Source organism: Acipenser ruthenus, chromosome 3, assembly GCF_902713425.1.
Source record: "Acipenser ruthenus chromosome 3, fAciRut3.2 maternal haplotype, whole genome shotgun sequence".
In the NCBI taxonomy this organism is placed as follows: Eukaryota; Metazoa; Chordata; class Actinopteri; order Acipenseriformes; family Acipenseridae; genus Acipenser; species Acipenser ruthenus.
In genome coordinates, this window is record NC_081191.1 from 91994963 (window position 1) to 92139141 (window position 144179).

General features: G+C 37.9%; 1 protein-coding gene across 2 annotated transcripts; it reads left to right on the plus strand.

Annotated features, from left to right (window-relative positions):
- The first annotated feature begins 64283 nt into the window (after positions 1-64283).
- On the plus strand, positions 64284-108149 carry LOC117394831 (cadherin-6-like). 2 transcript variants are annotated; one of them, XM_033993456.3, is made up of 12 exons: positions 64286-64522; positions 73277-73600; positions 82952-83246; positions 89081-89200; positions 90873-91040; positions 91984-92171; positions 92614-92867; positions 104348-104484; positions 105307-105428; positions 106364-106472; positions 106628-106879; positions 107111-108148. In XM_033993456.3, the coding sequence occupies exons 2-12, from the start codon at positions 73376-73378 to the stop codon at positions 107599-107601; spliced, it is 2361 nt and encodes a 786-aa protein (XP_033849347.1). In that variant the 5' UTR covers positions 64286-64522; positions 73277-73375; the 3' UTR covers positions 107602-108148. The 2 variants fall into 2 exon arrangements, with proteins under 2 accessions (XP_058874752.1, XP_033849347.1); XM_059018769.1 differs by lacking the exon at positions 89081-89200 and having other exon boundaries at positions 64284-64522; positions 107111-108149.
- The last annotated feature ends 36030 nt before the right edge of the window (positions 108150-144179 follow it).

The following is a 144179-nucleotide window of genomic DNA, read 5'->3' on the forward strand; positions in this document are numbered from 1 at the left end:
CACTGTGTCTATTTTTTGTTTGTTTATTTGTTTTTTCTCCTGTGCTTTTATTATAAAAAAAAAAAAAAATGCTGGTAAAATGAGGCAGGCTGCACTTTCAGTGTTTTAACACAACCTAAAAACTTTGTGGAAACCCAGTCTAAGAAAGCTGTACGATATTAGTAAGTCATGCAAGGCCAAACTGGAACTCGGACACAAAAATTTAAATATACCCTCCCATATTTAAATATTAATTAGGTCATTTGCATTTGGAACAAGAATTTCTCTGGAAACACACACAGCATGGAAACACACACAACCCAAAAGTACTAGTGAAACAGAGTGATAAAAAGGTGGGACTTATTTTCGTTTTTCATTGGAAGTTGACACAGTGCTAGATATCTTAACAGAAGTCAGTTATGAAAGAGCTTAACGTGTGAGGGTTACATACAGTACTCTTTCTAGAACTACTGTATTAAAGTAATAAACTAAATGAGTGGGGAAATCAGCATTTAACCCTTAAGGACCGTGATTGTGTAAACACGACCATACTGAAGTGTCATGCTGGGCCTGTGATCGGGTAAACACGGGCCACCATACCTTGCAATACAGCTTGTTAACACATATCATTGGATGGGGGGGGGGGGGGGGGGGGGATTGAATTTCACTGCTTGCTTTTTTTTCGTGTGACGTCACTGAGATGGGCATTTAATTGTTTAAGGACAGAGACATTTTTAGCAGCACGGAGAAACAAAACATGAAACAAGAACTTATTAACAGCTAAGAAAAAATGGGAACACACTGTAAATCCGAAGTATTTGATTTAAGTTATATTAGAATATGTATTCTGTCTTTTGTTTTAATATATATGTTTTTACAACATTTATAAATATCATGAAAGCAGGGAATAAAAACTATATTTCATGAACTAAATTTATCAGGTACTTTTTATTTTCCTTATTACTGATAATAATGGAACTATTATTTTATTTATAAATATTTATTTTGAGAAAATATTCGAGAGTAGTGTTCATTGTTGCTTAAACGTGGATTATGTCATTGCAATCACTCAGGTGAAACAATGTCTTCTAATTTGCCCAATTATCAATATTTTTCAACAAAACGTTCAGGTCCCTCGGGTCATAGAATAACACGTTTTTTTATATATGTATCTCTAAGCAGAATACCATTTTAAAAAAAAATGTTCCCCAGAGTGTTCTAAAAAAAAGTACATCATTTAAAAAAAAAAAAAAGATTTTTAGTGAAAAAACCCTAGTCCTGGGGAAGCATCCCACTGAAAAATGCTTGGTCCATAAAGGGTTAACACAGACTTGTCTGTATCTGTTTGTAAGCTTTTATTAAACAAATGTATAATAAGTACTGTATTTAGTAAGTTCATACCTCACAATTATGTAATCATGAGGTTGTACTCAAATGTCTTAATCATTTTCAATACAATTTAGTTCAAGCAAACATTGCATTAGTTATTATTCAGCATCCATCACAGCAATGCTGTGGTTTACCAAAGCTTAGTAAACCAGGTCCAATGTCTTCTTAAAGCTTTGAATCAACAAAAAAGCTGTACTAATGAGCTGTGTAAGGTGATACATTATAGTCTCCTCCTCTCCACTTAAGCAAATAATGTATAGCTTCTGAATTGGCATCTTTAATTGTATATATGTACTTAATTATCATTTACTACTGTTTTGCTTTCATGAATTTGTTTTATCAAGTCACCATCATACTTTACATTTTGGTCAGACTCTGGTAAGCCTGAGCAAGGGGGAAGTGGTGTAATGGTCAGTGTAAAATGGTCAGTGTGTAAGGTCAGTACAAAAATGACCACAAGGGGTGTGCACTGGTGTTTCTTTAATTCAACGGGCTCAATAATGACCCCTGGTTGCAGTGGGAAGCAGACTTATAACAGTCATGTTTATTGTGATAAATTCCAATATGTCTGCCATTTTTTTTCTTCAAAATTCTAGTTGGGGTATGGATATCTACGTGATTTGCCCCTTTTTGAAAAGACGTGCCGACCCATGGTGATATTCTATAATATCAACGCCCCCATGTGATCTGTTTTTACCAATCAGGATAGAGTATTTAAAATCCCATGTTATAATGTTCAAAAACCTAGAGCTAATGAAAACCATTTCCTTATTACTAATCAAAGGGTATCAGTTTAGCTGCTGGGTACATGCATATGAATGGTTAATGGTAATTGCATTTTGTCTGATATAGTGCATTGAATATAAAATCACATATGTGCATGTGTTAACATAACCAGCCGCTGCCCTTTGGCAGTGCTTGTGTCCTTTAAAGCCCATACACTGTGAAAATGGCTATTTCAATATACTTGACAATAAATAATTGTAATAAGTTAATATACAAAATGTGATCTGAAATGAAACGGAACACCGTGATTGCGGGACATACAGTATGTGTTATCATATTAGACCAAGACATTGTTCACCCATAAGGTAAGGCAATTGAAAAATAACGTATACACACATTAAGAATGCGTTTGTGCATACATTGTGTCCCAAAGCATAGGCTTCTGTTTGGCTCCTGTGCAATACATTTAATTTAAAGCTAATTTAAATATAATTTAAGCAACTCATCTGCATTGGTGGCACCCACTCTTCCAGGTGAAAACCCTTAACTTGCATACAGCGAAACCCACTTTTTTAGGTGCGTGGCTTGGTTTAATACAGACGTAAACCTGGCCCAGTCCTTCAATGACCCATTTTTGAATGCCTCCTGGCAGTGTCTGAGTGTGTTACCTGGGGTTAAATACAGGACATGATATTCAAATTAGAGCTCAGTGGCTCTCACTTCAGGGTGCAAGGATGCATTAGTCTTCTTAAATCAAGCCCAATGTCACCAGCTGCTGACATGTCAGGCAATGTTGAAAGTAGTAATATAAATAAAAACAACTTTAATTTACTGTGTAGAAATTATAGAAAAAGAATATAGGAAATAAAACCAAAACCAAAAAAACAAACAGCAACACATACTTTACAGGTTGGAAACTACGACAAATGTTGTCACTATTTTTCACAAATATGTGTTTTCCAGTTTATTTTCCAGTGTTTTCTAGGAAATGCATACTATGGTCTATTGTTTATACAGTCAAACTAAATCAGGGACCTAAGACAAGACCAGTCACGGTTGAGTTCAAGCATTAAATCAACGGGGGAAAATTATTTGTATGGAGTGTCTTACCTATACAAAAAATACTTTGCCCAAGTTTGTTATTAAATACAACCAGACAACCCATTTTAAAGCAAAATGAAGAGACTGAATGGAAATAGTGACGTGAGTGGTGTGAATTACCAAAACTATCAATTTATTGCAAAATAACTGAATAATTACTGCGTAATAATGCAATATTATCTCATAATAAAGCAATAAATATTGTTTTCATTATGGCGCTTATGAGCTTCCATAGAAATCCCTACACAAAACATTTAAATTGAGTTTGAATGTAATCAGAACCAATGTTGTTGACTTCCCTTGAGAATGGGTTGATTACCACAAAGAGTGAGCTTTCAGTCAAGAAGCCTTGGAATTTTTGTGTGTCTATCCAAGGCAACATTCCCTGTAATTGTGTTGTTTTTGTCAGAGAAGGGAATCCACAGTAATGATGCTATTTGTGTCAAGGTAATGAATTCCCAGTTATTTAATACAAGTTATTTTTGAATGGAAACTACAGCTATATTTCTGTTTTAATATGTCTGTGTTGCAATAGTTTCTTTGGGAGTGTATTTAAAAATATATTACTTATATTACCTTTATGTTATTTTGTCTTGCATTCTCCCAAGGGGTGACAATATTTTAAATTATTAATTTATTTGTCTGTATATCTGAAATATTCATTGGTCCTCTGAAAAAGTTAACTTTTTAACAGCAGGGCTGGACATTCATGAGAAGCATTTCATTGGTAAGCAGTGGTTTTAGAACAGGTGTCATTAATTAGTTTAATTTCTCAGCAGTGCTTTATTTGCCTGAATTACATTTGTCTGAATGTGTGAAAAGAACAAAGATTAAACATCCAGAAAGCCTTTTTTTACTTTATGTTCTAAAGCTCAGACTAACTACTTCAGTGGAAAGTTAAATTTCTTAGTTCCCTAGGAATCGTAGACTAAGGCTCGTAGACTCATATCATATGACAACTGAATACAGCGAATGCCTAAATGACCTGAACTGCGTCACTATTTATCTCCTCAAGTACAGAAGATGATGTTTGTAATATTGATATTATTGACTGTTTGTAAAGGGTAAAGGTAAATGGCTTCTAAAGATACAGACGCTGTTTGACTTGATTCAGGATCAAAACTTCATATTTATTTAAATAAGTGAAACTGATTTAACATTACCCCTTTTCCAAGCTTTACTTGAGTTCTGTCAAAGTCACTTCCAATTTGGAAATGTGACAGCATCACAGTTTTTTTTACCACGGATCTGACAGATCCCTCTTACTCTGGTCCTGGTTGTAAATACTTTGTGTTCCTATAAACGCTGTGAAATGTGATCAGGCAAGTGAAGTAAAAGAGAAACTATTATCATATATGTTATAAATAGGGCTTCTGATTTTCAGTTTTAACCGTTAAAAACCGATAAAACACCCCTGATACAAAAAAATGAAATTGGTGTATAGCCAATAAACACGGAAAAACACTGGAAATGCTTACTCAATTGATGTTGACTTCACCCCTTTCCCATTAAAAACTACGTTTCCCAGTGCAGTTGGGCAATGTCCCTCCTTCCTGACTTGTATCTATCATTGATTTGTTCTGAATACTTTAAACCCACCCCAACTACTGAGTGGCAGTGGTGATATTTAAAATGAAATTACAATTAGAAGGTTTGTTCACAGGATTTAAAGCTATATTACAGTTAGATAGAATAAAACAGAATTGTAAATTGTGGCAAAATGTAATAAAATGCCTAGACACACAAAAAACCCAGACCATAAGGATTTCGTTGTGGAAGACAGCAAAGGAAAGAAGGTACAACTTAAGTGTGCAAGTACTGTCGAGTTACTATATTGTGATGGAAAAAAAACACCCAAGCATTTTGGAAAGTCATTTTATACAGATCATTTTATACAGATCAAATCATTTTATACAGTATATAAAAAGCGAAAGCCCCGAAAAAAAAAATAAAGATTTACATAAAACTCGAAAATAGCTAAAAAGAAGCAGCAAAAAATGAAATGAATAAAAACCGAAAATCAGAAGCTCTAGTTATAAGCTTTATTTATGTTCATTTGTTTCTAGCGATTTTTACACTGATCCATGAAACAAATTATAATGTATGCGATATAATCTTGAAAAGTTAAAGCTGCTAAAAAAGGACGCCACACACTGGTGATGCGACACAACTGATGGAACCTGTACGTTTGGAATGAACCTACCAGACCCCAGGTGACACGCCACGACGGAGGTGCGATACTGAAGCGATGCACAATAAATAGGATTGAATCCTATTTTTTGTAAACAGGTTGCACGACAGAAGGGGGCCAAGCAATCACAGCACTGCATGCAAGCGTGTGTTCTATCAGGAAATGACAGAATCTAAAAATGAAGTGTAAAAATATTTCAAAAGACGGGTTTGTATTCATACGTTTATTTCTAAGGCCATTCAAATTGCAATTAAGGTTTTTATCACAGGTCTTCTTTTATGATTGTCATTGATTTGAGTTTTTAATTGTATGAATTATGAACTACAAATAGATGAAGGTGAATATCATCGAGTGCATTGCCAAAAAACTGGACATACTTGCGGTGTGCGATTTGCAGATTTAAATAGATGTTGAAATATCGTAAATAAAGAGAATCCTCCGCTATACAGTAGATGAAAATGCCTGGTGTAGTAAGTTACAGTATAGTATGTTTATTAATATTTCTTCATGGATGGTAGTGGTAAATGTTTTTTTAATAGCCTAGTTATATTATAGATTTCATCAGCTTCTGGAACCAATACTTTTGATATGTCATTAACCAACACATTCTTATACATCTAGTTCTTTGTTCAAGAACAACCACCTGGAATCAGATTCTGGCTGAGGATCTCAAGCACAATAGAAAGAAAGAAACGCTGATGTACAGGTAAGTAAGCTGGGCTGAGTTGAGTGGGGGACGGAGGGGGGTGATGCTGGGACGCCAGAATCACCGTCGAGCCCTCTTGAGGTGTCGTGGGCTAGTCGACGAAACACTGAGGATGGAAGGTGCCCACTTGAAGACCCCAGAGATGTACCCTACTTAGCTCAATCCAGATGGTTGTCATGCTGATGCGCTGGGAAGGCCGCACTGTAGTTGATCCCCGGAGCCAGCATCGCAGCCGTCGTGTGTGCTGATGCGCCAGGGAGGCAAAATAAGCTGATCCCTGGAGCCAGCATTACACTTCAGCCATTAACACCAGACAGAAGGATATCTACATCATCCTATGGAAGGAAACGTAAATGGATGGAGACACATATGGATCACATTAGTTTACTGTAAAGCTACGTCTTAGTTGGTGCTTATCTTGGCGAGAGCCGAGTTCAAATCAGCATGAAATTTTAACATCTACTCTCGTGTAATGAAAATCATGCCAAATCTTTTGTATGCATGTCATAAATGAAATCAGGCTAAGAACTTAAAGCCATCAGTTAACCAAAAATTTGTATGAAGGAGAGATTCTCTACATAAAAATATGGAGGGATGGATACAAAAAAAACCAGGAGAATGTATAGCAGTAAACTGTTATCACAAATCAAGAAGACTTGCTTCAAAAGAAGACTGCATGACCACTGACTTTAATGTTAGTCATATTGTTACTGTTTTAAAAGCCATAGTCGTGGTGTAATATTTGTTGTTGAATGTAAATTTTATGGTTTTGATATGATATAGGCTTGTCCAAAATGAGTATGCGAATTTGCAAGAGAATCTTAATGCGTGGCTATTTATGGTAACAAAGTTTTGAAGAAGCCTGTTGTTGTCTTCTTTTAAATGTGTTGGATTAGGAAAGGAAGTAAATGAGATAGGATTAATTGAGAGTGATTTTTTTTTCTTTATTTATGTTTTAACTGGCAATCGGGAATAGACTCTACCTGGAAGGTATTTAGTTTCAGTAGCGTATGTTTGGAATTATGATATTTGTGGAGCTGGTCGGGTATGCATATATTTCAAAGGTCTCGGGCTCGGGTTGTGTTCGAATCGAGTTTTAAATTTAGGTCTGAGCTGACCTCTACACCAGAGGTTTTTCTCCCATGCATTGTTGGTGAAGATGAGGGAGATGCGGAGGGTGTCTCTTAGCGAGCCGGATGGGGACCCCCGGCCAAATCGATACAAACCACTCCAATACAAAATGAATCAAGTAGAGTCCTATCTCATTTTTTTGCAGACATTGTTGCTGTCCAGAGAATTGTAACCATAGTGTGGTTCACATGGCAGGAGCAAGGGCTCCTCCCCCTTCCAAACTTCAATCAGTTCTCTATTGTAAACCTCTTGTCAAGCACCCTATCTCTTTTTTTCATTTATTCACTCAAAGACAATTCTATCAGATTTTTGCAGCTCTTGTCCAGTGAACCTTTGAGTGCTGGTAGCCATCGACCCACTGTCAGGATGGGGATGCTGATTACTAAGGAAAGATTAATTAAACTTACATAAATCAACCACTGTATAATACACAATTGAAATCACATGATATACTACACACATCCTCATGGCATCACAGCACTGTTTCAGTTAGTATGTGTTTGTTTGAAAACCTGGCATGAGATATCTTCTTGTCTGACAATTTACAAACAAGAGATCCCACATGTTTGTTTTGAAACCCTTGTGCAGCTGATTAGACTAATTGCCTCATGAGCAAATACAATTAATATTAATCAAGCCACTGAAAATAACTGTAAAAACATAAAGGAAGCTACAAATAATGTTATGTTTATTTTGTAATTAGTACTTTTTAGCCTATATCTTGCGTACTGTAATACATTTTAAAATAGTATATTTCCAGTACAAAAATGCATAGGTTTTAAGCAAAATTCAATTATGTTTTAAAGTAATAAATAAGTATATTCTAGTGTTTCATACTTTTTTTAGCAGTTCAATGATACAGCACACAAGCGTGCACTGCACAGTACAATCCAGGGATTAAACACCAGTTTGCACTAGAGCCTCTGTTTCTGAAGGTTTGAAAGGGTCATGGATTCCCATTGATCTTGGGCAAAACTTCGTTTTGTTATGATTTATAATTGTACTTTAAAAGATACCAGTGTACAGGCCAGGATGAATATATAAAGCACACACATTTGTGTGCATGGACTGTCCTTCACATGGATGTTTAATGTATGCAAATACTTCAGACCTTTACAGGCCTTCCACATCTAAAGATCCATTCTGACGAGAATAAAACTCACAACACAAGAAGGCATACTCCGTGTCACAACCCTTTGGGAAATGGAATCCCATACAGATAAGGCATGTTGTTTTCTACTTGAGAAATTTAACATCACTGCCACTTTCTTCACAGGCTATCAGACCTTCTGATACATTTTCAGATATCATGTGGTGACTCAATCCAAATAGGTCATGTCAGTGTCTCAGATAATATTTTAGAAATTTGAAAAGTATTTATGAAGTATTTAATCTAGGGGAAAAAAATAATATAAATGTTATACTGCTGCAAAACACCCTGCCCAGACCCCTTTAGTTTCGAACCTGAAAAAAAACTAACTTTAGTGTCACTACATAGAGCGAGTATGTTTCACCTCAGGACATGCCCTTTGTAGGAACAATTCAATAATTGATCATTTAATGTTTATCTGGGTTGATTAGTTCTCTTATTAATAATATTTAATTGACGTGTTACAAAGATTGAGGATTTACTATGAACACACATTCACGCGCAGACACGAGGAATGTTTAATCAATAGTATTATATGTTACACTAATCTCCCGGTTGTGATCTTCATATGTACACACAAACACTTGCTAATTTATTTTTTCAAACAAAAGTGGGTTTTTACATTTTATTTCTTGAAACATTTTTGCATTGTACCCAAATAGTCTGTTGAAAATAAATACAGTACTCACTTTCTCCAAAACTAAACATTGATAAACAAAATACTTCCTTTGAACACATGTATTATTTCCTGCAAACTAGGTAAACGAGAGGTGTATCTGTCTTTTAGTCTTTTTTTCTGATTGTTCTGATCCCCGTTTCTTGGAAACTGTAGAGGTGCTTGTGTGCTGTGACCTTTCAACTCTGGTTTGTTTATTTTTTTTAAATAAAACGTTTGTTTATATAGTGGCATTCGCAAAACAAAACCATGTGACTTTGATGTGACACGCTTGGTGTGAAAGAACCTTAAGACTGATCAATCACCGAATGAAGATTCCAACAGTTTGGACAACACAAACATCACAAAAAGAAGTCAGCACCAAGCCGAACTAAATTGTCAAACTTCTCACCAGGCAGCATCTTCACTGTCTGGACAAGAGCAAAGACATTTTTAGATTTTTTACCAAAATAAATAATTTTTCTGAACACACCACAACATAAAGACATATTTAACCTCCAAGAAAACATATTTTCCCATCTCAAGCATCAAAGCCCTATTATTATCAGCCATTTTCTTCTGATATGGACACCATTTGTCTCTTCAACCCCGTTACGGACACTATGGAAGTTGTCTGAATATGATTTTAAAAGATTCTTGAAATAAAATCAACATTTTCTTATTAATCATATGTCCCTCAAACAAATTCAATAATTGCAAATATACAATTCATGTAAAATCTCACACTTTTGCTGTACTAAAGCCTCAAATGGTGTGTCAGCGGCCTCATCATTTTTTTTATCAAAAGTATGGTTTCACTTCAGAGTTTGAACTAAAATCAACATTCTCATGATTGCTCTAAACATTTCAGACTGAGCTCAACAAACATTGAATTCATATTCCATAACCCTTCCAACATTTTATCACAAAATTGTCATGTAACAGGGTTGAGACTAGGGTAACAGGGTTGAAGATGGTAACGGGGTTGAAGAGACAAATAGGGCTTCCATATAAATTGGTTTTGTTTACTCTCAAATTCACTCAAAGATATTCTACAAACACTGTATTTCTTATATATAACCATGTAATGAGGACAATAGAGAGATCAATTTGTATTAAACTGAGTTTTATTAGACCAACTGCAGTAAAAAAACAAAACAAACAAAAACATAGCAGACATTAATAACAGGTCATCAGAACAGGTCAACAAGCTAGAACAGGTCATCAGAATCATAAAAACTTGTCTGCACATGGACATGGAGACGCTCAGGAGCACCATGGTGCTGGTCTCACAAGTCTCACAGGTAGGTACATACTTTTGGTGTGTGTGTGTGTGTGTGTGTGAGTGTGTGTGTGTGTGTGTGTGTGTGTGGACATGGAGACACTAAGGAGCACCATGGAGCAGGTCTCACAGGTAGATACTTTTGGTGTGTGTGTGTGTCTTGCTTCATGGCGTTCATCCCGAAAGTCTGTCCCACACCTCTTCCAAGATCTCTATGTGGCGGGATGTCACAGGCTGTGGGGGTGGAATGATTTCAAGGACATCATCAGACAGGTACCAGAGGATGTCATCACAAGCAGGCCAGAAGAATCTGTTTGATGCAATGCGATGCATACACTTTACTTGGACATGCATTTCATCTGTGTTAAGAATGATGCCTGGATATAGGTCTTCACCGTATCTGAGCATACACCACTGCCCAAGCAGCCCTGGACTTCTTATTCTTTACTATTCATCAGTGTTTTCGTCATACTGATGTCTCAATTTTTAATTGACAGTGGTGGCTCAGGATGTACATTACAGACATGTTTTTTTTGTGATTTGGACTAATTTTCACAGGGCATACATTTCGACAATGACATTCATTTCCCTTGTGACCTGAGTAAGATAATGAACCCAGGCCTCAAATGGTGAAAGGCATGAAAGGCTAGGGAATTAGTCAACTGCACTACTTAGCTTGCTTGTAGCTATATAACACGATATAACATGGTTACAAATGTTGCAGTTCAAATTTGATTGTAACACAATATACATTAAAAAGAAAATATGGTTACTGTGAATAAATAAAGAACAATTTGGGAAAAGAAACACAAAACTCAAGCAATGTTATCCAAAAAAAAAGCTAAGCTAAGAAGCTAAGCATTATTTTCCATTGCTTAAGAATTGTTTTTAGTGTTATCTTTGCTTTTCAAGACTGCTCGTACCTCAAGCAGTGATGATGTATTAATTAATTCTTTTCAGAGGCATCCTCTATGGTTATGGTTTATCTCAAATAAATACTAAAAACAACTGCTTGTCAGAACTAATTTAAAAAAAAAACCTTGCTCCCAGTGGATCCTGAAAGAAACAATGTGTTGTCTTAATAAATGCTGTAGTATTCCTGTGCTCCTCAAATATCTTTTCAGAGGTTGAGAGATTAATAGAACAGTCAAACCCATTTTAGATTATTCAAGCAGAAACTTTACAGTTCTGTATAGGTTTCAGTATACATTGGCTTTCATCTTTTTATACTTACTTGAGGTATAAATTATGTGTCATGCATGTATGTGCTGGAACTGAAAACACACATATTCAGCTGAATAAATTAGTTCAACTATTAGGGTTTATTTTATCTGGTATTCTATGATAAGGTGAGGAGACCACCTCCACCCGCAGTAGTTTCACTGCCGGAGTACGCAGCGCTGCTGCCACTGCCCGAGTGTCCCTCCCTGAGGGCAGCATTACCGCTGCCAGTGCTACCACCACTTCCTGAGTGCACCGCACCGCTGTCAGCATTGCAGCTGCCAGCGTTGCCACTGGCAACATTTCCTCTGCCAGGCTTGCCTTTACGAGAGGAACCAGCCTTGGTGCTGTCAGCATTGCCACTGTCAGCATGGCTGCGGCCAGCGTTGCCACTGGCAGCATTTCCGTGCCAGGATTGCCCCTGCTGGAGGAACCAGCATTGCCGCTGTCAGCCTTTCCACTGCCAGCGTTGCCACTGTTGGCTGCAGGTCAAAAGGAGGCAGCATTTCCGCTACTGGAATGGCCTGCAGAGCTGTCAACTTTGTCTCTAGCAGCATTTTCGCTGCCAGAATACCTCGCCCCGCTATCAGCGGTGAGGACACCCTGGCAAACGAAGGAGGAGATCAGGAGCCTACCTCCACAACAGCCCCAATACACCTGTATATTATTTTGTAGTATTATTGTTTAAATGTACTGTTTTGTGTTTAAACAAAGTTTTGTATTGTTATTGTTTTACAGCATGGATGGGGTTAAAATCCCCCATGCAGCTAAAACTTGCACAATGTGGCCATCTCCCAATTAATCAAGTAATTACCAATTGGGAGATGGTCACTGTGACAGGTTGGCCGAGCGATGACGTTCCCAGACCAGAAAGCTGAAAGAGAGACACGCAGGCAGTTACTACGGGTCAAAGAGCACTCTGGTGTGCGTTTTTATTGAAACAAAAAGTAAATAAAAAGGTTGTACACAACACACTGCTCACAGAGCAAAAATCAATATTTAAACAAAACAAATCTCGCACACTAATCCCACAAACAAATCCTGTGCTGGTCTGCCCAGCTCTAGTAGCAATTGCTTGCTTTCTTACTGTTTTACTTTCGTTTTTGTTTCTTTGCTGTTACCTCTCTCTCTCTCTCTCTCTCTCTCTCTCTCTCTCTCTCTCTCTCTCTCTCTCTCTCTCTCTCTCTCTCACACACACACACGTTCCTCCTCTCGGACACCCAGCCCAGCCAGCAAAATCTGCTGGTTTTTATACTGGTGACCATCTCCAGATAGGAGGCTGTGTGGTCCAGTGGTTAAAGAAAATGGCTTGTAACCAGGAGGTCCCCGGTTCAAATCCCACCTCAATCACTGACTCACTGTGTGACCCTGAGCAAGTCACTTAACCTCCTTATGCGCCATCTTTCGGGTGAGACGTACTTGTAAGTGACTCTGCAGCTGATGCATAGTTCACACACCCTAGCTTCGAAAGGCGTCTGCTAAATAAACAAATAATAATGAGATATGCCCCTTTTTTTCAGCTTCTCTCAGCTCCTATCGATCTCACTCGGCCATTGAATGGTTTTTTCGGCTTTTTCCGGAGAAAAAACGACTAGAGACCAGTTTTTTGCGTCTTTTTGATGATGTCGGACAGGGTCCGACATTGGACCGGAAAGGGAAAATTGCAATTTCGGACCAGGTCCGACATAGGACCGCAAAGGGTTAAAAATGATGACTTTTTTTTTAAAAGAATAATTATCTCCTCTCCTCTCACAACATAATAGGATATAATTGTATTATAAATTTTCTAATGTGACAGCATTGTATATTTCCGATCAGATTGTTTTTCCTATTCTGCATTTTGATTTTTTTCCCAATATTTATTTTTTTTTTTTGTAAAAAACTATTTTGATTAGTATTTATTGATTTATTTTAGGTTATATATTTTCTATAGTTTTACAGTAATTAAAGATTTTTGGGGGTTGTTCTTTCAATAAATATTGAAATTGGGATAAATTGGCCTTGAAATTTATTTGTGTTTTTATTATTTTATTGTTAATTTTGAAGTTTTACTCCGTAAAATGGCAAGACAGCTGCTCAGTGCAGAGGCTGTTGCTGACCTCCTAATGGAGTCAGACTCAGACACAGCCTCTGGTAGTGAATATGTGAATAAACCCCACTAATCTAATTGAAATGAAAATGTTCTGGGGTTTATCCCTTCTGATGGGACTGGTGAATAAACCTAGAATTGATTAATATTGGTCCACTGACCCTGTTCACGCTTGTCCAATTCTCCCAGCCACCATGAGCCAGGACTGGTTCCAATTAATTTTAAAATTTGTACACTATAATGACAATTCTACTGGTCTCCCAAGGGACCATCCTGAATTTGACAGACTCTTCAAATTGCATCCCCTTCTCGATCACCTACAGAATAAATTTGAAGAGACATATTCACCTGGCAAAAATGTATCTGTGGATGACTCCCTCCTTCTGTTCAAGGGGAGGTTCATTTTTAAACATCATATTCCTATGAAACATGCCCATTATGGGATTAAACTGTACAAACTGTGTGAGAGCTCCACTGGGTACGCTCATCGGTTCAGAGTGTACACAGGGAAGGACTCTCAGATTGAGCCACCTGGCTGCCCCCCATGGTTTCAGACCATTGAGAAAATTGTATGGGATATGGTTTTTCCCCTCCTAAATTTGGGCTACCATTTGTATGTAGACAACTTCTACACAGGAATCCCTCTGTTTAGGGTTTTGTACACATCCCAAACAATGGCTTGTGTAGTAAGACCTCCTCTAGAATAGTTAAAAGGCATGTTGTATGCAGACAGGATCAAAGAATTGAATCTGTTCAGTCTTTAACAAAGAAGACTACACGGTGGTCTGATTCAAGCATTCAAAATTCTAAAAGGTATTGACAATGTAGACCCAGGGGACTTTTTCGACCTGAAAAAAGAAACAAGGACCAGGGGTCACAAATGGAAATTAGATAAAGGGGCATTCAGAACAGAAAATAGGAGGCACTTTTTTACACAGAGAATTGTGAGGGTCTGGAACCAACTCCCCAATAATGTTGTTGAAGCCGACACCCTGGGATCCTTCAAGAAGCTGCTTGATGTGATTCTGGGATCAATAAGCTACTAACAACCAAATGAGCAAGATGGGTCGAATGGCCTCCTCTCATTTGTAAACTTTCTTATGTTCTTAACACCGCCCAGTGTCCCTCCCAGACATTGTGGACATGGTAATCCACTACCTGGCTGCAGATATGGCAGCCAGGTAGTGGAGAAGCCCCGCCTCTGCCATCTCCAGTGCCAGAAGGAGAGGAGCCATCGCTGCCATCTCCAGTGCCAGGAGAGGAGCCATTGCTGCCGTCTCCAGCACCAGGAGTAGCAGGTAGCAAAGTAGCAGGAGCTGCCTCTGTCTCCACCACCTCCACTGCCAGGAGCAAAGCAGCAGAAGCTACCTCTGTCTCCGCCACCTCCACCATCCGAAGATTACCCGCCACTCCCTCCTCCACCGCAATGGGAGGACTGCTTACCGCTTCCACCTCCTCCGCTGTGGGAGGACTACCTGCCGCTCCCACCTCCACCACCATGGCAGGGACTGCTCCTGCCCTGCCTCGCTCCGCCCAAGGATGCCTGCCTTGCTCCGCCCAAGGATGCCTGTCTCGCTCCACCCAAGGATGCCTGCCTCGCTCCGCCCAAGGATGCCTGTCTCGCATCGCCTGGGGTTGCCTGCTGCTCCGCATCGCCTGGGGTTGCCTGCTGTTCCGCATTGCCTGGGGAGCCGCCAGTTACAAAGAACGAGGGAGAACTGGAGCTCCCGCTGCCGCCTTCATGGCCAGGGGCTCTCCTCCCAAGGGTCTGCTGCTGCCGTCACCTCCCGAGGGTCCGCTGCTACCGTTGCCTCCCGAGGGTCCGCTGCTGCCATCGCCTACCTAAGGTCCGCTGCCGCCGTCTGGGCTAGTGGCTCCCCTCCTGGCTTTGCCGCCCGGGGATGCCTGCGCGTTGTCGCCTGGGGTTGCTGTCAGCTCCGCTTTGCCTGGGGTTGCTGCCAGCTCTGCTTTGCCTGGGGTCGCTGCCAGCCCTGCTTTGCTGAAGGAAATACTGTGGCCGGAGCCCAACAAGGGGGAGATGTCGGCAATGAAGAAGGGGGAAGAGGTCAGGAGAGCACCTTCCCCCGCAGCACTTTCGGTGCAGGAAATTCGGTGGCCAGAGCCCCAGAAGAGGGAGCTGCCGGCTACAGAGAAGTTGGGGAAGGCAGCCAGGTGGGCGGCTGCAAGATTGCCTTGGACGGAGGAGCCGGCCTGTGCATGGTCAAACTAGCTGACAGCAACGCAAAGTTGGTAGACCCGTGCAGAATGCTACGGCGCTCAGTATTTTATCAAATAATAATCAAACAAAAGATTTAAACAAATACAAAAGAAAAGGGCACGTTGGCTAAACAAACAAACAATAAATAATAACAAGTATCGTGCTGGTTTATCAACCAGCACGTTTAGCAATTGTTATTTCTCTGTGTTTTACTATTACCTCCTCTCCACTCGTTCTCCACTCTGAACCCTTCACCGAGTGTAACCAAACAGCAGATCTTTTATAATTTGTGACCGAGGGACTAACTAACTATCAATTATTATATTATCCCTCGGTCACAAATTATGAAAGATCTGCTGTTTGGCTGCAGCCAGCTGGGGTTTAGTTGTTTTGTTTTTTATTCAATTGGCATTTTACTCAGTCCTGTACAATTATATATATAAAAAATTAATTAAAATCAGGTAATATGAGTAGTAATAATTATATGAATTATGTATAAACAGTGTTTACATTTTGTATTTTGCGTTGTGTGATTTGTATTATAGCCTAATAATGAACCCAGACCAGGTTTCTTTCTTGTTCTCAATGAGCCAGCTCTTTTATTTCGCTCCTCCTGTTATTTAACAACAAAAACATAAATAACACACAGGTATGCAGTGATCTCTGTACATTACTGCTGTGCTTCACATCTCTGTGCTCTCTGGAGTGAATGAGAGAGATCACTGCAGTTTTATAGGGCCATACAGGAAGTGATGCATTTTCCTCTGGTTGCCTGGCTACACATCCATTTTGTCTTTTAATGCACCTTCCACCTGTCTCAGGGTCAGCCACATGTAATGTGAGGATTCTAAGCTTGGACAATATTGCATTAAAATGACTATAAAAGCACATTCACACACAATTTAAACATAATGATTAAAAACAACTTAACAATAAAACACACACACATACACATAATGCAAAACTTATAATTAATAACATAATTAATACCTCATGCAGAAAGCCATTACTACAAAACCTAAACAATCTTAGTACACTTGCAGGTACATACAGCTTTGGAACTGGCACTTTCAGATGTACTCAGTACACATTCAGTATGGAAGGGATATGTACAGGAACAATTTATAAGCGTGCTTTCTTTCACTATTTGTAGTTTCTAGCTGAATTCCTTATCTGAGGAGAGATAATTGTATTTCTTTGAACATTACACAGAGCAAAAATGTTTATTTTTAATAATACAGGTCATGTTGAGGTTATTCTTCATTAGGCATGATGAGACCCTGTCAGGGCATGGAACAGGTTAATAAAGCACAGGGGATGTGATGTAGAAGATATAGTCACAACCCTAAAGGCTTTATGAGGCATGGTGTAAAACAGAGTGCATTTATCCCTGTGTGAGTTACATTATAGCCCCTTTCACACTGACACTCCTACCTGGGTCCCAACCCAGGTTCTGGCTACAAACAGCCACACCTGTGAGAAGGGTTCACTTCCGCAAGGAACCTTTCTGTTTATTCTGTTTAACCATATTGTTATTATTATTATTATTATTATTATTATTATTTATTTCTTAGCCGACGCCCTTATCCAGGGCGACTTACAATTGTTAAAAGATATCACATTATTTTTACATACAATTATCCATTTATACAGTTGGGTTTTTACTGGAGCAATCCAGGTAAAGTACCTTGCTCAAGGGTACAGCAGCAGTGTCCCCCAGCTGGGATTGAACCCACGACCCTCCGGTCAAGTGTCCAGAGCCCTAACCACTACTCCACACTGCTGCCCTGTTGTTGTTGTTGTTGATTGAGACACACAATGAGCCAGACTACAGCAGGGATGAAGTCACATTTGCTCTAATCAACATTTGGGCCGACGGTTCAATCCAGAGAAGCTTGGATGGAAGCATCTGTAACAAGCTGCTTCCGGGGCATTGATACGTGCATCGTGTACTTGCTTCTGTCACCCAGGTCAACCCTGCTTTATGAAAAAACCCGGGTAGGTTCTGACCCAGGTAGAGCATGCCAATGTGAAAGGGGCTTATGTTTATCACCACCCACCCCCAGAGTTTCCTTAATGCTATATACAGGTGTAGTAGTGTTTGGTCAGTAGAGGGGGATATTGCTCACCTACAATGCTAAATGGGTACACCCATCCAGCTATATATATATTTAAAAGATTACCCTTTAGGTAAAGCATCACTAGGATTAATATAGAGTCAGGGAGTGGTGTCTTTTTTAGTTTGCTTGCTGGTGTTTACTTATTAGTGTAAGTGAAACTTTTCTCTTAATTAATTTTATGAAGTTTGACACTAGATGTATCTGGTTCAATCTAAACAAATGCAAATTGACAGGGTTTACATGGTTTGTGCAATTTCAGTCTTTTTTAGTATACAATCTGTTCAACATTGTCATGGTGACCATCATATTTGTTAAATGCCTGACAAAATGATGGATGTGGAAAACATATTTTATTGCTTGTTTCTACAACAACTGCCAAGTGTGTGTCAAAACATACACATATTGCTTGTCTTAAAACTAAATTAAGAAGATCATATAGCCACCCACAGTGATATCCTAAATGAATGGAAAATGCAATAAGAACAGACTTATACCCCCTATAAAGTTTAGTTCTGTATGCATCTCATTGACACATCTAATCATATTGACACGGACACTGTATTGGAGCTTCACATTTTATATAATACATTTATATTGGATATCTTGGATTAAGATGAATGTATAAGAAATGTCAGATTCTTTATTGAAAGCTGTTTTAAATTATAAAATGGCTTGGATAAATGAAACGCATGCTGTCCGTGCAGTAAACAGTAACTTGTAAAGCTAGGGTCTAATCACCTCTGAAGAGCAAAGCTTGTTTGGGTCAACAGCTTTCAAAACTTCTGGCCGCCATACTGGCAAGCAGAAAACAGGGTTCTTGTGTAATTTGAAAACAAGGAGAAATAAGAAGTTATTTTAATTTTTGTCACCAATTTAAGAACTGTATCAGTAAAATAAGTAAAAATGTAATTAGAATGTATTATTTATTTATTTTTTAAATACTGTAACCACCTGAAGTTCTGGGCAATTTCATTTTACAGTACATTCTGAATAAAAAGAGAATTCCTGGTCCGACCGTAATTTATCTCATCAGATAAGAAACAGCGCTACTGTGTTGTGTGAAATGTTTTATTTTTATTTTTTATAATATATAAACAAGCAAAGCAAATAAATAATAATAAAGAAATATGTTTATAACATTAATGTTTTTTTTTGTTTTTTTAATAAATATGTAGCACTTGTTTATGCTTTTGTAATACATATATATTTAGGTCTTAAATGTAAGTAACAGTTTTTGACTGGTTTAAAAAAAAAAACACACACAATTTGGCTATTTTTTGGCTCGTTCCAAAATATCTGTCAGTGAAGCATAGTGGCAGTTAAGGACTTCAGGCCCCTTAGATATTCAGCATTTCTGTATCATTTTTTATTAGTCAAACAGTAACAGAAATGAAATGGACTCGTACAAAATAAAAATTGATTTATTTTCTTTCAAATCTCAAAATCTCTTTGGCCTGCATTAAAAAAAAAACACAACAACCTAGGTTTAGATTTTTAAGAATATGGTATAAAAGTTAAATACATTACAGTAATTGCAGATGCCTGTGTGTTAATGCGGTGAGCAGTTCTGTTTAGGTAGACTGATATGGGTGACATTCTGCATGACTGCCTCCCTGACCAGCTGGGTTCAGCTGATGTACTGAGATTCTGGAGAACTAGTGTTGAGAAGCGATGCAGGCGGACCGTTTGGAGGAATCAAAAATAAAGGGGCAGAGCACGATTATTGTTCTAGGAAAATCGAGATCCATTTTACTGTATAAAACATGTAAGTAAGCAGTTATATTTGATTTTGTTTTTGTAGTTGTCCTCTACAGGACAATAATACATTCAGGCTGCAGTATAAACAATAACCTTGAATATCTAAATGAAATACCAGGCCAATCCTCTGTTTTAGTCACTCTCACAATGGGAATTCAGCCAGTTACCCATTATGGATATATTTGTGTACTGTTACTGAGTTGTTTGGGCCCTGCAGCCTTTGTCCTCCAGAAGGGTAATGGATATTCTAAAATTTGCCGGGGGGGGGGGGGGGGGATTCAGGGGTTGATCAAAATAAAACAAATACTGTACTTTATATTATTGGCAATAACCTTTTATATAACACGGTAGACTACCTGCATGGAACATTATTTCAGCAATAGAATTCTAGATTTTAAATGCACATTTAAAAAATCTGACAATATAAAAAATCTGCGAATATAAATAATGACAATCCTTTTCTTTTTTATTTCCACATACACCTGAAGAATAGATGTTTGATGTCTTCTGACTAGTAATTGTATGTCACAGTTATTCAAAATGAGTTATCAGCTCTTCAAATATATTATTACTATTTATTTATCTGAATTATTTACCTGGTGTAGCTATACAAGCTTACATGAATTAGCGTGTCAGTGATCCAGGAAAAGAGGGGCGTACCAATCCAAATTTTACATACAGCAGCTAAATGGACACAGACCATAGACCAGTAGCACAAGCCTCTAGTTTGGGGACTGATTCGACCTTATCCCAGAAAAGACAGCCAGTAGCAAGGTTAGTTTTGTGCATTGGCAAATATAGCCTACTGGCAAATAAACAGTTCTTATGCGTGAAAATACAATCATTATCATAGTTTACTGTTGTTGTTGTTTAAGTATTTTACTACAACTTTTAAAATCACTCAATGGTGAAACGTTAAGCTTTGTCCCTGTTACAAAATATTATGTATATTATTGTGATGAGTTAAGGAAACATTGGATATATAACTCCATTATGTATAAGGTGACCAGATTCTTAAGTCCATAAACTGGGACAGTATGGAAATATTGTGAATGAGTGCTTCCAAGCTACGGGGGGACTCTAGGGTTTTTATTTTCACTTTGGCAATGTTTGATTTAATATCATATTCAAAGTGAATGCAGAGATTCATGGTGATATTTAGAGTGGAATATTTTACTTTCAAGAACTTGGTTTGTGAGTAAATTATCTTATTTATTGTCTTTGTAATTTCATGTCTACACAAATATAGTTATTACATTACACAGTAGCAATTCAATAACATAAAAAAAAGCCTGGTAATGCATATTATTAGTGTTAAAGGGTATATAAGGACTTTTTATTTTATTGTGTTACATGTTCCCATGTGTTGCTACAACTGTTTAAGTAAGGTGTGTGTATTGTTTTAATTATTATTTTTTTACATCTTGACCACTTTTTTCACTTTTAAATTGCGGTGCTCTCTGGCTGTTTCTAGTATTGCTCCAAGATGGCCTCTCGTGTATTTCTCAGAACTACATTTCCCATCATCCTCTTACTCACTAGTAAATTCATCTCAGTTACATATGTGAGCAGGAGGATGGTGGGAAATGTAGTTTGAGTGGGCCATGCAGGTGCACGTGAAGCCATCTTGGAGGCAGTGGAATGCAGTTTAAAAAAGTTATCAAAATGTAAAAAAAAAAAACAACAACAACAACAACAAAAAACCAATACACATATCTTACTTAAACAGTTGTAGCAACACATGGGAACATGTAGCACAATAAAATAAAAAGGTCCTTATGTACCCTTTAAGAAGAATCCTGGCACCAGAAAGTATATTATTAATTTTAGAGATAAAAGACTGTCTAACAGACCAGGTGTTTAGATTTAATTAAGCCTTCTGACACACAAAGGAGAGAAAGTCCTATAAATATTATTATTTATTTCTTGGCAGACGCCCTTATCCAGGGCAACTTACAATTGTTACAACATATCACATTATTTTTTACATACAATTACCCATTTATACAGTTGGGTTTTTACTAGAGCAATCTAGGTAAAGTACCTTGCTCAAGGGTACAGCAGCAGCGTCCCCTATCAGGGATTGAACCCACGACTCTCCAGTCAAGAGTCCAGAGCCCTAACCACTACTCCATACTGCTGCCCAATATGGGAGCACAATTACGATTAGGTATCAGTTTAGTTTGGTAACACAGACTTAACTGTCTTTTGAAGACACCTCTGCGACGCTGACTGCTGTTGCTGCATTCAGAGTCTGGAGTTTGGACGACTGTCCTTTCTTTGTTCTGTTTTATATTTTAAGACATACCTCTCTGCAGGATGGGAAGCATAATCTTGAATTTATATCCCACCTATACTGAAGCATGATGTTATAGGATAGGATTATTATTAGCTTTAGAATTGTTGTTATATTGTATGCATTGGTGTAAATGTGCCTTAGACTGCCTGAGGTGCGTAATGTAACCATATTGCTTTATATATTATTAATGCTGTTAGTTTGTAAAGACACCAGACTGCCTGGACTGTCTATGAGCTAGGATTCAAAGTAGATCTGCAATCACTCGACCCATTTAAGCATTAATAAACAGAAGGAGTAAATATATACTGTTAAACTTTGAATACGAGTCTGTGTGATTATTCTTGATTAACTATTGTCTGGGTATGTGAAAATCTGTAAGGCAGAACACAAACAACGCACTATAGGAGTTTATTCAATCTTATTTGCCCTCCTGTTTGCCTCCCCTTATTCTATGAGAGAATGAGAGAAGTGCACGAATGTGACACCTGGGCCAAAGTATTATGTGATATGACTTTAGTATCCTAACTTGGTCTGACCTTGGTGGCATGATAATGTAAATAGAATAGTTGTATGTGTTTAATAATTCACTTTAGCAAGAATGATAAAGTATACTGCTGTATCTAAGTTTAAATGAAATGCAATGGATTGAGAGTGCAAGTGTCTGCACAGTACTGCACAACAAGGTAATAAACAACAAGGAAATAATTGGGTCATAGTAGTTTAAAAAGTGTGGAACTATTAGCCTAAACTATATACCAAAACGTTACTGCTATGAAGATGTGAATCATAATCAATTCTGGCTTTTTTTTTCTAAATGTAATGTATTATCCTCAATTCATTTTCTTTCAATGGACATGAAATCTTTCCACATTTCAGACACCTGTCGTCTTGCAATACACTGTCTCCAGACTGATGTAAGCTAATTAAATGGAATGTCAAGTTAATACTGAGATATGTCCCAGTGTCACTGATACTAACAGATATGGACAGTCCCATTGAGAATAGATTTGTTTCTTGTTCCCTACAGATTTATGATTGATGTTTGTCATTTCAATATTTCACCATCAAAATCGTCTGAATGAAGACAGTTCCAAGGTCACTGCATAGTCATAGGCTATTCAATATGAATTATCCTCCATCCATTCAATCAATCCATATTTGTCTTCTTTTTTATAGTACTTTTTAAACCTTTTACAAAAAATGTCTATGGTGCAGAAAAGGCCTTTCCCAACCCCTCTTGTAAATGATTATCAACTTCAATTGTTTATAAAGGTAATTTTAAAGATGTTACCCCAAGTGATACCAAGTTGTTTATGATTATATATTGTCTTTGTTAAGAAAAACATTTCCTAATGTGTTAGTGATTTTATATACTAAGGTCATAGAAATGTGTAGTAGAACTTAGTGAAAGCATAGTATAGCACAGTTAAGTTAACCATGGCTAGGTTTCCAACAACTTTTAGCAAGTGTCGGGTACTTAACCTGTAACTTCTATCCACGGGTCCTGTGGACCCAGAGCACTTTTAAAATGCCCATTGCTCTTCTGCTACAGTACGTACAGCCACTCACTGTACCCTCTAGTCGTTTCATGTCGGCATCCCCATTTGTATGGTGGCGTTCTTCCTCGGCTGGCTTCTCTGAGTTTCTGCACAGGTGGGTACAGGTTCCACACGGGTATGTGGAAATCACAGTTAGAAGCTGCAAGGCAGACGTACAAACTTGTACAAAAGTTGCAGGAAATGGTTAAACACACCGTTACATGCTCTGCAAACCCAAAAGTTCTTCATTTTCTTTTAGTGAACTTCTTCTTTTAACAAACAGAAGAGATGCAAATTACACTATTTTGGTGCTTTAGAAATCTATGGAGTTGTCCAACTGTTTACTTGTCATAACAATATTAAACAAAAAAGGGACTTTTAATGATTTTCTTTCCTATTCATTTGCACAGTCTATCCAGCATTACTTTTTATAACTAGGTAAAACAACATTCTCTTTGTGAAGCACAAGGGTATAAGGTCAGTTTTAAGCAGTTGAATCTTGTTAGGCATACAAAACAGATGGGCTTACTGTTTTGTTATAGATTGTGTCTACCCAATATGAAAACATATTAGAATTAGGTCCTAAATAATTTCCATAGAAAAAGCTAAGTAAATGCCAGCTATGTTTATTCATTTTGGCATATTCTTCTGCCTGTCTCCCCAGCTTTTAAAACATTCAATCTTGATCCTTCAAATTCAGAGAATAAAGCCATCATGTTTACTGCCTAAAGAAATATGTTTTTTTTAAAATATATATATATATAATTATTTTGCCGAAAAGCTTTTATGACAAACGAAAAAAAAAAAAATTATCAAAATATTTTACATTCATTTATATATATAATTTTAAATATTTTGACATATTTTAGTTGGTTAGACATCAAAACATTATGCACAATTATTAGTAAATATCTGTTATGGGTTTTCAGTTGATTCGTTGTGGGAGCCAATGTGAGTAGACAGACAGTACTGAGATTCCACAGGAAACTGTATATTTGGAAACGCAAAAATAGCAAATAAACATTTTATTCTGATGCTGTACCAGCAAAATCTTTTGAAGACTTTACTTGCAAACATTACTGTCACTGTGAATGGAAATTCTCATTAATTGGATTATCTTTGTAAAAACATAAATTAAAAACATCACTAACAACCAAGAAGCCCATAAAATGAATACATAATACAAAAACCCTTGACCATTTCTTTCTAGTTAACAGCTTAACAATTCTGTTCGTGTATTTTTGGGAGACAAAATGGCTAGCTGGCCTTGGGTGGTAAAGCATTACTGAGATCAGAAGAATGGAACATGACAGGGCCAAAGATCCCTCACCCCAGAGGCAAGTCCTAAAAAGTAGTAAATGGAAGGATCTTTTGGCTAGGTGCAGTAGCATAGTAGCATAAATCACTTACCTTTTTATTTTTTTATTTTTTTTACAAAAACTGGATTGGAATCTGTCTCAATTTGGCCCCCAGGGAACAAAAGTTTGCATAACAAAATTACCACAAAATGTGGTGAAATTGCTTGGGACTGCACTTCAATTAATTATTTTAAAGAATTGAATCACCATTTAATGTCAGAAAATGTAAAACAAACTACTTGAGTGTGCTAGTTTTGCAAAATGGAAGTATCTACTCCAGTGATTAAATTCGATAGCACAACATTTGAAAGTATATCTTTAAGGCTGCACAGAATCTGACATTTAGTGTAGGAACCGTCACCTTTGAGTTACAGTGGCTGATCTTTGTGGGTAATCACAGACAGGGCCCACTATTTCCCCTGGTGACTTACATGTTTTACAGATAGCGAAACAACCTAAGAAACCCAGGAATAACAGACTATCTGAAAGGAAAGGATAAAACCCTTTTTCTGTCCAGGGTATGTTCCTATGCTTGTTTTCCCAATGTCAAATATATTGGACACTGGGCAACAAAGGGTTAACTGATATGTTTCTTTAACCAACTGTGGTACCAGATATCATTTCAAAATGAAAATACTTATTTTCTATAATGTGCTTCTTTCAGTGCTATAAGAAAACCTGCAAAGTAAATGAAGGCCACAGCAGATAAATTGTATGAAATTATTTCATTATCTATTTTCGTAATCTATCTATTGAGGTAATTTTGTATTGCAGGTATTTGATTTTTTTCCCAGAGCTCCATGCTGCTACAATTTAACAATCCAAGTGCCTAAAGTGAGATTGTTTATGATTGGAGATAAAGGCGTTTACCTCCCTTTATGCCCCGGAAACAAACAGATGTAAAATTGTTATTATTTCTTCATTTTAAATGGATTAATTGAATTCCCTTTTTCTAACAGTAGCTGTGATAATGGCTCTCAGTAAGCCCAGAAACATTCTGTGCATACAGTAAATCTTTGTGTTCCTATTGTGCTAGTAGACATTCTATTAAAACAGACCTTATTGTGCCAGGTTCATCTCAGGGTTCTGCGCCATTTCATAAACTGCAAGAGCGAAGCGGTCACATAACCCTCAGTGAAATATGTTCTCGTAATGCACTGCATACCATATATTATCCAATATATAGTACACGTTATTGTAAAACAAAACAAAAAATATATACTTTTCGGGATGTTTCTGGTTGTGGTTCGGGCACTTTTTTTTTTTAACAGTACAATAAAGTAAAAACATATTGTACCTTTCTTAAGATATACTATTGCTTTGCTTTTCAACAAAATGTATTGAATGTAGTCACAGTAAAATAGCTGCTGTTTATTTTTAACATTAGCCTAGACACAGATAACATTGTAATATGATAACCAACACAGATCCCCAAATAACTGACTGAAATGCCAACACACAAAAACACCAGTATATGCTAGTCACTTTTTTGAAAAATGAAAACAGGATGAATTTCATAGCTGAATAACATGTGTTTTTACCAAGTATATCATTGGGAAATCACAAAGTGGATGTGTCAGAACTTGATGACTTTGCTCTCCCAGTAACAGATGTCTTGATTTATTTATTTTTTTAGTTAAAAAAAGACACACTTGAATAGTAATGAATAGTAAGCATATGTATTATAAAAGCAAAGGGCTCGTTTAAAAAGATTAGCCTAGATGAGTCCTGCTTCATATATATCTGAAATGAAATCATGTAGTTTACTTAATTTCACAAATGTTTATTATTAGTTTTATTATTATTCGTCTTAACTTTTAATTCGCTAAATGCAAATCAATGATTATGAATTTAATACAATTCAGTTATGGTAATAATAGTATCGCTTCTAAAATTGGTATTCGCATCAGGAAACTAGTCAAATGCAATACACTCGTGGGAGAGCTAGGACAAATCTTAGTGTTCTGTAATATCCCAGGACAGCCAGAACACTTCCTCAGGACACCAATCTCAATGTCCTGTAATATCCAGGGCATCGGAGGACAGCATAGGACAGCCACACAGGACGCCTCAGGCCACAGGACAGAAAGCTACAACGAATAGGACCATTTTAAACCACTCCTGTGTTTTTACTGTACATCCTAGCAGTGTTTCTCTTTTGTACTTTTAGCATTTTCATATTATAATTATATTTAGTGCTATTTAGTAGTTTCTGTAAATGTGAAGTTAGCATTACTTATTTGAATATGTAAGCGTTAACTGTTTCAGGTAATTGTTATAAATGGTGTTAATAATTTATAAAGTTGGGTGGGGTTATTTTATTTGTCATTTTGTACACTAAAGCTCTCCGGGGCAGTTCCTTCAATATCTTGGAAACCCGCTGCTATTTTCACATGATTGTGAAGTTTTGTTGTTTTTATATTGGTTTATTATTTTATTGATTTATTTCCACCAGACTTTAAATTTGAACCCGTGTTGACAAACTTCCCCAGCTGTAAATTGCTATATGTAATGTCTAAGTTAAAGTTTATTTTCTACTTCACTTGCTTGTGTTGTGTGTCACGTTGTTTGGGTGTATAGTTTTGATTGTTTCTCGTTCTTTTGGGCACTGTAGAGGTTACAATTAGCTGCCTCTGTGGGTCACTTTCTGTTTTGTCTCAAGATTTGTTTTTGGGCTTGCTTCCCAGGGTAGCTGCCTTGCATTTGAAAATGTACAAACGAGAGGTCATTTGACCCATATAAGCTCGTCCGGTTTCTAGTAGCTGATTGATCTCAGAACTTTGTCAACACAACAATTTATGTTCAATGCAAAGGAATTTACCGTAGTATTGTTTTGTGTTTCAAATTTGAATTGTGATCAGCTTTCAGGTGGGCTGAAGTGCAGAGTAGTCAAAAAAGCTATGCATTGACATACAGTAATTATTATATCTTACAAAACAGAATGATTAATAATTCATAATTTATACATATTTAGTAACTGCCGACCAGTCGACCAAGTCCAATGTTTTTACCAGGACTTATGGACTCTATTGAATTGGAATGTATTCAAACAATTTAAATGCAATACATATAACACAGGAAGTATACAAAGACCATTGACAATAATTGGAAAAGACACCATGGGGTAGATGTACTAAGATTTACGTTCGCAAAGTGCACATTTTGTCTTATGTACTAAGAAAAAATATGTTAATGAAGAGAGCCGCAATATACTAATTTAAATATTATTTGCATCATCTCTAGTGATAGTTTGGCAACATTTTTTCAAATAAAATAGCGGCAGCTGAGTTGTGGTTTGCTGCAGCAGAGAGTGCCCGAAGGATAACGTCTATACATGCAAGGGTGCAAGAATCAAAATAACATTGTTTTTGTGAAATCATCTGTACAATGCATTCTGTTCTGTCTTCATTTTACCTATTGTAGTACTGTTATATATATATATATATATATATATATATATATATATATATATATATATATATACACAGACGTGCTCAAATTTGTTGGTACCCCTACACAAAAAACGAAGAATGCACAATTTTCTCTGAAATAACTTGAAACTGACAAAAGTAATTGGCATCCACCATTGTTTATTCCATATTAATAGAAATCAGACTTTGCTTTTGATTTTTTATTCAACATAATATTGTAAATAATAAAACAAATGAAAATGGCATGGACAAAAATGATGGGACCCCTAACCTAATATTTTGTTGCACAACCTTTAGAGGCAATCACTGCAATCAAACGTTTTCTGTAGCTCTCAATGAGACTTCTGCACCTGTTAACAGGTAGTTTGGCCCACTCTTCCTGAGCAAACTGCTCCAGCTGTCTCAGGTTTGATGGGTGCCTTCTCCAGACTGCAAGTTTCAGCTCTTTCCATAGATGTTCGATAGGATTCAGATCAGGACTCATAGAAGGCAACTTCAGAATAGTCCAATGTTTTGTTCTTATCCATTCTTGGGTGCTTTTAGCTGTGTGTTTTGGGTCATTATCCTGGTGGAGGACCCATGACCTGCGACTGAGACAGAGCTTTCTGACACTGGGCAGTACGTTTCGCTCCAGAATGCCTTGATAGTCTTGAGATTTCATTGTGCCCTGCACAGATTCAAGGCACCCTGTGCCAGGCGCAGCAAAGCAGCCCCAATACATAACCGAGCCTCCTCCATGTTCCACTGTAGGTATGGTGTTCTTTTCTTTGAAAGCTTCATTTTTTTCGTCTGTGAACATAGAGCTGATGTGACTTGCCAAAAAGCTCCAGTTTTGACTCATCTGTCCAAAGGACATTCTCCCAGAAGGATTGTGGCTTGTCAATATGCATTTTAGCAAATTCCAGTCTGGCATTTTTATGTTTTTCTGTCAAAAGTGGAGTCCTCCTGGGTCTTCTTCCATGAAGCCCACTTTCGCTCAAAAAGCAACGGATGGTGCGCTCAGAAACTGACGTACCTTCACCTTGGAGTTCAGCTTGTATCTCTTTGGCAGTTATTCTTGGTTCTTTTTCTACCATTCGCACTATCCTTCTGTTCAATCTGGGGTCGATTTTCCTCTTGCGACCGCGCCCAGGGAGGTTGGCTACAGTTCCATGGACCTTAAACTTCTTAATAATATTTGCAACTGTTGTCACAGGAACATCAAGCTGCTTGGAGATGGTCTTGTAGCCTTTACCTTTACCATGCTTGTCTATTATTTTCTTTCTGATCTCCTCAGACAACTCTCTCCTTTGCTTTCTCTGGTCCATGTTCAGTGTGGTGCACACAATGATACCAAACAGCACAGTGACTACTTTTCTGCATTTAAAGAGGCTGAATGACTGATTACAAGATTGGAGACATGTGTGATACTAATTAAAGAAACTAATTAGTTTGAAATATCACTATAATCCAATTATTTATTATCTTTTCTAAGGGGTACCAACAAATGTGTCCAGGCCATTTTAGAATATCTTTGTAGAATAAGCAATAATTCATCTCTTTTCACAGCTTCTTTGCTTTATTCTATGACATACCAAAGGCATGCAAGTATACATGATAAAATAGCTTTTAATTTCATCACTTTTCATGAGGAATGAAGCATTATTTCAATGAGCTGTAAGGGTACCAACAAATTTGAGCACATCTGTATATATATATATATATATATATATATATATATATATATATATATATATATATATACAGTATATACAGTATATATATATATATATATATATATATATATATATATATACAGTACTGTGCAAAAGTTTTAGGCAGGTGTGAAAAAATGCTGTAAAGTAAGAATGCTTTCAAAAATAGACATGTTAATAGATTATATTTATCAATTAACTAAATGCAAAGTGAGTGAACAGAAGAAAAATCTAAATCAAATCCATATTTGGTGTGACCACCCTTTGCCTTCAAAACAGCATCAATTCTTCTAGGTACACTTGCACAAACTCAGGGATTTTGTAGGCATATAGTCAGGTGTATGATTAAACAATTATACCAAACAGGTGCTAATGATCGTCAATTCAATATGTAGGTTGAAACGCAATCATTAACTGAAACAGAAACAGCTGTGTAGGAGGAATAAAACTGGGTGAGGAACAGCCAAACTCAGCTAACAAGGTGAGGTTGCTGAAGACAGTTTACTGTCAAAAGTCATACACCATGGCAAGACTGAGCATAGCAACAAGACACAAGGTAGTTATACTGCATCAGCAAGGTCTCTCCCAGGCAGAAATTTCAAGGCAGACAGGGGTTTCCAGATGTGCTGTCCAAGCTCTTTTGAAGAAGCACAAAGAAACGGGCAACGTTTAGGACCGTAGACGCAGTGGTCGGCCAAGGAAACTTACTGCAGCAGATGAAAGACACATCATGCTTACTTCCCTTCGCAATCGGAAGATGTCCAGCAGTGCCATCAGCTCAGAATTGGCAAAAAACAGTGGGACCCTGGTACACCCATCTACTGTCCGGAGAAGTCTGGTCAGAAGTGGCCTTCATGGAAGACTTGCGGCCAAAAAGCCATACCTCCGACGTGGAAACAAGGCCAAGTGACTCAACTATGCACGAAAACACAGGAACTAGGGTGCAGAAAAATGGCAGCAGGTGCTCTGGACTGATGAGTCAAAATTTGAAATATTTGGCTGTAGCAGAAGGCAGTTTGTTCGACGAAGAGCTAGAGAGCGGTACACAAATGAGTGTCTGCAGGCAACAGTGAAGCATGGTGGAGGTTCCTTGCAAGTTTGAATTAATGGTCTCCTCAATGTGAGAAGTACAGGCAGATACTTATCCATCATGCAATACCATCAGGGAGGCATCTGATTGGCCCCAAATTTATTCTGCAGCATGACAATGACCCCAAACATACAGCGAAAGTCATTAAGAACTATCTTCAGTGTAAAGAAGAACAAGGAGTCCTGGAAGTGATGGTATGGCCCCCACAGAGCCCTGAAGAGAGAGAAGCAACTGAGGCTGCCTAAATCCACAGAAGAACTGTGGTTAGTTCTCCAAGATGTTTGGGCCAACCTACCTGCCAAGTTCCTTCAAAAACTGTGTGCAAGTGTACCTAGAAGTATTGATGCTGTTTTGAAGGCAAAGGGTGGTCACACCAAATATTGATTTGATGTAGATTTTTCTTCTGTTTACTCACTTTGCATTTTGTTAATTGACAAATATAAACTATTAACATGTCTATTTTTGAAAGCATTCTTACTTTACAGCATTTTTTCACACCTGCCTAAAACTTTTGTTTTAAAAACAGTAGCCCCTCCATAATCCGAACATGTTTGTCCGACATAAGGAGGTGTTGGGTTTAAAAACAATACAATAAAATCACACACGCATACATTTACAGTTCTCTGTGTATTTTAAATATAAATCATTGCCCTGAAATAACACTAATGTGTTTTGGGTAGACTACACATCACATTATGTAAAAATATAAATCTGTACAGTAAGCCTATACAGTACAGTAGTAAAATCAAATGAATACCAAGCACACTTTTTTTGTACTTTAGCCTACTGGTAACACAAAATAAATCATGCTGCTGCATTGTACACATTGGTGTACAATGTGAATAAAAGATTATTTTAAATTGAAACTAAATGATTTTAGTTTTTTTTTAATTATTATTATTTTATTTTAATTATTATTATGTTTAACTTGGTCTGCTTAGTAGCCTAGACAATTAACACACAATAGATCATGGTCCTATACAGATGCTCAGAATGAGCTGGAGGGGTTAGTGGCACATGTGTGCAGTCTATTGCTTCCAACACGTTGGGGAAACCAGAAATGTCATAGAAATTTGTTTCCAAGTCTTGTAAGTACACCCTGCCTTTGGTGAAAATTAGGTACTTGGATGTTCGTCTCAAAAATACATTGAGCACAACTGGCAACACACGAGAAAAAGCGGACTAGGAAATGCCAGCAACAATTGCGACTGTTTAAAACATGCTTTTAAAAGTTCTTAACAAATTGATGCAATTGTAATTGTCGCAATTGCCCGCAGCTTTAGTATATCTCGTTACAATATTTTTGATCCCTCACTTGCATCTCCACCCTGTTTTTGCGAATTTCTGCAGGAATGCCCAGAATTACATATTCATTTAAGGCTACAGCGCAAATAAGAACTGTGGCTGCAAAGCATTCGTTAAATTTATGCTAACAGCGTTGCGTTTGTTTAGTACATTTCATGCTACACTTCCAACTGGTTTGCGTGTGGTTTGCAACGATTGCGACAGATGCAACACTTTAGTATATAACCCCCATGTGCTTTACTAATACTTATTGGAAGGTAGAGCATATTGTAAGTATGCAATACAGCATGAGGGATCTTAAGCTTAAGCTTGGAAATAGACATTTGTTCGTTACGTTAGAATTGATACCTCTCAATGTTTAATTTAAAATATCTGAATTTGTGCTCTCGGTTATGTATTTATCTGTTTATAAACAGCATAACTAAAGGAAGTCACCTCATGGGTTTATACATGTATTTGCTCTTCTGAGATTTTGTTGTTCGTAATTGATTAATGCAGGAATACAGCCCCTTTAAGCAGTTTGAATAATTTGCTGGCTGTTGGCTCTTGGTGCACCACAGATCTTGCACCGTAGAAAAAAAGTGTGTTTGTATGGTCATACAGGTTTAATCCTTTACATTTGCAAGTGACTCCAATTTGAATTTTCAAGTACTTGAATTTCTGCAGGAATCAGATTATTTTTTAATTCGTCTTTTTTATCCTATTAATCTTAATTGAAATGTGTGCATTCTGGATTAATATTCATGTTACAGTTCATTGAAGGCATAAATTCACAGCTTAAATATATATTAATTTCTGTTCATTAAAATGATATTAAGATAAAAAAAAGCTTTTAGGTTTATGGTCTAATGGTATGTTTTCAGGTAAGATGTTAAAGGGTTTGTTTTTTTGTACTTGTGCTTACTCTGCAATATATTATAATTAAACAATGCCTGTTTTACACTAGAAGTTTTTTTGTATTATTATTATTATTATTATTATTATTATTATTATTATTATTATTATTATTATTATTACATAGATACAAGGTTAGTTAGTTTAAAAAACAAATAATTTTAAAATATTTTTTCATACTATATCTCACTATAACCTAAATAACCTGCATTTTATCTTAACTTATACATTATTGCTACATATTGGTATAGGTCATGTATCACAAATACAGCTTTGAGGAAGAGTGCCTGGTGTCTGTGTTTACAATGGGAAAAAGCGGATTGGTACCCTGTTGGTGTACTTTGTATTAAAATAAAATGTTCAATTTACCCGCATTTTTTGGAAGATTTACTGCAAACTTGTCTTCAAAAGCTGACATCATACAAGTCTGATTTAGAGGAAGGTTGCAGGCGAGATTGTGTGGGCTTTTATGAAATAGATTGCAGATATGCAGTAGGCAGTGGTGATTATGAAAACATATGTGCATGTATAATACTAATCACTATAACCCCATGAAAAGTTAAGAAAACAGTCCAGTTTTAACTTCCATTTTCGAGTACGCTATCACATTGTGAACACTTTTGTCAAGGAATATAAAGGTTAGACAGTACAACCATTACAGTACATATCTGGCAAGACCATTCTGGTACATTTTATGCATTTAAATGGTAAAAGCCTAAAGGTAAATCAGCACATAAGTATCTTTATAGATGTATAATATAGAGAAAAAAGTCTGCAAACTGAGTGTTTAATGTAAGCCATTTTGAAAAATGTATGTCTGTACATTTAAGACAAATCAGGGATTTTGAAATTAACCTGTTTGTGTTTTTTATACAAGTTATATGAAGAGTTATTCTCGTTTGGCACACTTTTTATAAAGCCAAAAATGGCCAGGAACAACCCTTTGGGTCATACCACTTTTTATCACGAACGTCATAAAAAATAAATTAAGTTTGTCACAAAATAATGCATTATGGGAAGATAACACACTTCATACATTTTAGTGCTAATCTGTTTCTTAAATAAAACAATCACATGCTTCATACCTGTGTGAAGTCATTTATTCCATATCATTTCATATTTGTGCACCATTGTGTTTTTGAGTTTGAAACATAGACAGATATATAAAGACCTGTCAGCAAATTAATAAATGCATATTCAAATTGAAAACACTTTGGAATAAATTACTTCCAGTAAATATGAGGTGTATATATTTAAAAAATGTTTAGAGAACACCATTAAAGTCAGTGAAGCACCTTTCCACATCACAGTTCCCATATACATTGACTACAGTCACATATGTAAAAATTACTAACAAAAGTACTGCAATAATAAATGATCCTATGGCATTATTTTTTATTTTTTATCACAGCAAGGGTAATCGCTAGTGCTATGGTTTTCTTACAGTCCTCACAATCCTGTGCAAGCGGAAAGCAGTTTATGGTTTTCTTTGTTCTATCAGTATTGGGCCATAAGTGTGTGCACCTGTGAAAATGCTGCATTCTTCATTTTTTAAAAGATCTTGGTGATGGAAGGGATGATTAAGCCATCTGTATATTTAAAATCCCAATGGTGAATTAAAATGCTAGTTATGAGTAATAACATATTTTGATACATAACATTATACAAATTATATAATATTATTATTTGTTTATTTAGCAGACGCCTTTATCCAAGGCGACTTACAGAGACTAGGGTGTGTGAACTATGCATCAGCTGCAGAGTCACTTACAACTACGTCTCACCCAAAAGACAGAGCACAAGGAGGTTAAGTGACTTCCTCAGGGTCACACAATGAGTCAGTGGCTGAGGTGGGATTTGAACCAGGGACCTCTAGGGTTACAAGCCCTTTTCTTTACCCACTGGACCACACAGCCTCCTATGGACCACACAACCTCCTATATCTTGCTGAGATGCAATAGATTTAATGCAAACAGGTGCAGTAGCTAAATGGTTTTGAACAGTAAATACCACAGGAATATTGCACAGCATGCATGTTAAATGAATGGCATTATTGGTTAATTAAAAAATGAAACACACACACAATTAGTGTGGAGACCAGCATTGAAATTACCGGAAATGAAAAACAAAAATACATATGCCCTTGTCTGCAGCCAAGGAAATGGCAACTTGAAAAAAGTTACATTTATTATGCTTAGCTTTAACCTTTTTTGCATTTCAATCTTCCAGATAAGACAGTAAGAATGTACAGTTTATTTAATAAATAAACTATATCATCAGTAATGTCAAGAAAAATCTCACCTCAGTAAAAGAACAATATAAAATAAGCGCAAAAGTATAGCTGTGTCATAAAATTGCAGATACAAGGACCATCAGTGTGTTTTCCATACACATGATAAGAACTGTGGTAAAATTCCATCTGTTGTGGTTGTTCTTTTTTATTTCCATTCTGGAGGGGCATCCACTGGATCACCACTATTTTGCTTTTCACTGTGTCCATCTGTCTTTATTTTTTACAGCACTAAAGTTTATGAAGTCACATTCCATTATATAAAGTTTCCATAGATTTTGGGAATCTATTGAGGTTTCTTTTGGCTTATTTCTTTATTTATTTTGAAATACATGCAGACCTTTGTACTTAATTTTTACTTTTGAACAAACTGCACATGTATATTTAAAACATTTTTCACGCTTTTTCATTAATGTAAACCCTACAGTATTATGGTACAGCTCAGCTCATTCTCTGTGACATTTTGTAAGCAGGGGAGGCACAGTGACGTAGTGGTTAGTGCTGCTGCCTCACAGTGCCAGGGTCCTGGGTTCGAATCTGGCCTAGGGGTCTGTCTGTGTGGATTTTGCATGTTCTCCCCATGTTTGCGTGGGTTTTCTCCGGGTACTCCGGTTTCCTCCCACAGTCCAAAGACATGCTGTCTAGGTTGATTGGTCACTCTAAATTGCTGTGTGTGTGTGGTGCCCTGCGATGGACTGGCGTCCTGACCAGGGTGTAGTCTAGCCTTGCACCCTGTGTATGCCGGGCTAGGCTCTGGCTCACCACAACCCTGTAAAGGAGTAAGCGGTTAATGATCATGGATGGATTTTGTAAGCATAATTACATCACCCTCAAGTCCTAGCTTGAATACCAGTATAGCATGCATACCATCAGAACTGTGGCTATTACAGTACCATGAAATGGTGGTTGATGCAAGAGCAGATAAATACCAGAACCTGACTCCCCACAAAAACAACTCGGAGACATTCAGCCTGCCTTTAGCAAATATACTGTCTCTCCTTAGAGTTTAACTCAAAACTCACATGAAATGTGTTTTATGTCAATTTATTATTATTAAAATCAAAACAATAATTCATGGTTCCTTATATCATTATTACGGGCAGGGATGTAAGCATTTGATCTGGTAGCTCTAAATACCACCATCTCTTAAATCCTTAAATAGTACACTCTCTTGCATAACAGTTTTTTTCAGACAGTAATACACAAAAGAGTCACAAGCTATTTGATTTTCACGAATTCTAACTACACCAGCGATGGTATTTAGACCTACCACTGTTTATATTGATTGAATATAAATAATTTATTTTGATGTTGACATTAACATTATAAAATGGCTCAAAAATCAATATTTATTACACTTTTTTGTGGTAATTCTTTAAAGCTGCTGTATTATTTTAGTTGGTATTTGGTTTTGATCTAGGAATCTTTCAAAGTAATTTTTTAAGCTATGATGTTTCATGCAGTAGGACAGTAATGCTTAAAAAGGTAAGGACACTTAACGAAAGACAAGGTAAAAGGACTAATGTACAGGATATGATGCTATTATAAACGGAACAAATACAGCCATATCAAGCTTATCAAAACACTGGGATCACCTCTTATCATGAAACAGCATAAAAACAGCCTGGTAACAGTTCACAGGGAACTGCTTGCAATGATGATGTTAAGGTATACAGGGGTGTTTTGGCCACAACACGTGGTCTGGCAAAAAGGTTTTAGGTTACTTTTTAGAAAGGCACGTTTTGAAGTCTACACAACTTAATGAGTTAAGGGAGCTGGGGATTCTGCTATGGTGCCATGTCCTGTCATGGGAGCCCTCTTATTAATCTAAAGGTCAGTGAATGAAACACGCTTTCTGAACAGTGGTTGGAGTTGTTTTTAAGGGCCCCAGGGGACCAACAAAATATCTGGAAAGTTCCAAGACTTCCACTGAATGTTACTCAATACTGCACACAAACTATAAAAGGAAACAAGCAGATTCAGAAACTAGTCATCACAGCTATTCACACCAGCAAAGCAAGACACCAGAATGGTAGAAGGAACACATTTGTTAGAGAAAAGAAAAATAGGTCACTTGCTTTGTCTAATGTCTCTTTTCATATTTCACACTTTTGTCCTTATTTGTTCTACTTATTTGCTTCTGTCTAGAGGTCTTCAAGCATATCCTGTCTTACCGACAATTTTCAGAACCATAGCATTATCCTGAATGTAGCAACATCCCAAGAGAGCGAAGACTACTCAAAGTACAATAATGAGAATGAACTGGTGCTCATTCTAGTGTTGAGAAAGAAATGAAAAATGTCTTGCATGTTATTAATGGTGTGTGTGTGTGCTATACACCACTGCAAACTCCATACAATGAAGCACCTTACAAAGAATGTATTAGAGCAGAAAAAAACACACTGGAGTATGCGTTGCCTAATTATTAGCAAATATATTCCTTGTGGTTTGCATGGTTCAGAGATATACTAGAAATGACTAAATGTATATCACTTAGCTTACTTCTGGGTCCTTCTATGTCCTGTTCTGGTGGCAATTTTACAGTTGTCATACACTCCTTACATCAAAATCTGCCATGATGTGGTTTTCTATATATTACAGCAACAGCCAATTATAGCTATCCAGGTCACAGGAATGCTATTTGTACTTTTAGTATATGCATAGTCAGTTCATATTCCTTACACTACCACATTCCTCATGCATTATACATTGTATATACTGGTTCTGCTCACACTAAACGTGTCATTTTATTATCATTATTTTATTTTTGTACAATATCCCTGCCACAGTCAATTGTCTGCAATATGTCACAAAACATATGTAGCTGCCTAAGAATGTCCAAAATCTAGAATACTCACCTTGTTTTTGCTTGTATTTTCCTAGTTTCTGACAAATGATAAGATGTAGATGTTTTTGTTCAATCTTTGTTTTTGTATCACTAATCACATATTAGTATTCAAATATTCTCACAAATTACAACTTTAATAACTTTACACCACTGACAATATAGATATAGAAATGGGACTAAGTACCCAATAAAAAAAAAAAATCAAAACATAAAAGTAGCATCATATACAATTAGTGCTTAGTTATGGTTGGCATACAAATCAAATTCCAAGGAGAGTTATCTTTTTATTTAAAAAAAAGCATGATTTAATGGAATAAACACACAAGATCTTGAGATAGCACTGGAACAAATTATCTTTGTCTGAGCATAGTTTACAGTATATACAGGTAGCAAAAACCTTAAGATCTCAGCTACAAAGGCAATTCAAATGTTTAAATTGTCAGTATATTAAAAAAAACATTCTCTCTATCAGGTATCATTGCTTTAGACTGTAATTAAAATAAGTTACAAATGCATAGATGGTGAAGTTTATTTATTTAAGTCTATTTCTCACCTGCTTTGGCTAGTAATCAAAACCTGAATTTCTAATAATCAACATAAACATCCCACCCCCTAATAAAAAATTAGGAACAAAACAACAGTATACAATTGGAAACTGTACATCTCAATAGGACATACAGTAGCATGGAAAAATATATATTTTGTACTATGGCTCATATGTTAAAATAGCCTGTTTGAGTGAGAACGTGGGATGCTGTAGCTTTATCACCTTTAGATCCACCTCTTTGTAATGTATTAATATTTTCTAATTCTTAGCTTTTTGTCTTGTTTTTTGGTTTAATGAATTTTCAAAGACATTATATAACAGTGCATAACATGTATTAAAAGCTCACCAGAATAAGCAGCTAAATTAACAGAAAACAAATACATTCTTCCAAAGGCAGCTAAGTTTACAGTGTATCAAATAAAAAAAAGAGAAAAAAATGGTTGGCTATCAACAATGCTTTTTTCATTAAGTTTAACATAATGAATGTAGTTATAACTCACACTCACACAGTTACTGGTTAAAAACAGAACAGATCCCTGATATTATATTTTCATACCCTAAAGAAACAATGACAATAGACTTGCAGGGTCCCCAGTGGCTCGTCTTGTAAATTCATAGCCATGTGGTTGGGTGCTTGCATGTTCAAATCCCAGTCGCACTTGGCAATCTTAGCAGGGAGCCCACAGGGAGTGCTGCATTGGAATAGCTGAGCTGAACACTTTCCTCAAGGATTAACTCATTACAGATACAAAGGGCCAACCTGATATAACCAGTGACTTTTCAGGTGTTAGAGTAATTTAAAGATGAATCTGTATTTGTGAAGATATCATGGTCAAGTGTCTGTAAGTATCGAGTGAAGTGCAATGAGAGGTTTTTATTGACGCCTTTGGTGCAATAAAAAATGGTCAGATCATTTTCACAAATCATGTCAAAATGAAAAAAAAATAAATAAAATAAAATAAGATAAAATGCTCTTAGCCTACCATAATCAGGACACTTAGCTATCCTTCTGATATTCACTTTTCAAAACAATAATCAATGTCTATTCACAGAGCACACCGCTACTCTTTCACAGGTCTTGTCAGAACCTCTCTCTCCCTGGTATGAGGCCATCACAGGTCCTAGTCCCAGTGACTAACCCCTCCCTTGGACTAGTCCAATATTTTAACACAAAAATAATTAAAACCATTCTTCAAAGTAATATATGTTACATTTAAATACCTGGATTTGTCACTTCACAATAATCAATTACTTTCCCTTTAGTTTTTTTTAGTTTTTTTTTAATCTTGGTAAACATACTATAGCTATAATTACAATATAACTCACAGTTTTAAGTCCCCCCCATTGACTAACATGGGTGTGCTAATAACCATAAAGAGGATGCATTATCTGCGCTCAAACTTCTAAGATGGTGGTGCCTATATCCTATCATCATGCCAGTTACTCTGCATTTAAACCATTGTAGTAGCAGCATTTTTTAAATGTAAACAAGCAATTACATTTATTTTTACCCTAGTAAAACACCTGACTTTCAAAGTTGCTGGTAACAAGTCATGTTATTTATTGTACAGAATATGTGCACCGATTAAAACGCTAACTAAAACTACGACACACATGCTGTATATTTCCTTTGTATTTTGATATCACCAATTGTGGAGGTAAAAAAAATAATGACGTTAAGAATTCCTGATTCCCTCAAAACTATGGTTACTTTCTAGCCCTCCAAGGACTGTGGAGGGAATGGTCACTTGAGTCTGAGGACTTTAATGAAATGACAAGACAAATGATTGATGACAGCTTGTCTTCAAGCAGAACTTTTTAATGATCAAACACTACCGGTAGTTTCATTTTATTCATACTAACCAATTATCTGTGGGGACAGCATGGTCTCTTCCAAACTTAACTATCTTACAGTAGACTGATGATTGTTCACATTACCTACAGGCAATATATATATTCAATAAGCTCTTTCATCAACTTAGAATTTGTTGAAATACATTACTTAACTATTAATCTTTAAGTAATTTAAAATGCAACTAACCGAATATAGTGTAACCTGAGCAGTTTTCTTGTTAAAAAAGCTCTACAAATGTTACTAAATGTTACTAATGTAACATAGGCTCCATCCTCAAAACCATAATACATTTGACAGGTTCATACATTTTCAGATTTACATTATACTAATTATTACACTGTTTTAAAAACTGTTGACTGTAATTAGACAAGGGATTTGAGTAAGATATGTGTTTTGCCATTCTATTGATTTCACGTTTCTGAGAGACCCACCTCTTTCTGGGTTACCTGAGTGAATCCTCCACGTATTTTTCGATTTAGGTCCTGGAAAAAAAAAAAAATACAGCTGTCAAAGTGCTTCTTGAAGTTGTTTTCAAAAGACTGCAGGAGAACCACATATGGGTTAGCTTTTTTCTACTAACTATATAAGTTATTAGAATCATCTGTATTATAAACATTTACTTTTCAAGATCTGAAGTCCTGACCACAGTCAAGAATAAAGGATATTATAGGCAAAATAAAATATGAAAGATAATGTCAAGTCTACACATATGCTAGGCAAAGCAACAGTCAAAGCGCTTATTGGAACAAGAGGAGAAGAGTCCACTGACTCATGGTTGGATGATGTCGATGCTGTATTGTGGGATGGCATGTCTGGGGATGTCAGCACTGCCACATTTATTTCTACATTCTCTGCTTCACCGTCCACACGTGATCTGTGGTTGTGCTGGAAAATAAAACATAGTACGACTACTACTACCACCACTGCGACTACTACTAATAGTAATAATAATAATAATAATAATAATAATAATAATAATAATAATAATAATAATAATAATTTTTTTTTCCTTCAATTAATTCTATAAATAGTATTTAAGCTACACTCACTTCCAATGTCGGCAGCAAAAACTCTATAATTGTTTTATGTAGGCAACCTTGATGTTTTTCCACCTTTTCTTGCACACCTCCACTGCAAAGAAATAATCAGTGAAGATGAGCTTTATTGCTCTTTTTTATGAAAGAAAGAAACATTTAAGAAATGAAACAATGTGTATACAAACATGTTACTTTTCTTTGATTTCAGGCATCTGTCAACAGGAGATTTATTTCCGACAATAGCCTTCAGTTATAGAGTGTCAACAGTCAACAGTGAAAAAGATAGTTGAGAAGACATGTGAGGTCATATGGAATGAATTGTCTGCGAAGGTGATGCCTGTACCCACACAGGAGAAATGGAAGGCTATTGCTAACGACTTCAGTAATTTGTGGCAGTTCCCTGATTGTGTTGGTGCCATAGATGGCAAATATGTCACAATTCAAGCACCGCCGAGGTTTGGATCGCAGTATTTCAATTACAAAGGCACATTCTCAATTGTACAACTTGCCCTAGCTGATGCTAGATACTGCTTTACAGTAGTTGACATCAGAGGATATGGAAAGAACAGTGATGGTGGAATATTCCGTGCCTCTGCTCTTGGAAAGGCACTTGAAATGAAAACAGTAAATATGCCACCAGATACACCACTACCGGGGTCTGAAAATATTATGCCCTAGTTGGTAATGAGGTGTTTGCTCTTAAACACTACCTAATGAGGCCATATCCAAGTACACAAACACAGAACTGCCTGGAGAAAAGGATCTTTAATTACAGACTGTCCCGCGCAAGACAGGTAGTTGAAAACACGTGTGGTATACTAGCGGCAAGGTGGCGTGTATACCAGAGGATGTTGCAGCTAAAATCAGAAAATGTCGGAAAAGTTATGCGGGCAACCTGTGTCTTGTATAATTTTGTCCAACAGTCTACTGAGCCTTGTGTCGAGTCAACAGATGTGGAAAGGAGTTCAAATGAGTGTCAACATGAGGTACAAATGCATCTCGTCATGCATGTGCCATCCGAGAAATTCAAGGAGTACTTTTTGACGCCTGCTGGGTCAGTTCCCTGGCAGACACAAGTACTCAATTGTGGTCTACCACAATAAAATATGAACAGACTTTATTTTGTTCCTGATTTCCTTTTTGTTCTTGATAACTAATTAATAAACACGCACTCCTTGTGTGCTTTCTCGTTTTACCAGTATTTGCCATAATCTTATTGACTATAATTATATTGCCCTCACACACAACCCTCCCAGACATATGATAAACCTTGAATTTTCTATTGTTTGCAGGTATGTGCTGCAATGGCAATAATGTGCTGTTTTAATTGTATTTCTAAAATGAGGCTTGAATTAATAAATCATGTAACGCAAGCGATAAATACCTGACATCCCTACAGCCTGTGCAACAGTAGCCCAGATGTTGTTTTTCCTCTGTGTCCTTGTAGTACCTGTTTTATGGATCATACAACACTGGGTGATGCTTAACTTCAATTATTAGTGGATTTTCCATGTTGATGGATACTGTATTCTGAAGTTTTCACTCAGAAATGACGTATCCTGCAATCCCAAACCACCCACTTGATTGGTTAGAGCTAGAGTTGCAGCTGCGGAAAAATGTTTCAGCTGCAAAATGTCGCTCGCCTAGCGTTATTTTGTCTTTCTAAAATTCTGCCATTGCAATACTCTTCCGCTACGGTATTTTTTCGTCAACGTCAGTTCAGTCTCATAGAAATAAATGGTGAATGATATGCACTGCGCCGCTCATGTGTGTCCTAGCCTTTACTTAGAAAATACAAGTTTCACCTCACCTCTAGTGGAGAGTAACAAAACAAATTGGGAAAAAAGATTTTAAACAATTCACCTTGATATGAAAAGATTATTTTAAACAATAAATAAATAAAATCTTGCGGGAATCCGGAAGTTCCACCTCAGTTACAATAAAGATATAAAGTATTAAACAACTGCAACATTACATGTATATGGCTTGTTTATAGACATAATTTATCACAAGTAGGCACTGATATAGTGCTTGCCATGTGTGAACAGGATGTGAGTGGTGATAATAAAGGCAATGTCCAGACCAGAGTTCTCCCAAAAACGTCTGTGTTTTTAATGTCAATAATTGCAATAAATAATAATAATAAACCCCCCCCCCCCTTTTCCCAGCGATGGTATCGGGGGGAACACGGCAGGGTTACAGTCCTTAATAACAAAAGAATGACACTCCTGAACCACAATCCTCCGTGCACGAAACTGTGCTCTTTCTTCCGGGGTCGTGGTGAGTGCTGGTGCTGTGCTGTGTTGTGCTGTGAGGGACGTGCTCCGGGTCTAATGCTGGCTCCGCGGCTGCAGCTCCCGACTCTCACTCCTCCTCTGATAACGACACAAAAAAACAATAACAAACACACAGGCTCCGGCTGAATATCGTCATCAGCGCAAGGGGCGTACTAACGTAGCTGCTTCCCCTTTTGTACCCAGAACCTCATCCCTGCAAGCAACCCGTTGCCATGGTTTCTCCACTAGGGGCTCGCCCCGCAGCTGATTGCAATGGAATCCTTCCAGGTACATGCAACTACGCGCTCCCCCTAATATGGTCACCTTCCGGTTTCTGCCTACCGTCAAGGCAGTCCATCTAGGAGGAAGCATACGATCCACCTTACCAAGCGCCTTCTTTGGTCGGGAGGGAGATTTACAGTTTGAATTCTTTCTCTCTCTGTCACACCATGACATTGACTCTGTAAGTACTTAACCAATCAATTGTGGAAAGCTTTCGTTACACAGTATGTTTATGTTTTTAATTTACTAGCCCCTGCTTTCACTGTGCATGTGGTGAACTTTGACCTATTGAGCAGATCTTAAATACCCTGACCAGATCTTAAAGAACCTGTTCGCCAAAAGTATTAATAATTGAGATTGTAATGGGGGCAGGGAAAGGAAGCAAAACCAGTCAAATGGAGTGCACGGCTACAGCGAGTGCAACTACGCTCAGGCTAAGCCACTACCGTGCCATGCAGTAATCCGACTACGCCAGCTCTATAAAGAAAGAGCAACTAAAATTTAATGTTTCCCAATTTTGCCCTAGTTTAACAGCACAGGCTATTTGATTAGGAAGGAGCAATGCATGAACCACAAGGAAAGTAGAGGACAAGCAAAATGGAGTTCAACGTTTTTATTTATAAGATAACATACGCTTTTTACATTAAAAAAAAATAAAATATATCAAATGGATCCTTTTTTCAGGGCTTTGTAAAAACAGAGGCATATTAGTTATCAGCTACACAAATTAGAATCAGCAGTTAACATGTCAGCATCACAGGTTGTAAAGCACTGAAGGGCACCTAACAGAATAAAACAATCCAGAGTTAATTGCATTGGTGAATTGGAGATGTGGTTGAGGACTCAATCAATAAAATGTATTCAGAATAACTCGGTGCTCCAACTAAACAAACCAAAACTTACCGAGTCCTCAATCTCAGATACAGAGCACCTGGCACGTATTCCATGGACTAAACAGTCCCATTCTCACAGCTATCAAAGAAAGGAAATTGATTTTCATTTTATATAGGAGCCATTCTATATCTCCCCCTACCCCTCTCACTACAGGCAGAGCCGGTGCAGGGCTAAGAATGTAGCAGCAGCAGCAGCACATGAGCTACAATTGCTACACATACACACCACCACCAGTATACACTATAGTTCATAAACTTCACACACAAAGTAGCAGTTTCTCAAAAAACCCTACCGCTGCTCCTACTTCCCAGCCCGTCATCCATTCTCACATGAACTGCTCGTTATCCTGAACGTCCTCCCAGCTCTCCCCTCGTTCTTCATAATGAAGCTTTATAAAGTATTCAGCTACAAACAATTGGACTAAAATCAATTACAGCATGATTTTTCTTACACGCATTCACACGTGCTTTAAAAAACATATCAATATAAAATAATCAAAGTGCAATAAAAAAAAAACGACACATCTATAAATTATAAATAAAAAATCAAGTGCAAAGAAAGCTTAACCCTGTTACATCAGGACTGTGACCTCAAGGATAAAAACAGGTAGGTAGCCATTTAGCAAGGTTAGTCAGGCCTCACTTCAATTTTACGTCCTACAAATATACAAGTGACATTTACAAAGCCCCTTTCTTTCCTGCTGGCTTTATTAACAGCTAAAATATTTATATTATGTATTATAAACTACAATTCTAGTGCTTCTAGGAAATGTGCATACAATAAAGCAGTGTGATTCAGTGACAAACAAATTACCGGATATTTTCATGATAGGTGTGGACCATGCCTTAAAGCTCAAACTGTTGTTTTTTTATTTTTGTTTTTTTCTCTCCAAATCAAAACAATTCACATGCGTTGGGGTTCTTACAAGTCTATTTCTCAGACTACGATTGTAATTGTGTTAACCGCTCATAATGGCCCCCATTTGTGAGAAGGCTATCTTATATCCTTAGGATATCTTTAAAAACCAGATAACCACATTTCCATAGGTTTTGCGTCCCATACGTTACCTGTGTAAACAGAATAAACAGGAGGTTTCAGGCGATGTTTAAATTTGGCCATCAGGTGAATCCAAAAGTACAAGAAGGAAAGTTTTTAAGAATTAGCATGAAATCCAAGCTTGATTGCTTCTGATTAACTTTTATATAAGGGCTTGTTATTTTTTTTTTACCTTTGACAAACTTACTAGTAATCATTTGAACTTGTATAGTCACTATACCCAGTAAAGAAAACCTCAAAGAAATAAACTCATACTTTTCAAATGGGGCAACTGTTACAGTGAATAACAAGTTTTTAGTTGACTTCCAGTTTAGTCTAATGAAAATATTAAGCTTGTCAAATGAGTTGCCATATTTGAAAGTAACTGCAGGGAGTAGGGCACGGTTCATATAAATGATCTGCTTTTCCTTGTGGCAGTCTGAGCCCTCCCAGGAACCAGCTAGTGCCATCATTCTTCTGTGATTTTAACAGGACACAGGGGATTAACGTAAGGGCCTGAAGTAATTACACACAAATATGTATTTTTTTTTTTTAATTATAATAAAGAATATAGTAAACATTAGCACACACAATGGAATATTTAAGTTTAATAGAGACCTAGAATTAGTATTTAATTTAATTAACTGCACATCAAAGTGTTTTAACCCAATATTTCCAAATTACCTTTAAGTGAAACAAATACAATAAACAATGGCAGTAAAAGAAATGCAGTCAGTACAGGTATGTCTTGAATAGTAAAAGCTTTATTTCAAATAAAAAATAAAATAATCCACTCAAAAAAAAACATCTAGCCAAAGGTGGTGTATATGTCGTCTTTCACCAATTGAAATAAATTAATTCACATTACTTTCAGGACAATGTTCTGCATCCAGACATCTAGAGAGTTAAAGAGATCTTCATGCTGGAATAACTGTGTGAAAGGAGAAATTAATTAAACAGGCATGAGACTATCACTATTGTTTTAACAATGTCCAATACAGTAAGCAATGAAATTATATCATGATAAACACATTTTAGTTTAGTTGTCCATAACATGAGATAACGGGTAATGACTGTCAAAAAAAGCGTTTCACTTGGAAGGAACAGTAAGCACAGTTCATAGTTTTATCCAGCAGTGCAAGATAAGCAATGCTTTATTTAACTGGCAGAAGAACTGGCAGAAAAAATAAGGAACTGGGAAAAGGATGTGAAGGAACTTCTGTTTTTTTTGTAATAATAATATCCTTGTTGTTTGAATGGAGTCAGGACCAAATCTAAACAGTTAACAAGATACAACAAGATACATTGCAGGATATTTAACTTAACATGGCCTCCTGCTTTATTTGGTATCCAGCCTCAACCTCTGAGCAGTGTAAAATAGAAATAAAAAACATTTGTAAAACGTTAACATCTGTAAAAAAAAATTTTTTTTTAAAAGAGAGCAATATAGATTCAAGTGTTCCCCCATAATTATTTTATTCCAATGATAGTTTGGAAATTAGTACCTTGAAAGTTTATGAACATTGTATTTGCTTTTTAGTATTGACTTATTTCAGTAATTGCTCTTACATTAAACATTAAACACTGATTTCCCTACTAATTTTAATGCCACAGAACATGTAGTGAAAGATCAGTTCTACAAACCAGCTTTCTATCTTAGTTTTTCAAATTAAAACCACATGTTTTCTCTTTTTAAATTTCTGTTTTATTCAATTATGTATTAGACTGTTTTTAATGTAATGGTTTAATTATTCATTGTTTTATGTGTGATGCGCTTTGGGATCCTTATGATGAAAGGTGCTGCAGGAATGTGAATTGCTGTTCTTGTTGTTGTTGTTTATGGGGTTCTGGTTGAAAATCAAATAGTAGCTGAGCTGGAATGTATATTTTTATAGCCAGAATTATTTTTTTCCTTTAATCTGGAAGTGTCATATTTTTCTTATGAGAAATTGCTCCTAATATACATTTATGTATAACCCTGGAACATGCTTTTCATTCACCTATGCATTTTAAAGCGAATTCCACGCCCACGTTGTCTCAGGCATGCCCTGGACAAGCCTCTGACTTAAACATAATAGTCGTAAATGTAAATATAACTTGCCAGAACCTTGTCATTTTAAATTGGGTTTGGACATGGGTTCATTGTGAATGGTGTAGGGTCAGTGGACACCATGTAGCAACACCCTAAACATATTTATTTACACAAAATGCACAATTGACATACTGTTCCAGTCTTGTGGGTTATATTTTATCATTGAAGTTTAGTTTACAGAACGTGATCTGTATGCTATAGGCTCTGTATCCATGGAGCAGATCCTAACTTTCCTGGAGCACACCTTTTAATTATCACATTCCTGTTTAGTTTATCCTGTTATCAGTCGCATTAATGCCGCTGGAAATCCATTTCATTCCAGAGGTTCCTGGTGCTGAAGCCAGTACAAAGGTTTTTCCATATTATTGAAGAAAATACATTCTCAACTTCTAGCAGCCAATCATAAATTCTAATTCCAGCTAGTGTCTTATCAGCAGCAGACAAACATATTGTGTACTTAAATGTTTTATATTTAAAGATAACAAACAAGTTCCTGCAGTATAATTCTAAACTTATATGTATGATTCCTTGCTCCAAACCAAACATACTTTCAACATCAGCAAAATCCCCAAACCATCCATAGATCTAATTTTGCATTTGTATTCACAGAGAGATTGAAATGATTGATGTCCCTTTGGCTTGGTTTAGTCGGCTTAGACATTTTTATTTGTTTGTATTTTTTATTGATCAATAATTATACCACCATGACCAGATTTCTGGACCCATGAACTTAATGTGATTTCTAATTATTTTGAAATGTGCTCCAAAATAAATATTTGTATGTGATTTTTATTACCTGAAAGTAGCTGTTATTTACTGCATGCTAATACTGGACTTGGCTTTCACCAAGATCAAATGAGATAAAAGCGATGGGAACCAACTAAGACATAGTTGGCCTTCAGCACTTTTCCTCTGACAGGTAATGTGGATTTCCTTTTGGCCCATTGATGGCTGAAGCGTAATGCTGGCTCCAGGGATCAACCAAAGTGTGGCCTCCCTAGCACCTCGGCATGTGAACCGTCTGGAATGGGCTGGGTGGGACACTTCACAGGGGTCATCAGATGGGCCCCTGCTGTCTTCTGTGTTTCGTTGACTAGCCCACGACACCTCAGGAAGGCTCAACATTGGTGCTGGTGTCGACTTGCCTTATCCATCCATTCATTTTTATTGATGTTAACTTAATCCGTCACCTCTCTTTTGAGGTCCCCTATTGACCTATTTCTTCCACAACCAGAGCCAGTTGCTACTTCTCTCTGCCTCCTGGGATACAGCCTTCAATTTACGCTGAAATTCCTGTCCATTGAATCCAACAAGTGCCCAACGAATCCCAGACAACCCGCCTCTACTGGATAAGCCCAGACTCTTTACCCCCGATGTTCCAGCTCAGTGGCTAACTCAGCATACTGGAGTTTCCTCCTTTTGTGTGCCATAATTATTATTCATATAAAAAGACTGCTGATCATGAATGCCAGTGCAGCTTGCTCTAGGAACAATAACAGAGCTCACCGGAAAACACATATTGTCTTCCCAGTGGATTATATAAACTAAAGAAAAAATCAATCTTAATTATAAAATCAAAATAAATGCCCGAAATAAATAGAAATTGTACCATTTCCTGAATGGTGTTTCACTTCAGATACTGTATGGTAATGGGAAATGCTGGCAAGTTGCTGATTGACGATAGCTGATTTGGGGTATTTACTGTGATGGAGAGGTGCTTGTGCACAAAAAAAGAAAATATTACTTTTCAATATTAGGCTAATGGCTGCTTATTGAAACTACAACCTCAAAACACATGCTTTCCAAAAAAGTGATAGTTGATGTATCTCTGATGAAAAAATACAATTTGTGACCCTGCAAGAATATGCTGTTAAAGGGAGCTGGCCTGGTTTAACCTGTCACTCCTGTGCCAAAGTTTAATGAACTTTTATCTAGTTGTATTTTAGACAGGAATTGTGTTTTGATTATGGTAATGGTCTTTTACAAAAGGATTTTATACATGAGGGGGAGGTGTTTTATACAGAGGTTTATGTGTGTTAGAACAATTATTGTTTTAGTCCCATTTTTAATGCATATATATATATATATATATATACAGTGCTCACCTTTTATAACGCTTTAGTGGGGAGCCATAGTTACAAGACCCTGCTATTTGTGTTCTGCCTTATAACGAGTATAAAAGGGCTACTGTAATGGCATCATGGAGCAACTAGGAGCCACGACCCTACCATGTTATAACCGATTCCGCACTATAACGACCCGTGTTATAACCTATTCCGCACTATAACGAGGTGCGTTATAACGAGGCACGTTATAACGGGTGAAAAAAAAGCAAAAAGTTTGTATGGTTTTTTAAGTAGTTTATAATGTTCCCCAGAATGTTATGAAAAAAAGGATACCAATTACAAGATGCTGTTGTAAAAAAATATTTTTTTGCAAAATTGTTATTGGAAGAGAGTCCATTACAGTAAAGAAAAACCTGGTCCTGGGGGTGCATCCCACTGAAAAACACCTGGTCATTCAAGGGTTGAGATCCAGCACAACCCTTCCAACCTTGATTTCAGCTGAATCAATTTAATTGATTTTAATTTAAATTATATATGATTCTATTTCATATCTGTTAGTGTTTGACTAATAAAAATGATTTTAAAAATGCTGAATATCATAGTGGCCTGAAGTCCTTAACTTGCAGCAATGGTGCTGAGCTGACCCAGACACACTTTGATGTTCAGAGGTGAGGAGTCCCAGTATCTCAGCCATGCAGTAAGGCAGAATCGAAATTGTGATTTAAATAATATTTCATTCAGATCTTGCTGTGCAATGGCACATTTGACTAGAAATAATGGGACCCGCTCATCTTGGTTTGTCTAGTCTAGTTCTATACATATTTTTATGGCCAAACTCATCTTGGCCCCATACATGATAATGTGGTGTGATACTGCAGACTTTTGAAATTTCCAATCATATTGTTGCAGTGTTACTATAGTAACCGGAGCAAATGAATAAGAGTCAGACGATAAATTATGATTGTGTCTTAATTAAGATGTGCTCAGCAGGAAATGATGAGATGCTGGCCACAAAGCAAAAGCCAAACTTAAGTCAAGAAACAAAGAGTATATGATTTATGATGTAAGGATGAACTTGATGAGTGCTCTAAGTTGTGTAGACTTGATGCAGTTTCTGTTTAGTGATTTATGGTTGATGAACAGTTAGTAAGAGGTGCCGTGCTGTACTGAAAGAAGCATCATTTATATATTTTTAAACATCAGACAACTTTATTATCATTTTATTATAATGCTGCCTAATAAAAGCTACCATAGTGCAAGGTTTCATCTTATTCTTAGCTCGTATATTCATGTATAGTCAGTTTTTATTTATAGTCATTTTTTTATTTTTTTTATTTAGTGTTAACTGATTACTGTATTGGGAGGAAATTGTTAACGATACAAAAAATTAATAATGATAATAAAAAAGAGTTTTGTAACAGCATGCATGCAAAATCTTTATTTCCCCCATTCGGTGCACTGAATGCTCATTTTAGAAGGGCATCTTGTTCATTTTTGATCCTGTCACAGCAATTCTTCCCTTAGTTATTTACTATTGCTCTCTTGCTGGGTGCGTGTGGACTCACAATTTCTGTGAGGCATCAGGTTTGTTCCAGTGATTATCTTGGCTGAATGAGTATTCCCAGGTTTAGACTTGCAGTAAATGGAGTGGAATACCAGCTGCACAGTAATCAGGCTTATCTACCTGTTAATAAGCAGTGTTGGAGTGTCATGCAAACAGGAAATTATTTAAACTGAAAATGGATTTACTACACTAAGAATAACCATACCATATTGCATTGCATTGGAAAATGGATTAATATCAATCTACATGCAAGCATGGTTTGACTCAGGTGTTGTAATACGTGCAGAATATGTTTAATGAGCAGGGAATGCATTTCACAACACTGACAGGGTTTACATGGAAAAATAAAAATAAGTCACAACTTTTTCTCATGGTATTTTGGTAGTACCTTTCTGTGTTCCAGTTTGGCCTTGTGCAATGGCTGATATCGTGCAGCATTATTAAACTGGGTTTCCGGTAAGTTTTTAGGTTGTGTTGAAGAACCGCATCTGCAGCCTGCCTCATTTGGCCACCAAAACAATATAACAAAAAAGCACAGGAAACAAAACAATAACCCCGACATAGTGTTACACAGATACAACAACAAAACAACCTTCTATAAGTTATTGTTTAAATAGAAAGTTAGTCACTGAACTGCTTAATGGAGCAAAGCACTAAAAATGAACAGGATTTTTTTTTGACGGCTCACTGGACAGAAAGACGCTTACTTGACTACTGTCAAAAAGAGTTCCAGTATCAAACACGAGTACATCTAGTCTGCTGCGTGCTGAGCACACCTTCATCTCTCAAAATACACTAGCAGCTTTTCTGCTACAGACAATAACAACAACAAAGTAAACCCACCAGTTTTGACAGAAATGCAGAATCGCTGCTAGCACATATCAAGCTTTTTTTTTTTCCGTCTAGTATGTAAAGCCTAACAATTGCGCATAGTATGTAAAGCCTAACAATTGTTAGTTTGCAGTTTTTGGATATGATGACAGTTTTTTTTTTATGTTCTCTTCACAATTAACAGTTCATTTCCTAGAAGTGCTTACTATAACTACATATTTATAATTTTATTTAAAAAAAAAACTAATTTATTTCAGTTATTATTATTTATTTCTTAGCAGACACCCTTATCCAGGGCGACTTACAATTGTTACAAGATATCACATTATTTTTACATACAATTACCCATTATACAGTTGGGTTTTTACTGGAGCAATCTAGGTAAAGTACCTTGCTCAAGGGTACTGCAGCAGTGTCCCCCACCTGAGACTGAACCCACGACCCTCCGGTCAAGAGTCCAGAGCCCTAACCACTACTCCACAATCACATTTAAAATTAGATATCCTATGTATTATGTTTTCTGATCTCTGTATGCTGCTGATCAAGCTTGAACCATACGTTTTATTCTGTTGGTTGTATTTGTAATTTCTAAATTTTTGCCCCTAGTACATTTTGGTGGTGGTCTCAGTGGGTAAATTTCCTGGTTAAATAAATACATAAATAAATACATTTTAAACAATTTTATTTACAGTTAAGGATACAAAAAACAATAGCATCAGTAGTAAAACAAATTTAAATTAGATGGATGTAGTAATTCTAACAATTTAATATGCGATTAAAACCAAGATTAAGATTAATATTTTTAAACGTGAGATTAATCGCAATTATTTTTTTTAATCGCTTGACAGCCCTAATATATATATATATATATATATATATATATATATATATATATATATATATATATATATATATTATACACATAAATATATAATACATTTGAGCATTTACAAATGATCAAAGAATGAAAGATTATTTCGGTATTTCAGCAAATTATTTGGCGAAAATGGCGAAAATGGAAAACAGCTTCTTTTGGTCTTTGAGTAAAGCGATAATCAAATTGCGAAGTGTGCATTTAGCAAATGCACAGTTCCCGAACAGATTTTGAAAGGCTTAATTTCTTGCAAGTGCAACAAGTTTTGCCAAAGTGCTTCTGTGTGTGTAAATGCAATTCTAAATACCACAGCAGCAAGCCTCGCAAAATAACAATACAGTGATTTGCAATTTTTTTTTTAAATGAGCTCTCATTATAGTTTCGTTGTATGCATCTAATGTGATTGAACTACAGTAAAAAAAACGCTGTATAAGTCGATTTTCTAGGGGCCCTTAAAATGGGGAGCGAAAAAACAATCAGTGAATGGAGACGAACGTAAAATGGCGAAAGAAAAACAAGCTGATGAGGAAAGTGTTTATGGCCTGATGTAGAAAACAATTTGTTTGAATGGAGTACTTTGAATGACTTTAATACATACTGTAACTTGTTCTACATGTCAGTGCAATGCAGTGGTACACTTGTAAAGTATGTGTATGGTTATGGTTCTGATTAACAAAGCAAAAGGAATGTATTTGTACAGCTGGAAATTGAATGCAATTGTACTGCACTGTATGCAACACTAAAATGTTTTGTTTACTGGTTATTAAATGGTGCACTGTTTATTTTATTTTATTTTATTGTATTTGTTTTTTTGCTTTTTTAATTGATGCAGGCAGCACTGTTTAATACATTTCTTTTAAATTTGAATTAATACACAAATTTGTAAAAGCCAATGCAGCTGGAAATATTGTCTAAGTATGGTTTTGGAAAGAAATGTTCAGTAAAGAAACGAAGATATGTTCTTGCACTTGTTTGGGAAATTGATAAGCGAAAGCCCCACAACATTATGACATTTGAAGCTAAGACATGGGACAAATGGGTCCTTGGCCTGTTCACAGTTAACACATTTACTTTTTTTAATCAGAAAGAAAAAATCAGTGAGTTTCATGGAAGACTTTCACTGTAAACAAAATAACATTTCAGTAATCTACTCAATCATACCATTTAATTTGCAAGAATTACAAAGGAAAAAGAAACGAGAAAAAAGCCATTACTGTGCATTGTGTTGAAATAAACAAACAGTTGAGAATTTTACCTGGTGAAGTTGACATTGGATATAATTGAAGCTGGCAGCATTTTCCAGGAAAAGTGACCTCTGAAACAACTTGACAGGCATATACAAGAATGAAAAATTAGCAGTCAAAAGACCTAAGAGTGTTTCTTGAGTGTTCTAGAAAACAATTCCAAATAAAGACAGTTTTGAAAAAAATGCATATTTTGTTATTCAATGTCTTATCTTATTCAGTGTATTTTTAACTTTTAATTAATCAGTATAAACAAAGTTGTGCATATATAACAGAGATATCAAGACTTTTTTTCTGAGGTAGAATTCATGATTTCTTAATGTGGCAGTATAGACCTGGGGAAATAATGAAGTGCTGATTTTAAAATGTCTTTTTGTTCTGCGTTCATTTACATGTAATAGCCAAATAAATGTTAAGCAAGCATTAACATGATTAGTACGACTCACTAACAAGACTAGCAGTCTAAAAGCATACACCAATGAAGGCATTTTATACCGGTACCATATGGTTTTTTTTTTTTTGTTTTTTTTTTACAATTACAACCATAAATAAATGAAAAACATCCACACTGAGGGCATCATTCACTAAAGGGTGGTATTTTCCCTTTATTACTGCCTGTGTGCTAACTGTTTGCCGCACTGCGTGGCATTTTTTCCAATTTGATGGAAAAAATACCACATACTAAAATACCCAATTAGCATATACCACCAGCAGTTCAGTAGTTTGGGACAAACACCAATCACAAAATGTTTTTGTACAAATATTTATTGTGGAGAATGCGGAGTATGCGATTTCACAGAGAAGTAGGTTGTATATACACATTAATTTGGCATCAAATCTAACTTGGTTTGAGAGCTCGCTGCCTGGCCTACTGGACGAGGCTGAGACCCCCAAAAAGAACAAGCCGGTCTCAATGCCGCGATTAGTATTGAATATAGCACGCTTGAAGGTTTAGCCAACCTTTAACAAATGATCATCAGCACGCAGGAGGGGAAAACAAAACCCATTTTTGGGAAATAAACCTCTGGGAATCCATGGCTGATTCGATTGCCCTTCCTCCAGACAGGCGACTAACGCTTAAGAAAGTACGATGATGGTGATAGGCAGGCAAGCAGGGGGAGAAAGAGATTCTGATCGTTGAAGCCCTTTCAGGATTAGTGAAATTTGTGAGTTGCAGAGTGTAGAGCTGGGACACCGAAAACGAGTTTGTAGAAAAAACTGGATGCCGGAAATTGAAATTTTGATGGAGGAATTCTTATAGCTCTATTCTTAAGGGACATAATATAGGATGATACTACAGGCATTGAAAATAAAGGGAAGGAAATGTTGAATGTAATGTGAATTTTTAAATCCCCAAAAGGAATGCGGCTACAACAACTGGATACATTTTGTACAATGACGAGGAGTGATCGGATACAGGAATGGTGCTGAATTATTCGGGCCATGAAGCAGAAAACCAGAATATGTATTGGTCCAGTGTACCCCAGTAGATCCTCATAGATGATCACCATACAATTATCCAACTCGCGCCAGCGGTCGGGATAGAACTCGCATATAATGTTCCTGAAATGGCTGAGCTAGAATGAAGACGGAAATGGTAAGTGTTTTGAATAAACTGCCGATGAGCTAAAAGAAGAAAAGCATCTCACAGAGAAGGAGCCACTATGGGGGCCTGCTGGAGGAAACTGCAGGGGCCTGCAGTGAGGGGGGGGGGGGGGGTTGGAGGGACCAGTATGTGGGCCTGCTGGCCAGGGAAGGTTACTGCAGGGGCCTGCTGGACGCCCGCAGTGAGGGGAGTGTAACCAAAACGGTTATGTTTGGAGGACCGCTGGGAAGGGCGGAAGGGTGAACAGAAAAGCGAGGCCCTGCTGGGCAACCGTTTGAGGTAAAGAATAGAAGGGGGCTGTGGTGCCCTGTTGAAGCCCGCAGCTGGAAGAAAACCGTTTGACAGAGAAGGGACCACTATGGACGCCCAATGTGGCCAGAGAGGTCACTGCAGGGGCCTGCTGGACGCCTGCAGTGAGAGGAGGTAACCTGAAAGGTTGTAGTTGGAGAAGGGAGCACCATGGGGGCCAGCTGGATGCCCATAGTGGCCAGAGAGGTCACTGCAGGGGCCTGCTGGACGCCTGCAGTGATGAGGGGGTGTAACCAGAAAGGTTACAGCTGCATGTTGACAACAGTGGTGGGTGTCGAAACCCCAGGATGGATCGCCGGAGCAGCCGCTCCTACCTGTAAACACAGACTCTGGATATAAATGCTCAAAACTGCTAGTGAGCAGAAAGAAAAGCATTTCACAGAGAAAGGATCACTATGTGGGCCTGCTGGACTCCCATAGTGGCCAAAGAGGTCACTGCAGGGGGACTGCTGGACGCCTGCAGTGAGGGGAGGTAACCTGAAAGGTTGTAGTTGGAGCCAGAATGCTCAGGAACTACTGAATGAGCCTTTGATTGACAGGTGCTGTGGTCCCACCTTTGGATTTTTCCAGATGTAGACGCGCTATGACTAGGGGCGAGCTGTATAGCAACGATCTGTGCTGCGTCATAGCGCCTGCGACGGGAAGGATGCCGCAGAGTTGAGAGAAATTCTCCTTACGTGCTGTAGATTTAAATGGGATGTTGTTGCTATGAAGATAAAGCTGGAGCCTAGAGATCGTCCAGTCTCTGATGTCAGGAGTTGCGGAGGAACGAGTGGCCAGGCGGGAGCCATGGCAAACAGGAGAAGCAGACATCTGGGCAGAGAAGTTTGGAGTGGTAAATACCGCCAACCGAAGTTGTCGTGGAGTTGGCCCAGGAAGGGCTGGTTGAACGGTTGAGTGGATCTCGGCTCCGGGGAAACGACAAACAGATCATCATCCGCTGAAACGGAATAATCCAGAATGTTAACCATGATACGTGCATGTACGATGAAATCGAAACACAAATGAAAAAAAACACGAGGTAAGTGAATAGGGTGTTTATAGTGCTAACAATCTTAATTCGGGACTTGAAATCCACCCACAAGTCAGACTTCAAGTCTGACTTGAAAATAGGTCTGGTTGCAATATGTCAAACTGGACCTGACAATCGGTATAAGTCAGACTTACTTTTCAAGCCTGTGTAGGGGAGGCTAAAGTCAGATGTTATTTCAAATCATTTACAATTCTGAACTTAACAACAATGTCTAGCCTTACATTTAAACTACTTATGCGCAGAGCCCTCTGAATAGAAAGAATATTTAGAGACTGAACCAATATTTTTTGATATTTATAATGATCTTGAATTACACCGTGTAACAAATTTTTTTTTTTTTTTTTTGGTTCCTGGGTAGTAAGTGTTATTTCCTAATTGCTTATGCCTCAAAAGTATAGAAAATGGCTATTATTCCCCACAAACTTTGCTTTTGTGACCAGGACAGTGATATTTTGAAATTTACCTATTTCCAATGAGAAAAAAAAATTGTGTCTTTTCGTTCACATAAAGTCAGAAAAAAACAACATATGAATCCAAATTAACATGTATTTATACTAAAGTAATACAAAAATGACTACAAAAGATTTGGAAGTGAGTAGTTTTTTGAGATTTACGATTATACTGTAAATCACTTTCACGAATCAGCCCCCAAATGTAGTCTCCCATCATGTTCTCGTTATACTGTCCTTGGTAGCGGTGTTCAAAGTCCAGTATATCCTGGTGGAAGCGCTCGCCTTGCTCCTCCGAGTACGCTCTCATGTTCTCCTTGAATTTATCAAGATGAGCATCAAGGATATGGACTTTGAGGGACATCCTACAGCCCATTGTGCCGTAGTTCTTCACCAGTCTCAATCAGCTCCACATAGTTTTCGGCCTGGTGATTGCCCAGGAAGCCCCGAACCACTGCAACAAAGCTGTTCCAAGCCGCTTTCTCCTTACTAGTGAACTTCTTGGGGAATTCATTGCACTCCAGGATCTTCTTTATCTGTGGTCCGACGAAGACACTGGCTTTGACCTTTGCCTCAGACAGCTTAGGGAAGAAGTCTTGAAGGTACTTGAAGGCTGCCGACTCCTTATCTAGAGCTCTGACAAATTGTTTCATAAGGCCCAATTTGATGTGCAGTGGTGGCATCAGCACCTTCCGGGGGTCCCAGCCGTACTTCAAGGCGTCCAGCAAGGTCTTGATGCTGTTGTAATCCTCTTTGAGGTGCACCGAGTGAGCCAGAGGAAGAGACGGGTACTTGTTACCATTATGGAGCAGCACGGCTTTGAGGCTCCTGGAAGAGCTGTCAATGAAGGACAGAATAACAAGAACATGATGGGAGACTACATTTGGGGGCTGATTCGTGAAAGTGATTTACAGTATAATCGTAAATCTCGAAAAACTACTCACTTCTAAATCTTTTGTAGTCATTTTTGTATTACTTTAGTATAAATACATGTTAATTTGGATTCATATGTTGTTTTTTTCTGACTTTATGTGAACGAAAAGACACAAATTCGCCCGTTTTCTCATTGGAAATAGGTAAATTTCAAAATATCACTGTCCTGGTCACAAAAGCAAAGTTTGTGGGGAATAATAGCCATTTTCTATACTTTTGAGGCATAAGCAATTAGGAAATAACACTTACTACCCAGGAACAAAAATTGTGTTATATTCCTGTTTCCGTTTCACCCGAGAAGGTATTTTTTTTTATCACTGATTTAATCAAAGTCAACCTCCATAGTACCTCCCGAAACCAGGCATTACCACCTGCCATACAAGTTTGTCTGGCTCTGCGTTTTTATGCTTGTGGCAGCTTTCAAGCAGCAGTCAGGGATTTGACGGAAGTACATAACTCTGCAGTGTCATCGGCCCTAGCAAGGAATATACCTCGTTTCGTCACCTTCCCAAGAAGACCAGCCGAACAGCAAGCTGCATATAGAGGCTAGTTTGAAATCACACATTTCCACAATGTACTCGGTGCAGTGGACGGGACACAAATCCCAATCCAAGCTCCTACTGTTCACAAGTACGTCTTTGTGAACAGAAAGGTGTTTCATTCATTAAACTTGCAGGCACATACTGTTTTTAAATACATTTTATCATATTTTGATGACTGTAAACAGTTTGTTCTTATTGTTACTGTTTCCATAGTAAGCCTGCACTCACGATGCCAGGACTTTCCAAAATAGTCATATGTTCGAAAATGGTAATGTGTTTATATACAGTTTCATAAATTTTAAACCCAATTTAAGCACAAAATATAGCGGTATGCTTACTTACCAAAGCAGGACTGGTTGTATTCCACATTATGGCTATAAGAATCAGATTGTTATGGTGTAGAGGACAGGAGCAGGTTGTAATAAAGTCGGTCTTGAAATCTGAATTTCCTCAATGACCGTTATTACTATTTAAAGTGTCTTCACTACCATACACCTAGACTTTAATGCTGCACTGCCATCTACTGGCACTCCATATAATACACCCACCATTACAACAGATTGTTTTTAATCTAATTAGTGAGTACAGTATTTGAGAATTCTGTATTACTTCAAATTAACGCCTCACTCAGATATCAGCTTTTTAATAGACGTCGCCCTCGAATAAACGCCGCTCTCAATGAAGAAATGTAAAGGTATTTTTTTTCTACCCCTGCTCAAAAAATAAAGAAGTGTGCAACTCTGCCTATGTACATGACACCCCCGAAGAGACTGCAGCCTCAATCCAGCATGTAATACAAACTAATGTACACTCACCTTAGTAAGCAAATGTTATTTTATGGTACAGTCTCGACAGATAACCCAAGATTAACTACTTACAGCACAGCAGTCCTTCACGTCCCTTTTTTTCCGTCAGAGTTCGGTGCCAACACAGCAGGGGATAAAACAAGGGCTGTCTGTTTACCTGTTTACCAAAAGCGAGGAAATGTGTGTGTTTTTTGGAAACTAAGGCTAAATCCCGCTTTTCAAATATAAATAGAAATATTGCTTTATATAATAATAATATCCAACACACAGATGATAGAATCCCTCTGGTCCTCACTTACCACCCTACCAACAGAAAGATACAGACAATTGTGCAAAGAAACTTTACAATTGTACAACAAGACCCATCTACAGCGCCTATTTTCAAGATTCCCCACTTGATGAAATATAGAAGAGACAAGAATATAAGAGAATATGTGGTACACAGTGCTATTCATCCTTCTGGGGAACCTTTGAAAGGCACATATCCATGTAATAGACCACAATGTAATACCTGTAAATACATTCATTCTGAAACAGAGATTAGTGGCATTAAATCTTCATTCAACATTCATGAACATTTTACATGTACTTCTAAAAGAATAGTCTACTGCAAGGCGTTTAGCAGACCGGTTTGTAGAACACTTAAGAAGCATTCGCATTAACACCACTGCATTTCCAGTAGCCCATCACTTCAACAGTGATGATCAAACTGCTGAAGACATCACAGTCTGTGTGATCAATCAGTGCTATGGAACAAATGTTGCTCGGAAACAAAAGGAGCCAGAGTTTATCTTCAAACTGGGAACTTTAGAACCTCTAGGAATGAACATTCTATTCTAATAATCATGACACCATCCACAGAATTTTTGTATAATTACAATTCTTGAACAACAAAACATTTTTAAACACCTTTTCATTATATATATTGTGAACGATTGTTGCTCACACGGGTTCGTGCCCCTTTAAAATTACGACCCAGCACAACAGAAATTGAGTTTTTAAGCGCGGTTGCGCTATTTTTAATTAACACACAAATAAACAAAACACAAAATAAACACCTAACTCCCACTGGAGCGCTAAGTAAACAGTATTTTTCCCTTACTAATACGCAGGACGGCTTTTAGCTGCCCCACACACAAAAACCACGCTGGCTTAACACAGTACTTACTCACGACTGCTCGGAAGCAGAGCACCTCATCTGCCTCCTTCTACTCAGCAGACGGGTGCAGGGATAATACAATAAAACAATTAACAAAACTAAATCAAACAATAAAACAATTAACAAACAAAAGGTGCATTTTTCTTGCCATTTTACTCTTCAGGGAGGTTTTAACCCCCTCCCTGCTGTCTCACTCAACACGCTGCCTTACAATATATATAATATATATATATGTGTGTGTGTGTTTGTGTGTGTGTAAGAATGTATACACTACACACACACAGTAAATGTAAATGTTTTATTACTCAAATTATGGAATATATTTATATAATGTTAATTATGAATTTTAGAGAACATCTGAATAAATTACATATATTTATATTTACTGTGTACTCTTGACATATTTCTCTTAATATGTTTACATATAATACCTTTACCCAGTAATATTTTTGTGCAATTGTATACAACAAACTATACTCCTTTTTTATATAACGGGTGACTTAGGTCTTTCCTCATGACTCCATATGTCAACCTACTGAGTGATGCTGAAGAAGGGTACAACAGGGCACAAAAGTACAACCAGATCCAACGTGGAGAGGTGTATTGGAGTGTGGAAACGCAGGTTTCATTACCTATATGACGAACTGCGCCTTTGCCCAGAAAGAGCAGCGAATGTAATCCCAGCTACCAACATTCTGCATAAAATCGCCAGAGAGAGGAATGATCCCTATATAGAGGAAATCGATGGAGTTGCTCAAGCAGCTAATGAGGGGGTCCCGTTTAATTATGAGGGCCCTGTTTAATGATGGGATTGCAGCAAGAAGAATCCTCACTCAAACCCAGTGTGTATGAATTATTAGCATTGTTAACATTTACTGACTTTTATTGTTTTTATTGAGATTTGCTTGTCTGAATGTTTAAATGAATTATATTGTATATGCTGATCTATCCTGTCATTGTATTTATATTTATTGTGTCTTAATTGATTGCTGTATTGTTGGTGTTGCTGTTACCTTTCTTGGCTTGGTCTCACTTGTGAAAGAGGCTTTAATCTCATTGTGAGGGATTGCCTAGTAAAATAAAAATAGTAAAATAGACCCCCAGTGTCTTCTGGTTTTCACTGCAACTTAGCTTTTAATTATTTAACTAAACACTTAAATGAACTAACAACTTGCTTAATTAAAATAAACTTGAAATCTGCAACTTTAAGAGCTGAGTAAGTAAAAAGTAAAACAAAAAACAAAAAAATGACCATCATGTTTACAATTCATTCTGGAATTTGTAATCTTTACAGTAATCTCTGTGTTGCCATTTGCCAAGATGTTCCACCAACAACACGCAATGCACCGGCGTTTGAGGTACTGCAATTCACTGTTAAATTGTAGAATTTGAAAACTATGTGGCAACAGAAATAAATAACTTTGATGTTTTTTTTATTCTTTATTTTTTTTTCTTTCTTTATTTTACTTATTAAACTATTCCTCCCAAAGAAAATACAACATTAAGTAGCCAAATCAAACAACGTACGAGTTATATATTAACATTTAAATATCGTTCCACTGTTTTTACGTAATATCATTTAAACATAATAAATATACATTATAATGAATAATATAGCTTACCTGAAAACAAGTTGATGAGTAGGTTTTCAGTATTAACTGTCCACATAACTCGCGAAGATCCAACAGAGTGAACTGCCTTTTTTTTTTCTTTTTCCCTGGCTGGAAACCGGTATAGTTACATGACCTCGTTCGATGCGCTGATTGGACGTTGACATTCAAATCGCCCACTAGATGGTGCTGCTATCTGCTTTTCTCAGATAACAGCAACCTGACACATTTCAATACAAAAATGGAGGCAATTGTTGCTGGCAGCAGTTGCCGGCAACGATTGCCCATAAAAGTTGCCAGTGTATCATGGCCTTACAGAAAAAAAAAAGAAAACAGACATTTTAGAAAAAGTAAAAATATTTCTTTTGTTTAAATAATTAGGTCAAACCAATGGTGATCAACTTGTTTTTGACGTTTATGGCCAGAAATTTGAATGTTTCACTTTGCATAATGCTAATGACTGCATCAACACTGTTCTTCAATCATTGCAAATAAGATATGAGGAAAGAATATCTCATCTCAAAATGATTTACAGATTGTGGACATGTCTTTGCAGTTTTATTATCATGGAAAGCAGTTTAGAATGGGGTGATTGCTATAGATATTAAACATCAGAGAGTCAATCTATCACAATCTATCTTAACAAAGACCTCCTTTTTGCACACTCCCACTACATTCTAGCAATCCTGAATATCCATCCTCCCCACGGCATCTAACCCTTCTCATCCTCAGTTCTGCAGCTTTATCACCAGCATTTCTCTGTGTGACAGAATTTTTTTTTTTTTTAATTTTATTTATGAATCCATGGGAGCCAATCAAAAAGAGAGCCCCCTCTGCTTCAGCTCTCTGCCTTCCAGAGCTAAAAGTGATGCACAGAAAGCCAGCTGGAGTTAGATACAACTATAGCCAGTCTCGGAATCTAAGTGCAGCTGGAAAGGGTACGGATGAGCACCAATGGACAAGACGCTGTCACAAATGAATATTAATTTAAAAGTGCAATAAGCATTCACTGAAGGTAAGTTATTTTAAATATGATCTTATTTCATACATAGTGTGTTGAAGAAGGATTAAGCTTTAACAGCTACTATTATATATATATATATATATATATATATATATATATATATATATATATATATATATATATATATATGTTACCATATACTTGGTTACAATGATGTAAATGTAGCATAGTTAGGTATGCAGAATGTGTGCAAACAGTAACTGTTTAAGTATGAATGCACAATCAGCCCATTGTTTGTTCAATGCAGTAAAATCTAAACAGAAATAAGTCTTTTTCATATGAATAGCTACCTTTTTTCTTTCTCATTGTAGTTCTTATGTGGTTAACAGTAAACAGCAATGAGCTGGACAATGAAATCCACATATTATGTTGAGTTAGTGCAGCAAATTCAAATTGGGTTTTAAGAACAAGAAGCCTGTAAGATCACAGAAGGTAGCAGCAGGTTTCAGTGCTGGCTCAAACTAATTGACCAGTTTATTGAAAATGCAGTGTACCGACTTACACATACTGCAAGCACAGACACATACATGATACAGGTACCTTTTGTGTCAAACTGTTGTTTTGGTTTTTTTGGGGGGGATATTTCATAAATGAGGGAATTAACCCTAAAAAACTGCTTGTGTTGCCTGTGCTTTCTCCTCTTTATATTACAACATATAGGTCATCCCACATAAAGCTTATTAGTTCTTCATGCCAAAAATCACCAATTCCAGCTATTAATATGTGAGAAATTGGTCATCAAATTCAGCTTTATTTTACAGTATGTTAATAGTTGTTTTGAAGATTCAGTTATTTTTAAGTGGGGAAAAAAGTTTCACAACTTCGATGAATTGGAAACTAAACTGCAAACTATTAGTTTATAGTTGTTGTTTTTTTTTAAACAACAAATACAATATTACATTTCTATTGTGACTTTAATGGCAAACCATACCAAAATGTACTGTATTTTAAAACCAATGCATGTATTGTATTGTATATTGTAATTAGTATGATGAGTTTGTTTCCCTAGATCCTAAGACTCCAGGTGGTTTAAAATGACCAAGTCAAAGTATGTATTGCCTTGCAAAACAGGATGCGTAGGTAGATTGATAGATTTATAGAGATACACAGATGACCAGGATTTCTAAATAAATCAGAAACATGCTCCTAAAACATCAGAAAATGAAACTTGCTAATATCAGTGTTTTAATATTGCATGTGTCAAATTATCAACTGAAGTTAAAAAAAAATACATAAATAATTTAGTATTTAAAAAAGAATCAAATAATTGTATCAATTACTGATTTAAACAGTGTACCTGATTTTAGATCACCTCTAAAAGACATTGACCCTCATATTAGTGCTTCTCTATAACGTCAGCTAAGCATTACAATATACTGAATAATTAGCTGCAGTGTGGGATTGATCAAACAGATGTGTGCTGAGCCCATAGGAACTGATTGTCCTCATACAACAATCTTCGATTTTTTTTTATATTCTGCAGTACTTTATACAAAACTGACGTGTTATTAATTGGGTATTGTTTACAGATCATCCTGTCTGCTGTACATTATTAAAGTGAATAGGGTCGATGGCAGCAAATATTTAGAAAATTAAACTGTAAATATAACAGAAATTGAGAGACATTTACCCCTCGTTTCAGACATGAAATGTTAAGTATCTGTGGTCAATATCAAAGTGAACATTACACAAATGCTTTATATTTAAGTCCACCTGTAACTACAATGATGCTGAAAAAGACCAAGGGAAGCATTGCAGACAGGTCTTGAGTGCCATCTAGTGGCAGTTTTTGGCTGGCTTGACGTGCTTCAAATAGGGATTCAGCACAAATGATTTCCCGAGAAGCATAACAAATAAATAGTAGCTTACCAGATGATGTTAAATTCTGTTTTGGTTCAGATTTGAATGAATGCAATAAATACAGATCATATTATCGATGTCTACGTTTTTATAAAATCATAAAACAAATATTAGTTCCTACAGGTACTTGCAACAGGGATATTTCTGACTATATTAACTCATAAACATAATCTTGCCAGCTGTCTGTTGTTATTATGTAAACACCATAGCAATATTTCAATATTATTGAAAAATATGTATTATGAAAAAACCCAGTTCTTTGGACACAGGTTTGGGCTTAATTGGCCCTTATTTATTCCCATCCATGCTGTAAAAAGTTAAAAATTAAAAAAAGAAAAGAAATTAGTGACAACTAATATTGATTTCCAAAAGATGCAAAAAAATATTTTCAGTTATTTAATGGAAGGAAGAATGTGATATGATTCAGAATGGATTTTCAGTTCAAGCAACTACACAGCATCTCAAATTCAGTTCTAGCCATGACTTGATGATTTATTTTATTCGTGATCCAGTATTTTAATACTTCACTTGGTGGAATGTTTTCATTTTACTTGGTTATTAGTTTGGGGCTCAGAGAGAATGTTGCTGTTTGTTTTTGGCAATGATTTTCAAAAAGATGTCTACTGACAGCATTGAACTACGAAGCAGTCAAGACTAAGACAGCCAATAGAAAATCATCAACTAGATACTAAAGCATTTTTACTCCAAATCGTCATTAGCACCCAATAAAGTTACTAAACTGCTCATACAATTAATTTGTAGACATACAAGTAGTCTTAAGGTGTTTCTTACCATTTTTCTTATTACATTTACCTTATATTAGAATGCAGATTTCATGACAATATAAGTATTTTGTCCCCAAAAAGTCACAATACCATTGTATAGCAGCAATTGATAGGAGGTCAGCCCTGAAGTCTTTTTATAAAAAAAGAAGTGTGGTGGTCGAAACATATTCCAAAAAGAAACCTGGAATCCAATAGCTTTACAATAAAAGTTGACCAGAGACTAATTTTACACACTAGCTTTAACAAGCGTGAAGTTGCTGAAACAGTACGTTATCAGATCTCCTATCAGTTGCTATGAACCTCTGCTTGGTTCCCAATGCTCGTGACCTTTTTTTTTTGATAATGATGATGCATGAGGAATTAATTAGTCTGTCACACATTGTAAATCTTATGACCCATTTCAGAAAACCATGCCATTGTTTTTTTATCATCTAAAATAACTTTTAAAGTAACTGAAAAGATAGACTAATCAGCCAATCCACTTTTCTTATTGCACCTGCGCTGTGAAATTTCCATTTTAGATACGCTTTCAGCATCATTGGTGCTGAAACCAGTACCTGAGTTTCAAAACAATGCTTCATGAGATGCATACCAGAACCCTAATTCACAAGAAGAAATGGACAGTTTAGATTTTGTTCAGTGATCAATTCTCTTGGCCCCCTACTTAAAGATTGCCAGCTCTGAATTAATCATATCACTGAAGAGGCCAACCACAAATCAGCAGCCCCCAAATTAAAACAAAATGGCCGTGTTTTTGATTACATTACTCTAAAACATGAACTGTTTGGTGCTCAGAACTGGATGAAAAATATAGACAAATGGAAGAGCAATACTTTTTTTATTATTATTATTATTATTTTTTACTGGTGTGTTAATTCATATGGCTAACTAAATGCCAACAGGTTTACTTGAGCCCTGTATATCTAGACCCCTGAATGCAAGTAAGGTATTTGTAAAGCATATGACAACAAAGATGAATGTGTATTATTAAAAAGTAGTGTTTTCCCAGCACTTCAGACGAGCATAGTGCTCCACTTGTTGTTTTCTTAACCAAGTGTGTCTGAATGTGAAGCTGTGCTCTTTCACTATAGTGAGTCTTATTAGCCAATCAGCAATGCTGATAAAAAAAAAAAAAAAAAAAAAAAAAAACAGCAACTCTAGCACTCGGCTTCCCTGATGGAGTCAAGGGAAAACACTGCTTATATTCCAAAGTGTATTACAGTCGAGGTGAATCATAGCTGTACCTGTATCTGGATCAAGGTGACTGCTGATCAAAATCAAGAAATATAGTTACTTTGTCAATGTTTTTAAAGACATACCATATAAGAATGTGAGAAATATTTGTGTACTGTATTTAATCACTATGCCAGAAAAGCTAGTCAAACTAATTAACACATCATTTCTGTAAAACAGTTTTCATGACTAAGCACTAAGCTGAATTCATAACGTCCCATCTGACTTTTACTCTTCCATTTAAATTGAAAATGCTGCTTCGTTTAGGTTAAATATCCACGTATAATGGATATGCTATTTTAAAATAAATGATATTAGGTGAAATGAAAATATGAAACAGATACAATAACATAAATGTGGTTCTAGTATAATCTTTGGAGCTTACTAAATTGAATAAGAGATGTTTGTTCTATTGTAAATGGAAATGTAATTATACTTGTCTCTTGAGACAAGACTGCAATAAAAGAAACTGAGGCAGAACACTATGCTGACAGGTATTACATCTTACCAGCGGCAGGTTTTTATTCATATATTCTTTTATGACTTGCCAGAATAGTTAAATGATCCTTCACCTCAAAAACAGTACATTTTGTCCAAGTGCTATTAAATGTAGGATTTAAAAAAATAAATAAATTAAAAGCTACTAAATAATTAGTGTAAAAGCTATTTTGCGTAAACATTGAGGGTCCTGCTTTATTCTGAAACAAGTGCAAATGCAAATTTTCAAAGAGGAATACATTATTTTATCGGTTAAAACTAGCAAAACTAATTTGTATTATCTAAAATTATCTAGCTAACGTGAAGGGTTTTTTTATTATTTAATGGATTTTCTGGAATAATATCTGACTTTAGTTGTATGCAAATTAGCTAGTTAATACTAGAATTATTCCATTCAGGGCTTTTGTTGAGAAAGATGCATTTGAAAATCTGCTTATTCTGCAGGTTACAATTACGTATTCATTTTTTACTGGGATGTGTTTCCTTTCATTTAAAATTAAAACAAACACCAGCGTTCCTTAGACATTCAAAAATCATGAAGGGAGGCAATGTATTAGAGGAATGCAGACTTTCACACTCCTGTGGCGCCTGCCTGCAGGATGTTTATCATCTGGTTTCAAAACCTGGAAAAGCACTCCTCTTGGACTATTTCTCAAGGTAATATTAGGTTGTCCAACATTAGTGCTAATTGGGGTCTGTAAAACCTGGAGTAATTCATTAAACCTTTTTTTATACATAAACCAATACACAATAATGTTTATTACATTTGATTAGTCACCAATAGAGTATTGGCAGGCCCAAAACATAGGTATATATAAGCAATAACACACAACAGGGTGTGCCGTCATATTGTAAGAAGAGAAGTGGTATATTTCTCAATGTACACACACTTAAGTGTGTTATTCCACTGATAAAATGGCTTGTACAGTATTTAGAAATAAAACAAGACACTTATTTTCTGGAAATCAGAAAAAATAGTTCCCACTACTCTACGTAAACCCTCTCTTCACTATTGGCTTCACGAGCACCTTCTTGCAGGGTTCCGTAGTAGCTAATCCTGTGGAGTGGACGCTCTCCTGGGTTGTGGTCATGTGCAGAGGTAGATGTTCCCGGGGTTAGTGCTGGCTCCATAGCTTCAGCTCCCAGGTTGATATGAGTCTGCAACACAACACGAAACAAAACACAGCAATCGTTCGCTCTGCGCCCCTGTATGGCTATGACCATGCAGTAGCCTCGAGCTGTGGCGCAAACCCTTTTTGATCTCCACGCAGCCTCCCCGGCCACGCCCCCCAGCCAATCCGGACCTCCCGATCAGCTCGGCAAGCCTACCTGCTCAATTATTTCCTTAATGACGCATCTCCTGTTGCGTGTCCTAGCTGCTTCCATAAAGGCACACATGCTGTCGTTGGTGTTGCCGGGCAGCCACTCAGGGTGCAGAAGGCAACTGATTTGTTTTTCATCAATGGGCAGGAACTAGTCTGCTACAACTTTATTTTGAAACATAAACTGAGTTGATATTAATTGTGGAAGTGGGTAGTTGTCTTTTTTTGGACAGAGATTAGGACTTGCACCTGTAGCCTGTGATGAACAAGTTTTAATTCTGTGTACATTATTGGACGTTTTAGTGTCCGCTGTGTTATAGGTGAAAGTGTTAGGGATGTCAGCAGTTTTTGTCATTGAGGTCCTTAATTTCAATGGATTTGAAGTCTACAGATATCTGTGAACGCTGACATTGCCTAATATTTGCTTCCTTGTGTTTTTTTTTTCTTTTTGGTTTTCTTCAAGTTTGTTTAACTCCTTTGCTCACTGAAGAATGCCTACTTACAGTTTTTATTTTTTCATACAGCTTTCATACAGGACTTTTCTTTGTTCCAGATGCCACTGATACAGTATATAACATTGGTAACACTTTATAGTAAGGTGCTGCTTATTAATGTTTTATAAATGTTTTATACATATACAATAGATGCTATGTTATAAAGTGTTAATAAAGCATTATAGATGGTTTATAACTATGCACTAGCCATAGACAGAATTACAGTTTTATAAAGGGGACAGTTTTTAGCCACCTATTGTACTTTGGGATGTTTAACCCTTCCGGTCCATTTATTCAGTGGGTCTCAGGCGCGTCAGGTCCAATTTATTTTCACGTGCAGTTTATTTTAGACGCGCTGTTTAAAAGTATTTTTTCGCAGTAGAACAGGTTTTAAAGGCACTGCATATCAACAGGACACACAGTACTGCATCTCCAGCCCCGCCCACTCATTGTTCGCTGTATTTGTCACATATCTCTTCATAGTAGTGCATACCAATAAATCATCTCCTGATCACTCGTTTTATCACCAAACTCCTCAATAATGCAATCCAAGTCTTTATTTTATTACTGTAACTCAAAAAGCTGTGCAAATGTATGTGATATTTTTTGAGCGCTGGATGCAGAAGCAGCTATCTTGTTTATTTATGGCCGTTTTATCTCTGTGGTGTCGGGGCTATGTGTATTGCTCAGATCCGCCCTTTTATTATTATTTTTTTTCGGCTTCTCTCGGCTCATATCGATCATTGAATAGTTTTCTCAGCTTTTTCTGGAGAAAAAACGACTCGAGACCTGTGCTTTACGTCTTTTTGATGATGTTGGACAAGGTCCGACATCGGACCGGAAAGGGAACATTATAATGTTGGACCTGGTCCGACATAGGACCACAAAGGTTAAACGTAATTCCATCTAGATTATTGCATGGTTATAAACCATATATAATGCTTTATTAACACTCTATAACACTGTTATTACGCATATATTATACATGTATAAAACATTAATAATAGTGTTACTAAACTTATATCAACAGGGTATGTACAGTGCAAGCAGGAACACAATTTATACTTCCCTGACTATAAATTTACAAAATGTAGTCTCCAAATGTGTTAAGTATAAAGATCGGTCTCATTCTAAAGGTATTATCATTTTGCAAAACGAGTTTCAGTTTTAAGTGGCTGTGTAACAGATGACCAGGCTAAACACATTAATTAAGGTCACATGATCAGAATGATTTCAACTCAGTACACAGGGTTAAGATTCAAAGTCAAATTAGAATGTGGAATCTAAGTGACAATTGATTTTGCACTGTCTCAGTCATCCCAGTTGAATAATTTTGCAGACAATGACATATTGAAGAAACAGTATGAGATATCCTAAATTGTACAGTATACCATACATAAATCAATGCCTTCCAGGCTATATGTAGGTCACTAACTACATTTATGTGCAATTAGATAAACAGATTAGTATACATCAATATTGTAGTGTGCCAGGGGGTATATTTGCAATGGTTTAACTGAGTAGGATGCTTTGTTCATGCTACTCCCCAAAATGGGGAGCTAGTTCTTGAGTTGCTTTGCTGTTTGCATAACATGAGAAGGGCAAAAATGTAATGTAATGCCCTTTTGATATTGGGGCTGCTCTTTAAATAAGGGTTTGGTTTGGTTTGGATTAGGTTGTTGGGTATTGTAATAATTAACCTATTTGCTGCCAAATTAGAATGCAACTTTTGGTTGTAAGAAATATCTACTTCTGACTTATATAGGCTCTGTGATGCTGCTGGGGGTGGTTACCTTCATCAACTGACATTATTGTTCTTTTCCACAGCCTTTCTGGCTTCTCTGCAAGTTACACATACCTAACTCCCTTCCCCCAAATGTAAACACATTCTCAGCACACATGACCACACCCAAACTGGATATACAAAGCAGAGGATTTACAAATTAGTAATTGTAACAATGTGTTTTCATACACAAATATTATACAAAGTAAATGTTACATTGAAAATAAAGTTTATTGCAACAGTTTTTATGGGCAAACGTGTTTTTTTTTTTTTTTATTTGGAGTTACCCCTCCTCCCTCAGCCAATGCAATATCCGTGCCATAACTTCATGCAGTACCTAGCATTGTAAGAGTAGTATTTGTGTATTAAAATACTTCCCTCATTGAGCCAAAAAGGCATGGCCTATCCACCTCCAGACATACCACCCTATAAATGTACATTTACACAAGTTTCTGAAAAATACAGTACAATAATTGTATGGTTGTATCCCAGTTCTAGAAAAAGAATGTTCCATTGTGGGTTCCAATGCTGTAACGCGGCTATATAGTGCAAATAAGGATATGTTAACTACCTTCTTGATTTCAAAAGGCATGATGCTTAGAAAAAAATACTGGTTGTGGCGACTACTATTTGCTATAAGTAAAGGCATGGCCTTTTCTTAAAAAAAATACGAATTTGAAAATGGTGTACTATATATGTGATCGTCTGCACTCTGTGTATCCAGCCTGTTATCATTTGTTGTTTCTAAATGGTATATTTTATCTTTTCAGAGCTCAGCAGAGGATCAATGAAAGGAATAAAATGACACAGGAAATGCAAAACTACTTTCCTTATTAGACTCTATATTGTGGACTAAAAAACAGGCTACAATGATATTAAAACACTGCTTATTATTACTGCTGTTGGCCTCCTGCCCACTGCTGAGTTTTATGAAAACTCTGTCAGACAGGACTAATGGAGATACACAAGTCAAGGTCACTGGTATATCAGAGAGTGATGAGAAGGTACTCCATCGCTTCAAACGTGGTTGGATGTGGAATCATTTCTTTCTTCTGGAGGAGTACACAGGCTCTGATTATCAGTATGTTGGCAAGGTAGGTTTTATTATAGTTGTATATTGAGGTTTTGTCTACTGTATATTACATTGCTGGGGGAATATGTGATAAGATGTTAAATTATAATTCAACTGATTCTACTGGAGCAGAATTCTTGATGGTTAAAAAAAAAAGCATGTCGAACATGAGATTGTGACCAGTGCAAAATATTTGAAATATTAAAATATGAGATTATGTGGAGCTGGACCCTGTGAGTTTAAGGGGTATTGCTGTTTTTAATAAGTCTAAAGATTTTTTCAAGAATGTTTTAGAAATAAAGACAGTTATTAAAAGTAAAGAAAGGTCTCAAGTAATTTACACTGCAAGTGATAGGCCTATAGCTAGAGTGGTCCAAGGGATAAAGTCTTATTTAGTACAAGCAAAGACTTGAGCGTGCATGAGGGAGGAACAGGACGTTGTCAATGAGAAATAAAGCAAGGTAATCTGCAACCGGTATAATGAGTCCTTCTTATCTCACCTTCCCCAAATGATACACTGCACACCATGGTTTCCACACAGGGAGTTGGGAAGAGATTCAGCAGTGAATGGAGATAGGACGGAGGAGAGGGTGATTCCTGATTTCCTTCTTTTTAAATCACTGCTTACTCACCCTGTCCTATCAATACCAATTGATGCTACAATTGCTGGTATAAGAAGCAATTCTGAAAAATGTATGTAGTTGAAATAATTTTTTACCAGGTATTTTGGGAGGCAGTGCTGTATTAATCAATTGGACAAAACCCAGCTGATTTCAATTTACACATATATAGGACGTTTCAGACAAAAGCCCTTCAGCTCTATAGAAACATATATGTGTGTGTGTGTGTGTGTGTGTGTGTGTGTGTGTGTACTGAGAGCTTTACTGTTGGCTTGTCAATCATTTGCTGGACCGGTACAAGAAACAGAGGTGTATTTGTCATAGATATTCCTATAACAAACTTACTAAAAGCATAGTGTGCATACTCTGCATATCTAATTTACTGCTGCCTCCTTTCTGATTGCTCTACAGTGCAATAAACCACTGTCACAACATTCAAATGCCCTGTTCTAATACAAACTATCAGCTAATCAGAAGAAGTCAGATCTTCTCAAATACACAACATAGCAGTAACAAGACAGCAGGACCTTTTTAAAGATTTGCAATATGCAAGGATATGTAGCAAAAGCTTGAACACCTTTGGGAAATAATGTTTTATGTTTACAGAGCACATTTTGTTATTACACTACAGCACTAACAAGCAAATTGTACTAGGCACTCAGTCATTCAGAAACCAACTCAGAGGTGTTTGTATTTGCACATAGGTTTATACAATGAATTACTTCAAAGGATTGGGGGTATTTGTTCAAGCACATTTCATTGTATGTTGTGCCTATAATTGAGACAATCCATTCTGATGAAATATAGATAGCTCTAATTTTAATGATCACTGGTGTTTAACTTGTTACTGTATTATTATAATCATGCACCTGGCCTGTTGGTGACGGTAAACTTATATGGCGACAGTTATTATTTTTTATGTATTTATTTATTTATTTATTTATATGGGGTGCTTATATATACAATATCCACCACTTACACCGTCCAGGGTTATTGCGGGCAGCTGTTTATATTGGCAAATAGCAGTTGCCATTTTCCATTCCCACTGATTTCAATAACAAAGGCATAGTTTATACTATGTTAAGCACGCTGGATATTTCAGACAAACTCAATTGTTTGGATCTCATTACGTGCCATTCACATAGATTTAAATAACAAAGGCACTGCTTATAATGTAGTAAACGCTCTTACTGATTCACCAATCAGCTGTTTTCACCTTGTTATCTTGCCATTCACATAGATTTCAATAACAAAGGCACCTGTTTGCACTGTAGTAAACGCTCTGACAGATCGATCAATCAACTGTTTGCACCTCGTTACTGATTGCAAACTGACGGGTTGAAAAATAGTCCTGGCGGCTAGACAATTTTCTGGTCACCCTTACATCTCTGGGATAAAGAATATAAATCTTACCTTCCTCCCTGCCAACACAACCTGCATAATCCAGCCCTTGGACCGGGGCAAAATTTACTCTGTGAAGCAGCATTACGTTAGGTCAATGAGAGAGTGCTTGAATAACTGGACTCTAATGCAGAACTGAGTGCAGTTCAGTGCGTAAAAAATATCTATGTTAGATGCTGTGTGCCTGCTGAAGCATGTTTGGGACTATCAGTCAGCAAACAATCTGTTGCTTCAAGAAAGCTGGGTTTTCTGTAGTTGAGGAGGAGTGTGCTGACGGAAATACAACAGAAGCTGACACTGACAACACCAGACGGGGTGTCAGAGGAAGAATTCTCTCAGCTGTGTCAGCTTGGCGACCACAACGCTCTGGACACCAATGACATGAGGTAGTCGGCGCAATGTGAGACATCGCGGAAAATGCTGAGAATGATAAGCAGGACCTGGATGACCTGAATAAGCAAAAGGAACAGCTGTTGGTAATGCCGGCCGATATGCGTGCGGCGCTTTTAACAATGCAGCGTGCTATGGAGCAGCATCCAGACATAGAGCCGGAATGGGACATGCAAGGAGAGGCTGAAAAAGATTGGCGTCCATACTACCAAAAAAGACCGTCCAGATGTGCATCACAGAGTTCTTCACTGGAAATAATTTGTAGTAATATATCTGTACTGTACAGTATAAGTAGGGCTTCTGTTTTTCGGGTTTTATTAATTGTATTTTTCGGTGCTTATTTTTAGCTATTTTCGAGTTTTATGTAAATCGTTTTTTTCGGGGCTTTCGTTTTTGATATACTGTATGAAATTAGTGTTTTCGGTTACTTTCCAAAATGCTTGAGCGTTTTCTTTTGTGTCAAAATATGTATAGTAACTCGACAGTACTTGCACACTTAAGTTGTACCTTCTTTCCTTTGCTGTCTTCCGCAATGAGAAACACTGGAAAATGTATGTATTATTATTTTTGTAGTAGTTTTTATTTTTTTAATGTGAAAAGAGTAAAGTCAACGTGAATAGATTAACCATTTCCACAGTGTTTACAGTGTTTTCCTGTGTTTATTGGCTATCCACCGATTTCATTTTTTTGTATCGGGGGTGTTTTATCAGGTTTTATCGGTTAAAACTGATAATCAGAAGCCCTATGTATAAGTTATTTTTTGGCACTTTGTGGCAGGATGGCTAGGTGGGTGACATTATAGACCAGGAAATACAGGCACACACAAGAACTCCGGGGTGAGTCGCCAAAGCGATCTTATCTTATTAAAGCAAATAAAACTTTAAATAATAAACAAAACGGCAAACAAACAAACCACTCACTAAACAAAACAAGTATTGTGCTGGTCTTAACCCGGCACGCGTAGCAACTGTTTATAAAGCCTTTATCTCCTTCGCTCTCTCTCTCTATCTGATGCACTTTTATATATGGCCATCTCCAAATTAGTAATTAGTAAGTTCATTTGGAGATGGCCACATTACGCACGTGTTTAGCTGGGTGGGGAATTTTAACCCCATCCATGCTGCAACACACAATGGTTTGTTTTGTTTACTGTACTGGTGATCGGGGTACATTTTGAATCATGGCAGGTTAAGTGTGGGAGGGGTTCCATGCTTATACGGTCCATCACTTATTGCGGGCTTACCAAGTTAACACAAATGTGCACGAGGTAACTGGTGGCAACTGTGTGTGTGTGTGTGTGTGTGTGTGTGTGTATGTATGTGTGTGTATATATACAGTATATATATATATATATATATATATATATATATATATATATATATATATATATTGCAAAACAACTGCATGAAATACTGTGTAAATACGAAAAATAAGTTCATACTGTTGGCCCACAACACACTCAAAAATGCTTCAAACTGCTTAAAGATTAACAATAAAATCAATACAAGTACCAGTTTTATCACAAAATCCAAGCAAAAGTGACTAATTTGACTAAGAATATTCATTGCAAGACTAAATGCACGAAATACTGTTAATACAACAAAAAAAGAAAACACGTACAAATACACTAAAAGGCAACCCTGTTAATATCAGAAAACAAGTTTCCACACGTTCAAAAAATCTTCACAACTGGTTTTAAAAAACGGTATGTATTATGTGTACCTTAAAATAAGTTAAATTCAGTTTTCTTATCATTCAACCTGAGCCTCGGTCTATTGGCTGGAACATTTAGTATGACGCGCGTTATTACTTTTCATGACCTGGCGTTTAAAAGAGACCCGGTGTCTATTTACCATATTTCCCAGAAGCCCCTGCGAGTATTGGAGAGCGGCGATTATTTAAGTTTTGCGGTGATTAAAACATCTGACATACAGTGCCTTGTCAACACAGCATTTTTTTTTTGCTTGCTTGCTTTTTTACACTGTGCATTTTTTGGGACCCAGACCTTTTTTCTTAAATATTGAAAATATTCCAAGACATCAGAATTAATAACAATAATCATATATTTTTTATATTTAACTAAACGACTGCCTTTGAGATGTACATATTTAATTGGTCTTTGTAACTGTGAGCCAGCATCAAGCACTCAAAGTTTAAACTAGCACAGAATGATAAAAGGCTTTTTTTCCCCAGACTCTTTAAATTACATACTAGACTTTTTGATAAACATCAATGTGTAATTCCAACGGGTGGGGAATTCTCACCAACACAATTTACTAGCCCTGTAAAGGTTTGATTGACTTTATTCAGAAATGTATTAAAGCAGACAGACAGCTCAATTTGTTATTATGTTATGATGCCTCATACACGGCCCTTAATTGTAAAATGACAATGCAAAATAAGTACAACTAAGTGGTATGCAAAATATAAGAAAACAATGTAGATGTTATTCTATTAAAAATAAATTGTATGAAGAACCCTTCCAGCAAGTACAGCCATACAGGTGTTTCATTAATGTATAACAATGTTAATCCAAGCATGAAAGCAAGGTCTCAAGACACAGTAGCTAACTGAGAAATACATACTTTTAGTGAAATATTAGTGATTTTTGTCATACAACTAAAGTAATATGCAAGGATTATGTGAAACTGGTGACCTCCAGATCAAGGTTAAATAATATACTGTCATAGAATCCTATGCAATTCAAAAGTAAGGCTCACACAAATATGAAACCACAAATAGGAAACAAAGATAACTCTGCAAGTGAAGATACTGGTAGTGGACAAAAAAATGTAAACACCTGGGTAAATAAGGGACACCAAGTATATTGAAAGCACAGGTGTGGCTCATGTATTAATTAAGCAAATAATATCCCAGCATGCTTAGGGTCATGTATAAAAATGCTGGACAGGCCTGGTTGCCTATAATTATGGCTAGCATGGCTGCAAGAGGAGATCTCAGTGACTTTGAAAGAGGGGTGATTGTTGGGACGCGTTGGCAGGAGCTTCAGTGACCAAGACAGCTCAACTTGCTGATGTTTCACAAGCAACGGTGTCTAAGGTGATGTCGGCATGGAACTCCGAGGGAAATACATCATTAGCAAAGGGCAACAGTGGGAGGAAGCGCATACTCCAGGATCGTGATATCTGTGCATTAATTCGAAGCGCAAGGCAAAACAGGTGAGCAACTGCAGATCAATTGACTGCAAATTTCAACCTGGGGCGCGGGCAGCCAGTTTCATCAAAAACGGTCCTCCGAGAACTCCACAGAGCGGGATACCATAGTGGTCCAACGCCCTATTAAGTGACTTTACATTGGTGTTTCCATTTTTTTGTCCACTACCTGTAGTTCTGACATTCGGGGCACAAATGCTGTTTATATCACATACTGTACAATTACATCTCTCAGCAAGTTATATACCGAGCATCAAAATAAACTTATCACTATTATAACACATTTATGTTCGAAAAAAAATAAGGTATATAAATGGTGGACATTGACGAAATGTTTTTGGTTTCTTTTTAAATCACTCGATCATTCATCCTTGACCATGACACACTTGAGTGGCTATGACTGAAGCAGATGCACTTAATCACCTAATTAGTGAGACAGTTGATTGGACACTGGATATGGAGTGATTTCAGCAGAAAATAACAGAATAAAAACAATATGCCACGTCTGTCAAGAGAGCAGCGCCTTCGTGCAATCGGCATGTTGGAGGCTAGACTAGGGCAGCGTACTGTGGCTCGTCGTCTTGGGTGATCACAGCCAGCAACCTGGCTAGATGGTATAACCAGACACACACTATCAATGACAGGCCACGAACTGGGAGACCAAGAGTCACAACACCTGCCCAAGATCAACAGATTATTTTGCAGCATCTTCGTGATGTCAAATGTTAATCAGCACAATAAAAAGTCACTGCACTTGCTCTAAAAGTTTGTCATTTTTCGATCACATATAGTGAATTTTATCCAAATATAAGTGATAAGTTTCTTTTGATGCTCAAATATAAGTGATAAGTTTTAAGTGATAAGTGTGGTGAACTTTTGCTTGGGGATAACAAGCAGGCCAGTCAGAGGACCTCAGCTTGCAGGCAGGGACATAGCGGGTCAGCAGGTTGAGGAGGTACTCGGGACCTGTGTGATGAAGGGCATTGTAGGTGAGCAGGAGAGTTTTGAAAGTAATCCTAAACTTTACAGGTAGACAGTGCAGCTGGACAAGGGGGGTGATTCACGTTTTTTTACATCTGGTAAGGATCCTGGCAGCGGCATTCTGACTAGCTGTTGTCGGTTTATGGTGCGTGCCCGGAGACCACCATAAAGAGAGTTGCAGTAGTCGAGTCGAAAGGAGACAAATGCATGACAAAGTATCTCCGCATCCGGGAGGGAAAGGTAGGGACACACTGGAGATGTTTCGAAGATGGTAGAAGGAAGATTTGACCACAGAGGAGATGTGGGTATCAAAGGAGAGGTTGCTGTCAAGAAGTACACCAAGGCTTCGTACTGTGGGGGGAAGGCAGCTGCAGACAGTCTCTGAGGTTCAGGGCAGCTATATTGAGATTCTTAAGTTGAGTTTTAGATCCTATTAGAAGGAGTTCAGATTTGCTTGGGTTCAGCTGAAGAAAATTGGCAGACATCCAGGCCTCGATGTATTGAATGCAAGCCAAGAGCCAGACCATGGCAGAGGGGCTTCCAAGGTCGAGTTCTAAGTAGAGCTGGGTGTCCACATAGGTAAGATGACATTCAGGAGAGACAGGTTCCAGAAATCCCAGCATACTTCTGAAGATGGTCAAGAAGAATGCCATGGTCAAGGAAGACAAGCCCAGAGGGAGCATCAGCATTAAGCAGGAGATCATTCAGAAACCAGAGCAGAGCCGTTTCAGTACTGTGATGTGGCCAGAAGCCAGGCTGTAGAGGTTCAAGCAGATTGTTATCCGTGAGATGTTTCATCAACTGACTGGCTACAGCCCTTTCGAGAGTTTTGGAGAGATAAGGGAGAATGGAGATGGGACGGAAATTAGGCAAAACTAGACTGGCCCAAATTAATGGCATGGGTGAACCAGATTCACCCAGCATCGATGTTGAAGCATTGGACGAAACTAGACATGCCTGGGCTAGCCCCGAAATTCAGTGAAAACTGTTGAAAAAACGGGTTTCGCCCAGTTGTCTTTTTCAAGTTCTGGGCCAATCTAGATTCGCCTGATTGGATGCGGGCAAGTGCCAAAAAAAAAGAGGTAACTTCGGGATTCGCCCAGAAGCCCTTGGCGAAACTATATTGAGCCAACTGCCCAACGTTTCGGTATGTTTAACATTCCTTTGTCAAGGGAAAGTGTGTTTGAAAACAAACATTGGAGGTATTTATAGGCTTTTGATGCCATGGTAACCTCACATTTTTTTCTCTTTTAATTTAATGTCTTTGTGATGTCATTCACAATATAGCTAATTATGTAACAATCTACTGTTCCTTTCTATTTAAACCTTCAGGCATCATTGTATCTAGTCTATTTATCCATTTATTTTCTTTTATTCTTCTATACTGTACATTATCTAATTTTATTTTTCCTAAAACCACAAACCTTAGGTCATCCATGGTGTGTCTGTTCCTTGTAAAGTTCTGAGCTATTGGTTCATTGACTTCTTTATTTCTTATATTTGATAGGTGGCTCTGTATTGCTTTATATAATTATGTACTTGTCTCTCCTACATATTTTATTTTATTACATTTTATGCAAAATATACCACATACAAGGTTGCTATCCTTGCATGACAGATTTTGTGATTTCACTTTTATCTTTACCAATATATGTGCACACTTTACATGTGCTTTTACAGGTTTCAGTGTCCCTTAATGTATCTATGATCCCTTTATGTTTACTGTGAAGCAAAATGTCAGCTAAATTCGCATCCCTTCTAAAAGCTAAAATCAGTACTTTCGGAAATATTTTTTTAAATTTGTTCTGAATTATGTTTTCACAGAACAACGTCAATCCAGGAAAGAGCTTAATAGCAAAATATAAAGCACAAGAACTTTCATGCAAACATAGAGAACACTTTTTTGTATTTAGGGCTTCTGGGTTTTCGGCATTGAAAAAAAAAAAATCAGGACCATGAAACAGGTAAACATCGGTTAAAACAACTTTCCTACCCATGTTCTACAATATAAACTAATACAAATTGGTATACATAAACAACTTGAACAGTAATGTAATATTAACAGTACTAACATCAATAAAACAAATCTCAGCTTGTGGCACTAGTGAAATACCATGCAAGGCCAAATGAAGGAATCGTGAAAAATAAATGCATCAGTTGAAATTAACTTTGTACATCCAACTTAAACATAAAAACTCCCTTTTCATCAACACCATTTTAAAATGAATAAAGTCTGCTTTGATTGTAGTAAAAACAGACATATTTTTCCAAGCTGGCAGCAGACATTGAGGATCGTTCTTGGCGTTGCAGAAAATGTAAGTGTGTGTAGCAACAACAAACCAGATATGAACTGACATGGGGAGCCTTCTCACGCACATTCTTTCATATCAGAGGCTGTTGGGAAATGGAGATCACAATGCTCAGCCAAATAATAATAATAATAATAATAATAATAATAATAATAATCTGTCCAAAAAAATCATGGCAAATTATACTGAAGATATTCTGTAGAAGGGCTGTATAACTCTAGTCCAAGGGTTAATCATCTATTCATTTAGTTTTGAAGGGTGTGTTTGAAAATTTGAATGAATAACTCAAACGGCACTTTTTTTTTATTTATTTATTTATTTTTTTTACATTGATGACAGCTGCAGGCCAATCAGCCAATCACAGAACACAACTGCTTTAAAAGCCAGGGTCGTTATATACATGGTATATATTGTGTTCACAATAACTTCATCTATTGAAATGTAACCTACTTACAATACAATTTTTCTTGTGACATATTTGTTTTCATTCCCAATTTAGCTGCATTCTGATCAAGATAGAGGAGATGGAAGTGTAAAATATGTCCTTTCTGGAGACGGGGCCGGTTCCTTGTTTCTTATTGATGAGAATTCAGGTGATATTCATGCTACAAAGCGACTGGATAGAGAAGAAAAGGCTTACTACACTCTCCGTGCTCAAGCAGTAAACAAGAGGACAGGCAGACCACTGGAACCAGAATCTGAGTTTGTCATTAAAATCCATGACATCAATGACAATGAACCAAAGTTTACAAAGAAAAATTATGAAACCAGTGTCCCTGAAATGTCTGATGTGGGTAAGTTCAGAACAATTAAAATCAACATATATTTATATAAAACCTCCAGATATTTGTAAAGTGCAAAGAAAATATTTCATAATTGTGCAAAAATGTTTAATGTGCAGTGTATTTTTTGTGATAGGTCTTTTCTCTAAAGCTTAGGGGACATGGTGAGTGTTCTAATTGGTTTGCACATTCCTCATATCTGTTTATTGGAAGGCCACATGCCAGTGCAGTGTGTGTGACCAGGGGTGTAGTGCCGCTCCCCCACTTCTCTTGGGCAGGGAGAGCACCGCTTCTGTACTTCACGTTTTGATGCTATTAATATATGGAGATAGATATACATGTGTATGTAACCCATACAAATAAGCAAAGAATACAATAACCGTAAGAAACCCTTGAGAGATAAATAATGAAAAAAAGTTTGAATATAGAGTGTCTCTGGTCTGGAACAACAGGTGTGAATAATGTAGATAGGTGAAGGGAACCTGTATTAACACTGTGCTAAGGTGTCAGCATTTTACAATTTGATGTAATAATTGGAACAGTTCTTATTTTTAGACCCATATATAAGAAATAATATAAATAAAATAAGCTAAACAATCAATTGGTACTCTTGTTAGCCCTGTCAAATACCTTAACTGCTAGTGATAAACTCTGGTTCTGTTGAGTGTATGGGGAAACGGGGAGACTGCAGGCAGCGTGGTATGATGGAGAGAGCGGGGGTTTGTGGGGGGGGGGGGGGTTGGGTAGATAATTGCGACCCCTCACTTCTAAATATAGCGCTACACCACTGCATGTGACTGCATACATACTTGGTTGCTAAATCACAATGTTGTTTGAACATTTGCATGCATTTCTGATCAAATAGATAGGTCATATTTATGGGTGGGATCCTGACATGCACAATCTGACAATCTGAAAAACAATTGAGATGTCATTAAGATGCAGAAATCTTGAACAAACACACCAGTCTTGAAAATACCTCCACTTGTAGGCGTACAACAACCTTGTGGAGGAGGCCCTAGCGTTCTGTAGTGTATTTACGACCGCGTCTGAAAGCGGACAGACGTCCCATTCAGGGGCCAGACCCATAATTGTCTGCCCGGTTCTGGGTGCCAGAGAGTGCCTCTCATCTGACTGAGGAGATCCATGCGTAGTGGAATGTCCCAGGGCTGGCCTTGTAGTAGCTGGCAGAGTCGAAAACCAGATTCTTCTGGGCCATCCGGGGGCCACCAGGAGAACTGTAGCCTTCTCTCTCCAGACCTTCTCCAGGAAAGCCGGGAGCAACGGTATTGGCGGGAATGTGTACAAGAGCATCCTCGGCCACACGTGGGCTAGGGTGTTGACGCCTATTGGACCGTCGAAGCGGTGGATGGAGAACCATAGGGGGCAGTGAGTCAGTTCCGCCGTGGCGAAAGGATCGACACTGGCTTTGCCAAACTGCTTCCAAATGCGCTCCACTACTTGAGGGTAGAGTCGCCATAGTCACAGGTAGTTCAACACCCTGATCCATTGCAGCCGCAAGGGGAGCTAGGGTGGCATCCAAGCACTTTGAGAACGTGCAGGGGGCTAAGGAGAGGCTGAATGGCAGTACGGAAAACTTGAAGACGCTTCCCTGAAAAGCGAAGTGGAGATACTTCCTGTGTGCGGGACGAATAGGGACATGAAAATACGCGTCCTTTAAGTCCACAGTGGTAAACCAGTCGCCCGGCCGAACAGACTGCAGAATGTGACGGTGTGTGACCATTTGGAACCTCCTTTCCCTCAAGAACCCATTGAGGTGTCTCTAGTTCATGATGGTGTTTGTGAAGGCCACGGCAGAGCCTGCTGTCTGGGGCAGCGTTGGAACTGCCTCCGGGAGCGCTGTTGCGTTGGTGCCCCACGTCCGGTGCTCCCCTGTGTTTGCAGGTAGGTTTGACTGCTAACCACTGCAGAGGCCTGAAGATGATGCCTCAGGTCGCCAAGTGGGGCATGGGGATCGGGACTGTCCGAGTCAGGTGGACGCCAGTGTCTCACTCTATCCCGCACCGAATTGCAGGAAGGGAGCATCGAGGTTACCTGCCGGGATGTCTCACATTCTCGGTGGGAGTGTTGTAGTATCTCCTCCACCGCAGGCCTGAAGGTATGGCCGGGAGATATCAGTGCATCCAGGAAAGCCGATTTGTCTGCGCCAGGGACCCTCACTTGGGACAGCCAAAGCTGCCTGCGAGCTACTACTAGGCTTGCCAAGCTCCGGCCCAGGGCGTGTCCTTGGCAGTCGGAAATCTGGAGCAGCGTGCTCGATACTAGGCGCAGCTCCAAGGCCACTGGTTCAGGGAGGGGCGGCGATAGTGGTATGCCATCTAGGTAAGCCATGAGGAGGCTTGCCGTGTTTGCCAGGCATGTGACTTGCGCTTCTGCCATGTAGGCCTTTTTTAAATGGGCCTCCATTACTCTGCATTGCCCTACTGGAAGGGCTCGCACCAGGACCGCGATGGTCGAGTCCACTGGTGGGAATTCCGCCAAGCCCAGCATCCCCACGTCTTCTAAGGAAACCAACAGGGCTGCCCTTTTCGCTTCGCTCGGCACGGATGCCGGGTGGTTCCAAGAGGACCACACCTCTCTAGGAAGTCATAGAACACTGGGAAGGGCTGAAGGCAGGGCAATGCTGCCTGTGTCCTGAAGACCGACTGGCGCGGTTCAGGCGCTGTTGTCCAAGGTACCTGTAGGAACTTGGAGGCTCGCTTATAAGTGCTGGGATTGAGCTTGGAAGAGGGGAGAGCCCAGCGTCCAGTGTCTCGGAGATGGGACCCGTCTCAAAGGTCAGCTCTTGGGTGTCTCCTTCCTCCTCATCCTGAGGAAAGGGGCTACCATCCCAGGAGGCCGCGATTGATAGCACATTCTGGCCTTCTTCGGCCACAGCCAGGTCTGGTTCAGAAGCATGCGGGGTGACCACCGGCAAAGGTGGGGTCAGTTCCAGGGTAGGTGTTAGCGGCAGGAGCAGGGGCCAGAGCAGGGGGTTGGGCCTGCTGCCTGCCCTTTAGATTGGAGATATCCTGTGCCTGTTTTGACTGTGTCTCCCACTTAGTGCTCCTCGCAGGAGATATAGAGCGGCTGCAAGCCTGAGGTGCCGGGAATACTCTGTGAGGGAATCTGGGACAACTGAAGAATGGGGGAGACCGGGGTTCCCAGCACCACGGATGGTTCATTCGAGCTAGCTGGGGAAGCCACACCGGTAAACCTGACGAGTCTGCTGCGTAGCACCCTAGGCTTTAACGCTGCACAGATCTCACAAAAGGAGGCATCTCCCAAGGCAGAGGAGGTGTGCTACATTCCCAGGCACCAGACACAGAGGGGGTGCCTGTCCTCTGGAGGAAGCTTCCTGCCACATGATGTGCAGGCATGGAATTTTTGCATGTTCGCCTTCATGGTCACAATATGTGCACGCGGTGTCAGTACCGAGGCAGGAGGGAGTAGAATGTCTGATTGCCCAAGCACTGAGGGTGTCCAGAAATGGAGGAGCTGAGGCTCTAAGGTCCCAAGGGCGCTAAAGCACTGAAAGCACTGATCTCCGGGTGCGTCTGACACTGAGGCATCCAGGGCACCGAGGCTCCAAGGTCCCAAGGTGACGAAGCACAGAGGGTGACTAAAGATACCAGAGGCCTGAAGCCTTGATGCCCGGAGGAACGAAGCACCAAGGGGCATCAATCACTGGAGCGTTGAGGCACCGAAGCAGCGAGGGCACCGAGGCTCTGAGGCAGCGAAGTGGTGAAGCGAGGGCTTCCAAACACTGGTGCACACAGGTGCTAAGGGTGCAGGAGCACCGAGATCACTGAGTGCAGTAAGGCTCTGAAGCACCGAGGGGCGTGAGGGCACCAAGGCTATGAGTCTCTGAAAGGTGACAAGGCACCAAGGGGCGATGAGCTCCGAGGGCATCTGACTGGAACGCCGAAGCACAGCGGGCACCACGTGCACTGATGTCCCGAGGGTGTCGAAGCACAGAGGGGCGCCGAACACCGAGGGCGTTTTAAACTTTGGAGCACCGAGGCACCAAGAGCGACGAAGCACCGAGGGCACTATGTACACCGAGGCACTGAGGCCCCGAAAGGCGTAGCACCGAGGGTGCTCAACACCGAGGCACCCGCGCACCGAGGGTGCAAGAACCGAGGTTACTGGGGACAGACGCCTAACCTGAACTGCGTGCAGTCACACAAACCGGGGAAGCATGTAGCATATGCCGGGGTGGATACACAGGCTTGATGGCTGCAGTAGGCAATAAGAGAGCAGTCTTAAAGCGCTGCAGTAGGCAATGGTGCTTTAGTTTAAACAGTAATATTTTAGATAGTAGTCTCTTTTTTTTTTTTTTGAAGGCCCAATGCACCAAGGTGGGCGGGCCGAGACAGCCGGTGAACTCTGGTCAACAGCTGGGCAAGGTAGAACCAGTTTGTTGTTTTATTTTTTTTTAACTGCAAGTGCAGTAAGAGAAAGACCACCACTTACACAACAGCCGAGCTGTGGGGGTAGGGGCAGACCACGCCAGACGGGTAGACTGAAGAGTTTTATTATTTTTTATTTTATTTTATTTTAAGCCAGTGCCCGAGCGGGCGGGCCGAAAAAACTGGAGGAGTCGACTCAACAGCGGGACGCGGCAGAGCTGAGTCCTGATGGAGGAAATCACGCATCTCTATCTTTTTTTTTTTTTTTTGCTGCAAGTAGCAGAAGAAAATAACATGTAACAGCAGAAGCTGTTGTTAGAAAGCAGTCTGCAACGTTAATAGCTCAGTTCAGAAGCTGAGTTTCTCATTCCAGGGAAGGGGCAAGCCAACTTCCTGCAATATTTTTCAAAACTAAAGCAGGGGATTTCCAGAAAATTCAAGTAAGAGCTCTTTCATACAGACTCAATCACAGCAACTGGTTTGGGTGAGTACCTTACCACAGTGAGAAGCAAAAGAGGAAGTGAGGGGCCTATTGGCAGCGCCGATATAAAATGAAAAAGTATTGTTGGTGGTCATCTTCGAATTGAAAGGGAACTGCTGATTGGCTGCTTTCGGTAAATACAGACAGGGTGCTAAAAAAAAAGCAAAAAAAAAAAAAACTTGACATTTTGAATTTATGAGATTATTTTTACTTTCTGACATTGTTAGATTAATGTATAATTAGGAAATTGGCTGAACATCTAAATGGCCTGTAGTTCCTAACAACCTGTAATTGTGGCAATATTCACTTTTTGTGTTATGGGCGTTTGTCTTTCTGAGTGGGAAACCACCACGACTCAAATACTTAAATGTATACATGTGACAAAAAAACACAATACAAATAAAAATAACTTAAAAACTAGAAATCCAATCAAATCCTAACCACCAAGTCAGCAGAGACATTGGCATTGTAATTTGTATTGTACACAGGGGAAATGTTAACATGTTGAATCCCTCCTATCTTTTAAAATACTAATCATACTAATCATATCAAAAAAACGTTTAAAGATTTAAAGAGATAATATCACAAAGTGTTTATGTTCCAAAGTACCATTGCAGAGATATTAATGATTGAAATGGTTTTACATGAAAATAATCGTGTCGCTATAATACAATGCTGTCAATCATTGTTGGTAACATACTGATTTATCTGAAATGTATATGTCAGGATCCCATATAGAAAAATGACCTCCTCTGCTTGGAGTTCATAGTGGATAATTGAAATACCCTAACCTTTACCCCATGGTGATGAGGTCAACTTAGGATCCTAACAATCCAAATCAATGGGGGCGTATTTCAGTTTCAGATCTTAACACATCTACCTAGGGCCCAAATCAAAAAGAGATGGACACAGTGACATTTTCCTCTTAATAGTTTCACATTTTTTTTTGGTAGGTACTTTTGTTGTACAAGTTACAGCAACTGATGCCGATGATGCTAGCTATGGGAATAGTGCTAAACTTGTGTACAGTATTCTTCAGGGACAGCCATACTTCTCTGTTGAACCTGCAACAGGTCAGTGACTTCCTTTCATTTAAGGAGTGTTTTCTTTGAAGTAAATATTGCAAAACCAGGTACATGAATTAGTTTTCTCAGTAGCAAAACTATTCAAGTCTGATTTATAATAGAATATAAGTGTTTCACTTACAAGGTTATTGTTATTTGATTGTGACAGATCTAAATACTGCCACTTTCATAATATAGGGCCCTTTGTGTGTTCAGGCTATGAAAATCACACATCTAACAGTGCTTTAGTCTGTTTTTCCTCTCTCTTCATCTGTGTAAAATGCCAGGGAGGATCAGATTTGATTGAATTTAGCTTTGATTGTATTTAGATACAACACCATTTAAATCAATTGAATAGACCCCACAGTTTTTTTTTAATCCATTTGTCCTTCGAATTATACTGTTGTCTTTCCCCAAGCCAAAATACTGCATTTCAAAGTGAGAATGTGGATAAATATGGAGTATTTCAGTCTATCAAAGCATGCTTTTACAGCATCTAAAACAAACAAAGCAGAAATAAGTTAAATGTATAAATCTAGGGTAATATTAGTCAGCCATTTAATTCCTGCAAATTATAAAATAAAGAATACTAACATTAAACCAACTAAAACCATCATGCATTGAAGTTATCATGTAAAATAATCACAGGTAGAAATCTGCAGGATAACTATTGGAACTGTTGATTGAGAAACAGAAATGTTGTCACCATGGATACAGGAGAATCAGCTAATGGAACACAAGTCATTACATCAGATCTGCTACCTTACCCGTTTTGACATTTAATCTTTACATATTTAAGCCTTAATGACCAACATGGAGGTCCTTAACTGGCAGATAATGACCTTCAGGGGTGGTTGGCTTTCAACCACCATTATCTGCCAGTTTTGGGATTGACACATAGGTTATTAATGCCACACACACACAAATTTTGTATCTTGAAATACAGATGTCAACAGAATATTCATAACAGACCCTGGTGTTGGTCAAGGAAAAGGAATTGCAAGTCTCTTTCATTTTCCTTTTCTGCAACTATGTTAGACGAGCTTTAGGTTGTTTACTTTGATATTATTCCAAGGTCTGCAGTGGTGTTGTGTTCAAATAGTTAATTTTTTTTTTTTTCATCAAACATATGACAAATTCCTTTTCTGATTGGTTTTCTTTTCTTTAAAAAAAAATATCTGAAATGCCCCTTTAGTTTTTGTCTTGGGAAACTTCTATTAAGCCTATTTGAGGGACATGTTACCCAACATTTTAAAATTAACTATTGCTACTGGCATATGATCAGACATACAGTGTTGTTTTTGTTTCTATATACTGGGATAGAAAATGGTTAATATATATTTTATGTCATAATAATAATAATAATAATAATAATAATTGTTTGAACTTCATTTTTTTTTTATTTCTTTATTACTACTTATGACCTTCAAGCTGGGGAAGAAAGCATTCTGTGCATTCTAGGCCAAGTGTGTATTTAAGAATCTAGGTTATATGTACATGTTTTTAAGCATGAAATAAACAATTGCCACTTATACAAATTACTGATGATCCGAAAGTAAATCACAATTTGAGTAATGTTGTTTCTCTGGTAAATATATCAGTCAGCTTTCCATTTCATTTTTGACAGTACAAGGCAATGTTTCAGATAATTAACACGATCTCAACTTTCATTTGCATTCAGGTATTATTAGAACAGCTTTACCAAACATGAACAGAGAGAACAAGGAAAAATATCAAGTAGTCATCCAGGCCAAGGACATGGCAGGGCAGATGGGTGGATTATCAGGGACTGCGACAGTGAACATCACCCTCACTGATGTGAACGACAATCCTCCCAGATTCATTCAGAGTAAGATTAAATATATGTTTTTGATGAAAGCCTAGCAACTGGACAACTACCACCTTGTTTAGATTAAAAAGATTATGGTAAAGGTTTAGTGTAATGTACATACAAATCAATTTAAATGTTAGTCTTCAATAAAAAAATAAAAAGCTGCACTGCCATCCCAAAGGGGTTCCATGTTTGCCAGTATTTATGTACACATTAATAGGACAGTTGTGTATGATCCATGCAAAATACTACAACATTAAAACAGTAACATTAAAACACACTCTGGTCACTTTAAGAAAAATTCACTGGACATTATCGAGGGCTGCGTAGAGGAAGAGACCTCAGGAATTGATAATAGTGTGGAGTAGTGGTTAGGGCTCTGGACTCTTGACCGGAGGGTCGTGGGTTCAATCCCTGGTAGGGGACACTGCTGCTGTACCCTTGAGCAAGGTACTTTACCTAGATTGCTCCAGTTAAAAAAAAAAACCCAACTGTATAAATGGGTAATTGTATGTAAAAAAATAATGTGATATCTTGTAACAATTGTAAGTCGCCCTGGATAAGGGCGTCTGCTAAGAAATAAATAATAATAATAACAGAAGAGGAAGGAGATTCTCCTTGGCTTGCGGGGAGCCGCCCTCGCAGAGGTGAGGCCCCAAGAGGGAGACTGTTGCGGAGGAGGGAGCAGTTGCAGAGGTGGAGAGGGGTGGAGAGCTGATGTTATTGGTAGGAGGGAAGTAGGGGGAGGATCCCTTGTTCACGCCCCCGAATAATACACACATTTACAAAAAAAGATTTACGGAACTTACCATTTTAGCCAGTCCCCTTCCAGTAACCTCATCTGAGTATCATTTGACCCTATTACTTAACAAAACAAAACACAACAATCTCATATTGTGTTAAATCTGTTACACAGTATAGGTATTACTAATAACTTGGCTGAATTCTTACATACCAACAGGTATATACCAACTTAGCACATCAGAGTCTGCTGATATAGGATCATCAATTGGCAGGATTAAAGCAAATGATGCTGATGTTGGTAAAAATGCTGACATTCAATATAGTATCATTGGTGGGGATGGAATGGATGTGTTTAACATTGTGACTGACAGAGCCACGGGAGAAGGTGTTATAACCATAAAAAAGGTAAATATGATGTCTGTCTATATTATATGTTCATAAAGTTTTTCTCAGCTATGTTTTTTTTTCCTCTTTCTTCGGATGAGAAGTATTTTGTATTTAATGAATTACTTAATAAAATAATTAACTATCAATACTTAATTCAGATATTCACTACATTTCAGAAGATTTAAAGTTATGACACATACATGGTTGTCAGATTGTATGATGATGTATTTTTTGTACCTGTGATGAAGCAGAAAGATATTGCCATCACCTGTCACATTAGTGTATAAGTGCGCCCAAATAACACAACCTGTTTATATTGTGTCCATAAACAATTAAAATGCTCAGAAACACTTGTTCCTGTGTTTCCTGGATTTGCCTGCTTGACCTTTATATGTTTTTAGCTTTAGTATTTCGATCAGTGCAAATCACTAAACATGTTTAATTCTTTTTTTATGGCTAGCATTTGGATTTTGAAAACAAAAGGATGTACACATTAAAAGTTGAGGCTGCTAACACTCACCTTGACCATCGATTCCTTCATCTTGGTCCATTTAAAGACACGGCAACAGTAAGGATCACAGTTCAGGATGTGGATGAGCCCCCAGTTTTTAGTAGGCCATCCTATGTCATAGAAATACATGAAGATAACAATTCTGGCAGTATCATGGGAGCAGTTACAGCCTGGGACCCTGATGCTGCTAACAACCCAGTCAGGTAAGCATACCATGTTCTATCACGAATCACTGTGTGCATCTTGAGTTTGCCAAATGTTACTAAAAAAACAATGGTGGAATATCTGAGGCATTAAAAACACTTTCCTCCTAATTAGCATACCAACGTCCTCAGCAACAAGTCCCTTATTATTTTGCTGTGAACATTTTTGTTTTACAGACTTATTTTTAACATGACTCAAGTGAAGCTATTTGCCACAAGTATGATGGCAGTTTTTTTCTCTCCAGTGACTTCCTGTGTTACATGTTATAGGGCCCCATGTAGTTTCCTATGCCCTGCATAGCACGCAGGAGTACAATGGTATTATATGGAAAACAATATGGGATTTGAAGTTGTTAAAATGCAATGTTAAATAATGGGAATCATGATAAATAATCATATACAGTAGTTTCAACGTATAGGAACACCTCCTAAGAGAACACTTCGCCTAAGGGAAAACCCTAGTGGTGAAACTAATTTTTCCCTTTGTAAATGCTACGGCTAAAGGAACAGGAACTTCACTTAAAAGAACACCTTCTTGTCACCGATAGCGATTTGTTCACAACGGATATAGTACTGTTTTGTAAAAAAACGACTTGTCATCGCGAGAGTGTCTTGAGGGACATTTAAATCTTTCCAGAACCTCCGTCATATCATTGAATTGTTTTGTATTCTGATTTCCACGAGTGCACATCATCGCTACAAAATGGCTTGTAAACAAAAATGTGGAATGCAAAATGCGCTGCTGTTTCTCTTGCTACACAAAGTTGGAAATTGTTCGAGCTCCTGAAAAAAACCTGAATCAGACACAAGCCTCCAAGCAATTTGGTGTTTCCTGTTCTGGCGGGTTGCTTCACCATTCTGTTAAATAATGTGCATGTCTTGTATATTGCTGATGCATTTTGTAACTTGTGTAGGGGTGCTGTGTTTAGTTTGACAGTTAGTTTATTAACGTTAAGTTAACCCTAAGTAACAGCCATTATTTTTGCCTCTGTGCCATTGTGACAGCCCAAAACACACCCGCCAGCTAATTTCATAGTACATAATGATTTAATCTTTTTGACCGTGTTATTTAGCTTTAGTTTTATTTTAATTAGTTTTAATTATAGGAGGCTGTGTGGTCCAGTGGTTAAAGAAATGGGCTTGTAACCAGAAGGTCCCCAGTTAAAATCCTAGCTCAGCCAATGGCTCATTGTGTGACCCTGAGCAAGTCACTTAACCTGTTTGTGCTCCGTCTTTCGGGTGAGACGTTGTTGTAAGTAACTTACTGTGGCAGGATAGCGGCAGAGGGAAGACTCAGAGACAGAAAGTGCAGTGAAACCAAAATATTTTAATTAACAAAACACAAATAAAAAGGCACGATGGCCAACCAAAAAAACCCTCTCTCTCTCTCTCTCTCTCTCTCTCTCTCTCTCTCTCTCTCTCTCTCTCTCTCTCTCTCTCTCTCTCTCTCTCTCTCTCTCTCTCTCTCTCTCTCTCTCTCTCTCTCTCTAACACACGTCTTCTCTCTGTTACACTCACCTCCTAACAAACACTCACCTCCTAACATACCCAACCACTCCCTTTTATACAGGTGCCTGGGCTAATTGGGCAATTCACACCTCATTAGCCCAGGCACATTCCACACATTCCTCACACATACTCACTGAACCACACCCCAAACTCACTCACATCCACTCTAAACAATACAAAAAAACACAGAACCACCACAAAATAGGCTGCACCCCATCACACTTACTTACAATGGAATAACACAACATGGGGCCTGATGCTTTGTAGCTAATGTTGAGTAAATATCCTTTAATAAAAAAAAAAAAAAAAATCACATTTGTACTTAGTGTATTTCTGAGCAAAATAAAACATAAAAGTTTAAATTGAAAATGAAAATTTATTTACTCAACATTCACTTAACAAGTTTTGAATAATACTGCATTTTGAGTCATGGGGCCAAATTTTGAAGGAGCAAAGCTCAAAGCATACCCTAATAGAGCACTCTTAATAGAGCCATTCAGAAGACAAGTTGTGTCTGATATGTTGAGGTGTACTGAAATGGGTATGTACCTGTACAAGACTACTGTGTGTTATAATATTTCATTTATTTTTCATTCTAGTACTGTATGTGGCTGGAATTTAAACCACATTTTGACAACATAAAAATATATATATTTAAGCAAGAAGGCACAAGAGGGCACGGGTTGTGCTGGATATTGTCTCTTCTTCGTGCTTGTTAGTCACGAGATGCTGCTGATTCTCTGCAACCAGCCAAGAAGTGACAACCCATGGCCTCCAGTGCCTTGTTGCTTTTGTGGAATGGATTTATAAACATTTTATAAAAAAAGAAAGGAGAAATGTACCGGTATATAGATTCTAAAGATGTATTAACATTTTGAGGTGTAACCTTCCATAGCAGAAAATAGGCCCTATTAACTAATATTTAGGTAACACATTTGCATTTTTTATTGTTTTTGTTTCAATAAATGTTTTTTTTTTTTTTTTTAAATAACCTTTGAACCGTTTTAGCAATTAAAATAAAAATTTCTCTGCATTTGTGAATTTCTCGCTCATGTCCGTTCTTAAGTGTTACGAAATATTTGAATTAAATACTGTGACAGGGTGGCTGGGCGGTGACGTCAGGTTAGAAGCAGGAACTCAAAACTGACACCAAATACTGCAGATTTACACAGAAAAAGACGCGGCGCCGCCGTTTTATTTAAATAATACAAAAATAAATAAAAGGTTTAAACACAAAAAGACTTGCTCACAGAGCGAAAATAAAAGGTTTAAATAAAACAAATCTTGAACACAAAATGATAAATACAGGTCAGGCTGGGCAGGCGCTGTCACTGGTCCTGTATATTTTTAAAGTTTAAGTTTTGTTTTCTCTCTCTCTCTCCTCGTTCTCTCCACTCTTGCTCCTCATACACCCCACCTCGAGTGCAGCGAGCTGCAGGCTTTTATATCGTGGGGTTTAACTGGCTAGTAATTATTCTATTACCCCTCGGCCACAATCTGCATGAGTTTTTTAATTAAACTGCTGTGGATGGGGCTTCCCATCCACGTGACTATAATAACTCATAATACAAAGCAAACACAAAATAACACTGCACAGGGGCGGAGGGGGAGACCCTGTTCTAAAAATAAACAAATAGGGCTCTTCGCCCTGTTACAAATACCCACACAGTGTTTCAGCTGCAGAATCGTAAAAATGAGTAAGTTATAAGCACTTACTCCTTAAAACACCAGAGCAGCTTTGTTAACCACATATTAAAATCAATAAAATATAGTCGACAATTTAGTCTGTACTTTGTAATACAATCAAAGTCATTGTGAAAAGAGCCGGTTCTTTTGTACAGCGGTATTGACGCTATGCTTTAGTGCGAGAGGTCCCGGGTTTGCACCTTGTGTGGATTGCCTGCGTTAACCGAGATCACTACAGTATTATAATCCTGTTGAGTGCTTGAAACACTGATGAAAGTCATTCTACACATCATATATTATAAGCTCTCTGCACAGATCAGTGACCATTGGGACTGATGCTAAATGAAAGCCAGAGACCATTTTACAATGCAACGAAGTATGGTGTGGATGTACTTGATCAAATGGCACGGTAGTATTCTGTCAAAGGTGGTTCTTGCAGGTGGCCTGTGGCTGTTTTTTATAATGTTTTGGACCTGGCTTTTGTTTCGTACAAGGAGTGCACCGTGAACACAGCATTTTGCAGATAGGCCTGGAGCTACGGCAGAAACATTTTGATCAGAGAAGCGCAAGCCAGCTTGCAAATGCCCTTCAACCTCCAGCTGGCGCTGCGTCCACTGGCACACGGAAGAAAAGACAATGCCAGGTTGCTAAATGCAACAGAAACAAAACTTTGGATGTCTGCGCCCGTTGTGAAAAGGCAGTCTGTGGTACATGCACTGGTAAAGTTGAAAAGCGTGTTTTCTGTGTGGATTGTACTAATTAGCTGTAATAGATGTGCCTTTGAATTCTGTTTCCCTCAAAGCACATTCACATTGCATAAGTTATGTTATATTTTTGTTTTATGCTATTTTTATAACTAGTTATTTATTTATTTTTTATAATTTTGTATTTTATTATAGTTTTTCATATTTATCTATATGTGCTCTTTTTGAAAAAAGAAAAAAAAAAAGTTTAATTTTTAATGTATACCTGCTTGTAGAATTTATGATGACTACGCCACCTTGGATTTGGCAAGGACAAAGACCTTTATGACCGAGTAGATAGTAATTTCCCCTATGCAGATTATTTTTATCCATGGGTTCCAATATACACACACTGGAGCTTGGATAGGTAAAAAACAATTTGTATTGTTTCTCAACAGGGTTAAAATAGAATACTAAAAACCACACAGCAACAAAGTTTAAAAATACAAGATAGGGAAAGCCACAAAAAATAAAAACCACACCAGGCAGTCCCCTCCTGTTGGTAGTGCTCTAACAAAAAGAAAAGATTACTGTCCAAAATGGCAGATAAGCCAAAAAGGAATCAGTCTCTGGTAGCTCAGGGGGGTCCCAAGAGACCTCTCTCCCCGATGTCCGCTTCCCACACAGCCCGAACCCACCGTGGACCTCACCATGCCCACCGCCTGGACCTCCAACCTGAAAAGGAGCGGGGCAAAGAAAATGGCCGTCAGGAAACGTACACTCAGGTAAGTAGAATTACCACCTCTACCCAGGGGTTCTGGTTACTTCCCCATAGCCTATCTTTAAACCCCGCGTGTCTCTTTTCTCTCTTGCCGCCGTTCCTGGAACCCCAACATGGCACGCTGGAGACCAGTGCTGGACCTCGACCTTCCACGCTGACTGGTAAGTATCTCCAGACCCGGATGCTGGACCTTGAACCTTGGGACAATGGTAAGTAGGATGCTGGCGGGCCTTGAGCATGTCCTGGCAGGTCTACAAAGATCGCTCAGCGTAGGAAAGTGCAAAGTACAAAAATATTTTAAAAATTGGAGCAGTTCTGGAAATGATTAAGGTACAAATAAAATAATGTTATCTCTTCTCACCCTCAGACCCTTGGCTTTCTCCCGGGACCATGACCTTGACTCTACTGGGGAATGGATTGTCCATGGAGTGCCAACCAGACACATCAAGGCAGTCCCCCCACCCCAAAAATCTATTGGTTTGTAAACCAAAAAATGTCTTCAGTGTCAATAATTCTCTACACCAACCCGTTAACACAAAAAAGTAGCTTGAACACAGTCCAACAGTGGAAGGTGATAATTAAACAAAATCTTCCCCAAAAAAACACAAAATCCAAGAAACAAAAATCCATACAAAAATCCTAACCAAGTCCCAAATGAAACAAACTCCAAACCCATTCCTTTGTGCCTGCTGTCAACCTTCGCCTGCTCCAAAGAGTGTTCTCTGTGCTGCTGTTCCTTTCCAATACGCCTTATTCACGCAGCGGCCATGTTTGGTTGAAAACGAGGCTCGGTGTGCGAGCAACTGTCATGGCCGTCGCAGCTACTGATAATATCTCTATGTGGACGAAATCTTTAATATGTGTTCCTCAAATAAGTTGAAGAAATTGGTAATTGGGCAGATAGTAATGCAAGGATTCCAAAAAAACATACAGCAGAAAGGGTACAGCAATTGGATTGAGGGGTATATTCATGAAGTAAATTAGCAAGCATATTTGTGATCGGAAAGTGAATAAGCTACTAGCCTATACTAGATTCGTAAAATATGTTTAGATCTCGCGGTTTTAGTTAGAGAACGTTTAATTAATATTGATGTTGATATTAAGGTTTGGTATAAGCATGTGTTAATTGTTTTCTAAATACAGTTAAGAGGCAGGAGAATGGATGTAGCGTCAGGGCTAAGGTGTTCCGGTCAATGAAAAAGAATGAGTCACCTTATAAGGTTCAGGTAACACCATAACCGAAAACCTAGGCTTGGTTTGTTTCTCCAAGCTTAGTTCTGTTCAGTTATTAATCCTATTATTAAGATTCTGTTCAGTTGTATACTAATCCGCTGTTCCATTAGCACATTCAATGTTTTGTGTGTAGAACAAGTGTAAGTATAATAATAAGAAGGTAAGTAAAGACATTTTAAAAACAAGAATCAAACGTCCCTCTTTCTGTTATTCCTGTACAGTTTATTTGGAGTGAATGTAACGTTAAGGATCTCCTTTCTGACGAAGTATTGTGTAACAAGCATATTTTTTGTTAACTCGCATTACTAAACATTTCTAATTTTGTTCAGTTGTGCTTAATAAAGACTTTTTTAGTACACTCAGTGTGTCATATACATTTTTTTTAATACAAACTGGGCATTGCATCCCACAAGAAACATTCCCTTTAGTATTCACGCATAATCTCAAGCTTCTGCATCTTACTTATCTATTGATTAGGACTGATTGGAAATGCTCAATTGGCTCCCGAACAGTATAACTGAAATGTAATCAAATTTATGACTATAATGAAGAATATGTACATTCACACAGAAATGAAAGTTGAGATTTCTCTTCAGAAAAAAATATATATATATATATATATATATATATATATATATATATATATATATATGTAAAGAATTTGGAGTTTTAACATCTAAAAAGGGCAATGTGCACTGGGTTATTTCTTAAATCAGAACCAAAAAACGGAACGCAACAGTTTAACGCCATAACTTCTCTCCACTGTAGTTGGAGACATCAGCGACCGGAAGTTAACAGCTGCACTCCAAGCCTCGTTTTGAGTCTGGCGTGAATAAGGTGTATACTGCTGTCTCCTCGCTATTCTTCCAGACCCATTGTGTGCTTATTCCCAAAACACTTCTCTTCCTCTCTGGTCCCTGCTCCTCCCTTTTTATAGTCAGCCCATGACTATCTTTGGCTGGACTGGCAGGTAAGGCAGGACTTCCTATTAACTGTGGGGAAAGTGCTTAGCCCAAACGTCAGATCACAGTGCACAGGAGAACTAGCAGCAGCGTAAAAACAATAGTCACTAATAAAAACACACAACAAAAATACAGACATTAAAAACCGTCACTTGTGACATATATTTGCTGTGCAAATGTTATATATGATGTCCATAAATAAAAAAAAATTAAGTTGTATCCTATTGTTTGTTTTTAATTTTCATATCGAAGCTGTTTTAAAATATAGATGCCAAATGATCCGCTGCAGCAGTTGTAACTAGTCAGAAATTTCGGCGGTTCTGACTAAATAACTATAAAAAGCTTCCTTAGTTTTCAAGTAACTGTCAATTGCTGCAGAAGGAGGCATTGAAGTGCAAAAAGAGGTTTTGCTTTCATAATCGTGTTTATTTATTTGGCGATTGCGTGGAGTGTTTCTCTGACAAGTTGCTCCAGAGCTTTTTATTTTCTACTGAGGGTGCCCAAGTAACGTCTCAGATCTTTGACCGCTGACGGATATAATTACTCTTGCTTGCAATGCAGCGTTGGACAGTTTCTGTAATTTGTGAGGTTCCTGTCTTCCTGCATATTCTGGGTAACATTGTTGCTAGGTAATTCACTGCCATTGGCTCTAGCGTATACCAGACAGTGCAAGAGTTCACGGTACTTTGTTCTGCTTTGTTGGGATGAAGATAAAAGGCAGGTGGATTTTCCGGAAATTACTTCTTCAGTGAAGCTATAGGGCAGAAGTGGTTTCCAGGCTCGTCAAACATGAGATTCTTTGTTCTGTTCGTATGGATTTTTGAGATTGTTTGTGCTTTCATTAAAGGTCATGGTGGGATTCTTAACTCTGTTTTCATCTGTTTTTATAATAAAGGAATCCACTCTAAGTTGTCTGTTTCATTCTTTTTCTCTGCGTCCGAAACTAACTGGACATCGAACCAAACTTTGCTAACAAGACCTGTAGCTGTGTTAGGGTTTAGGGCATCAGAATGTCTAATTATTTGTCTCTTTCCGTTATTGTGAGGTGATGTTTTGTTTTATCCTGGCATTCTCGTCTCCATTTTTTAATCATCCTATTTTTTTTGTTTGAAGTTGTGTATTCTGTTTCACTCATTAAATTTCAGGATAAGTTTAGTGGGGGATAATTTACATGCCTGTTTATTCCAGCACGGAGCCCCACATAGCTGCTTATTGCATAGGCCTATTTCTCACCTTTACAATTTCTGACTGTGCCATAGAAATCTTTAAGGATATTGTAACTGTTCTTTTGTAATTCATTTTGAGTCAAATGGTATACTTTTTTCAGAAAGTTGTTAATGGTTTTAACTGCCCAGTTTGTTTGTTTAGTGGTATTAATTTCATTTAGAGTTTTTTCTAGCATGTCAATGTTACATTTTTGTATCTCAGCATGACAGGTTAGCTTTTTCTTTTGTGTTATGTGTGCAAACAGTTATGCCTACCAGTATCTTCCATGACAGCAAGGTATTTTGACAGGTAATGTATTTGATGTTACGTGGCACAGTGATAAGTGGTTAGCACAGGTACAGAGATTTGCTGTTGTTCCTAATCGCGACATTGTGCTGGATATTGGTACGGCTTGGAATGCTGGTTGACCAATCAGCATGCAGCATTCCAACATTCCATTTTATAATTATTTTTAAGTAGCCTGTGTATATAAATCAACAAACAAATACATACCGGTTTCTGTTACTGGGGACAAGTGGATAGATACTACAACCAGCTGTATCAGAGACAATCATATTTAATTAACCTACATATATATGTTTATGTATTTTATGTAGCAGGTATGTGTTTTGAAGCTTTAATTTTATTTAAGAATATTGTTTTACCTCATCTTCCCACACAGGCAATGTTAACAGTGACTTTTAGCAAGCCAAAGCAGTACATTCTCTACCCATAATGCATTATGGGTAAAGAATGGAGGACAAGGAGGCTGTGTGGTCTTGTGGTTAAAGAAAGGGGCTTGTAACCAGGAGGTCCCCGGTTCAAATCCCACCTCAGCCACTGACTCATTGTGTGACCCTGAGCAAGTCACTTAACCTCCTTGTGCTTCGTCTTTCGGGTGAGACGTAATTGTAAGTGACTTTGCAGCTGATGTATAGTTCACACACCCTAGTCTCTGTAAGTCGCCTTGGGTAAAGGTGTCTGCTAAATAAACAAATAATAATTATTTAAATTTGCGTAGGATCTTTATCTTTACAAGGTATAGTTCCGCTGTGACCAAACGTTATTTCAATTAGAATGTTGGTAACCATGGTTTTGTTACATGTTGAATATGATAAAGGGGTTTCGCTAAATGAGACATTTTTTCAATGGCATAAAAAAATCGTTTTTTTTTAAAGCATAAAGATTGATTTTACCCATTCTCTGCTTGAATTGCAAAAATAAAGAAAAAAAAACCGGTAAATTCTTTCTAAAATAAATGTCAATATTAATTGTTGATTAAAAATCGAATAATAGCAAGCCTAATCATATGGTAGGTACAAGTACAAAAACTTCATATAACTGTGAAAAGAACGCAAATAAATCTCATTTGCAAATCCACGGGTTGTCTTATAGGCGAGGCACACATTTAAAAAAAAAAACTTTAAATGATTGTATTCGGACTAAAATTGGTATCACACGTACAATCTTCATACAAAGCAGGCCTATATGATGTTGGCTTTTGTAATAGCTTGGATTTTACAAATCATTATAAAACAACAGATAGTATAGGGTTAAAACCGAGGTAACACTTTAGTTTAGGTATCCTTTATAAGTGGTTATAAACAATAGCAAAAACAAAACAATGGCAAAAGTGTATAATAACTGTATTGCAAAAACAATGCAACCCCATATAATTGGTGAGACAGACATATAAAGACAGACGGACAGACAGACACACAGGCATAGAAAGACAAACAGACCTGAAAAGACAGACAGACTATATCCGTTATAAGTGATTATAACACTAGTGCAAAAAACAATGACAGAAGTGTATACTAATACTCTTATTATTTCTGATTATATTCTATAATTGTTAATAGCATAATTAAATAATTTATATCGGATCCCTAAACTAAAGTGTTACCAAAATAGCCGGGTTCAGTAACCACCTCTCTATTCATCATCTATTGTATCAATAAATACCATTTTAACACAAACAAAGAAAGCTTGACTCATATTTCATAATCATCCAAAATGTGATTTTTTTTTGTACCAATACCAGGTTAAAAATTAACAGTGTTAAAATGATATGTATAAAAATAGAGGAAGATAGGATTCAGACCATATATATGGGCTAGACTACAGCCTACATTACCACTGTACCCCCAACATTACGGATCTACAGAGTGAGCAGAAACCTACTTTGTTTGAAAGCAATAGATTTCAAATAAGACTTTCTTGTGAGTAAGATCTACCTTGGAGACATTGATTTACAAAAAACAGTATGTGCTAAATATAAAGCAAATAGGCCTACATGCAATACCCCATTGCATCGTTATCATAGGCTGCCTACCTGCTTTTTAAAGACTGCTGAACTATTTTGTTTTGCTAGATGGTCAAATGTATGTTTTTATATGTATTTTACTATACAAGGTGTCCCAAATGTATTCTTAATTTTAACTTTACCATATTAGCATAGCCCCACCTCAATTAAAACAAGATTCTGCCCACCAATTCGATTCAACGACAAAAGTATAGCAGCAGCATACCAGTCCCATTGTTTCTGTTGCAAACATCGCCATCCATAGTACATCATGACAAACCACGTTTGTTCTATTTGTTTTTCCCAACTATAGGAGCTTTTTTAAATCAATAAACCAAAATATTAGTACCCTGTTCACCCTGTGCCCTGAGGGTAAACCTAAATGTGAATGTGTTTATTCAGCTCAGTCAAAATGTTGAGTATATAGCAGTTACAAAATTATATTGAAGATGTTTATAGGTCACTTGAATCCAAATTATTTTAAATGGTAACAAAAAAACTGTTTAGTTTTATTTTAAACAAAGCTAAAAAAAAAAAAAAAATGTTTAGTTGAAGAATTGTTATACACAGCAGGTATCATTTCAAATTGTGTGGCTGATGTTTTGTTTTTATGTTGAAATATCAATTTGGTTATGATTGTGTATGATAAAACAAGTTCATAATACTGGTAAGTTCATGGGTTAACTGTATTTGCATGTACTGTATTTAAAGCAAATTGTTTATATTGTAACAACCCGTGGTCTTGAGGCTCAAAGCAGGAGACGTAGACGGGATTCAGGGGGTAACAAAACTAATTTATTAGTTTAACAGGGTCCGTGTTTGGGTTAGGACCACACCACTGGATGACATGGTCCACACCCAATAGCAGCTCACATATACACACCCACACTACCGAAATTAGCATGGTCCCACCCCAGAACAATACAGATAACATGAAGGCACAGGACCCAACGAAACAAGACAAACAAACGAGACAAAACAAAAGTCCTGCTGACCTGCACTGACCGGGTCGCTACAATATACTGTAGGTAACCTTATTAAGTTTATTACTAAGGAAGCAGAAAATAGGGTTATGAAAACATAATTCAACAGATTCATCTTTTGTGTTATTTTAGGTATTCTGTAGATCGACATACTGATATGGACCGAATTTTCAATATTGACTCTACGAATGGCTCAATTTCCATATTAAAACACCTCGATCGAGAAACATTGCCGTGGCACAATATTTCAGTTATTGCCACTGAAATAAGTAAGTTCACTCCCAATATGTTATGTTATATATATATAGAGCGAGAATATTAGATAAGGTGGTGTATAATTACGATTCTTTATTTTCTGAGTTCACAAAAAATACTGATACTGCATTCATCTTTATATATATAAAAAATACTGATACTGCATTCATCTTTATATATATAAAAAATACTGATACTGCATTCATCTTTATATATATAAAAAATACTGATACTGCATTCATCTTTATATATATTTTTGAGCTGACTCATTAAAACCTATTAATTGTGCAATAAGTTATCGATTTATGTATGACTTCAATGTGTCAGATATCCAGAACAGTAAGCAAAATGGGTGTCAGTGGGTGTATTTACAATGACTTTTTGGACCCAATTTGTACTTCTTTTAAAAAATCGTGATGTTGATGACCACGATTGCACTATATTTTTTCCAGATTTTGGAAATGTGCACTTAATATGAGGTACTTTTTCCAAGACAAATTGCAGAATCACACTGTGGCTTATTAAGGACTGTAGGGTGTGATGTGTTGAGATCACAAGATAAATGATCAGAATCTGCACATTCTAAACTCAGTGTATGTCGCTATAATATTTACACACACATGTTGATTACATTTGCAGGTTCTACTTACCTTTTAGTTTGGAATTGTAAATTGTAATATATTATACACAGTATATATAATCTGCTAGATGGAGCAGTTGAATGTCTGTTACCTATTATGTCATAGGCAACTGTGCAGTTAAGGACATAGCTATTGCTATCTGCCGTTATATGATTTTATGTTTGATTTTATATTTATTGCTTATTTCTGTTTTAGGTAATCCCAAGCAGACCAGTCGTGTTCCAGTTTTCATTAAGGTTTTGGATGTAAATGACAATGCTCCAGAATTTGCAATGTTTTATGAGACATTTGTTTGTGAAAATGTAAAAGCCGGACAGGTAAACTACTTATAGTTTTGTATATTTTAATTTGGAATAACTTGTATTTGAAGAAGTACAGTGCTCACCCGTTATAGTGCGGAATTGGTTATAACATGGTAGGGTCCTGGCTCCTATTTGCTCCATAATGCCATTACAGTAGCCCTTTTATACTCTTTATAAAGCGGAACACAAATAGCACATTCTTGTAACTATGGCTCCCCACTATGGCATTATAAAGGGTGAGCACTGTAATTGTTTACCAATTAATGATTATTATTAAGTCAAGTGAACTACGATGATTACTAGGGGTGTGCTGATACTCGAACTCGGAATTGCTTTTAAGAAGTATTTATCAGCAGGTATTCAGTATATCCATTCATTAATGTGTTGGCTGTTCTTTGCTTACATTAACAATTGAGTACCAATCAATGGCAATTAACTTATGATGTTAGTGTTTTATATGATTCATATAACTGAAATATCCAACTATTGCTTCATTTATAAAAACAAAATCTGTAATCTGTTCATGCATTATTTGTTAAGACTGCAAGTTAAAGTGCATTTTAGAAATATCTGCTTTAATTTAGTTTATGTTATTAGCCATGCAATTTACATTTAACAGCCAGGTGATTATTTAATTTATTAAATTCATTTTTACTTCTTTTGAACAAAACATCAAGTGATGGTACATTAAAATCTTACTGATTTAAGAAACTTAACATCTGTTGATACTAATGCTGTAACTGTTTGTGATTAGTTTAGGTTGTATTTTTAAGTGGATAAGTGTGGAATACATAATCAATGTATGTCCATTTCATATGTATTCAAATGTATGACCAATATATTTCCTAAGTAATCATGTAGCTCATAATGGAAATCAAAATATAGTTTTACCAAAAAGTGTCCCGTGACAGTAACAGCACATCATTGTGTTCTCATTTTTTAAACCATAGTTGATCCAGACGATAAGTGCAGTGGATACAGATGAGCCACTTGTTGGGCACAAATTCTTCTTCAGTTTAAATACTATGAATCCAAACTTTACAATCAACGACAACGAAGGTAAATACATTTATCTATCAATCAATCCAATTGTTTGTGTTTTTGACAGTGAAACATAAATACACCAGTATTAAATAAAAAAAAACACAATACATATGGCTATCATATGAGAAAATTTGAATTACTGCACAAGACTGATGAGATTCTATTTACAGATAACACCGCCAGCATTTTGACAAAAAGAGGTGGATTTAGTCGACATGAAACGAATACCTACCTTTTGTCAGTTGTAATATCTGACAATGACTATCCTATTCAGAGCAGTACAAGCACGCTGACTATCAGGGTATGTGGCTGTGACAGCAGAGGCAACATGCAGTCTTGTAATGCTGAACCTCTGATCTTTCCTGCTGGTCTCAGCACTGGAGCTCTTATCGCCATTCTCCTCTGTATAATTATTCTTCTCAGTAAGTATTTTTTGGTTTCCTATTGAAACTAACAACAGTATATATACTAATATTATACCATTTCAGGATAAAACAACTCGTAGCATAGAAGCAGTATACACAGATTTTAAAAAGTCAGTGATACATAAATTTTAAAGCATGCAGGCTATTCCTTTCATGGATTATAGATAAATTTATAATTGTATTTGAAATATGTTTTGTACATCTACAACAGTCTTATGTTTTCTCCAGTTATAGTGGTGCTGTTTGCAGCCCTAAGGAGGCAGAAGAAGAAGGAGCCTCTGATCATTTCCAAAGAGGACGTCAGAGACAACATTGTCAGCTACAACGATGAAGGAGGTGGAGAAGAGGACACGCAGGCCTTTGATATTGGAACACTAAGGAATCCAAAAGTGATGGATGCAAACAAGTTGAGGAGGGATATAATACCAGAAATGCTGTTCCCCTTTCGCCGGACATCACCTATTAAGGATAATGCAGATGTTAGAGATTTCATTAACCATAGGTTAGAAGAAAATGATACTGATCCAACTGCACCACCTTATGACTCACTTGCAACATATGCTTATGAAGGAAATGGATCCTTAGCAGAGTCCTTAAGCTCAGTAGAGTCAGCAGCAACAGATGGGGACCAAGATTACGATTACCTCAGTAACTGGGGACCTCAGTTTAAAAAAATAGCAGATATGTATATTGGAAAAGACAGTTACAAAGACTATTAGTTTAAATGTGAAAATAACAAAGTGAAGTGTTATTTGGAAACTTAAAAATAAAATGTGCAGACTTGAATATTGTTTAACAAGAAACCCATTTTTCACTTCCTGATTTTTTTTACGTTATGGTTTATTTTAATGGTTTTGGACTTTTGTGAACATGCTGTGGAAAATGTGTTTTGTATCTAAAAGAAGAAAGGTAGTCGTATTATACACCGGTGTTTAAGAAAAAAACACACCATTCTTTTACTCAAATCTGGAATAAAAAAAACATATAAAAAAAATGACAAACTTATTTCATCCTTTTTTGTTTTATTATACGGTATAAAGAAAATGTTAATGTAAAAGATTGGTAAGGTTTAGTAGTCAAACTGTGGTTTAAATTAATCCCTTGATGTATACAATGTTGAAGACTGTGTACCCTACAGATAAAACGTGTAACGTGCATTATACAGTACATGTTGTTTGAATGCTGAGTCACATTGTTTTTTATATTTATATTTTTATATTTATTTTTAATAAAACAATTTGTAAATACAAATAGAATAATGTATGGTCCAGAATATATTATCACACAATAATATATTGATATATGTCTTGAGTTTTTTAGGTTTTTTTTGCAAAAATATAAGCTACCGGTATTTGCTAACTAGCAGGCCTGCTGCCAGCCCCCCCCCCCCCCCCCCAAATATACGCAATATTCTTGTTTAATATGCTAGTTTATTATATTATTATTATTATAGCCTGTTACTATATTTACATATGACTATAATAATTATGCCCTTATACTTGAATTCAATCAATTTACCGACAGAATGCAACAAAGGTAGTCAGACAAAATAAACAAATGTCATGTTTCCAATACATGCATAGTAAAGTAAACTACATTGCTTAATAAAAAATGTACCTGCTCATAGAAGCATCGGATTTACTGTAAAACAGATATTTGCACTCCAGACTCGTCTACAACAATCCTTTGAATCCAGGTGCTTATTTTAACTCATTTTGGAACCGGATAGTAAGCATGATCTTCCTCAAATTACTATCAAGTTGTTTTGGGTGAGGTTGCCCTTGTCCTTTTACCTGTTCTGCAGCTTTGCCCGGTTTACTGGTTATTCCAGGTTAATATTTTATTTTCTTTCAGTACTTTTGCATTATTAGTTTATTTGTATCTGTGAATCCAGCACACATTTAAATTACGTCTACACACTTAACTAACAGGTGGGACAGACTCAACCAATTTTTTTATTATTCAAAAACTTCCAGCTACAGCTTTTCACTTCATATGATGCATTGATTTAAACAAAAGTTTAGGGTATCAGCATTACCTGAATGCCTATGCCGAGGAAGACAAACAAAGATGTCACTGCCTGAATACACAAGCAGCAGTGTGGCTCACTGCCGAGGAAGACGACCAAAGACGTTACTGCCTGAATACACAAGCAGCAACGTGACTGACTGCAGAGAAAAGACAACAAAGACTTCACTGCCTGAATACACAAGCAGCAGTGTGGCTCACTGCCGAGGAAGATGAACAAAGACATCACTGCCTGAATACACAAGCAGCAACGTGACTGACTGCAGAGAAAAGACAACAAAGACGTCACTGCCTGAATACACAAGCAGCAACGTGACTGACTGCCGAGGAAGACAAAGGCGTCACTGCCTGAATACACAAGCAGCAACGTGACTGACTGACTCCCGAGGAAGACGAACAAAGACGTCACTGCCTGAATACACAAGAAGCAACGTGACTGACTGCCAAGGAAGACGAACAAAGACGTCACTGCCAGATCTTGAATCATCCATAACATACAAGCAGCCATTTTCAAAGAAGCGTCAATAGCTTCCTGAGGAATTTGAAGAGAACTTTTTAGAATTTCAGGGTTTATAACAAACAGTACTAGCATGGACAGATTGGAAATACTGATCAGACCCCCATATTTTTCGACATGTTAAACAGTACCACAGTGCACAAATTGGGAGAAATGAGAAGCAGCACATAACTGTAATGCTGTGTGACAGCAGATGGCTGCAAAGTGCCTCCATATGCGTAATTGAGGTTGTATTTGTAAATGCATACTTATTTGATGTTTTGTTCTCCAAACATTGGGCTGCATCTTAAAATAGGTTTCAGAGAAGGTTGAACTGCAGTGTACAAAAATGAAGGTTGATAAGAAGAAAAAATATAAAAAATAAAATAAAAATAAAAATAAAATTGATATACACAAAAAGTTTAAATGATTAAAACAACATTTATTTCAGGATATTCTGTCAGCATCATATTCCCACCCAGCTTTAGAATACACACAGACCATCTCAGAGACCGGCACCAGTATATCGTTTTTAGACATTTCCATCACAGCTGAGAATTTCACTATCAACACCACTATTCACTACAAACCTACCAACTCTCATTCATATCTACAATATGACTCCTCACACCCAAAGTCTTGCCGTGACTCAGTTCCCTATTCCCAACATTTAAGACTCAGACGTTTTGCAGTGATGATCAAAGACTTTTTCATTGAAAGTGAGGAAATGTGTGGATTTTTTGCAAATTGCAGTTTTCCAGGCAAGATCATCAACAGTGCTAAATCCCGCATTTTGTTTTTAGACACCACTAAAAAAACACACAGTGAACAGAATTCCTCTAGTCCTCACTTACCATCCTACCAAAAGAGAAGTACAGAAAATTGTGCAAAGAAATTTTACAATTCTACAGCAAGACCCATCTACAGCACCTATTTTTAAAAATCCTCCACTAATGTCCTATAGAAGAGACAAGAATCTCAAAGAATACATGGTCCACAGTGAAATTCGCCCTTCTGCAGAACCTTTAAAAGACACAGTCCCATGCAACAGACCACGATGTATGGCATGCAAATATATTAACTCCCAAACTGAAATCAGAGGTCCTAAATCATCACTCCACATCCACCAGCCCTTTACATGTACTTCTAAAGGGGTAGTGTACTGCATCATTTGCACAAAATGCAACCAATTATACATTGGAGAAACTAAAAGACGTTTAGCAGATCATTTTGTGGAACATTTACAAAGCATTCCAATCAACACCTTGACCTTTCCAGGAGCCTGACACTTCAACAGAAATAATCACACTGCTGAAGACATCTGTGGAATCAGTCAGTGTTTTGTACAAATTCTGCTCGGAAGCAAAGAAAACGTGAGCTTATCTTCAAACTTGGAACTTTGGAGCCTCTTGGAATGAACATTCTATTCTGACATCATCTTAAAATCATCCTCAGATTTTTTGAAAATCAACAAGTTCACTGCACCGTGATTACTTTTCTTTCTACACAGCTGAAGAAGGGCTTTTGCCCAAAACGTCCTGAAATAAACTTTTTTTTTAATCATTTCAACTTTTTGTGTACATCAATTTTATTTTTAGATTTTTTCTTCTTATCAACTGTATTAAATATATATATATATATATATATATATATATATATATATATATATATATATATATATATATATATATATATATATATATATTGAAATAAAGTCATTCAAGGGCACTATATAAGCTTGAGGATGGAAAGAGCTTTATGCCCTGTGAATGCACTGTACAACCACTAGAGGTCTTGGCTTGATGGCCCAGTTAATTGATTTATTGTTGGCAGCTGGACTTAATGACAAGCCCTTTAAAAAGGGAGAGGTTCAACCCGTCTGGGAGAGGTGTATGAAAGAAGGGCACATGTGGGTGGATCTGGAGAGAAAAAAACAAAAGATCACAAAACGCGTTGTTAAAGAAATTAAGTTTAATATTTTTTTTTTTGTTACGGGTAACAGATAGCTGCCCCGTGGTTAGACAGGGCTTCCTTATAAAGGTTAAGTTAGCACTCCTTGCCGGAGTTAGGCTTTTGTTTTGTTTGTTGGTTTGGTAATAGTGAATTAAATTAAATAAATAAAGAACACCAAGAGTGTTGTTGAACGGCAACTCGAGTCTCCTACCTGTGGTTTACTAGTCCTTGGGGTCACGTCATCACAACTTGGTGTCAGAAGTGGGATGTGAACGCCCCTACAGGTGTGGAGGACTAGTTAAAAAAAATAAATAAATTATGGAAGCCATGGTAAAAGCACTTCTGCAAGTTACCGCTGCGCAGCAGGACACCAACCGACAGATTGCTGCCCAAGTAGCTGCGCAAGAAAAAAGACACCAGGAACAGATGGCGGTGCAGCAAGCGGCTACCCTGGCATTACAGCAGCAACAGCAACAGTTGTTGGCCCAGCTGGTAAGAGCACAGGAAGAGCGTCAAGACATGACACAACAACTACCTGCAGCTGAGGGTGGCCGACCCTTGAGCAACCCCATAAGACCCAGTCACCTGTTGTCCAAAATGACCCAGCAAGATGATGTGGAAGCGTACCTTCTGGCATTTGAAAGGATTGCTGCCAGAGAAGGTTGGCCAAAAAACCAATGGGCTGGAAGTCTGGCACCATTTCTGATTGGTGATGCTCTGAAAGCGTACTTTGACTTGGGCACCCCCGCTGGTGAGGGTTACGACCAATTCAAGGCAGAGATTTTGGCGAGGGCAGGAGTGACAGCCGCCGTCAGAGCACAGCGGTTCCATGCGTGGACCTATAACCAGGAGCGAGCCTCCTGCTCGCAAATGTTTGATTTGGTACATTTGGCCAAGCGCTGGTTACAGCCGGATGTTAACTCAGCTAGCAGGGTTGTGGAAATCCTTGTAATGGACCGGTTTTTAAGAGCCTTACCCGGGTCCCTCAAGAAGTGGGTAGGACAAGGTGACCCATACTCCCTTGATGACTTTGTGGCCTTGGTGGAGCGACAGATCGCCTCAGAGGAACTGGCACGAACCCCATCAACAACGTCCCCCAGGAGCAATTGGCGGACACCTCCTCTGAAACAGCGCCCCGGCCAGAACTCTGGTAAGATCGAACTAAGGGGAGGGGTTGCTGAAGAGCGGTTGAGGACCGTGAAGGGACTGGGGGAAAGAGGTGTGATGCAAGGTTTGAATAGTGGTCAAAATGTGAACCAGTACCAGAATTATAAGTGTTATTGTTGCAATGAGTATGGCCATATTGCAGTACAGTGCCCAAATGAACAGACACCTATGGAATGCAATGTGTTGGATTATAAGTATTGTGGGGTAACCAGTGTTGTGGGTGCTGCTATAGGAGGTCATCAGTTCATGCTCCCTGTGAGTGTAAATGGGAAACCAGCCCAGGCTCTTGCAGATTCAGGCAGTGCTATTACCCTCATTGCACAAAAATTTGTGAAGTGCAGCCAATTGGATCAGGGTCTCAGGACTGGTATCACTTGTATCCACGGCGATACTAATTTCTATCCTACCTGTCAGGTGAATCTGAGCTTTAATGGGGTTGAAAGTAGTGTCCGAGTGGGGGTCTTACCAAAGCTCCCACACGAGGTGATATTGGGCAGAGATTACCCAGGTTTTCATAACTTGCTTCAAGTACAGGGGAAATTGGCACCCCCTGCTGACCAAAGGAAAGTTGGTGAAGTTGAGCCAACAGAGTGTCTGGAGCAATTGTTTCCATTTACAGACTCTGACTTGTTTGTAGATAATGTTAAAGTCAGAAAAACTTGGAAGGAGAAAAGGGCTTCCAAGCGTGAATGGAGAGCTCTGGCTACAATTCAGGAAAGTGTACTCATAGGGGAGAGTTCAAAAAGGGTTGGAAAAGGGGTGAGTACTCAGTGTAGCTCTCAGGAGATAATAGATGAAACAGGTAGTACACACATTACCATGGGAGAACCAGAACAGAGTGGAGGGTGCCAGACTCGCAGTTCGGAAGGGAACAGGCAAATGACCCTGCTCTGGTCAATGCCTGGAAAAATGTAGTTGAGGTAAATGGGGTACCAATAGAGGGAAAAACCAAAGGGGATAGTGATTGTTTTATTGTCAAGAATGACCTGTTGTACAGGGAGGAGGTGGTAGAACAACTCCTGGTGCCAGTCTGCTATAGGAAAGTGGTGTTACGCCTGGCACACAGTCATCTATTTGGAGCACATTTGGGAATTGAAAAAACCACACAGCGTAGGTTCTTTTGGACAGGTGTGTATAAGGAAGTGGAAAAGTACTGTAATGGTTGTCCCGACTGCTAAAGGGCCAGTCCCCGCAGTAAATTCAGAGCTCCCCTAGTGCCGCTTCCCATTATAGATGTACCCTTCGAGCGCATTGCTGCAGACCTGGTCGGACCATTGCCACGATCAGCCCGGGGGCATGAGCATGTGCTGGTAATACTAGATTATGCCACCAGGTATCCAGAGGCAATTCCCCTGAGGAACACTGCATCTAAAACCATTGCTAAAGAGTTGGTGCAGGTGTTCTCTCGTGTTGGTATCCCTAAAGAGATCTTAACTGACCAGGGTACCCCGTTTGTCTCCAATTTAATGAAGGAGCTGTGTGCCCTCTTAAAGATCACCCCAATAAGAACCTCGGTTTATCATCCCCAAACCGATGGTTTAGTAGAAAGATTTAATAAAACATTAAAAAGTATGCTCAAGAAGGTTATTGCTAAAGACGGGAAGGACTGGGATCTACTGTTGCCGTATTTAATGTTTGCCATAAGGGAGGTCCCTCAGTCGCCCACGGGGTTTTCTCCCTTTGAATTGTTGTATGGGAGACAACCCCGTGGTATACTGGATATCGCTAAAGAGATCTGGGAGGGACAAACCAATACAGGGAAATCAATAGTCGAACATGTGATAGAGATGGGTAATCGAATCGAGAAGATCACCCCCATAGTTAGAGAGCATTTAGAAAAAGCACAAGCAGCACAGTCCCAGACTTATAACCAAGCAGCACAGGTCAGAGTGTTTGAACCCAGGGATAGGGTTTTGGTTTTAGTTCCCTCCTCACAATGTAAATTATTTGCACGGTGGCAAGGTCCTTACGAGGTAATTGAGGCAGTGGGGCCCGTAAATTATAAGGTTAACCAGCCGGACCGAAAAAAGAAAGAGCAGATTTATCATATAAATCTGTTAAAGCCCTGGAAAGATAGGGAGACAGTACTTGCTGGAGAGGAGGCAGAGACTGAGGAGGTTAAGCCCACAACTTCTAAAGTCAACATCGGCTCAACCCTAGACACAACCCAATGCCAAGAAGTCAGGGAGATGGTTGAAAGAAATCTCGATATATTTTTAGCATTACCAGGGAGAACAAACATAATTAAACATAATATTATAACTGAACCCGGGGTTAAAGTAAAGTTACGACCCTATCGAGTCCCCGAGGCCAAAAGAGCAGAGATAAAAGCGGAGGTAGAGAAGATGCTCCAATTAGGGGTGATTGAGGAATCTAGCAGTGATTGGACTAGTCCAATAGTATTGGTGCCAAAGCCCAACGGTACTTGGCGGTTTTGCAGTGATTTCCGTAGGTTGAATGAAGTTTCAAAATTTGACGCTTACCCTATGCCTAGGGTAGACGAATTAATTGAGAAGCTAGGAAAGGCCAAATACCTGTCTACCTTGGACCTCACCAAGGGTTATTGGCAAATACCCCTAACTGAGAGTGCCAAGGAAAAGACAGCTTTTGTTACTCCATCAGACTTATACCAGTATAAGGTAATGCCATTTGGGCTGCATGGTGCACCGGCTACTTTCCAACGCCTCATGGATAAGATCTTGAAACCTCATGCTAATTATGCAGCAGCCTATTTAGATGATATAGTGATTTCTAGTGAAACCTGGGAAGGGCATTTACAAAGGGTGAAAGCTGTCTTGGGTGGTCTCAGGACAGCCGGATTAACTGCAAACCCTGAGAAATGTCATGTGGGTCTAACAGAGGCTCACTATTTGGGTTATGTGGTAGGGAATGGTCTTGTAAAGCCCCAACTGAACAAAGTAGAGGCCATTAAGAACTGGCCTCGACCTGTTAATAAGAAGCAGGTTCGAGCCTTTCTAGGTATCGTGGGGTACTATAGGAGGTTTGTTCCAAATTTTGCCACGCTAGCTACGCCTCTGACAGAGTTAACCCGCAGTAGGAGTCCAAACATGGTGAGATGGACAGATCAGGCAGAGGAGGCGTTCAAGACCTTGGCAGAGATTCTCTGCAAGGACCCAATATTAGTTGTGCCTGACTTTAAACAGCGCTTTATCCTTCAGACTGATGCCTCCGAGGTTGGTATTGGTGCAGTGTTGTCGCAGCAGGTAGACGGGGAAGAGCACCCTGTCTTGTATCTGAGTAGAAAGCTGCTTCCCAGAGAGCGTAATTACGCGATTGTTGAGAAAGAGTGCCTGGCGATAAAGTGGGCCATAGAGTCCCTTAGATACTATCTTTTGGGTAGAGAGTTCACCCTCGTTACCGACCACGCACCCCTAAAATGGATGAAAACAAATAAGGAGAAAAACTCCAGAGTTACCAGGTGGTTTTTGTCCTTACAGCCTTATAGGTTCTCAATTGAACATCGCGTGGGAAGCGGAATGGTAATGCAGATGGTTTGTCACGGGTCCACTGTTTTTCAGACAGTTACGCTCCAACCCATGGGTTTGAGCTGAGGGGAGGGGTATGTAATAAAGTCATTCAAGGGCACTATATAAGCTTGAGGATGGAAAGAGCTTTATGCCCTGTGAATGCACTGTACAACCACTAGAGGTCTTGGCTTGATGGCCCAGTTAATTGATTTATTGTTGGCAGCTGGACTTAATGACAAGCCCTTTAAAAAGGGAGAGGTTCAACCCGTCTGGGAGAGGTGTATGGAAGAAGGGCACATGTGGGTGGATCTGGAGAGAAAAAAAACAAAAGATCACAAAACGCGTTGTTAAAGAAATTAAGTTTAATATTTGTTTTTTTGTTACGGGTAACAGATAGCTGTCCCGTGGTTAGACAGGGCTTCCTTATAAAGGTTAAGTTAGCACTCCTTGCCGGAGTTAGGCTTTTGTTTTGTTTGTTGGTTTGGTAATAGTGAATTAAAATAAATAAATAAAGAACACCAAGAGTGTTGTTGAACGGCAACTCGAGTCTCCTACCTGTGGTTTACTAGTCCTTGGGGTCACGTCATCACAATATATATATATATATATATATATATATATATATATATATATATATATATATAAAACTGCAGTGTACAATATTGAAGGCATATGAAAGAAAAGTTGTTTTGTTTTTTTTAAATGTATAAAAGATTTTTTAATCTTTTAAACTTTCTGTGTACATTTAAAAAAAAACTGTTCTTTTATATATATATATATATATATATATATATATATATATATATATATATATATATATATATATACAGTATATATATATATATTCCTAAAATAATATTATAATAATAGGTTGAAACAGTCTAGTTTATTATACATTTTTTTGATTATGTTAATTTTGAACTTCTGTAAAAGAAAGTGCACATGACAGATGGAGGACAATGACAGTGATAACTAGCAGGCACGGTCATGTCAGGAGCCATTTGAGCAAGCATACCTCAATCCTGACTTGAACAAGTGATTGGAAAGCTGCTTCTTTTTTTATTATTATTATTATTATTATTATTATTATTTATTTCTTAGCAGACGCCCTTATCCAGGGCGACTTACAATCGTAAGCAAAAACATTTCAAGCGTTACAATACAAGTAATACAATTTTTAAACTCTCTTTTGTATGTTCTTAGGACATTAAAATTATGTGCTAAAAACCCTCTCTAACCTTTACTTATTTTTACTTTGAAAAAGGCAGGAGAGGATATAACTTTAAAAAAAAATACAAATCACACAGTACATTTTGTGTTTAATTTACAGTATGTGTTGCATTTTTTGAAAATCACTTGCAGGGCTGCCAAGAGTTGCATCACACAGTGAAGAACTTATCTGAAGCAGCAGAACAGGGCAGCAACCGGCAGTGGTTGAGACGGAAAGATTCTGGCTGGGGAGCTCAAGCACAATAGAAAGAAAGCAACGCTGATGTACGGGTAAGTAAGCTGGGCTGAGTTGAGTGGGGGACGGAGGGCGGTGAGGCTGGGACGCCAGAATCACTGTCGAGCCCTCTTGAGGTGTCGTGGGCTAGTCGACGAAACACAGAGGATGGAAGGTGCCCACTTGAAGACCCCAAAGATGTACCCTACTTAGCTCAATCCAGACAGTTGTCATGCTGATGCTCTGGGGAGACCGTACTATGGTTGATCCCCGAAGCCAGCATCGCAGCCATTGTGTGTGCTGATGCGCTGGGGAGGCAAAATAAGCTGATCCCTGGAGCTAGCATTACACTTCAGCCATCAACACCAGGCAGAAGGATGTCTACATCATCAGATGGAAAGAAAAGGAAATGGATGGCGATGCAGATGGATCACATTAAGACTCAGATGTAGCTTACTGTAAAGCTACATCTTAGTTGGTGCCTATCTTGGCGAGAGCCGAGTTCAAATCAGCATGAAGTTTTAACATCTACTCTCATGTAATGGAAATCATATAACTGCATATTTCCAAAACCATGAAGAAGCATCGCTATCTCCATGACAAAATACTCAAGTTATGTGCAAAAAAAACTCTTAGATTTGTATCTTAGTGTCATGGCAAGAAATCCTGTTTGTGCTGATGAAATGGTAATTGTTCTTGACAAACCCTGCTTTAGAGGATACCTCTGGTAGACTTCACACACGTCAACCTGGCATGATCTATGAGTGATGTATACAATTCTTAAACACTGATATTGTTGTCCCTTTTTTCAGAAAAAAAGTGTACGTATCAGTGGAATAATAATTCAAATGTTCAAGTTACATAATTCTGAAAATCATGATGATTAAAAAATACAACTGAACATTCAGAAAAGTGACAGCTTATCTATTGTGTGGTGATAAAATGTGCGGTGTACATGTTAACTGGCTTGAATTATTAAGGATTTCATCTCGATTTCATTTGTAAGATTAATTGTAAAGTTACATGTGCCAAAGAGAAGGCTTGGTATGGTATCATACCATTTGTACAACAGTAGAAGTAATCTCTGCATAAGCCTCATGCAGGTATTTCAATTGCAATTTTTACTTGTTTTCTCTTGAAATCCATTCTAAATGTTTTTGCTCATTTATTTGTAAACTTCACATTTTCATAGCTATTGCCAAATGAGAAAAAAGGGCTATACATCAATTTAATATAATGTAAATATTTTACTTGAGGCATTTTCTAGCTGAAATTCCTTACATTAATATTTCAGTGGATGCATAACTATTTCTTGTATGTGTAATATCTTTGTGTTGACAGTAATTCCGGACTCAAGGTCAGAGAAAGTATTGAATGTGTCATTGAAGAATAAACAGTGGCTCTTGTTTTATATGTTTCTTCACATTGACAATCGGGTCTTTTTAAACAATTATGCAATGCTAACAGCATAATATACAGTATGCTGAACATAAGCAATGTATTTAAAACCAGTGACAAGGTTTTGCAATTTTATTGCAACTACATATTTGAAATGATACTCATTGGACGGCAACATCTCCTGTTTCAAATAAACAATATATCCACAGCCACCTTGGCTACCACAGGGACTTCTTTAGGTGTCCATATGATTTACGTACAAACAATACCAGCTGCAAAGTATTACTGCAGTCTATTGAGAAACAGATGTTAAGGGATCTGCCATCTGTTCTACTGTATTAAAATACACAATCTGGAACACTTTACTTTACTAGTCATAACATTTTAACCCTCATATATAGAAAATTAGAAAACAATGCAATACCATCAGCCAATCAGCTTCCAGCTTTACCAGCTTCAATCAGCTTCCAGACACCAGATGCACTCTGGAACATTACCTCATCATCTGTGAATCAAATTTTAAGTAAATCCACGCGTACAGCAGCTTTTTCACTTTTCAGTAAACTGACAACATGACAAACTACCTAAACTCTGAGTCTACTTATATAAATTTTGATTTATTTGGGGACGTATCAATACTGGATTGGGTACATTTACCGTCCTCATCTACACCTGACCCGAGCTGCTGTTGAAAATCTGCTACACAACCTTAGTACAACAGTACAGAAAGGCATATCAATGTACCAGATCTAGAAAATCTAGAACTGCAAAGAAATTAACTAAAAACAAGACAGCAAACCAAATTGTCAGTGTTTGTTTTTAAGAATTGGTTCACTGAAAATTATTTTGATACTGAATTTGAAACTGCTAGTGTGAGTCTACTATACAAATGACTTACACATTTTTATGCCTATGTAGTAAATAAGTACAATGTTTCAAAATTACATCCCTATCAGAGCTGGCACTAATAACACAATACTGAGTTTACTTCAGCAAACAATCTGACAAAATCTGACAAATCATTTTGTCAGAATGATTATAAAAAATGGACAGGGAAGGGAAAGACAAATCTGAGAAGCATGAATGTATCTCTAAGCCTGATCAACAGAAACAAATCATCTGGCATCTTAAACACCAACAAACCAAGAGGGGTTCTGTTTAAAGTGTGATTTGATATACAGTTACACTTTGCCGTCGTGGCAGAGGTCTGTGAGAGCTGCCTGCAAACGCCTTCAAAATCAATACTAATGAAAATGGCTTAAGATATACTACCCTGACCTATAACTTAAACAATAAAAAACATCAAATGCTCAGCAAAGACATCTGGTCCATAGTTCTATCCTCAGCTGTATCCAAACGTCACTCTGCTTCAAAACCATCCAATCAAGCAGTGGATCTTATACCTGTCACTAACGCACCAATCCACTCCCTGCCAGCTCGAATGATGCACCAATAAGAACATAAGAACATAAGAAAGTTTACAAATGAGAGGAGGCCATTCGACCCATCTTGCTCGTTTGGTCGTTAGTAGCTTATTGATCCCAGAATCTCATCAAGCAGCTTCTTGAAGGATCCCAGGGTGTCAGTTTCAACAACATTACTGGGGAGTTGGTTCCAGACTCCCACAATTCTATTTTCTATTCTGAATGTCTGTCACACGGCTGGCTGAGTGGTGACGTCAGAACCAGGAAATGAATACACAGACAGATGAGGTGAAATGATGAAAGCGCTGTTGCGTGGTTTATTATAAATAAAAAAGGTTTAAACAAACAGAAGGCAGGACACGACACTTGCGCCAAAATAAATAGACAAACAAAACGGATTAACACTTAAACAAACGGTGGACGGACAGACACACAAACACGGTGAGTAAATAAACAAACATTTACTTTTTCCTTAGTTTTACTTTCTCCTTCTCCACACCCGTTCTCCACTCACCGAACACACAACCCCGAGTGAGTGAAACGTGCACCTATATATACTGTTGTGCCGGGATTCAATTACTAATTAATTATTCACTTGAATCCCAGCACGTGAATTAATTACGTGCAACCTCGTGCTCACATATTAAATACTTTAAATGCACGTGAAGTGATGTGCAATCCTGTGCCTAAATACAACTATACATTTTAAATCACACGTGAAACACAGACCCGTTTATATCCTGTGTACCAATGCCTATACACCAACATTAACACAGCACACGCAACATACAACACAGAAATGCACACAGGGGCAGAGCACATTGCCACAATGCCCCTTTATCTAATTTCCATTTGTGACCCCTGGTCCCTTGGGTCGATGTCGATGCCTTTTAGAATTTTGAAAGCTTGAATCAGATCGCCACGTAGTCTTCTTTGTTCAAGACTGAACAGATTCAATTCTTTTAGCCAATTCAGGCTCCATCTTACACAGACTGGTCAATAATTGCTCCATTAATTTCTCTGGTAATGTCCAGATGTCCAATGTCCTATAAATATGGAAGTTTAAAACCCTAACAAATAAATAATAATAAACACAAAAAAAATGCTAATACAAATTATTTTTCTCTTCATATTTATGTAATCCTTGATTTTTTAATACAAAAAAATTGGACTATTTTCCTCAAGGGTACCCGACGAATTATTACAAGTTCAAGGTAAATCTAAGTTTTAAAGTGCTGTTTTAAAGATAATACTGAGAAAAATAATTTTCTAATAGCAATAGTGCCCTCTCGTTGAAGGCTGTACCATGTGGTAGTTGACCTTGACTGTCATTAGCGCCTTCGTCTTTGGCAAGGGAGGCATAACTCCAGTCACAGTCAACTACAACGCGGTAGAGCCTTCATCGACGGTTTAATATCGCATAATTAGGCTACATATGTGATATTGACTTGAGACATCTTTTTGTAAACATAACAATACCAAGGATGTACAAACATGGTATTCCCATGGGATGATTATGTACTAAATTGTTAGTCTGGACAGTCAGGGTTATCAGGACACTTTAAGGTTTCTAACTAGGATGGTGACTTGATGAAGATTACTGTACAAAAATCCAGAACTGCTGAACAAACCACTCCCTCTGATGAATTATTTAATATAATATTAGGTGTTTACTTTCACCCCAGGTTCAATGAATGATAGTTTAGTCTTCCCATGGAGGTTGACAAGCTGAAAATCTGTTGTGCCTTTGAAGCACCCTGAAACAACAGTTTCCTGCTCAATCAATTTCAGTACTGTATTTTGGTAGCAGAAGTAAGATTTCAAAATATGTTAAGATTAACAGCTTCATATGCTTTGTCAATACAAAAATCCTGTTGTTAGTATACCACACTTTACATAGAGTTTAAAGGAGAAAAGCTTCTTTAAATATGTGCTCTACAACCCAATACTACCTTGATCTTGGCAGTGTGGCTGTCAGTTTGATATATGAGGAACCGAAGGAAAGCATGCAGAATACAGAAGAGATGAAGTTGAAGGTATGACTTAGATGTGAGATGAAGGCTTTTATTAATGGTGTTCTGAAGAAAAGGATAAGAGCCAAGGGGACTACAAAGGAAGACGGTTTTCATCTGGGATTATCTACACATAGGTAACATCATTCTATCCAACTGAGGGTGTTTAGATACCATTCACCAAATTTACAAAACCACAGAAAGGTAGGACTGGGTTTTATAACCATGTACTATCAAGCACTGTCTTTTATACAACCTCCTTTACTGGGGTGGCATTAACTATGAGGATACTGATTCACTGTTACCTCATAATTTTGCTAGTATTTATTTTTTTTAATCTATTGAGTCAGCTCCTGGTTCCAATAGGGAGGTGACGAATGTCAATCTCAAGTTCAGAGATCGAGAACCAATCCAGGGGGGAAGGAGGGACCTTTAGTATATCAGTCTTTGGCAACATGTCCTCAGTTGGGAGCTGTCTAAACTGATCAGCATTTTCTGAGCTAATTACGAATTACTGTTTCATAAATAGCATCTGAATCGCAAAGGTTTTGGAATATGTACTCGTACTCGGAAACCAATACTCTGACACTGACAATAGTGACTGTGTTAAAATAAAAGCAGATTTCTGACTCAAAAGGCTAGATAAATAAATCCAACTTTAGCACAAAGATTCCTAGATACCTCAAACCTACAATTTGTAAATGAAAGACAGTTAGCATCACTCTAAAATGCAATTTTATGTACGGAAAATAACACTATGTAACACAATTTTTGTTCCTGGGTAGTAAGTGTTATTTCCTAATTGCTTATGCCTCAAAAGTATAGAAAATGGCTATTATTTCCCACAAACTTTGCTTTTGTGACCAGGACAGTGATATTTTGAAATTTACCTATTTTCCAGAACATTCCAGATAGATTCAGTGCTGAGTAAACTTGGAGTAACTTCTAGAACTTTCTAGAACTTTCCAGTAATATAAATAGTAGTATAAATACAGGGGCCTTAAGCCCACCAGTTCAGTTTAGTTCCAGCTGCCTAAGTGGATACATATCTGCATTTTTCTGAGATGGCATCAAGGTCATAGGAGACTTCAAACAGTTATATTTTGAAATGTACCTATTTCCAGTGAGAAAACGGGCGAATTTGTGTCTTTTCGTTCACATAAAGTCAGTAAAAAACAACATATGAATCCAAATTAACATGTATTTATACTAAAGTAATACAAAAATGACTATAAAAAATTTAGAAGGAGTAGTTTTTCGAGATTTACGATTATACTGTAAATCACTTTCACGAATCAGCCCCCAAATGTAGTCTCCCATCATGTTCTCGTTATACTGTCCTTGGTAGCGGCGTTCAAAGTCCAGTATATCCTGGTGGAAGCGCTCGCCTTGCTCCTCCGAGTACGCTCCCATTTTCTCCTTGAATTTATCAAGATGAGCATCAAGGATATGGACTTTGAGGGACATCCTACCGCCCATTGTGCCGTAGTTCTTCACCAGAGTCTCAACCAGCTCCACATAGTTTTCGGCCTTGTGATTGCCCAGGAAGCCCCGAACCACTGCGACAAAGCTGTTCCAAGCCGCTTTCTCCTTACTAGTGAGCTTCTTGGGGAATTCATTGCACTCCAGGATCTTCTTTATCTGTGGTCCGACGAAGACACCGGCTTTGACCTTTGCCTCAGACAGCTTAGGGAAGAAGTCTTGAAGGTACTTGAAGGCTGCCGACTCCTTATCTAGAGCTCTGACAAATTGTTTCATAAGGCCCAATTTGATGTGCAGTGGTGGCATCAGCACCTTCCGGGGGTCCACCAGTGGCTCCCACTTGACGTTGTTCCTCCCCACAGAGAACTCGGTCCGCTGTGGCCAGTCCCGCCTGTGGTAGTGCGCCTTGGTGTCCCTGCTGTCCCAAAGGCAAAGATAGCAGGGAAACTTGGTAAAACCGCCTTGGAGACCCATCAGGAATGCCACCATTTTGAAGTCTCCTATGACCTTGATGCCATCTCAGAAAAATGCAGATATGTATCCACTTAGGCAGCTGGAACTAAACTGAACTGGTGGGATTTATATTACTGGAAAGTTCTAGAAAGTTCTAGAAGTTACTCCAAGTTTACTCAGCACTGAATCTATCTGGAATGTTCTGGAAAATAGGTACATTTCAAAATATCACTGTCCTGGTCACAAAAGCAAAGTTTGTAGGGAATAATAGCCATTTTCTATACTTTTGAGGCATAAGAAATTAGGAAATAAAAATATATATATATTGTTATACACGGTGTAATTAGTTCATCTCGGCAACTCCAGAGTAATTACATAGACTACTTAAAGTGTAGAAACTTAGTTTGTTTTGCTGATCAAAGTTTTATTTTTTTTCCTGATTGCTGACTATATACAATTTAAAGCCACCTTGCTTAAGCCTAAATGTTTATAAGACAAAGGCTCTCCTGGCGGGCTCCCGAGTGGCGCATCCAGTAAAGGCGCTCCTCGCAGGATGTGCCCTATAGCCTGGAGATCGCTGGTTCGAATCCAGGCTATGTCACAGCTGACCGTGACCGAGAGTTCCTAGGGGGCGGCGCACAATTGGCTGAGCGCTGCCCGGGTAGGGAGGGCTTAGGTCGGCAGGGGAATCCACGGCTCACCGCGCATCAGCGACCCCTGTGGCCGATAGGGCGCCTGTGGTTCTGCAGCGGAGCCGCCAGATCTGTGTTGTCCTCCGGCACTATAGGTCTGGTAGCATTGCTGTGGATCTGCAGTGCGAAAAATGACGGCTTGGAAGGAGCACGTTTCGGAGGACGCGTGTTTCAGCCTCCGTTTCCTGAGTCGGCGGGGGGGTTGCGAGCGGTGAGCCGGGGATACAGATAATAATTGGGCATGCTAAATTGGGGTGAAAACCGGGGTAAAAATAATTGGCGACGACTAAATTTAAAAAAAAAAAAAAAAAAGACAAAGGCTCTCCTAACTTACCATTTCCTATCATCTCTTGAACCTTTGTAACATGTATACTTATAGTGGTCATGGATCTCCTCCTAGTGGCTCATGAATTAATACTGACATCAGCATAAGACAAAAACGTACCTCTTTGCTACAGAGCTTGCTCTTTGGTTGAAGGGTAAGATGTTTGTCTTTGAACCTTATGGTTTGCCGTTTGAGTGAAGCCACTGCTTTTTTATTCAGTTCAGTGGGCTGAGATACCAATTCATTGAATAGAACTAAAAAGAGAATTGGTCATTCACAATGACTTCATAGGCTATAAGATAACATAACGTAGCACACTATGCATCTATTGATTAAGTGTTTAAAATAGTTAGTGCATGTATATTTAGTACCAAATTTAAAATGTCTGAGTAACTACCTGTATAACTGTGTTGTTCTTTTTTTTTATAAAGCACCTCATTTAGTTCCTTGCAATGGCAGATTTCCTTTTTTTTGTACTAGAAACAGTATATGCTGCGTGCAGCTGATATATTACTGGTATTTAAAGTCTATTTTACTGGTTAGAAATATTTAGCAAATTAAAAATGGTAATTCAATGCCATGGAATAATCTATAGTACTAAACAGTGCACGATAAGACTGCACTAATTGCCATTATGCATCATTTTTAATATTCTAAATTAAAAAGGTAAAGAAAAGCTTAATAAGTTCTGCTTATTAGCAGAAAATGTCTGTTTGAGTAACTGTCCTCCAACACACCTGAGACTGTTCATGCAAGTTAGCACACATAAGTACAAACACACATAAATCCTTAATAATGAAGTTTATGAAACAGGTTTTCATTGCAGCTCTATAATATATTTATGAACAGTTCTACTCTATATGCAAATTAATTCTTCTAAAATAGTGGACAGCACAGCACATTAAAACAACTGAGTAATTTTCCAAACTGATTATGCTGTACCCTGATATGACAGCAATCGTTCATTAGCAGGGGGGCTATGAAAGTATTCCAGACATTCTTTCTCTCTCTATTTATCTCAGTAGGCATTATTACATTTCCGCATTGAGTAACAAAACAAGAACTGTATTGCAAATGTATTTAGTTAATATAAAGTGTATGGAAAAAAAAATTCAGATTGGCTGAGAGCATCCATTAACAGCCAGTAATGGGACTGGTTTTTTAGCTCTAATATGTTAGACCCAACACTGAATTATTCCTAAAGTGCTTGTGTAACCCAGGTGAATACTAGGTTACACTAAATTATGTAGGTTAATACTTTTCCCATACACAGGTTATTTTACTGAGTAATAAAGCTTACAATTACAAAACTTTCATTTTCACACAATCAAGAATCACAAGGCCATGGACAACTATACCAATAAAGAAAATAACATTTTAAACCATATATGCCAAAAGAAATCAACACAATTAACCAGAACCAGAACAAATCAAATTCAAAAGCAACCAATCAGTCCAAGTCAATAGTAAGGCACAAAAGGAGTTGTGTTTAGATATAGTTCCTAAACTTACAGAATTGAGAGAGAATAGGGTATAAGTAAAGCAAATGTAATTAATGCCCAACAAATGGCTACATTCCCAAAAGAGGGTTAAGGTCACTGGCTTCATTAAGGACATATTTCTGAATAAAATGACATACAGCACAGCACATTCTTTCCCCCAGCACAAACAAACACAGCCAGTCAGTCCTTAAAATGAGAAAGTCAAGAGTCTTAAAACAGGTGGAATTCCCAAACACTTTCAACAGTTACATTCCCTACAAATATAATGTATTTATGCAATGTAATTATAATTGAGTTTGTGAAAAATGAAGCCTCTATATATATATTAAACTGATATGTACATATGACTTAAGAAAAAATAAAATACCTGCCACTTTGTTCAGTGTAAACAGCCAGGACATGCTGGATGAAAGAGCAAACACAGTCACAGAGAGGAGTAACTTTCAAGCAGCTTTTAGCTAACAGTTTTTATGTTAAATATTTTGCTGTTATGTATAATCAAACACAAATTGACTTTTGCAGTATGACACTAAAAGTGTATACTCAGTTTGGCTCTGGACTGCAGAATTTGGTGTAGGCAATACATTTTAACAAGCAGTTCTACTGAATGGGTCATTTCTACACAATAAATCACTCATGGTAAAAAGTCAGTGAATACTATATCTTAGTATTACCACTTCTTGTTGTTGGCTGAATAAGTTCGGAGAGGTCATTTTCAACAGGAAAAGCAGGAAAACACAACAGTGATAATCTGGTTTCCTGCTATCAAGTGATTTTTCATCTTGACAGTAACTGAAAATATGAGTTCAAGAACTGTATGATAAATGCTACAAAAACACATTACATATAGTTGTTTATCAAATATCTGATTCTGTATGACAAGACACATTATCATTTAGAGATATCTTAAGATGCAATTTAAGATATTTTAAAATGCAATTTAAGATATCTTAAAATATCTCGAGACATCTCAAATTGAATTACAGATATTTTTAAAACATTTTGAGATATCTAATATGTATTTTAATATGTAAATCAACGAGAGATCTAAAAATGAAATTAAAATATCTCCAGTTAGTTTATAGATATCTTTAAAAACTATGTCGATATCTATAAACCATGTGGATTTTGCAAGCATTGTATGCCAAACTGTCATTTAGATATATCTTAAAATAGACAAGAAGTTATTTCAAGATATATAAATTACTTCCTGTTCATTTAGAGATATCAATTGACTTGCCATATTTTCACATTGAGTCATTTTGAGATATCTTGAAATTACCCTGTTTATTTAAAGATATCTCTTAATGGTCAGGAAGTCCATTCAAAAAATGTTCACAGGAAATCATTTAGAAGTATCTTGAAATTACTTCCTGTTCATTTCACTATATCTTTAAATTATTTACATATATCTCTAAATGAACAGGAAACAATTTAGAGATATCTTTAAGAGATATAGTTACTTAGGATGCATTTCAGTATATTTTTAAATGACTTCCTTTTCATTTCAAGATTTCTGAAAATGAATTACAGATGTCAACATTATTTTAAGAGATCTTAAACTCACTTTAAGATATCTTAATACTATTTAAAATATCTTGAGAGATGTCTTATTTATCCATTTATCTACTTTAAGTTATCTGGAAAACATTTCAATGAAAAACAAAAACATCTAATACATGTGTAACAGGGCGAGCACTTAGGCAGCTGGAACTAAACTGAAGTGGTGGGCTTAAGGCCCCTGTATTTATACTACTATTTATACTACTGGAAAGTTCTAGAAAGTTGTAGAAGTTACTCCAAGTTTATTCACCACTGAATCTATCTGGAATGTTCTGGAAAATAGGTACATTTCAAAATATCACTGTCCTGGTCACAAAAGCAAAGTTTGTGGGGAATAATAGCCATTTTCTATACTTTTGAGGCATAAGCAATTAGGAAATAACACTTACTACCCAGGAACCAAAAAAAAAAAAATTGTTACACGGTGTTATCAATACCTTGAAGCACCTACCAAAAACAATATATTCATATTAACTATTGCATAGAAATTCTGAAACTTTCAAAAACTGGATATTATATTCCTCACAAATCATCTTAGCCAGTCAGGTTCCCACAGGCTGATGTTCTCTAAAAGACAACAGTAATTTTAAAACTACTGTAATTTTAAACAATGACCTACATTTTAAGCACCCTATGTGACCCACACTTTTAAAAAATGTCTTCTACACAAAAAAAATATTTGTTTGGTTTATAATAGTATTAATATCCTCCACAGTGACCATAACCAGCAGTAACTGATGCAGATTGGGTCTTAGTCGATAGGGGTACTATCGAAGTGTACCCTGGTTTAGACAAAGCTATTGTTTGGTACCCCAGCATGTTACAAATGTACTCTGCTTTTTAAACTTCCCAAGATAGCAATTGACGAAAACCGTTCTTTTCCACTCAGACATGACATGCATTACAGCTCCCAACATAGCTGCCGCCAATCAAACTAGTGTGCCTCAGGGCAAATTGTTTGATTATCTCATGAGCATACAGACATATGTGGCAGCCGGCATGGTGAGAAAGGGGAGGGAGATTGATGGATACTACGTAGATAGTGTTTAAATGTTGTTCATCATTTTTTTTTTACAGCCCATTTGTATTAGGTGGCCATCCAGATAAAGATGTCAGTGAGCGAGTGGCAGTAAGATGACTGTGTCTGTGTAAATGACATGCTGGTGCCACGGGGGTGGCGAGAGAGAGAGAGAGAGAGAGAGAGAGAGAGAGAGAGAGAGAGAGAGAGAGAGAGAGAGAGAGAGAGAGAGAGAGAGAGAGAGAGAGAGAGAGAGAGAGAGAGAGAGAGAGAGCACCAAGCACTGTTATTACACAGCACACCATTGATGGCTGTTTTGCCAGGAAATTAATGTTCAAAACCAGGGTACATTTGTGACATGCCAAGGTACCAAACGATAGCTTTCTCTAAACCAGGGTAGACTTCTGTTGGATGCTCTTGCATTCGCCACGGGACACCTTTCACCACTGCCAATTATCTAGCAGGTAATGATATGTGTCGGACATTGTTGCTTAAATAACAATTCACTGTGTGTAATAGATTATAATTCTGGAATTTTCTAATACAGATACTGTGTCTCTCTCATGCTGTCCTGATATCGTGCTGAAAAAAGAAGAATTAGGGGGGGTATGATTGAAGTCTTTAAAATCTTAAAAGTCAACATAGGTTTGGTTTACATGGAGAAATAAAAATAAGCCTCACCTTTTTGTCACGCTATTTTGGTAGTACCTTTCGGGCAATTTGGGTTTACGTGTAGTTTTGTTTTAGGGAGAGAAATAATCCTTCAAAATTAAAATGACCTAATTAATATAAAAAATATGGAGGGCATATTTAAATGGTTCTGTCAGAGTTCCGATTTGGCCTTGCACAACGATTGATATCGTGCAGCCTTCTTAAAGTATTTTAGTATCTGGAGTTTCTTGGCACTCAGAAGATCAACTTAAAGTTTAGTTTTAAAGTGGGGCTCCTGGCAATCTTGCGTCAGACAGTGCTGGGTGGTCCCTGCATGTATATTCCTTGTGTTTAAAATGTTGTGCATCATATGGAGACACATGTTTGTATTATTTCTGCTTCTTTACCATAGTGGGGAAAGTAATTTAACTTTAACTAAGAGATGGTGATGATGATCTGCAGATCAACCTAGCTATGGTCCTCTGCAGAGACATTTTGCCGGTACCGTACCTCCGTTAAGGCCGTGACTGGGTACCGGGACTTATTTCGTCTGCTTTTCATCCAACAAGGATGCATTCATCTACTCACACAGCCCACTCAATTATTATTTTCTTAAGTGCGTAGAGACGAACTGAATATTGGAACGAACAGTGCTGCACATGAATTTGAAGCCAACAATCCACTTCGTAAATTACATAGTTTATAAATATTAGAAATAATTACCACAGCGCGTTTTGCCTTGCACAGATTTCCTTGCCAGAATTTGCGCGGAAGTTTCTAAAAGTGATATGTGGGACAGTAGGATTAACATTAAAAAACAGGTTTGGCGAGTCAGGGATACAGATGGAGGTGTGCTTCACTTTTTCCAAACACTGGCCCAAGGTAAATGTTAAGTACAGTGATCAAAGTTTTGTTTTGTTGTGATCCTAGTATTTTCTGTTATTAGGACTGTAATTAGGGTTGCCAACTGGCCCCATAATTCTGGGACACTTTAAAACAGGTCAGGTTTTTCAACTTGTCTCTCTTAACAGTAAATTAATTGATTTTATGTAAGTGACTGTGAATTGCGTGAACTGTCGCTAAAGGAATTTAATTGTTTTACTTACTACTTACCATATTGAAGCCGCTCACACAGTTCACACCCACTTTACTTGTTGATTTAAAATCGATTCATTTGAGGTTTAGAGGGGTGTTTAAAAACCTGACCTGTCTTAAAGAATTCCCAGAATTATGGGGCCAGTTGGCAACCCTAACTGTAATAAATGAATGTACAATGCCCCCTTTTCTAAATTTTTTAGAAGAGTTTATTTAAGTTACATTTGAGTTTTCACTTGTGTGTACAATTACAAAAAAGGCATAAGTAAACCACAGTAATGATATTACTTTATGAAAATGTGTTTTTTGCCACTTTACTTATTGTGTAGCTACCACAATACTAAAATAAATAAATAATAATAAAAAAAAGTGACGCCTACTTTTATACTGTTTCTGTCTGAAATACACTCATCTTTTTCGAATAGATCATGGTAATTAATTTACATATAAACACAACAGAGAAGCACACATAATATATTATTGTAGGATAAGTAATAAGTAAAAAAAGAAATAAAAAGAAAATAAATAACAGGGATATATGTTCTAATCTATGGCTATCATTGTAGCATGGCCAGGTCCTGTTGTAGATGAGTACTCTGGGTCTGGAAAGTATGGATGTGGCAGGGCAGGAGCCCTGCTGTGTAAATAGTGTGTGTGTGTGTGTGGAAATGTAAGGTTGGCAGGGATGGGGTTAAATCTACCTCTGCCTGCAATCACAGGTGTGGCCATTCCCCAGTTAGGGTGAAGGGAAAGGTGAATGCCCAGCCTGACATTTGTGTTTGTGGTTAGTATTGTTTTGTTTAACCTTTTATTTGGCCCTTGTGCCTGTTTATTTGTTCCAGTGTTTTATTTGTTTGTTTGTTTAATAAATGTGCGCAACAGTGCTTCTTTAACTGCAGGTGTCTGTCTCTGGGTTTCTTTCCTGTCGGTAACAGCTTGGGCCGTTACGCTATCCTGTCACATATGGTGTTGGAAGTGAGATAGTGCTCCTTGTGACCCAGAGCAGGACTACAGTAAAAAATACAAAAATGATGGACAAACTAGCAGATGAATGGGCGCAGGAGCAGAAGTTTTCTGGAAGCTGATGGGGCTGTACTTTGCGGGGCTTGCCTAGAGATTAGGCACCGAAAAGAAGAGTGCCCATATGAAGACCCCCATTTTGTGAGTGTACGCGAGGGATGAGGTGGAGGCCCCGGAAGAATGGCTCCGCCTAAAGGCCCGAGACCAGCTGCCTGCCCAAAGGTCAGAGATGGGCCCCTCTGCCTTCCAAGCCCCATGGGACGGCATCCTCTTCGGCTGCCTCACGGACCAAGGTTGGTGTGCTGCCACCTCAAAGAGCATGAGGAGGAGCTGCCTGCCTGAAGGCTCTAGAAGACAGAACAGCCAGCACCACATCGAAAGAAGGGGAGGAGCAGTTGTTCCCTGAGACGAGCAGAGGGAGAAGCCGCGCTGTCCCCAGAGCCGAAGGTGGAAGGGCTGTTGTCCGGAGAGCCGGAAGGGGAGGAGCCGTTGCCAACTCCAGTTGAAAAAGGGGAGGATCTGCTGCCATCTCCAGAGCCCGGAACGGGAGGAGCCTCTGTCGCCTCCAGTGAAAATGGGGAGGAGCCGCTGCTGTCTCCAGAGCCGTAAGGAGAGGAGCAGTTGCCATCTCCACTGCCAAAGGGTAAGGAGCCTCTGCAGTCTCCAGTGTAAAAGGGTGATGCGCCGCTGTCGTCTCCAGTGCCAAAGGGTAAGGAGCCTCTGTAGTCTCCAGTGTAAAAGGGGTAGGAGCCGCTGCCGTTTCCAGAGCCGGAAGGGGAGGAGCTTCTGTCGTTTCCAATGCAAAAGGAGGAGGAGCTGCTGTCATCTCCAGAGCCAGAAGGGGAGGGGATTCCACAAGCTCCAGAGTCAGCAAGACAACCGCCGAGTGATAGCCAGCCGCACATCCATGTCAAGAAGGCTCAGCACCACTGACTGAGTGCCCACATGTATAAAAGGAAAGAGAAAGCCTTCCTCTCGGAGAGGGAGTAGGTGAGGGTTTCACTGAGTGTGCTGTATGTTGTGTTTGTCAGTGAAGGCGAATGCCCAGCCTGACATTAGTGTTTGTGGTCAGTATTGTTTTGTTTAACCTTTTATTTTGGCCCTTGTGTCTGTTTTGTTTATTTGTTCCAGTGTTTTGTTTGTTTGTTTAATAAATGTGCTCAACAGTGCTAAAACTGCAACTTTCTGTCTCTGGGTCTCTTTCCTGCCGGTAACAGCTTGGGCCGTGACGCTATCCTGTCGCAATGGGGATGATTTCAGAGAATGCTATGGAGATTAAAATGGCCAAGGACATTTTTTTATTTTTATTTTTAAAAAGAGTAGTGCCTGGTACATTAAAATTAGAGGGGTTTTAGTCCCTTTGCATTGTTTGACCGTTTATATATTTGTTTTCATAGCACAGTTATTTGGGGGGGGGGGGGGGGGGTTATATATTTTTTTATAACATCAGCCCTTTTTTAGGCTATCTTGAAATAAAACTCCCTCTCTAGAGCAGTTACTGCATGGTGTAATATTTCTTAATACTTATCATTTATGGTTTAACACAAGTGTTATATTACAGTACATGATTGAATGGTACATGCAGAGGGTACAAAGCTTTCAGTATTTTCAGCTTCTTTGTTTATGGTGAATTGGTTATTTTATCAGTTATTTTTTAAGGCTTATTTTGTATTCAAAAATGTATCCTGTACCGATATGTATACATATTAAAAATGATTTATTCATTGGCACTGAAATTGTCTCAGTTCTTTTCATGTTTACAGATGGCTGCGCATATGAGTACCTGCACCTTTTTGTTGAGAATTTCACTCCTGCTCCTCTGATTAGGAAATTAAACTCACCGTTAGTTGCCTCAACTGTTAATTTGGGCCACAATCTCACATTGTACTTGCTATTCTTCCAACTTCATAGTGTGGCCTATAGAGAGAAGGATTTCTTGATTTCTTCAGAGTGTTTCTAGTTGGCTCTACAAGGAGGAGATGTATACCATTTGATGTGTCAATAAAGATTTTTCTGTCTTCTCAGAACCTTCCACACCTCATGTGGGACCTCCCTGCTTTTTGCTTGACATTTTCCTTTATCTTCCACTTGACCTGTTCTTGGACCTCTTTAATCTCTTACTAAGTATTGGCTAGGATTTACTTTGTCAACTCCTTTTAGGATTTTTATATTATGGTCTGTCTCATGAAACGTTAAGCAAATATAAAAACTATTTTCAAAGCATTTTGCTGTGTTTGGCATCTACCTTGGCACACTTTCCAATGAGCAATGAGTCTCATACCTAAGATGATTATCTCGCAGAGTTATCATATATGCGGCACTGCAAATCTAGTAAACTCAGTGTGGCAATGTGCCCCGCCCCTGTGTGCATGTGTGTGTTATATGTTGTATGTTGCGTGTGGTGTGTTAATGTTGGTGTATAGGCATTGGTACACAGGATATAAACGGGTCTGTGTAACACGAGTATTTAAAATGTATAATTGTATTTAGGCATGGGATTGCACATCACTGCACGTGCATTTAAAGTAATTAATATGCGAGCACGAGGTTGCACATAATTAATTCACGTGCTGGGATTCAAGTGAATAATTAATTAGTAATTGAATCCCAGCACAACAGTATATATAGATACACGTTTGACTCACTCAGGGTTGTTGGGTGTTCGGTGAGTGGAGAACGGGAGAGAGAGAAGGAGAAAGTAAAATAAAGTAAAGTAAATTAAATTAAATTGATAGTTGTTTTCACTCACCGTGTTTGTTCATCTGTCTGTTTACTGTTTTAGTCAGTTTTTGTTCGTCTATTTATTTTGGCCTCAAGTGCTGTGTCCTGTTTTTGTGTTCTGTTTAAACCTTTTATTTTGTTAATAAACGCTGAGTGCTACCATTTGCACTCAGCTTCTCATCACCACCGTCTGTCTGTGTATTCCTTTCTGGTCTGACGCCACCCACTCCAGCCGTCTTTGTGACACTCAGATATTATCAAAGTTTGTATTGTTGAAAAAATGTCTTTCAGTTGTGCAGTTCACCAGCCTTTTAATGTGTTGCTATTAATTTTTTATCTGAAACTGGAAATATTGGCATATTAAATCAAACAGTTTCAATAGAAGATATTATACACATGCATCTAAAGTGGTGTATGATTCTTTACACATTTAAATAGTACATTTATGCAAACTTATTTTACTTTTTTCAATGGGGTAAGTAACCAATGGAGTGACATTATTTGTTCTAAGAAGCTGTTTTTAGGGTTACAAAAATGCATTTAAAATAAATAGGGGGCTGTGGCAGGGCTAAGCCCTGCACATAAATAGGGGGCAGTGTTTAATATTGTGGGTTGATAATATTTGAGGTTTAAGAACGGGTGATTTAATATATGATTTGGTGTTCATTTAAAACAGAATGGCTTATCGTTATAGTTTAATGTAGTCGGGCAGGGGCAATGTTTACAACTCGTCTCTGCCAGACTACATCTCGTGAGAATACGTCGGCAGCAAATTATCGACAGATTGGCTGTCGACCACGCATATACAAAAGTCTTGTGCAGAATGTGACCATCTCCAGATGGAAACGTTTGGTAACCTGGAGATGACCACATGTATAAAAACCTGCAGCGTTTCCTGGACGAGGTGGGTGTTCAAAGAGGCGGAACAAGAAAGAAATACAATTGCTGCGTGTGCTGGAGGACCAGCACGGTACTTGTTTTTTTTTTGTGGAGGTTGTGCTCATGATTTGTTTTGTGTAAACCTTCATTTTGCTCGTGTGCAGTGTTTTTGTAGAAGTGTTTTATTTATTTTTAAAATAATAAATACGCGGACCAGCGCTTCAACCAGCTTCCTGGTCTGGGATGTCACCGTCGAGCTGTCCTGCCACACGTGGACCAAATCATACATTAAATCACCCGTTCTTAAACCCCAAACACTACATTTAAATCAACCCACATCCTGTGGGCTGGTATTAGTGTTTAAATAATTAAAATAGACCCCATAGTATAGTATAGTATCCAAATCCATAAATTTTCAAAATTCAATTTGTGACAAAATAAAAGTCCAGGGCATACAAAAATAACCCTCATATTAGTTGGATAGTATGACTTTAATAAGAGAACTTGCAATCCCCATATCATTTGAATATAAAGACTATATTCAATAAAGATATATAAAGGGCCAACAGAAAAAAAGGTGTAGTGGTCAAGGACAAATTGTAGGATCATTAGAGGGCAAACTTATTAGGTTGTCCTGTCATCTACACAGATTGCAGCACAGCTGTATTTTGCCTGAAAGAAAAACAATCTCCAGCTGGAGCATTACATGTGAAGTCAACCAAGGAGGAAGGACAGTGCCGTAAACACTTCATAAATCTCAGGAGAGTAGCGCAAATATCACAAAACAATGTGTCGTGACTTACAGTGTGTTAAAGATCAAAGATTTCTTATGCAACCAAATAATTCATTGGTTGGCAACAGTGTGATTGTTATAGTAATGTAAGAAAAATATACAGTTTAAGAAAAATGTCAAGTATATAAACATGTTCACAGAATGTGTGTTTTTCTGTTCTGTTTCTACTAAAACAAGCAAAAAACAAAAAAAAAAGCTGTGCCACATTTTACATTTTATGCATGGATACAAGATTCAGGTATATTTTTTTAATTCAGGTTGGATATTCATCAATGCAGTCAAATTAGTGGTTCAATTAGGACAAAATGCATTGTGATGTGAAGTACTGCAGTATCAGTGCAAAAAAAAAAAAAAAAGTATTGTAGTGTTGCGTGGACATGAAGGAGGCTCACTCAGGATTTGCAGGTTCTCGAATTCACGGTTTATTAAGCCGGGACTCATGCTGCTTTACCAGCCAGTGGTACACTTATAGCTGAGCAGCATAGTGCTACTCAGACTGTGACAAATAATAAAAGAAAAGAAAGTCCAAAGCACATTGTTTTGGCCGTGTGCTACAGCCAACTGCGTGCAGTCTCTGGTTCTTTTTTAGTCCCGCTTCTCTTTGGCTGTGTCTTCTGCTCTTCTCTGTCTCTCTCTTCTTCTTACTCCAACAGCAGCTCAGCAGCAGCCAACTACATATCCCTGCATCCAGAGCTACCAATCCCACGCAGACACGGCTTCCCGTTCTCGACCCCCTGATGGTTGTAACACCTCGTCCCTTAGTTTGTGCAAACAATGTTGCAACTGGGTACCACTCACACGGCAAGCCAAGCCTCTGATTGGTGGTGATTCTCCCATCTCTGACGTCCCTGAACACCTGCTGCAATTGAACTGTTGACCCTTTTTACCGAACGCGGATACATCAGACCCAGGGTCGTTACAGTATGTAATTAAACTGAAATTCAGAAATAGATATATTGCAGCCATACACAATGATGCTTAACAGGCTTAGCCCTCTTGACATAATTGCTATCAGTATCATCAAGGGAATGCAACAAATAATAGCCAATGATTTTAAATATATTTCCTGTTCAGTAATACATTCGGCAATGCAGTTAGTTATAATATATTGACGTCACTGGTGTTACAGCCTGCAGACATGGTAAACTTTGATATTGCTTGTGAGACTTGTGACTTGATTGTAGGTGTGTTCAATATCTTCAAGATCGGTAAGCCTATTTGCAGTTCATTCTTATCTAAATAGTATTGTGCCAGGTAATGGTAACTGATTTTCACTACCTGCCATTTTTCATTTATTGGTATACAGTTTTGATCAATTCAGCACACTCTTGCGTTTTCATTTAAGGTGTTGTTTCAGCATTTACAGTACTTAAGTCGGGTTGTACTCTCATTAAATCCAGGAACATGTATGGTACCCTGTGGCAACGTGGTTACCAGTGTGCAGGTGTGCAGCGGTGATCACTAAACAGACAGACAACGATAATCCAGGTGCAATGGTGTTTTATTTTTAAATTCATGTGTCTGATGACACTAAACACACAGTAAATAATAACAATGATAAGCAGTACGAATAATAAACAGTCCCAATCTTTTACACCCACACGTAAAACAAACACAAACACAAGTCCACAGTGAGTGATTTAGTGCTCGTGGTGTAATTACAGTTTATTGTGAATAAAGGTGCAGTGTTGTCCAGGTTCGTGCTAGCTTTAAGCGACAGCTCCTGGATCGTGTTTAGCCGTCTAATAAATCACAAACAAGCACAGTATTAGACACAACAAAAACAAACAAACACTCACGGTATCACAAGATGTTTGTATTTTCAGATAGCATTAACCATTACAAAAGGAACAGATCACCTCACTCCATCCCCTTTTGTACCGTCTATCATGACCCCTTGGTTAACGAGTGCTACAGCTCCTCCAATCCACGGCTGCCACATTGTTTCCCTTCCAGGACAATGATTTAGTGTACCGGAGCTCCGCCCCCTTTCTGGATGACCAACTTCCTCCTAACCCTGGGAAGGAATTGTCTGGCCATGCAGTCCAAGGCACTCTGTTCCCTTTACACAGCACCCTCACAAGTCGGGAGGGAGATGTATCACCAAAAATAATTTTGTCTCTGTCACATAACCCCAATTCACCAGTGGAATGCATATGTTTACACCACAAAAGAACAAACACATAAAATAAAAAAGTGCATTTTAACATGGAGATACAGTATGCAACACACAATACAAAGTCATCAGACAGCATTTTAAATCCAGTTTGAAAAAAAGAAGAAAAAAAAAATCAGACATATGCCACATTATGAATTCAACAATCTGGGGGGGGGGGGCATATATCAGGATAACAGTGTGCAATTGTGTACCAAATTTGAGACCAATCCATTGAAAAACAGAGTTTTTATACAAAAAAGCAATTGTTTTTTGTGGATTTACATGTAATTCTATGGGAATTTGTAAATGTGCGGTTTGGTGTAAAATGTGTATGTTCAATAACCACAGGTGCTATCAATTTAATAAAGGTATACCTGGAAAGGTATCACTGCAAGCTACAAAACAAGACCATTCACACATTTTTATTCAGTCTCAGTGTTTTGCGAGTTTAGCAAGTATGTTGACCTGCCAAATTTCAACCAACCAAAGTGACAAGAACACAGCAGATACCTTTCATGTTGTGTGTAATTTCAAAAAAATGCCAATATTAAATCTACCAATTTACCTTTTGTTTCAGAGCATGTTGTTGTTGGATTATATGTCAGTATTATATTAAAAAACAAATAAAAGCTGAATTTAGTACGGTAGTTAATTTAGTCACGATTTGTGAGATTTAATTAAAATGCTTTTCTTTGGACTTTAACAGTAACATTAACAGTAATGAACAACCACAGTTCAGATAGAAATGACTTCTGTTAAATATAGTTTTTATTATTATTACAGTGTTAAAGGGGCATAAAACTGTTAAAACTCAAGTCCTTTTCGTATTTCTTTTTTTTTAAATTGGAAGTGTTCATTTGAATGGAAGTTGTGACATTTTGTTTAACTGTTTTTTTTTAGATTTTGGATCTTCTGTTAAAATGTAAAAACGAATGATTATTTTGAAAAATAAAACGTCAATGCATCAATTATTGTTGATAAATGCCTATGAGATAATCGAATAAGAAAGGAGGTTGGTGATTGCACCTCTAGTGACTGTTGTAGTGGCTGCATGTTTATTTGCTCGTGTTTTGTGAAGAATAGCCTCCTGACCAATGTGTAGCCATTGTTAGCTGAGGCTAGTGGAGATCTTGGAAGTACAGCACAGAGGATCATGTGTTTTTTTGAATGTTTGTTTTATTTCTGTGTTTTGCATGCTGGTGGCACCTGGTGTTTTTCATCCCCCTGTGAGGAGCTATATGAAGATGTGTCCACATGAAGAAGTAACTTATGTTTCTGCTTTCATTGTGAACAGGTGTGGTGTGGTTTGTGGAAGATTTCCTAGTTTGGAGAAAATCACCATGGGGACTGCATTGAAGTTGCTGCTCTTGTAGCTTTGCAGTTAGATTTGTGGCTGTGCAGAGTGTGTTCATACCTGTACTAACCAGTGTGAGTGTTCATGTTGCATGCTGTGTGAGTCACTGGCAGCACCCTGGGGTTTGTCACTCAATACAGTGAATGCAGAGCGAGCTCGTGGCTGTGCAGAGTGTGTGTTCATACCTGTACTAACCAGTGTGAGTGTTCATGTTGCATGCTGTGTGAGTCACTGGCAGCACGTGTAATGTTAAATGTAGTGGGAATGTAGGATTTGTATTCAATTTGAAATATGCATGTTCATGCATGTATACATTGAAATGTACAATATGTTATGCTGAAGTAGATTTATAAAGTTACAATGACATGCATGTAATGTTGTAACATTCAAGTATTTAAGTAACGTTCATCATATTAAAACCTCCGCACAACAAGCTGTATTTGCAAGACATTTTATTTCAAAATTGTTGTAGACTTTTTGAAGCAGAGTAGCTTGAAGGGAAGCAATGTAGTATTTTAAAGGTAGTAAAGCTGAGTTAGAAGTTGTCAGTTTGTCAGTGTATTGAGGAGTGCTTGTTGCCCTGTCTGTCTGTGCTGGTGGTCCTGTTTGCACACTGGCACTGAGGTGACTCCTCCTCCTTCTCGTCATGCCTTTTACAGTCCATTTAGAAATTTGACTGACATTTTTGTATGGCTTTCCAAATGCAGATGACCTGCTGCTGGTGATTTAAATATGGCTGCTGTGGTCATGCTGTACCCCTGGTCAACTGTGCCGGCTCGCTGCTGTGGTCATCATGTCCCCCTGGTCAGCTGTGCCGGCTTGCTGCTGTGGTCATCATGTCCCCCTGGTCAGCTGTCCAGCTCACTGCTGTGGTCATCATGTCCCCCTGGTCAGCTGTCCAGCTGATCTCTAACTCGCTGTTTGACAAATAAAAATTCAAAAATGAAAGCTTGTGTGACCCTTATTTCCCTACAAGCCCTTTTCTTTAATCACTGGACCACACAGCCTCTTATGGGGGTTTGGAACCGCAAATCACTTTACGTGTATCCTTACATCTACCACTTGGGATCATATCTGTCCCACAGGAGTTCCCTGGCTGTAGTTTATGTGGCTGTTCTTTGATCTCATGCAGTGTTTTAGGAATATGCAGAGCTGACTGCTAGTCTTTGATGGTTGATTCTAGTGTATGCAGAGCTGACTGCTAGTCTTTGATGGTTGATTCTAGTGTGTGCAGAGCTGCTAGTCTTTGATGGATGATTCTAGTGTGTGCAGAGCTGCTAGTCTGTGATGGTTGATTATAGTGTATGCAGAGCTAACTGCTAGTCTTTGATGGTTGATTCTAGTGTATGCAGAGCTGACTGCTAGTCTTTGATGGATGATTCTAGTGTGTGCAGAGCTGCTAGTCTTTGATGGATGATTCTAGTGTGTGCAGAGCTGCTAGTCTGTGATGGTTGATTCTAGTGTATGCAGAGCTGCTAGTCTGTGATGGTTGATTCTAGTGTATGCAGAGCTGACTGCTAGTCTTTGATGGTTGATTCTAGTGTGTGCAGAGCTGACTGCTAGTCTTTGATGGTTGATTCTAGTGTATGCAGAGCTGACTGCTAGTCTTTGATGGTTGATTCTAGTGTGTGCAGAGCTGCTAGTCTTTGATGGTTGATTCTATTGTGTGCAGAGCTAACTGCTAGTCTGTGATGGTTGATTCTAGTGTATGCAGAGCTAACTGCTAGTCTTTGATGGTTGATTCTAGTGTATGCAGAGCTGACTGCTAGTCTTTGATGGATGATTCTAGTGTGTGCAGAGCTGCTAGTCTTTGATGGATGATTCTAGTGTATGCAGAGCCAACTGCTAGTCTTTGATGGATGATTCTAGTGTGTGCAGAGCTGACTGCTAGTCTTTGATGGTTGATTCTAGTGTATGCAGAGCTGACTGCTAGTCTTTGATGGATGATTCTAGTGTGTGCAGAGCTGCTAGTCTGTGATGGTTGATTCTAGTGTATGCAGAGCTGCTAGTCTGTGATGGATGATTCTAGTGTATGCAGAGCTAACTGCTAGTCTTTGATGGTTGATTCTAGTGTATGCAGAGCTGACTGCTAGTCTTTGATGGATGATTCTAGTGTGTGCAGAGCTGCTAGTCTGTGATGGTTGATTCTAGTGTATGCAGAGCTGCTAGTCTGTGATGGTTGATTCTAGTGTATGCAGAGCTGCTAGTCTGTGATGGTTGATTCTAGTGTATGCAGAGCTGCTAGTCTGTGATGGATGATTCTAGTGTGCACAGAGCTGCTAGTCTGTGATGGATGATTCTAGTGTGTGCAGAGCTGCTAGTCTGTGATGGTTGATTCTAGGGTGAGCAGAGCTGACTGCTAGTCTTTGATGGATGATATAGTGTGTGCAGAGCTGACTGCTAGTCTTTGTCTACGAAGGCTTTGTCTTGCTCTTATTGTATTACTTGTATTGTAACACTTGAAATGTATTTGCTTACGATTGTAAGTCGCCCTGGATAAGGGCGTCTGCTAAGAAATAAATAACAATAATAATAATAATAAGGCTGTTTGTTCTTCTGAGAGCTCTGCTTTGGGATTTGCTCTGAACACTCTGTTTAAAATGATTTTTCCAGGTGGAGCCACAGTGGGTTGGTAGATCTATAGGAATCTTATTTCCATCTCTGTTACTAGAGTAATGATAATAGTGACATTAGATGGAAGCTGTTGATCGTCCAATTGGATTATATAGATTTTATAAAATAATCGATATTATGAATATGTTTTAATCATAAAAAGGTCTGCATTACTTATTAATTATAATTCATGATAATGAAGACATGAAAGAATGTGGCAGCATTGATCATTGTATTTACACTGTTACACAATGTAGCACATACTGTACAATTTATTGTGTGTGTTTTAATGAAGTTTGCTGCTGTACTTGTCTGTCGGTGAGCTTTTGCTTTACCAATATACAGGAATTAAACAAAACAAAAGCAGATCCGTTCTCAGCCTGTCGTGACATTTATTTGTTTTATCTACAAATCTACATCATGTCACAGCCCGCACTGTTATGAAAAGTCTATTTCCTGTCTGAACAGTCATTATTTTTCGTTTTCTATTAATTTATTATTATTATTATTATTATTATTATTATTATTATTATTATTATTATTAATACTGGTACCACACACTCACGGTGACGTGGGCTGGCTGAACATTGTGAACCAGTATTACTATGGAGGCAAAGATGAGAAATATAATATCATTATATTACATTAGATTACTGTACATTATATTACATTACGACCCTAACCAGCACATTTAAGAAAATGTCTGTGATCTCAAATTCCCTGTTATGCTGTTCTGCCCATTGTAAACCGCTCGATAAAGCCACGCCGAATTAATTAGCTCACCCGGGGGCGCGTCTCAGCGAGAAACAGCTGGATTTCATTAAATATGTTGATTTGTGAAAGAAGGAAGCCAAGCGATGAGGTGTTTGCTTTTGTTTTGAAGATTACGACTGACCGAGCTCTTAAACCAAGTGAATGCACAACCAGTGAAGTTGATTTTTAAAAAAGCAATTCAAGAAAATTTAAACCGATAGAAAGATTCTAGGAGCTTTATTATTTCAACACAGGACTCTCCTCGTTATACTGTCAATATCATTGTTTGGTGTGTTTCAACAATGTTTAAAAAATGTCTTTATATTTGAACGGGGGGGGGGGGGGGGTCCAGGTTAATCCTAGCCATTTCAAAGGGCTGCTGAGCAGTCCAGATTTAAAAACGAAATGTTGGTTTGCTACAACCAGCAGTTCTTTAAAATGACCACAAGATGGCAGCATTAGGCCATTTTACAAGCGCAGCGGTGTCTGACATGCTGTCCATGTTTAGGAATGTAGGAACAGCGGACGCTGCTATTTCTCCACTCCGCGTATCGTGTACCTTTTTTCTCCTTTTATTTCTGTATTTTCTCATTTGATCTCTTCTAAAACTACATTTTTGTCAATAATATAAAATTCCGAGATTCTATTTTATTGCTGCCTGAGAAACTGCATCTTCTCTCTTTGATTCCCACTTTCCATCTCGCACTATCTTATCTCTGTGCTACCCTCCAGTGTCCAGCTGCAAACCAAGCCCTTCATAAGAACATAAGAAAGTTTACAAACGAGAGGGGGGCATTCGGCCCATCTTGCTCATA

What these genes read in the sequence shown, in the direction of transcription:
- LOC117394831 (XM_033993456.3), top strand. Translation starts at nt 73,376, where the DNA reads ATGATATTAAAACACTGCTTATTATTACTGCTGTTGGCCTCCTGCCCA. An exon ending in GCTGCTAACAACCCAGTCAG is followed by an intron (nt 92,868 to 104,347) that starts GTAAGCATACCA and finishes GTGTTATTTTAG; the next exon opens with GTATTCTGTAGATCGACATA. An exon ending in AGTTATTGCCACTGAAATAA is followed by an intron (nt 104,485 to 105,306) that starts GTAAGTTCACTC and finishes TTTCTGTTTTAG; the next exon opens with GTAATCCCAAGCAGACCAGT.